This window comes from Elaeis guineensis, chromosome 2 (genome assembly GCF_000442705.2).
Source record: "Elaeis guineensis isolate ETL-2024a chromosome 2, EG11, whole genome shotgun sequence".
Taxonomy (NCBI): domain Eukaryota; kingdom Viridiplantae; phylum Streptophyta; class Magnoliopsida; order Arecales; family Arecaceae; genus Elaeis; species Elaeis guineensis.
The window spans coordinates 126,558,377-126,698,798 of NC_025994.2; the positions used below are offsets into that span (position 1 = coordinate 126,558,377).

Genomic DNA, 140,422 nt, shown 5'->3' on the forward strand with positions numbered 1-140,422 from the left:
GCATGGATGTCAGCCCTGGACGAGCGTGAGGATGAGGGAGTAGTGATCCCACACGCTAGACCCCTAACATAATAAGGTCTCGTACCAAGCATTTGATCACAGATCTCGTCATCTGTGGATGCGGTCGAATCCTCAGGGGTAGGCTGGGATCTGATGTCTATCATACGGTTTTGAAAATTAAAGTTATAATTATTTTAATTTCGCACTGAAAATCAAACTGTGAATAAAAAAATAATTGAAAAAACTTACAAAGAGCTTCTGACTCTCCATCATTCACTTCCCTAACCGTCACTGGTGGATCCGTTGGTAGATATCGATCCTACTAGGAAGCTCGTCACTCTCAACATCTCTCTGTAATTTGAGAATAATTAATTAAAAAAATTTAAATAGCTAGAGAATTATATACTAATTAAAAATTACTTACCATCCGCTTCATATGACGAGCGAACGACCTCGAACCCCCATAATGCGATACGATCTGTCTAGCCCGATTCACGATGTTCTGGGCACATCTTTTCTATACAGTTAGCAGTCAAATTAGTAGGTAACAAACTGAATTTAAGAAGAAATGATTCAATCATTAAACTCTAAAAAAAAATTTGGATGTATAGCCTGATATGCTGGATTCTCGTAATGCCGGCATATGACAATCCAATCATCTATAGTCATGCTTTCATACAGCCGCTGCCGCACTGTCTCCACCCCATGATCCTGCATCACATGGTACCAATGCTGATAGATGTTATGGCGATACTCCTTGAAATGCAAAGATAAATGAGCATCCACAGCTCGCCGCACACGATCCTCTTCAAAATCAATAATATCAAATACATCCTATCAATAACAAATATTAGAAGAATACCGTGCTAATTAAATATTTAAAGTATAATTTATTTTACCTATAACTGGATATAAAAAATCTCTCTCTGAGCCAGTACAACATGACGTCAATCGAAAAGTATTACAAGGGCATAACTGCGGCATATGATGCTCAGCTCGGTCTGTTATGGCTCGCACCATCCCCTAATGGGCCTAATGTAGTCTGGTGGTATCTCGATACATAGATGCTGTCTTGAGTGCTCACGTCTCCAACGCTCTAGAGTGAGATTTTTCGATGAACCTCACCCTCGTCTCACTATTGGTGGAGATTGACCTGAAACAATAATAAATAAATCATTAGTATGATAGCTATCTAAATAAAAAAAATAAATTTTATTATATAAAAAATATAATAATACCACTTAGATCCATCTCACTCGAACCCGTCTCACTGGGACCAGCTAGTGCAGGACCCTCTGACGACAGAGCTGATGCGACAGTGAAAATCGATGGAGGCGCCTCAGCCTCCGGGGTAGACAGCGAATGCGAACGTCGTCGTCTGTCTCCTGATGCTATATCTGCAATTCTTGACATATAAATGAATATAATATTGAACAATAATAATGAAAAATAAATTATATTCTAATGAATAGAATTATATCGCATACCATTATTGCAAGAGAAGATTGAACAAAGAATATAGATCTACTCATCAATATTCATATCTTCCTCGATATGTAGATCTCCTTCCGAATCACAATAATCGATATATGTGTCGTCTTTTATCTAATTATCATTTATGAACTGATTGTCGTTCTCTGACTTATCAAGATTAAATACAAAATCAGCTTCAACTTCGTTGGACAGCAGATCAGTCCTATTCAAAGGAGCCGTTACAAGTTCTTCATCAACAAGAAGCTCTGTTAATGTTTATTCTTCCTACTGAAATTTTTTTTTTCATGTAAATTCGAATTTTCATCCATCTCTAATTAGGTTGGTATGTTATATATGCATTTAAGTATTATTTTTTATGCGATATGCCAATTATCTCGATACTTTAGATCCTTCAAATATATTACTTATTTCGCTTAAGTTGCTAATATATACGGCTTATTCTGGTACATATTCTTGCAAAATTTACACTGATAAAGTGTGGATCAATATGAATATCGATCTTTTTATTGCTAATATCGTACCATTCACACTAAAATAAGAATACAGAATTACTGAACCCATACTTCAGTTTTATGATATCTATCAGTACACCAAAATATTCAATCTCTTTTTCTCCTTCATATCCTATCATACTAATCCCACTATTCTGAGTCCGTCGTTGCATCTCAAGCTTCCTTATGTGAAATCTCATTCTTCCAATGATACAGGATACGTAATGGTTAATCCTTCAATCGAAACCACATGCTAAATCGTATAATTCATTGATCGTACCTTTTTTTTAAATTAAAATATTTATATTTCATCTACATTATAATATAAAAAATTATATTGATTCAAATAATTATTTTGATAATTAATAAAAATAATATATTACTAGTGCAACTTACTAGATCACCAAATTATTTTATAAATTTTCTCCTATATCGATCATCAGCATCCGTATTATTCTCTCTGCATAGTATACTCTTATGCTCACTGCAACAAGTCATAATTTTTAGTTTTACATTGACATGAAAAAATTATTTAGAATATTAAACAGTATGCTAAGATGGTACTTATTCAATAAAATCTTCAATTTCTTCATAATTATTTAGAACGTAAAAGTGTGCCTTGGATAGCTCGTTCACGTCTATAAATTTATATCTCCTTTCATCAATGGATCAAACTATTTGTTTAAATATAGACAGTATCGATTTATTGTCACCTCATTCATGGTCTGCATTACAATCTGTACGATTGAATCTTATTTCGATATCGTCAAGATACATCGAGCAGAATGTGATACACTCCGTAGCTACGTATGCTTCCACTATAAATCCTTTAGACCGTGTGATCGCTATTGTAGGCAGTGAAGAATAAAAATAAATTCAAACTATATAGATAGGGTGAGTAAGGATCATTTCCATAGGGATCTAGGGCGATTATCTCTTTTTTTTTTAAGAAGAAATAAAAGAGAATTGATTATAGAAGGATTAAAAAAAATAGAATAGCAAGAATTAAATTAAAAGTATGAATTAATTTATAAAAAAATAATTTAGAGAAATAACCCAAGAATTTTAAATCTACCATGCAAATTAGATTTATTTATTTTTTTTATATTAAAATATTAATTCTTGTGATTAAGATATTAGCATAGCTTATCTCTAAGGGATACAGACTGTATCAGTAGATCACAGCTCATCCTGTTAGAGTATAAACAATCTAAATTCAATTACAAGATCTAAAATTTAATCTCACATACTCGATTTATCTCTTCAAAATACGTACCGTATCCAGGGATCACGGCACGTCAATAGAGGGTATAGGTCGTGTAGGATGGATCAATACCTCAAAAAAAAATAAAAAGATATGAAATAAAAATATAATTTTATTATATAAAAATTAAATATAAAAAAAAATAAAAACTCATTTACAGGCTTCATCATATTTCTGAATTGAAAGGATTTAGCCACGCATCAAGCTCTCAAACTCCATAATCTTCTAATATTTTATCCCTAAAGCTTCTTGATTTTTTTTCTTTTTTTTTTACTTTTTCTCTAATTTTTTCTCCTCTCTAAGCTTATTTTCGGATCTCTTATTTATAGATAAATTTTTTATAATTTTTTTGATAGAAAAATGAGTCCTAAAATGCTTAGAAATCGTATAAAAATCCTTAAGAATTTTTTTGGCCGTCGAATCAGGCTTGGACCGCCCAGATTTGATCAAAAATTAATATTTTAATCTTTATCAAAGTTGGATCAAACCATAGCCATTCGATCTGGGTTCGGATTGCTTCTGGGCCATCAGATCACATCATATATTTCCTTAACATAGTCAGGAGCATCCTCAGCCATCGGATCGGATGATAGATTGAATTTTGACCGTCCGATCGTGCAAAATCTTCTGCCTCACCTGTGAACCACATCTGTGGACTACGAACTATTTTTGTGGATCGTGTCCTGATTTCATGGATCGATCGATCGATCCACCATGCATCAGAGGTTATTTTCTTTATTTTTTAGGATATTTTGGCTCTATTTTCGCTCTGATTTTTGCTTGAAAAATTTTAAAAAATATGTATTAAATTTTTTAAAAATTTTATATTATTTTGATACTTAAATTACTCAATTAAATTAACATCTATTTTTCATAAATATATTTTAATTTTATATATTTTTTAAAATTATTTATTTTTCAAAAAAAATTAATAAATTCATAAAATTAAGTTTTTAATAAGATGTTAGCATAAAAAATTATTAAAAATATCTACAATAAATATAAAAATATATCACTTATCACATCTTCTAACTTGAACTTTGCTCGTCTTCGAATAAAGAAAGAATTTAGAATTAAGTACCATTTAACATAAAATTTTGAATTTCACCAAATAAATTTCAAAAAGAATCACTGATGTCCAGTAGAGTGTGAGTAAGATATATCATTGGAGTATTAATACTAATCAATATAAGAGTTAAATTAAGAATACTAAATTTTTTTTGAATTTTTTTAAAATTATTTCTACCTTTATCTCCAAATCATTAACCTCATATGGACAAGTATATTGTTACTTCTGTCCTTCATTTATTGATTTATTTTTAACGTTGTACTGTTATTGAGTGTCTTAACCTCTTAAGCTTTCTGTTTGACCCATGTAGCGAGTTTTCAGCCAATGACTCTCAAATCAGATGGCTTTAGAGCACTAGGTATAGAATACCCCTCGGACCTATTTGCTCGAATCAAACAGGCTATCAGTTAAAACTAGCTTTACAATAAAGCTTCTTTATCCTTAATATCTTTTGACACGAAACTCAATGCTTGCTTAGGCAAAGAGATCCAGTTACTCAGCATGAAGTACTTGAAAATTTTTTTTTTAATATTAATATTAAATATATGAAGAAACATATAGTTACCCTACACAAGTCCATAAAAAGTAATCTCTTCTTTGATGCTAGTAAAAAAATTTAGAAATGCTCAAAGAAAATTGTTTAAGTTCTAAACTTAATTTTTATTGAGTTTTCTTAATATTTGATCTCTCAATATCTCACAAACTCTCTAATTTGTATATCAATTTTCTTTTAAAAATACTTGATTTAACTCAATTTTTAAATATAATCAGATACTTAAATGCTAAATACTAACTTACTTGAGGATTTTAGAAAATTTTTTTATTCTCTTCCCTCTAACTTAATCGATATTATCCTCAATAAAGTAAAATAAAGGGTGCATAAAAAGAGAAAGAAAAGAAGAGATGTCACCTGATCAAGACGTCTTTTCAAAATTAGTTTTTCCTCCAACTTAGCTAATATTGTGCTCAAATCCCTTCAAAAGATACGAAGCAAGATTTGATTAACTTAAATAAAATACAAAAGAAAACAAAAGCAAAAACCAAAACTGGATTGCCTCCCAAAGAGTGCTAAGTTTATTATCTTCAGTCAGACCAGATTATTGACAGGCTCTTCCATACAGAGCGGTTCTTTATTTCTAAAAAAAATAAAGATTATTTAGAAAAAAAAATTTAGGTTGTCTCCTAAAAAATGTTAAGTTTAACGTCTTCAGTCAGACGTTAAAAGAGTATCTATCCTATTCCTGTCCGAATCTTAACATGTGTCTGTAATTTTCTACGTGATTCAGGCTCTTCCTCAAGGTATTTTCTACTTGGGACCATTATATGACTCATTCTCCTAATAACTAACAATTCTTTCTTTATAATTAGATTTAGGTATAACCTAAGTACTAGTCGGAGTTTTAAGAGATCTAGATCTATATACTCGATGTACTAAGAAAGTATTTTTGGATCTCCTATTGTTGCCTCTTTCTTTTTAAGCAGAGGTTCAATCAGTGTCATGAGGGGTTCAACAATTAATTTTGAGTTTAACTGAGTGTAATGGTCACTAGGTGTGGATACCTCATTATTATCAACTTCGGATATCTCCTCCAGTTCCTCAGACCTGAATGTTCTCAACTGATTGAACTGATCTTTAAGTTCTAGACCATTCTGAGCTCTAGGATCATCCTCTAGTTGACTTGATAATCTACTCTCTTCTAGTTTACTAACCATTATAGTTGATTGGCCCAATTGTTTAAATAACTGGTCAGTGGTTTGCATGAAATTATTAAGAGTATTTTTAATGTCTGAGGTTGATTGCACTAAGACATCTAGATTTTTTTCTAATGTGTTGACTCCTTTCTCAGGATCTAAACCTGGTTGATCATTCAGTGTTTGGTTGAGCCTTAGATATGGTTGATAAAAATTATGGGCTCCTAATGTTGTATCTTATAACCATATAAAATTGGCATGACTTTCGAATCCTGAGTTATAGATTGGTGCATAAGGTTCATTTATGTAGCTTTCATTGAATGCACTCTCCCGTATGAGCTCAGTTTGGATTGGATTCATTAAATAAGGATACTCCTCCACAACATGATCTGGTGCATCACATCCAATGAACATGGGTGCTAGCACTTGATTAAATTGGATATGTCTTTTGAATTCAAAGGCTTCAATTCTATTGGTTAAAGTTGCAACTCTAGTATCTTCAAACTCCCTTGAATAAATATATGTATTTTTAATTTTAGTGAATGTGGGATGCATGTTAATTGTTTGAGAATCAATAGTAACATTATTAGTCGAGGATCTAATTCTAAATGGTTGGATAGAGCTAATTGAATAACATAGGTCCAGTAGAGTTCTAGATTGTCTATTGGAATCCATTTCTTCTTCAGTAACCTTATAGACTTGTAGGTTTTAGATTGTATCTGATAATTTTTATTTTATCTCAATAGAATTTTTTTTTAATTTTTTTAATTTTTTTTAATTTTAATATATGAGAGAAAAAGAGGAGAAGAAGAAGAGTTCTAGAGATGAGAGTCCTAAGGAGTCCTAAGTCTAGAGACGTTAGAGAAGAGTGTTTTAATTAGGGTTAAAGTTTGTAGGTTAGTAATCACATTATGCAATCAATCCTAGCTAAGAATAATCCTAGATCTAGATAGTTCCTAACTACCAAGGTCGTCCTTGAGCACTCCAGGTAAAAAACTAGTCACTCAACTGGCCAGGTGAGTGTAAGGTTGGTGGGGGTCCCCCATTGCTTTCCTTAGACACCAACTGAGTTGGTCAGATAAACGAACGGAATCAATTAAATAACCACCTTCCTTCAGGACGTAGTCTCTGAACCACTTTTTTAGACACTAGTCAAACTGACTAACCCTAATCTGATCCAACTCTCAGGATCCCTTGTCCTATTGAGCTCGAAAGTCCTTAGGACCAACGTCTAATTGATTTTAAGTTAAGGTTTAGGTCAATGCAATATGCAAGATGGTGGTTAATGGGCCAAGGAAGAGTGATGAAATTCCTATCTTATCTTGTTTAGGGTTTGTACCCTTAAGATATTTTATGAAATTATATAATGCAAGAAGAAAAGATGATCAGATTTGGTAGTTAGTCAAGAGTAAATTGATTTGTTTCACTTTTTAGATTTTGTGATTAAGTATCTAATTTTCTAAGTAGATTATGAGGTGTCAATGTAGAGATTTTTTTTTTTTAAGAAAGTAAGTTTGACTAAGAAACTAAGCAAGTTAGAAAGAAACTAAGAATTTTTTTTTTTTAAAATAATTATGCTTAGATCTCCGGCAACGGTGTCAAAATTTGATCGCTGTCGTAAACAGTTAAGAATAAAAATCAACTCAAACTATACAGATAGGATGAGTATGGATCATTTCCACAGGAATCTAGGATGATTATCTCTTTTTTTTTTAAGAAGAAATAAAAGAGAATTGATTGTAGAAGGATTAAAAAGAAATAAAATAACAAAAATTAAATTAAAAATATGAATTAATTTATGAAAAAAAATAATTCAAAAAAATAACCCAAGAATTTCGAATCCACTATGCAAATTAGATTTATTTTTTTTTCTTATGTTGTAATATTAATTCTTGTGATTAAGATATTAGCATAGTTTATCTCTAAGGGATACGGACTGTATCAATAGATCACAGCTCATCCTGTTAGAGTATAAACTATCAAAATTCAATTACAAGATCTAAAGTTTAATCTCACATACTACGATCTATCTCTCTAAAGTACGTACCGTATCTAGGGATCACGGTACGTCAATAGAGGATACAGGTCATGTAGGCTGGATCAATACCTCAAAAAAAATAAAAAAATATAAAATAAAAGTTTTATTATATAAAAATTAAATATAAAAAAAAATAAAAATCTATTTACAGACTTCATCATATTTCTGGATTGAAGGGATTTAGTCACGCATCAAGCTCTCAAACTCCATAATCTCCTAATATTTGATCCCTAAAGCTCCTTGATTTTTTTCTCTATCTTTCTCTTGCTTTTTCTCTAATTTTTTCTCTTCTCTAAGCTTATTCCTGGACTCCCTATTTATAGATGAATTTTTCATAATTTTTTTGATAAAAAAAGGAGTCCTAAAACCCTTAGAAATCGTATAAAAATTTTTAGAAATTTTTCTGGCTATCAGATCAAGCTTGGACCATCCAGATTTGATAAAAAATCAATATTTTAATCTTTATCAAAGTCAAATCAAATCATAGCCATCCGATCTGGGTTTGGATTGGTTCTAGACCGTCAGATCGCACCATATATCTCCTTAACACAGTCGAGAGCGTCCTCAGTTGTCGGATTGGATGATAGACTGAATTTCGATCGTTCGATCATGCAAAACCTTCCGCCTCGCCTGTGAACCATACCTATGGATCGCGAACTATTTTTGTAGACCGCACCTGATTTCGTGGACCGATCGATCGATCTACCATGCATCGGAGGCTATTTTCTTTATTTTTTTAAGATATTTTGGCTCCATTTTCGTTCTGATTTTCATCTGAAAAATTAAAAAAAATACATTAAATTCTTTAAAAATTCTATATTATTTTGATATTTAAATTACTCAATTAAATTAATATCTATTTTTTATAAATATATTCTAATTTTATATATTTTTTAAAATTATTTATTTTTAAAAAAAATTAATAAATTCATAAAATTAAGTTTTTAAGAAGATGTTAGCATAAAAATTATCAAAAATAGTTATAATAAATATAAAAATATACCACTTATCATCATGCTTTATTGCATATATACTTTTTAAGATACATAAAAATCTATAAATAAAAATAAATTTAAATTTTAAAAATATATTTACATCTTATAACTGATATGATATTGTGCGTATAATTTTTTTACCTTTCAATAGGACACATTCATCGATAATATATCAGTCCGATCAAAAGAGCTTCTTTTGGAAGATGAATAGCCAGATGTACCATAACATCAAAAAATGATGATGAAATTTTTTTTTTAACTTACAAAGAATGAGTACGATATCTTTCTCAAACTTCTCAAGTAAGTTAATCTTCAATTTTCGATAACACAGTTCTCGAAAGAATACTCCCAACTCAATCAATGCAGTTTAAACATCACCACCCAAATAGCCATGCATGACCACAAAAAGCAAGTATTGCATCATCACATAGGAGTTATGACTTTTTATGCGAGAGATATTGTCGTCGTTGTTCCTAACACACCGTGATACGTTTGAAGTGTATACGCCAAGATACTTTACGATTTTGAACCATCCACAGAAACTCTTCTTTTTCTCACCAAACAGTGAATAACATGAATGTGGCATAAAAAAGCTATCACCTCGACAAACTAAATGCAACTCTGGTCGGATTCTCATTTTCTGCAAATCAAGACGAGCTTTTATACTATCTTTTATTTTTTCTGGAATGTTCAATATAGTACCGATGATATTATCACAAATATTCTTCTCAATGTACATTACATCCAGATTATGACGAAGTAGTAGCTGCTTCTAATACAGTAGTTCGAAAAAGATACTTCGTTTCATCCAATTCAGCTTAGCTTCAGTACGCTTCCACTTGCAAATACCCGATATTTTTTTAAATTAGACATTTTCAATGATTTCAAGTTGTTCTAAAATTTTTGCTCCACTTAACTTCTTAGGTGGCGGATGTCGGTCGGATTTACCATCAAAATATTGGTTGTAACGGATCCTCCAAGAATGATTACCAGGTAGAAACTGCTGATGATTCATGAAGCATATTTTTCATCCATGCTTTAAATATAAGGAGGATACATCCTTGTTGCATATTGGACATACGAGATATCCTTTGGTACTCCACTCAGATAAGTTTTCATATACAGAAAAATTATTTATGGTCTATAAAATCGAAGCATGCAACTTAAAATTCTTTCGACTCACAAAATCATGTCTGTACTCTATTTTTTCATGGCTCCTTCAGATCATTGACTAACGGTCATAGATATACATCAATTTCATTACCTAATCCTTTCGAATCCGAAATCAATAGTGACATAAAAATAAATAGTTTTTTCATGCACTTTCAAGATGACACATTATATACAACTAGCATCACAGGTCACATGCTGTAGAAAGTACTCAAATTGCCAAAGAAATTAAATTCATTTGTCACTAGATCAAGGCCGGATATTGTGCGGGTCACTCGCAAAGTGCGGATGCTTTACATCGAAGTCTTTCCATACTATAGAGTCGGTCGGGTGGTTAAGTATGTTCTCCTCCAAAATTTGCTGCTCATAATGCCATCTCATTTCTTCTGCTGTCTTTGTGGACATATACAATCTTTGAAGTCTTGAAATCAATGGAAAATACCTCAAAATCTTTTAAGGTATCTTCTTTTCTTTCCTGTTATCAGTTTTGTACCTAGACTCATCGTATTTCAGACATTCAGTTGCGTGTTCGTTATCCTTATAAAATAATATACAGTCATTTTTGCAGGTATGTATAAAAATATAGCCAAGTATCAATTCTCGCATGTATATTTTTGCTTCAAAATATAATTTCAAAAGTCTCTCTCCATCGGAAAGAGCTGCTTTAATCAATGTCAAATTTTGGTCAAATGACTTTTAACTCTATCAGTTTATGATTTTAATATGAAGTAATTTTATCAAAAATTCTAACATGAAAAATTTTATACAATTTGGATAGAGTGGTTCTCGTAAATCCTTTACAAGCTTTGCAAACTATTCAAAAATTTCTTCTACCTTTGGATGAATATTGTGTTCATGATCAGAATTGCCTTCAGATGTACTAGTACTCATGCGTACATTTGAATAAGCACCTTGATATAAATCATCCAATAGTTCTCCTATACCACTATGTTCGACAGATTCAGCAGCATCACTATCATCTTTAGTATCGTCATCGTCATGCACAACTTCATTCGGATCACCCTCCCTATACCATATCCAACAAATATACGTCTTATCTATACTATAACATAGTAGATGCTCCTCAATAAGTGTTATATGATGATAAAACCATATTGACATATCTCTTGCATGGATACTTTATCCGACTAGCACTGTCAGTCTTATGTCGTGCAAACTCAATAAAATCTCGAACATCTTTTTGATATTCAGATAAAGAAAATACTTCTAGCATTCATCTAACTTTTGTTGATATCTATCTAACAACAAATACGAAAACCATTAACAACAAAAATTTTCAATGGTATTCATCCGAATCGGATCCCAATCCAGATTTTGGAGCGAATCACGATCTGAATTTCGGATGAAATCTCGATCTGGATTCGGATACGGATCATTTTATATAAAACAACACATATTAAAAAACATAGATTGAACAATAACACAAAAAATCTTCTTTCACCAATTTAATGAAGCAAAAATATATTATCATATTTATTTCAAATTATTACTAACAGGTGTAATCCTATCCTTTCAAAAAAATAATAATCTTATTATTGTTATTAGTTGATATTTTATTTCATTATTGTGAAAATTTTGGTAGTATCTCCCCATGGTTCTCCAAGTATATGACGTGAATATGGTATCTACGCATCCTATCCATCATATATCCAAAGAATAGTAGACAGATAACTACTGAGTACCACATAATAAAATAAAATATCAACTATTAATAATAATAAGATTATTACTTTTTTAAAAAATCTGAATATAGGATATCCAAAAGTCAATCTCGATCAAGATCGACTCTTGAACGAAAATGTACAGCTCAATGCAATTTAACTACCATCTCTGAACATACATTCAAAGATAGATTTCTAATTTATTAAAAAAGAGTAACTCTACATTGAAATTTTTTCATCAAAAATTTTAGTAAATTTTTCTCTAAAATAAAAATATTTTTTTATATTTAATTATAATAAATAAAAGCATATAAAACAGCATATAAAATAATTAAATTATAATAAACAGCAACAATGTGCATTGTACTAGTGAAACAAAAAAAATTTATAAATTTCAACAGTAACACTAAAAAATTTATACAACAAATATAAAATAAACTATAAGTAGTTGAGCATACAAAATAATATTAACATAAAATAATAATACAAAATCTAATTTCGAGGATCCACTAATTTTTTATTTTTTTTAAAATATTTTTTATCTAAAAATAATAAATATTTTTTATTTTTTTAAAATATTTTTTACCTAAAATTATTTTTTTAAATATTTTTTTCCTAAACGAGCTCTAGCCCCAGCCTCCCACGGCACCAGTGCCATCACACACCCCACACCGCTCGGACTCGGCCCCCACGAACCCTGCTCCCACGGCACCGCCGCCGTCACCCACCCCTCGCGAGCCACTCCCCGCAGCACCGTCGCCCTCTCCAACCCCTCGCGATCCGGATCCTAATTCAGATCCTGATCCGATCTCGATCTGGATCCCAATCCGAATCGAGATCTCGATCCAGATCCTGACCTCGATCTAATTTGGATCATGATCCAAATTTTATTTTTATTAATCAAATAATAAAATATTTGATTGATATTTTATTTTATTTTATTTTTCTTTTTTTCCCCCTTATTTCTCTCTTCCCTTCCTCCCTCCCCGCAGTCACCCACTCCTCCCCGACCGACCCCCTCCCCACCATCACCCACTCCTCCCAAGCCGACCCCCTTGCCAACCGACTTCCTCCCCACCGTCACCCACCCCTCCATGGCCGACCCCCTCTCCAGCCGACCCACTCTGCGGTCCCGTGGCGCCACCGTGTTGCGACCGACCCCCTCCCCGCCCCATTTCGCCCCCGACCACCCCCTGACCCCACCTGCACCGGCCGACCCCCTCCTCGACCTCGTCGCACCATCGACCACCCATGGCCCCGTCCACATCCCCGTCCCCGTCCCCGTCTCGCCCCCAGCCACCCCCCAACCCCATCTCCGCCCTCGGCCACCCCTCGACCCCATCTCCACCGACGGACCCCCTCCCCGACCTCGTGGCACCGTCGGCCACTCACGGCGCCCTCCCCGCCCCTATCTCGCCCCCGACCGCCCTTCGAACCCATCTCCGCCCCTGTTTCGCCCTCGGTCGCCCCCCGACCCTGTCTCCGCCAGCCGATCCCGTCTCCGCAGGCCGATCCCTTGCTCAACCTCATGGCGTCACCAGCCGCACACGACCCCTCCTCCGCCCCTCGGTGGCCCGATCAACAAAAAAAAGGTTGGAATACTTTACCTCCGATGGTCGGTGATGGCAACGGCGGACGACGGACGGCAGATAGCAGCGAAGATGGTGGACATGGGCTTGCCGACGGGAAGAGAGGGGGGAGAGCACGGAGAGGGATAGGGGAGAGGGAGAGAGGAGAGGGGAGAGCTCAGGGAGAGCACGGAGAGAGAAGAGAGGAGAGGGAAGAGGGAGAGAAGAAGATTTCGCGCGAAGGAACATCGAGTTGACCTACATTGAATGCAAAACTATTAGCGATATAAATTTTCATTGCTAATATAATTATTAGCAACGAAAATTTTTTTCATCGTCAATAATTTTTGCTAAATTTTTTTTTCTAAAATAAATATTTATGAAAAAAATAAAATTTCATCGTTAATAATGCTATTAGCGACGAAAATTTTATTTTCGTCGTTAATAAATCCTACCAAAAAAAATTTTTTTCACTAAAAATTTTTTTTCCTCTAAAAGAATTTTGCCCAAAAAAAATTATTTATGATGAAAAAAAATTTCATTGTTAATAAAATTATTAACAACAAAAATTTTATTTTTATAGTCAATAATTTTCGTCAAAAAAAATTCTCCACTAAAAAAATTTTTTCTTTAAAAAATTTATTTGTGATAAAAAATAAAATTTTATTGTTAATAAAACTATTAGCAATAAAAATTTAATTTTCATCATCAATAATTTCTATAAAAAAAATTCTCATTAAAATTTTTTTTTCTAAAAAATTTTGCAAAAAAAAATTATTAGAGATGAAAATAAAAAAAATTCATCACTAATAAATTTATTAGCAATGTAAATTTTTTTTTTATCATCAATAATTTTCATAAAAAAAATTTTAAAGACTATTTATGATGAAAATTTATTTTACATCATTAATAATTTACTATCTTTCTAATAATAATTTCTTAAAAAATTAATTTTAGATTTTTCTTCCAAATAAAATTTTTTATCCAAAAAATTTAACAACAAAAAATGATATTAAAAAAATATTCATGATAAAAATATAATTAATTTTCTTTAATCTAAAAAAATTTTGATCTAAAAAAATTTTCCAAAATAATTTCATCAAAAAAATTAATTTTTTATTAATCAAAAAAAATTATATAAATAGTTAATTTATGATTTTTTAAAAAAATTATGTATATAAAAAATATAATTTCGATGAAAAATTTAATTTACGTCGCTAATAATTATGATAAGAATAGCTTTCGACTTTCACAATATAATGGATACTATGGGAGATTGATAGTTTTGAGGTCTTTGATCTTCAAAAAGCTCATCATCTTTTTGGACTCTTTATTTTGGAAGTCAGAGTACGAGAATATCGTGGAGATTCTAAAATCGTGAGAGAGATCTATCAAGATTGAGTCGTAAATTATCGAATACTTACGACAAAAATATTGATAAAATAAGAATTATCTTTCGTATGCATCCATCTCATAAAGTAATACCTCAGCAAATTGACCTTTGCTGACACCATCCCTATACAAATAGCAAGTCAAATGCTTCTATTACATGACAGAAGAACACAGCTCCAAAAGATATATTGATACTGTAAAAATCTGTAGAATATTATTCTCTCGGACTTCTGTTTCACTGATATATAGAAAGAAAGTAATAATTTTTTACAAAATAAGAGAAAAAGAGAGAGCATTTAAACTCAAATTCAAAGACAAGATCTAAGTCTTAAGAATAAACTTATCTTATCATGCCACTATGTGAATAATCTTTTTGTGAATCATATTTTAACGTATAAAGATCCTGTATCATCTCCTTTCTATGTTCTTGGATAGATACATGGTTTTTGTACTTTGTGACCTCAGATCATTACATAGAACCAACAACCTACACAAAATTGAGCAATGAGATAGATTTAGAAAAACTTGAAGATGAAAAGTTTCATCACAAATAATAATCAAATTTTAATTTTTTTAAATTTTTGATTTTTTTAACTATTGGCGATGAAACATGTTTTATTACAAATAATCTCATATTTATGACAAAAATATATTTTTTATCATAAAAAATATTATATATGATGAAAAATTTTTATCATAAATAATTTATAATTTATAATTTTTTTAAATTTTTAATTATTATTTTTAAGTATTTATGATGAAAATATTTTCATCATAAATAATTGATTATTTATGATGATAATATTTTATCATCAATATTTTAAAAAAATAAAAAATTTAAAAAATTATAAAATTATAAAATCTTTATGATGAAAATATTTTCATCATAAATAATTAATTATTTACAATAAAAATTAGTTTTCATCATAAATAATTAATTATTTATGATGAAAATATTTTTATAATAAATATTTTGAAAAAAATAAATTTTAAAAATTTTAAAAATTTTAAAATATTTATGAAGAAAATATTCCATCATAAATAATATTATTTATGATGAAAATAATTTTTTATAATAAATAATCAATTATTTATGATGAATATTTTAGTCATAAATAATTTATAATTTTTTATTTTTTAAATTTTTGATTATTTTTTCAGCTATTTATGATGAAAATATTTTATCATAAATAATTGATTATTTATGATGAAAATTAATTTTTATTATAAATAATAATTATTTACAGCATAATATTTTTATCGTTAATATATTATAATTTTTAAATTTTTAAAATTTTTATTTTTTTTGAAATATTGATGATGAAAATATGTTCATTGTAAATAATTGATTATTTATAATGAAAATAGATTTTTGTCATAAATAATTGATTATTTATGATGAAAATATTTTCATCATAAATATTTTATAATTTTTGAATTTTTTAAATTTTTTATTTTTTTGATATATTGGTAATGAAAATATTTTTATCATAAATAATTAATTATTTATGATAAAAACCTATTTTTATCATAAATAATCTATTATTTATGATGAAATATTTTTATCATAAATAATCTATAGTTTTTAAAGTTTTAAAAAAAAAAAATTTTCAAATATTGGCGATGAAATATTTTCGTTGAGAATAAGATTGTTGTCGATAAAAAAATATTTTTCATCATAAATAATTAAATTATTTATGATGAAAATATTTTTATCATGAATATTTTAAAATTTAAAATTAAAATAAATGATGTATTATGTATGATAAAAATTTTATCATAAATAATTCATATTTGCGATGAAAAAAAAATTTCATCACTAATTTTTTACTATTTATGATGAAAATATATTTTTATCATAAATTTTTTATTATTTATGATGAATTTAATTTTTTATCATAAATACAGTTATTGGCAATAAAAATTATTTACATCGTAAATAATTTTATCATAAAAATATTCTTTTCTTGTAGTGTTTGTCTTGATTATAAGGTGCTTAGCTTGAATACTATTTTGGCATCGAAATCAAATACTCATGACCAAAGTTTATGTATAAGAAAGTGCTGCTGCATGGCTCCGGAGGACAGGTGATGAGATCGGTATTAAATCGAGCTAGAGAACTGAGGGTTGAGCTGATGTAGAATGCGAGCAAATCTGCAAAAGAAGTCCAAAAATCGATGAGGTACCATCCAATTTAGGATCCTCTGATGCTTAAGTTAGTTGGAGCCTCGAGAACAGGTAGTAAAAATAGAGAGGTAAAATAGAAAGTAAGAGATTAAAAATAGAAAGAAGTGGAAAGAATTTTGATTTTTCTCAATAAAAAATTTAGTAGAATTTTATCTCCGTGAATTCAGACTTATCTCCCAGAGAATATCCTGTCTCATTTTATATAAAGAGAGCTTGCTTAGATCTTAAGAAAAGTTTGTTAGGCTGTTAGGGATCTGTTAAGCCATTAGAGATTTATTAAGCCATTAGTTTGTTATAATAGAATAGCTAGCTATGTGGAGATCGTGAAGCATTTGCCCATATGATGGTTAATTGGAAGGTAGCTGGAAGATAGCTAATACTGAGTTGGATGATAGTTGTCGGATAATCGTCTATACTTCTAGTATTATTTCGGTAATAGACTGATGTAGAATAGCTAATATCAGTGATCGTCTGAACTGGATATCATGCCTTTAGTGTTAATAATCACGTCGGTCGATAACTGAAGTAAAGTGTTGCAGATCGGCCATAGATCGAGATGAACATCTCACCTACCAGCAATTTTGGATTAAATCGACTAACAGATAATATTGAAGAGGCAGATCGATAATAGATTGATGTAATCTAAAAGTTTATTTGACTCAGATAATAATCCACTGCCACGTGTCCAGACGGTGATGAGATCGGATCATACGCACCAACATAGACAATATATCGATTTGGTATCAATATGATATGGCATCCGAAATGATAAATCTCATTCATGATGATGATTAACACAAAAGTCATATCTAGTCATATTATTTAAACTTTTTTTTTAGGTTAAGAACATCATGTTAATTATTATGGTCTTTTCTCGGCTTTTACCACATTCTAGTGTTGGTATATGGAGCTACCTCCTTTCTCCTTCATATGGGGTTTGGATTATATCTTTCATATAAAAGAATAACTATGCTTCTTTCATGATGTCAACCATTGGATCATACTTTAATAATTTTTAAAATACAATATTAGCTTCATAATCTATGAGGTAGATGGAAGGAGAAAATTGAAAGACTTTGAAAGTTGTGCAAAATTTGATAAGTAGTGCAATATTAGTTAGCATTGCTTCTGCAAAAAATTTATGTTTCCTAGTATGCCCTTAGGAAACAAATAGTGAAAATTATGGATTTTCTATGCATGGTACTCTAAAGAGTAAATCATCTTTTAACGAAGTTAAAATTCAGGCCGTTTGATTTAATATGGATGGTCAAGATTAATCTACTGATAACTATCTAAAGCCACCTATATGCATGGTTGGTATGATAATTTTTTTAAAATTCAAAATATTTTATAATAAAATGAATAGCCGATAAGCATAATTTTATCAAAGTTCAGAGGTATTTTTTCGAACAGTCTTCTCCCATTCAACTCAATCCTACAACCCTTATCATGGAATTTGAAGGAGGAGGAAGAGAAGGGTTAGATTGAAGATGGAGGAGGGCTGGAGAAGGAAGAGGAACGGATTGAAAATGGAGGAGGGGTGGGTTGAAGATGGAGGAGGAAGGGCAGGAAGAAGATGGGGGAGGAAGAGGAGGAGCGGATTGAAGATGGAGGAGGAGAGGAGGAGAAGAAGGAGGTAGGACAGGTTAAAGATAGAGGAAGGAAGGAGGAGGAGAAGAAGGGGTGGGCTAGACTGGATGAGGTTGAGCGATGGGCAATGGTTAGGAGGTGGGTAGCAGGAAGGATAATTTTTAGAGAAAAGATAAAAAAAATAGAAAATTAGAGATAAATCTCCAACTCTACTTTCAACCTAAAAAATTTAAACTCAATTAGATATTTTTCATTAGTTTTTCATTTATAATGGCAACCAGTTTCTTAATTTGCTAAAAAAATTATTTCAACTGTTCTTATTGGGATAGATCCTTGTCGCTTAGCCAACTAAGTTAAGCTGATTATGTTCTGCTGACTAAGTTCTGTCGACTAAGTTGAGTCGACTATATTCCACCGATTAAGTTCAGCCAACTAAGTTAAGCCGACTAAGTTCTACTGACTAAACTGAGCCGACTATGTTCCATCAATTAAGTTCGGCTAACTAAGATCAATATGCAATCGACAATCCTGAATAATATTTGGCTGATGACTTCCTCGGTATTTTACTGACTATATTGATCCCTAAAAAATAGGGATCGAGCGATGGTTATTCAGTATAGGTATTAACTTCCCGCGGTCATGGGGTCGTGGAATACAATAATCACCCACTAATGATCCATTACTCAGTTTTAACGATAGTTAATGAGGTAACCGCCCAGCAAATACCATAACTCCCACATCTCGAACATTCAGAGATGAGAGTTACACAGTAACGACATCACCTATCTTATAAATATCGATAAACAATAGGGGACCTATTAAACTTTCTTATTATAAGCTTTCTCTCTCGCTTTTGGCTCTTGACAGTGCCCTTTCTCCGACTGACTTAAGCATCAGAGAGTCTCCCGTCGGACAACTTTCAGTAAGAGGACTTGTTTTGTAGATTTTCTGTCGTTCACTGTTTGAGTGCAACAGCTCGGCTTCCGGCCGACTAACTCACTGGAGATTGACTGCAATAGTTTGGCACTCCAAGGGGGAAGAGATATACAGAATGCTTTCATCAGTTCCGCTCGACGCTCGTCGCAACGTGACATACCTCCGGTGACCTATGCGGAGCCAAATGCTTCACGACTGATGGTCATAGTGGACTAGCAGTGCAGCAAGTCAAAATATTGACAGAGGCTATCCACAGCCTGCAACAGACTACAAGATAGCAGTAGTAGCGGCAGGGGCAGTCAGAGGAACTGGTGCCGTAGGATGTGCCCTCCAGGCACAATCGTCGACTTCGTTCTCCGTCCCACCATTCGACTCGACACTCACATCGGACGAGTCATCGACCTGTCCAACACTTACCTTGTCTTGACTCCTAGCATGCCCCATGTACCGACTCCGATGATCGTCGGTCTCCTTCCCCTCGACTAGTTTTACAAAAAGGGAAGAGGCCACGGTCTCCATCAAGTTTTTTTGAGAAAAGTTCTACCCCTGGATACTCTCAACATCCTGATGAATTACAAAGGTGGTTGGACAAGTACAATCGCAAATTAAGGATGCTGGACTGCTAGCTGAATCAGCTCAAAATAAATAATCAAAATTCTACTGACGAACTCGGTATCAACACTCGTCCGCCCTTCTCCTAATGAATTCTAGACGAGTCAATTTTTAGTCAAGTCAAGATGCTGCAGATCGAGCCATACGATGGCTCCACCAACCCACTCGACCATCTTGAAAGCTATAAGGCTCTTATGCTTCTCCAAGAGGCATCTAACACCCTCCTTTGTATTGTCTTTCTGATTATTCTCCGAAAAGCTGCTCGAACTTAGTACTCTGGACTTCAATCGAAGAGTATCCATTCGTTCGAGTAGTTCGAATAACTTTTTGTGACGCACTTCAGCACTAGCAGAAAGATACCACGAACCTTCGACAATCTTTTTTTCATCAGACAGCAAGACAGAGAATCTCTATAAGATTTTGTGGTGCATTTCAACGTCACCACCTTAGAGGTCTGGGACCTCAATGAATTGACAGCCATCGTGGCCATGAAAAGGGGGTTGCAAAGCTCCAGATTCATCTATTCCCTGAATAAGATGCTTCTTCGATGCTACGTCGAACTCCTTAGGCAGGCATAGAAGTACATCTGCACTAAGGAGGGTGCAACTGATCAGTGCCAATCCGAGGGCAAAGGTCAGAAGAAAATAAAGAAGGGAGGAACCTCTGCAGGATCCAGCCAGACTCATGCTGAGAGAGAGGCTTCACCTCCCCCAAAGAACTTCGACAGCAAGTATGACTCTTACACCCCTCTTATTGCTCTTTGTGCGCAGATTCTTATGGAGATAAAAAGGGAATAGTTACCTCCGACGACCCCAGTCGATAAAGTCGCAGCGGACGTCTCGCAATAGGAAGCGCTATTGTCGGTTCCACTATGACCACGATCATGATACCGAGCAGTGCATCCAATTGAAGGATAAGATAGAAGCTTTGATCCGACGGAGATATCTCGAAAAGCACTTGCAGGACTGATTTGTGCAATTGCCTACTGATCCTCATGCCCAACTAACGGCGGACGTGATCAACATGATCTCGATAGGATCAAAACTAGGGGGTACATGACTCAGAAGGCCCCTACAAAATCTCAACAATTCTACGACCAGCGGCATACAAAATTGAAAACTTAGATGGCATGAAAATTTTTCAGATTTGGAATGCCAAAAATCTACGGATATACTACCAGTAAGATTATCTTATGAATTAAATTTTTTTTTTTCTAAAAATCTATGTCGACTAGTTCAAATATTCGGCAATCCACCGAATAACATGATCAATTGACACCCGGCCATATGATTGCATCGTCAGCTAATACCCGATGAAATGTTATTCGGTTGACACCCGATTAACAGAAAAGCAAAATAAGAAGCTAATGATCGATTAGCCAAGTAGTTAGGTGGTTTTAACCCAACTGACTAAAGATCGAATGGTCCGAAATAAACTCAAAAAACTTTCTCTGATTGATTATGTTTCGATTCGACGGAATGATCTACGACTATGTTCCAATTTGACGAAATGATCTATGACTATGCTCTGATTCGATGACTATGCTTCAAATTCGAAGAAATGTTCTACAAAACAATGACTTGTTCTACGAAAAGGCAGAACAGCTGAGCATAGCTTTTAGGGCAACAATAAGTGAAGATTGTAAGAAAAAAGCAACTCGGATCCGTATGATAATTAACTCATCTCACCCGATTAAAAGCTACATAATCAGACTCAAGAGTTGGAGGGCATGTGTTGGGATAGATTCTCGTCGTTTAGGCGACTAAGTTGAACCAACTATGTTTTACCGACTAAGTTCATCCGACTAAGTTCTGTCGACTAAGCTGAGTCGACTATATTCCGTCGACTAAGATCAACATGCAACCGACAATCCTGAATAATATTCGGCTGACGATTTTCTCAGTATTGTATCGACTATCTTGTCCCAAAAAAATAGGGGTCGAGTGAGCAGATATTAACTACTCACGGTTATGGGGTCGTGGGACGTAATAATTACCCTCTAATAATCCATTACTCAGTTTTAATGAAAGTTAATGAGGTAACTGTACAGTAAATGCCATAACTCCTGCTGCCTGGACTCGTATAGAGGATAGTCCCTCCTGTGGACCCGCCGAAAGCCCGGCAGTAAAGCTCACGTTGTCGACACCTCTTGTCCGTCAGTGAGTGATTTCTCGTATGTGTAAAGACGGGTAGACCGTCTCATCTCTTTCCTCCCGAATATTTAGGGATGCGAATTACACAATAACGACATCACCTACCCTATAAATATCGATAAACAATGGAGGCTCTGGTAAGCTTCCTTATTATAAGCTTTTGCTCTCGTTTTTGGCTTTCGACTGTGTTCTTTTTTCGACTGACTTAAGCATCGGAGAGCCCTTCATCGGACAACTTTTGACAAAAAGATTTATTTTGCAGGTTCATGCTATTCACCGTTCGAACGTAACAGCTCGACTTCCAACCGACTAACTTATCGGAGATTGACTGCAACAGCTCTTATTAATGGATCAATAAATATTTTTTATAAAAAATTATAAAAAAAATTAGTAAAAAATTTTTAAAAATATAATTTTTATTTTAACCTTAGAAATAATTCAAACAACTCCCAAGGAGGATCCCGTCCCTTGGCTCGCGGCGCAGCCTCGGAGATTTTTGACGGTCTGTTTCCCACCGGTTGGCCGTTTCTGCAGTAATTAATTAGTTCAAAACGTCAATTTAGCTTGGCTTCTCCCCGACATCGCGCCTAAAGCCGTGCTTAAACTATTCCAAAAGTATCCACTTCGAATTCGCTCGGATGCGATCTCCTTCCTTTAGCGGCACCTTCGCTTTCGGAAAGGTATTCTTGTCGACAACTTCACGATTTCCCGGTCCCCTCCTCATCTGATAATAATCATAGTTTAGCAACCACCTTTATTTTTCTTTTACTGCAATATCCCTTTATAGTCTTTTTCTTTGAAATAAAAAGGGGAAGGAAAGCTAGCAGTCTGGCAGCAGAGTTCCTGGACATACATGATGTGACCATGACGTATGTAATACGCTATGTGATGCTATGGATTTGCGCATTTTGTTTGTTTTCTGTAGCTAAAATGCTTCCGAGGATATTCGCCTCTAAATATTTTGTAAATTAAAATTAATAAAGGTCCTCACAAAACAGAAAAAGACTAAATCATGATCAATGATATTTAAAGTACTTTGAAAATAAAAACTTCAGGAAATTTGTACGTAGCCTTTGCTCATGTATCCAATAAAAACCAAATTTTAATTCCCACATGATCATTTATACCTTAGAACATGCATCCAAAATAATCAAATTTTATCTACATATATCTTAAAATATCTAGATTAATTAGAATAGTTTGGAATTACGTATTAAATAGTTTATAATTTGGAAGTGCATTAACTCATCATTCAAGTAACTAGTGTTTTACTTTGTCCAGACCAAAAACTATCATCCGATCATGTCATGTTGCTTATTTTTGTTTAAAATATTTTCTTACAAAATAATAAACTTCCATATGAAATTATATTTTTTGCAACTGTTAAAGATGTCATAGAGTATTCTATGATTATAAATTATTAATATTGCTTAGATATTTTTTGATTTTTTTATGCAATAATTGAAGCACGTGACTATAATAAACATCATTAAAATATATCTCATTTTCTAGCTTGGTAAAGAAATAGATAATCGAGAGCTATGGAACAATGGTGCCCTTGTGCTCTTTGTTGCATGGTAGGTTGTGTTTTTCACCATTTTTCTTTTTTTAACACAGTGTTAACTAGGATTATTTCAAATTCTCAAATTCTTAGTTATGAGGAAAATATAACGATAAAAAACACAGATGCTAAATTATGCTGGCGATGTAGTTGGTAGTTATGAAATACGATCAAGTAGATGCTCTTAATTTTTGCATACATTAGCTTTCCGTAAGAAGTAATAGTTAAACAACATGCACGGCATGACTTCAAATAAATTAGATATCATTTTCTCTCTCTTTTAACATAAAAAAATTACATTAATTTGGAGAAATGGACTCCTGATCAAGCTCTAGTGTCTTTTGCTCCACTAATGCAAATAACTATTTCGCTCCAAAACAAGTATATATCCGTAACATCATGAAATTAAATCTTGTACTGTATGAACAAATATCTTCCACGAAGAAGTACTTCAACTCGTGAGCTGGTCGCTGCTACCTTCGTCGAAGGTTGCGAGTCAACTACGCAAAGCCAAGTCCAAGCACCGAGTCATCTGCAACTCTGCACCACCTAAATGCAGCATGACGAAAATGGCTCAAAAGTACTCCTGTCTCCCCAAAAATTAAGATGATTTTAATAAATCCAGTGCATCCAGAGACTCCAAAGTTTCCATGTGGGACACCTAAGGTATGACCACTAGGTGCCACCAATCATAACCCACCCCTCAAGGGATCCCCACCACTTCCTAATCCCCAACAACAACTCACTAATTAATGATCTCTCCTAATTACAACACTAATTATAACAATAAAGAAACCTAATGGGTTCTTTAGTTGAAATTAATTTGCCTGGCCATATATGTTTTTTTCATCGTCACCGTGAGACTTGCAGCATACGTTGGAGCTAGGCAAGGAACCCCAGGACCCGGTCACCAGCACCGGCTGCCGCACGTAAACCACGCGGGCGAGGGGTGCGGTGGACTGACAAGTGTGGGTTTGGGGAGACAGGCTGCCGACACGGACCAGCACAGGTCACATGGTTGTCCTTCCGGGGACCGACTACTTCCCCTTCTTGGAAAGTTTGACATCTTCTGCACCCATCCGCACAACTGGACCCCACTTCACCGCTCCTTCATTTCCCTTCCCCTTCCCTCCATCCTCTTCCGTTTCTTCGATGGCTAGCCAAGTAGCCAGTACCACCCAGCTGGCTGCCGCGGTGGATGCCCAGAAACAACGCGTTACCTCAAATCATACTCTTGATTCCAATAAATAAATAGTATCGTTCCCATTGAACGAATACATGAATTTCCACTGCTGGCTTTGTATTAATTTCCTCCTCGAACAACATTGGCTGATTTGGGTAACAAATGATCTCCTTTCTTTAAAAGTCATGCAAAGTTTCCTTGGACATGGAACATTCCTAAAAAGAATGGATCCAGAACAGAATTATCCACGGTGCCTGCTGAATATGATCTCCTTTCTTTAAAGTCATTCAAACTTTTCTTGGACACGGACATTCCTAAAAAGAATGCATCATGCATTTTTGAGAGAACACAATTATCCACCGTGCCTGCTGAATATGATCTTCTTTTGTTTAAATTCATACGAACTTTTCTTGGACATGGGACATTCCAAAAAAGAATGGATCATGCATTCTTGAGATAACACAGCTTTCCATGGTGCCTGCCGACTTCTAGTTATTGATGTTCTATAACCAGTGTTCTGGTGATGAAACTAATAATCTCCAAATTCATCAGCTTGTGATCAAGTAGATCAGCTGGCCAGGTCCACCAATGACAATGATCAAATTGATAGACCAACGACAAGAGGCTATACGTTCTCAATTCAAAACACAAACAAAATCCATTGAGGAGAGAAGGTATATTCTCGTATATTCATAAGATATATTACGGAATGATTACATTTCATCTTATATGTTAAGTAAATACTGTATGCTAAGCGGTTATTGTGCATTCAACGGTTATAGCATATATATTGTTTTTGAATAATGACTCTATGCCAATTCTCATATATATATATATATATATATATAAAATGAAATGAATCTTCGGATATTTTTTTTTCTCTCTTATTCTACTCTACGTAGCACTCTCACATTATTACTGTTACTCAAAACTCAACTTATGTATAAAGAGATCTTTCCTCAGATTAAGTTCGGCGGCTTTTGATATTTTCCTTTTTTTTGTTTGCAAGTTACACTTTCTCATAGATTTCTGCTACTATTTCTCAAAACTCGATATGACTCGTGCATAAGAGGATTCTCCAATAATTTAAGTTTGATAATATTTGGAAGTTAGTCTTTCACCTTTGAGCGCAGATCAATCCAATCAAAAACCAACCATTGGCCATTTGTTGATTCATCTAATTTTATTTGGTCGAATTTTGATGGCAATAGAAAAAAAAAATATTGTGAATGGCTCTACTTACAGATGCTCAAAATTTCATTTGGATTATTTGTGAGAACTGCTGTCTAATTCAGCATTCGATCTTATATATTTATATGAGATCATCTTTATCGATTCTTTTGTGGATAAATATCATGAGAAAATTTATCAACTTTCTCATTGACCAATTTACCCATATTCTCATGATTTTCAAGATGGATAAGTTATTCTTTCATAGATAGCATTTACTCATGAAATGAAAAAAAAATTTATCTATTTAGAAGGTAGCTAAATCATTTTTCCATCAATCAAAAAAATAACCTATTTTATTCATTCCTAACATATTCTTAACTATATAATAATATAATATAATATTTATATAATATATTATAATAATATAATAATATTATATATTAATATTTATAATATATATACTATATTATTATATATATAATAATATGATATAATATAATATAATATAATAATATATAATAATAAAATAAAAATATTAATATTTTATACTATAATATTATAAATAATAATATATTATATTATTATTTATATGTATTTATATAATACTATAATAATATAATGTTTTATGTATAATAAGTTATATTTATATATTATATTATATTATATTAATATATTGATAAGATAATATAATTTAATATATAATAATATTTAAATAATAAAAGATATCATAAAAAATATAAATAAATTATAGTAACTTATCAAAAAAAATAGTAATATAAAAAAATATAGATAGCAGATTTTTAAATTATTTTTTAATACATAAAGAAATATAAATAAATTATTTTTTATCTAAATATTATTCAAAAATATTTTTTTAAAAAATAATTTTTAAATAAAATTTTTATTTATAAAAAAATATCAATAGAGTACGATATGCGTCATGTTACTTTTAAATTTTTTTATTTTTGGTGGAATCATTTTACTTTTGGTTGCCATACGTGGTGAAGTCACTGATCCGTAAAACTCTTCCTCCACTGATTCCCTTTCAAGTTTCCCGGATCGAAATCAGAATTTCTCCGTCTGTACGCCCGAAATAGATGACACGACTGCCCGCTGTGCCCATAAAACGAATAAAGAGAGCCGAGCCGACAAGCCGGAGAGAGTGGGGGGACAGCTCGAATCGACAGGGGCTGGCCCACACCCCAAAAAGGCCGTTCACATACCTGCAAGCACCACCGGTTGTCCACTTTCCCTCTCGCGGACGAATCCCAACCGCCCGATCGCCACCAACGTGTCGCTATCTTCATGGCTATTCCTCCCCATCCATCCAAGCATCCATCTATTATAATTGTTGAGGGGGATCGGAAGAAGCCAGCCCCACGGAGAGGGAAAAAGAGAGATAAGAGAACTGATAAAGGAGAGGAGAAGCGCCAACCCTAACCCTGTAGAGTAGAGACGACCCTCGGCAGTGGAGGAGATGTCGACGGACACGGGGAGGAGCTCGACGGAGTCGGAGGTGTCCGGTCTGGACTACGAGGAGACGGAGCTGAAGTTGGGCTTGCCCGGGGGGTCCAGGACCGCCGGATCGGAGACGGAGAAGAAGAGGGGGTTCGCCGAGACCGTGGATCTCAGCCTTGGGGCCGAGTCGCGCTCCGGAGATCTCGGCGATCGCTCAACCGACGACCTCGGCTCTGGCGCCGGCAAGCCCCCAGCTGCTAAGTAAGCACATCAACCCCCCGGGGGCTAACTTGGCATGAAATCATCCCCTTCGTGACGGTTTTACCCCTGCCTAATTCGAAATCAACGGTTAAAGTCGAAGGACCATGTCTTTTCCGAGGGCAATTCCGTCAGTTAGGGTATTGGACTGACGAAAATGCCCTTTCCTTTCTGGGAACATATGGGGGAGGCTTTTCGTAGGTTACGGAGTCACGCACAGGGGCAACACGGTCATTTTCCGCATGAAATTTAATATTTGAAATATTTTTCTGAAATAGGGCCCAGGTGGTGGGGTGGCCGCCGGTGAGGTCGTTCCGGAAGAACGCGTTGAAGAGCTGTACGTACGTGAAGGTGGCGGTCGACGGCGCCCCCTATCTCCGGAAGGTTGATCTCGAGATGTATGGAGGCTACCAGCAGCTCTTGACCGCCATCGAGGACATGTTCTCCTGCTTCACCGTCCGTATGTTCCCTCTCCCTCTTCCCATCTCTCTCTCTCTCTGTCCCCTCTCCTCTCCGTTGTTTCTTTTTTTTTTTTTCCGCCTTGTTCCGCCGATATGGCTGGTTTGTGACGAGGGTAGTTTGGTCATTCGGTATGGCAGGTAACTGTCCCAACGAGAGGAGGCTGGTGGATCCGGTGAACGGGACGGAGTACGTGCCCACGTACGAGGACAAGGACGGCGACTGGATGCTCGTGGGGGACGTCCCTTGGAAGTAAGTCCCTCCTTTCTCTATCTCTATTATCTAACTTCGTAAATAATAGTTATACTAACAAGAATAACAATGTTCTGACTAGCAGTATGCACTCTTTACCGCTGTAAATTGTCGAAAGTCGGTAAAAAAGGACATGACTTCTGGTTTGCATGAACCAGGGTGATATTATAGATCGAGTTGCACGTTTCAATAGATTTACTATTAGATAATCTAACTATATCAAGGAATGAAACAATTAAATTAGTATGAGTGCGTAACAAGTGACATAAAAATTATCAGAACTTTTATTTTGGTTATGTTGTCACGTGTTTGTTGCTTTTGTTAGGGGTACTGGCAATTATAGCCAACCCACCGAATACTCAGCCCAACTTGGATGGGGCAGGTTTTACCTGATCTATTTAAACCTCAGGGCGATATGAATTTTAGATAAAAAATTAAAAGTAGATTTGGATCAGATGCGGGTAGTTTGATTCTATATAAATTTAATCTATTTTTTTTTCAAAATTACAATTATTTTAGATGATTAGTTTTTTATCCGACTTGATCCAGCCCAACCCGTCTTCTCTGGTCTGCCTACCCGCACCATCTACTCTATCTGACCCAACCTGACCTGATGTGGATAATGGGAGGGTATGGTTATGGGGTTTTTTATTGCACGATGGGTATGAACATTGACCAATCCGACCCATATCGGACCAGTTGCCATCAAGTATATGATTGTTCCAAAGTACGGTAATAAATGGTTGGTCGACAAAAAGTACGAACCTGGAATGCAGCTGTGGTGGAGGATAAGTGGAAGTCCTGTTGGCGAATGAGAGATTCTTGGATTAAATTGCTTCTGGTACTTTAGATCTATAAATTAATTATTACAAGAGGAGTGATGGGTGAGAGTGCCCCCTCTACATGGAGAGTTTATGCGGTGGGGGCAAAGTGGACATGCTCCTTTATAAATGGAATTTCTTGTTATAATAATATGAATGTCGCTTATTAAATGATTATCTGGGATTTCTGTGATCCAATTTTATTCCAGGGAAGATTCTTGGATGGAAAGTAGGGTCCTCGAGCATTACTTGAGCACAATGTAGATGATTTTAGCGTAAATATGCAATACTTTTGGAGGGTATAGATAGAAGAACAACAATAAGGAGACCCGAGTTGTATGGCTTTTGTACAAATTGAAATTGGATGACAAAGTCGAAGACAAGCCTCATGGGTAGATTAAGGGTCATTTAATGAAGGCCATAAGAATGATTATTTGACAAGACAAGTTTGAGGGCTTGGATGAGAATCAATGTCAGATGAGGACTCATAAAGGCTACCCCAGGTTGATGGGATAAGGGTCCTTACTTGTCTTTATATATGTATATTTTGCAGCTCGAATTCCTTTCCTTTCTGAGTTACATATCAATTTGGCAGTTTACTAACCAAAGTAGAGGAGTGTTGGTCTTTTGCAATAACAGAGTTCTTCAGCCACATTCTAGGATTTTCTCCCATTGATGTAGTAATTGAATAAGTCATCATCACCTCCACCAGCTCAACTTGCCACTTATATTTTGCTTTCCAATCTATGTTGCTTAATTTCCTTATTTCAAAATTTGAAACTATTTTGGACCTCTTCTAAACAATGACATGTTTTTGATTTGATGTTTGATTGCCAACATTTACTCGAATTCTCTTATTTAATACCTGATTCATTGGCCAATATAGATGTTGTAAACAATACATGGTGGAATGCAAATATGTTATCTGATCATTCAGTTTAAGTATTTATTCTGATGTAATGGCTATTTTATGGGTTAATTTGGAAGATAAATCACATATGGCTATCCATCCATCCATCTCCGATGGAAAAGATTTAGAGAACATCATAGATGGAATAAATCTAGAGAACATGGTAGAGAGCACAATTAGTTTCAAATTCCAGTTCTCATGAACTCTTGTTGCTATCCCCAACCCACCCAAAAAAAGAAAAAAAAAAAAGAAAAAATCTTGCTACTTGAACAAATATGAAAAGCAACAACACCATGCCTCATATCTTGTTTTCACAATCACATATATGTGAGAGGAATTGTACTTATTTTATACCCATAAGTTTAATGCCATGTAGCAGTTCTTTCCAAGAGGCCCTCTTTGTTTGTTATGGCATTTCAGCCGGCCCTCAATCTAATATCTCTCTTGAAAATTTATCAATGAATCGTTGCTGAACATTGGGTAATGTAGATTCCGTAGTTCACCCCAGAACGAAGGGCCAGTACTCTTTTTGAAATGCAGTGCTCTCTCAGTACCAAATGTGTATATAGAATTATTGACCTCGAAGCATCAAAGTCTTAATGCTGCATAAGCAAGCAATTCTAACTCATGTTTATTAATTGCAGAATGTTTGTTGCATCATGCAAGCGTCTTCGGTTGATGAAAAGCTCAGAAGCTATCAATTTAGGTAATGCTTTTGCTCTGTTAAATCAATCCTCATTAGTTCCTTTCTAATCCAAAATCATTGTTACTGTGGAATTGTCTGCCTAGCTGTCTGTTTTTGAACTTGGATTATGTGATGATTTGTAGAAAGGAGCTCCTGTAGATAGTTGATGCTATTCACGTGTCATAGCATGCTTTGTGTTGCTCAATCTTTCAATCTATTGTTATCAAATCCAATGCCTGTTACAAATATTCTCTGAAATGCAATTTCATAGTGCTGTTGGTTTCTTCATACCGTAACAACAGGCCATTATATAATTTGGCCACGTACTTAGTTCATTGCTTTGCTTGTGGTGAATGCAGCTCCAAGGACGCCTCAGGGTTCCACACGCGCCAGGTGAATGGAAGTTGCAGCATCTTCAGATGATAAGATCATGTACAGGAATGGTTTCTTGTCCTTTTGGTTTTCCTTAAGTTTTGACTGGTCTCTTGAAGAGTAGAAATAAGGGCTTCTATACTTGACCATAATTGGGTTTTGGCTTGGTGGAAGATATGAATATACACATTACGGTTTGTTTATTATCAATAAGAGCAAACTTTATGCGTGTGGTCCAGCTAAAAGCTTTCCTTCCGTGTTTCTTGAATGACCAAAGTTTAACATTGACCCATATACTGTTCCAGTGAGAATTTGGAATATAATGCTTGGGATGAATCCATTAACCATGTCATGGCTCCAAGACCTTTTATGGAACTAATCTTGGCGTCTCGCTTGGTGAAATGCATTTGTCTGTTCTTTGATTGCGTGGCTCTTATGGTTTAGCGCTCTCTGCAGTCCTAAACAAAATGAACATTTGAATGAAATTGTGAGCTGTAACTTGCCTTGGCTTGTTGGGATTTTGGTTAACTGAGTTGCTCTATGGCACATCCTTGGTTTTGTGGCCAAGTTTCGACTTGTTTGCTTGATGTGCCTCTACCTTGAGCCTTCTCTATGAAATGTTCAATTTTAGGGTGTGGTTTGCCCTTGTTTTCGCCGTAATGATGAGGATGTATTATGGCTTCATACCGTCATCAAGAGTGATAACTAATAACCCTCGTGCTGACAAGTGGAACCACATGGGTAGGACCCCGTGCCTTCACATAAAAATTGGAGGGGCGAATCCATCCCACAATTATTCAGAAGGTTAAAACCTTCAAGTGACCCAGAAGCATGGTGTGGAACCCGATGTTTTGATGTCGTTATCTTCCCGAACAAAATAAAGAGCGCTGCAAGCTCTAAGCATTGAGAATTAGATGATCACTTGAAATCATGTTATATACTGCATAAAGATGTGTTGCAGTTGTGAATGGTATTCTAATCTTTGGAGAAACTACTACCTAGTACCAAATAAGCTTATCCAGTTGTAATAATCGTTAGATTTACGTTAATGCTTTTTTTTTTTTCTCGTTTCTTTTTTTTTTTTTTTTTTTTTTTTTTTTCTGATGCGTAACGGGAAGGAAAATATTTTAAGTAATGCTCTTATATGGAATCTTCTTCAAGGGTTATACTTGTAAAAATTGTTAGTACTTGCTAATGCTTGCTTTTCTCTCTCTCTCTGCTCTTGATGGATAACAAAAAAAAAAAGAATTACAAGTAATCTTCAGAATCTCATCGGTAAGAATTAGATAATAATTAGCATAATTAGTTGTCCAAACCTATTGAACTCTGGTGTGGTCTTTCTCCGATTTCAATAGTCAGGCTGGAGCCGAATAGATATTGCATCATACCGCGATGTGGGTCGGTGGGATATCGAAAGATGGTGTGCTATCATCAAAGAAAGTGCACATAATCAAGGTCGAAGATGAGAGTGAGGAGTTGCCGGTGAATGGTGGCACTGGTCTCCGCTCAACACCGGAAGAAAGAGACCTACAAAGGAAGTCCCATCAAAAATGGCTCCGATGAGAATTCTCCAATGCTCAAGTCAGCAAGATGACTCAATATAGTAGAAAGAATAGTAGAGTTTTGATAATGTGTTGGCCAATATACCTGGAGGGGTCCTTGCTTACCTCTATTTATAGAGCAAAGTGGATGGTAAAAAGATGGGTGATTATGTCAATCATGTCCTGTCAGCCGTATGGCATCGCGTTGGCATCTTTAAATGGCTCTGACAGTGGGCGTGCCTTTTGTTCGGCATGTACGTGACATTGGCGGCAAGCCTTATCACGCATGCGGTGTAATTAATGGCCTCGTAATATTCCATCATGGCATGCAGTCAGCTAGTCAGGATATGGCGTTTGAGCGATGTGATTTGATGTAGCCTGTCAGGATGGCGTGACGGCCACGTCTGTCGTTCGACTGCTCGGCTGACGTCCGTGTCAAGAAGTCGGTTGAAGGAGCCATTTGAGTGGTGCGACCTAGTCGTCAGTTTGGATAGTCGGTAAGGCACCGAAAAAGAAGTTGGCCTTCTGATGACTTTTGATAAGGTCGGTCTTAGCCCTCTGATGAAGTTGGCCTCGGCTTCCTGATGAAGTCAACCTCCGGATGATTTTTGATGAGGTCGGCCTCCGGATGACTTCGTGAGGTCGGCCTCCTCGTGAGGTTGGCTTCCGGATGACTTCGTGAGGTCGGCTAAGCGACGAAGATGATGAAGTCGGTCTTCTCGTGAGATCAGCCTCCGGATGATTTTGTGAGATCAGCTAAGCGATGAGGATCTACCCCAACAAACTCTTTTGTGATTTTTACTAGTGGGTCATAGCTACAATTTGATCCATCTTGATCAGAAAAAGAGCTTGAAGGTTTTGCTACGATGCTTTCTAATTGTTTTACAGAAAGTTTTGCTGACGAGCATTATAATTTGGGCAAAACTATAATGTGGTAGAAATTGAATAACTTAGAAAGAGAGGTGTCGTCAGTGGAGGTGGAGAGAAGGGGGATGGGATCACGATGGCAAGGGGGGTCGGTGGAATAAGAAGGCACCGAATAAGTCGGTGGTCTTTTTTTTTTTTTTGGGTACAAACAAGTCGGAAGAGGTTGAGGGAGGGTAATAGGGTGATTAATGGTTAATCTAACTTTTTAATTATAATCTAGATAATAAACAACTAAGATTAATCATATTTTTGAACTAAAAAAAAGCACCGTAATAATCCCCAAGAGTCAAGGACTCATTTGAGTTGTGGGAAGCAGAGGAAAGAAATAGTAATTTCTCAAAGGTGGAGGAGAGTCCTTAAAAGAGAAAAGAATATGAAAAGCTCTTTTTATGAGAAGATACTTTTCATATTTTATGAAAAGTATAAATCCATGAAGGAGATATATTTTGGGACTTCTCATGAGATGCGATTTAATGATCTTTTTGTCTTTTCAAAAAATATCTTTATAATACTGTTGTTATATTAATACAATGTTATCCTCTAGTAGGGTTTGATTTTTCAGTATCTACATTGTAACTAATAGAAACTAGCTCTTAGTTTGTGAAAAGTGTAGGTTCTCTTAGTTTGAATATAGTAAATATTGTATCTAAATCTTCAATTTCTTAATTCTTGTTCACACTTGATTGAGTGTTTAGAAAGATGAGCTGGTGTGTTATATAATGATCTAAACTTAGTATGTAGTTGGTTTGCCTTAAATTAAGATCTGAATCTAAATGCAAATGAGAATCAGAATGGCTATATTTTTTGATGTGTTTGATACGTGACTGAAATCAAAATCAAAATTAAATTATTTTTCATAAAATTTTAAAAATTAATTAATAAAATTAATAAAATATTAATTTTTTTAAGTTGGTACGCTAAGATTTGAATATTAAAGATAGTGCTCAAAAGTTTTGAAATATTTGGGCATTCTTATCCTCCTTGTAATTGTAATTAAAGTGGAATCTAGGCTCTCTGATCACATAGAGCGGGAGTCATTCTCTACTTTCTATCCTATTGTGGCGTCTAACATCCTCCGATCAAATATATTTTTTTATTTTGATAAAATAAAATAATTTAAACAAAATATTTATTATTATTATTTTAATAAATGTGGGCAGATGTGTCAGTTGTCGCTGCCACAACCCATGCGCTCACCAAGTAGGTTTACTTACTCTTTTTAATATGGAAAAAGGTTAATTAATTTTTATTCGCTGCACCGTCCAAGGAAACTAACAGAATGTTAGCGCTCCGTCAATCAATCTCGTCCCAAACCTCTATTATAAAAAACTTCGCTTTATTTCCAACCAACCTCCGGAACTCTTGAACACCACCCACTTATTCCACCGTCCCAAACCCCAGAAAGCTAATCAACCACTCGCATCTTTTGTCGTAATCGCATCTTTTGTCGTATTGGTGGATTCATGGAACCTAACGAGGACCCCCCACCATCCAAAGCTTCTGGTGGACCATTACCATCACATCACGTCATTTCAGCGGACCCGAATCTCCCGTCTTTTAGATCAACGGTCCAGTTTCTCTCATCCAGAGTCCGTAACACCCGAAGAACCATGATGCTACACCCTAGTTAAGAACGGTTGTCGTCTGTTAATAATATCAAGCGCCGATGGCGGACGTCTCAACGGTTCGGATCTTCCAGTCCCGAGCCGGCGCGCTTTATAGCTCCGCGTCGCTGTCAGAACTTTAATTTGCGATTCACCGAAAACTATTTCTATTTTAGTTTCATCTTATCTGGAATTTGGAGCTCACCCTCCCCTTTCTTTCTTCCCTTTTCTCGAGGAGTACCTCGAGATCTAATCTGATCTCATGGCAGTAGGTGCGAGCGACCAAAGCCAGCTCCGATCCCTCGAATCCCCGCTGGGATCGATCATCGCCTTCTGAATCCGGGGCTTCCGGTCGGGATTTCTTCCCCGGATTCGAAGATTTCGAGCTCGGGAGCCTCATATCGGTGTCGCCGGACGATTTCTAGGGTTTGCAGAGGGTGCTTTCAGTTCCCTCGTTTTCTTGGTCGAGATCTTGGGTTTCTTGAGTCATCATGGTCACTCGGCTTGGAGTTACCGCCATCGCTGGATTCTAGGGTTTCTTGCGTTGATCCTGGTTTCACAGTCGCAGTTCTTGGGGTTTCTGTCGAAAATCTTGTTTAAAAAGGTAAAAGTTGTTTCTTTTCTCCTTTCTGATCTCGCCACCATTATCAAGATCTTGCTGCTTATTTATACTCTCCTTGAATAGAACAGTTGGCTACGCTTCATTCCATATCGATCTCCCTTCACAATCCGACTCCACGTTTCCTGTCTTTTTTAACTTCTCCTTTCCTTAAGTTTTTCTCCATATCTGAATGTAAGAGCCTTGTTGTGGCGGGCATTGGTTTTTGTATGATCTCCTCTTACCTAAGATCTGCCTGGAGCGGAATCTAGGGCTTAAGCTTGGTGCTTGCGATTTTGTAGATCAAAATTTGACCCTATGAACTTGATCTGAGTGTTCCCCCAATCTTACCACCATGTGGAAGCAATTCCTCAGTAAATTACCCCGGAAGTCGTCGAAATTGGATTCTGTTTCGGATTCCACACACAACCACCCAGGCAGCAATGCTTCCTCTTCTGGCAACTCAATCCAGCGGGCAAACAGTGGTAATGCCGGGCCAGGCCGATCAACCACTGTTAAGAGGATGTCTTCTGCTGTCTTCCCATCCAGCGTAGTCGCCGGGATTGAACCTCTCCTGTCATTCAAAGATATCTCAAACACCGAAAAGCAGAACCTTTTCATCAGTAAGCTGAATCTCTGTTCTGTTGTCTTTGATTTTTCTGATCCAAACAAGAACTCCGCTGAGAAAGACATGAAGCGGCAGGCCCTATTAGATCTTATTGATTTTGTCAATTCTGGCACCTCTCGGTTCACTGAGCCGATGATCTCCGCCAGTTGTAAGATGGTCGCCATTAATTTATTTAGGGGGTTTCCTCCAAATTACCGATCCAATTCTTCTGGTGGTGGGGAGACTGAAGAAGAGGAGCCAATGTTCGACCCTGCTTGGTCCCATCTGCAACTTGTGTATGAATTGCTTCTAAAATTCATTTCATCCTCCTCCCTTGATGCAAAGATGGGGAAAAAGTTCATAGATCATTCATTTATCTTGAGATTGCTTGAGCTCTTTGATTCAGAGGATCCAAGAGAAAGGGATTGCTTGAAAACAATCTTGCATAGGATTTATGGCAAATTCATGGTTCATCGTCCTTTCATCCGCAAGGCAGTAAGCAATATATTCTATAGGTTTGTGTTTGAGACGGACCGGCATAATGGGATTGCCGAGTTGCTGGAGGTTTTTGGTAGTGTGATTAGTGGATTTGCGTTGCCTCTTAAGGAGGAGCACAAACTTTTTCTCTGGAGGGCTCTTATTCCTTTGCACAAACCAAAATCGGTAGGTGTTTATCTTCAACAGTTGACATACTGTGTGACACAGTTCTTAGAGAAAGAGCCAAAGTTGGCAAGTTCAGTGATAAGGGGGTTGTTGAAGTATTGGCCTGTGACGAATAGTCAGAAAGAGGTAATGTTTTTGAGCGAGTTGGAAGAGGTCCTGGAAGCAACTAATGTGGTGGAATTCCAAAAATGTATGGTCCCCTTATTCCGGAGGATTGGCTACTGTGTTAACAGTTCACACTTCCAGGTATTTCTTTCTTCTTCTTTATTTTTGGTCTTTATGTTGTCTTCAAACATGTAGATGCTTTTATTTCTGAAAAAAAGGATGGGCAAGTTGATTTTTTCTAAACATATACGTATTTTTAACCTTTTTTTTTGGTACTTCTAGTTTTTGGCAATACCTTTTATCACCCCTGTCATCATAGAGGCTGCCTCTTTATTGTGACAAAAGTAAAACTGCTGATCTGCCTGTGTGCCTGATAATTCCATATGATGGTCTGCCAATCATTGTCCTGCTCTAAGCTATTGAAGAAGTAGCTGTTAGTAAAACATAACATCTTCTTTTTTCCCAAATATTCTGCCACAAGGACATTATTTCGTAATTTAATCTGGGTATGCTGGTATGGATGCTTTCTCTCCTTTTAGTAATTCCTCTGTTATGTTTGTGCTTTCAAGTATTTGTCAAAATGATTATGCTTATGGAATAGCTAGATGCATGTTTGCATCCTCGTTGTTTACAGTCATTATGATTGTCGAGTACTTGTTATATCAGTTGCTAATCAGCATGACCTATATCCTTATTTAGTTAGTGTAATCTGGAGACTTTTACCCCTCTGTGTTTCTTTTAGTTGCATGTTTTCTGTTTTATAGTTGTATTGGTGATTTCTTATGTTTATACCCTCCATTGTCTGAAACCTTTTTTCTATCCACAGAGAGATCTGGACAGATTGTGATCTTACATTGTGCCTATTTTCTATTTGGTGATGATGTAATTTTTATTACATGAGAAACAGGACATGTTAAACAAGGATATGTAATTGGCAAGCCTTAAATATTTCACAGGAAAGAAAAATCCATGGGATGTCTTCAATCTCCTGATTACCTTCTTTGGAAATGCTTGTGTTTCCTATTACTGTCTACTTCTGATACAAGCAAAATGGATGCATGTCATGTCTCCTATTGGTTACAGGCAAGGCAAAAAAGATGGTAACAATCAAGGTGTGATTTAGACCTATCTATTTAAAGATTGCAATATTGGTTTGTTTTGGGTTGATACAATACGATCTCATATTGCAAAATATAAAAATATAAATATTAAGCGAATTATGGATAAGGTGACGAGAAACCTAATGGACGCTTATGCAGTACAACATTGTGATGTAGCAGGAGAATAGGAATCAGATCACTCTTTTTCTGATAAATTTCGAAGAAATATAGATTACACACATGGCAAGACAGATTGATACTTGTACAGATGATTTGAGAATGCAAGAAGAGGGAGGAAGATGGATGAAAACTTCTCTAGACGTCACACAGAGTGCTCACTTTCAGCAAGCCCTTAAATTACTTGGTATTCTCTTCCTTATCTCTTTTTTTGTTTCTTCCTTCTCTCTCTCTCTCTTTGTTGGTGGCACTAGAGAACTCTTACTTGAGTTCTCACTGTGATATGAGAAAACCACACACACCCAAATGTTGTGTCCCTGCCATCCCTATGGTCGAAGCCTGAGGCATTTGTGGTGCCAACCTAGGAAACCATGGGGTTGGCAACCCACCGGGATTGGACCCTAGCATGTGGCAACCACCTAGGAAGCCCTAGGCATGTGGATGCCCCAGGGTTTCTAGATGTAGTTGGCCACCTAGGGCTGGCCTTAGGAGCCAGCTACATAGGAAATTTTCATCCAGGGTTGAGTCGGGTTTGGTTCATAACACCAGTCCGATAATTCTGATGCTGTCCCATATGAACCAAGTATACCAAGGTTTTAATTCACATGCTTGATTAGATGAGACTGAGTTTCGCAATTCTTCGAGATCTAGAGCAAAGATCAAGGGTGATAGATATGTACAAGATTCATAGATCAACTTGGATTTTTAATCTACCATGTCCTATCTTATTTGATGAGTGTGCCACGGTCTCAATGAAGCAAGGTGGACTAGCCTCCTTATACATAAAAATGTATAATCATGCTTATCCCGGTAGATAGAATGGATAGAAAAGCTTTTCTTCAGCCACAACAACTTTTTGTGCAATCCAATCCACCTTTTGTTATCTTTAATTGATCGTTTAAAAATATTAGCATTATCAAACCCATAACCGATCAACTTCATGGCCCGTTAGAACCATAGATCACTTCACAAAAACAATAGAAAGTAAACCAAGGTAAATTGGGTTTTCAGTTGCGGCAGGATTGATCTGTTGGAGATGGTATGGAATAATTGCCATAGCGCTAAATTAGGAAATGTAGGAAGTGCACTAATCAAGGACAAAGATGTAGAGAACCGATTAAAATGTATGGAGTTTTAAGGAGAGTTCCCCAAGGGGGTGGAGCTTGGATTTGTGTTGAAGGTTAAGAAACAGGGAGAGACAACCTTTTGTGGAAAAAGTAGATTAAAACTGGAAAGCATAAAATGAAATCTGGTGGAGGCTGTAAGAGGAATTTTTGGCAAAGAAGTTTTCATGATGCTGATCAAAACAACTAGGATAAGGCTTTACTCTCTTGCTTCTTGGCGTGGATGTTCCCTATTCCTTTCAAATGAACATGTAGACACTCACAAACACACACATGCACTTATGCTTGCTTGGTTACTCATGAACTGAAAGATTTTGACATGGAAATTATACTTGTCTAATGTGTGATGCTTCTAAGGTATTAGTTCGGGCAAATGAAATTTACCCATCGTGGAATCAATAATAATGAATTGATGATAGCTATTTGTGGTTCCCATGCGAAGGCCTTTCTTTTTGATGTATTGAAGAATGCATAATCAGAATGTGCATAATATTAATGGGATTCCTTTTTGCTTGGTGGTTGTGGTGTTCCTTTCTAATATTAGGTAGTTAAGAGGTTTATGTCTTTGATGATTTAAAATCTTGGAAAAAGTTTTTGACTTGTAATACTTATTTTGCAAGCCTGAACATTAGATTTCTATGAAATTTGGGACTGGTAAGATCTAGGCATTGTGGTTTGTTCTCATGTAGTAAGACCTGGATGCTGGTATAGAGCTTTCAATTCTTATTGTAGAAGGACAGTGTTTTCCAACCATGCATAATTGCTCTTAATAATGAAATAGGCTTCATGAAAGTTGAGTTCGCTAGATTCTAGTTTTATTTTTACTTTTGGCACTATGTGAGTTGGAAACCCTTTTTTTGAATGTCCAATATTTTGCAAGATTGACTTATACTGGTAATATTGTTCAACCAAATTAACCAATTTAAGCAGTTAGCTTTTTCCGAAAATTGTACCTAGTTGACCTAAATAATCATATTGACCAATTTGAGCTTGACTTTTTGCACTAGTGATGAGTCAAGCAAGTTATTTTATATTGATCAGTTTGACTTTTTAAAAACAGTTGACGTTATTGTAAGTTGACCTCTAAAGTTGTATAGGATTCGTTGTATATCAATTTGAGTTGATCATGCTATCAAGCATAGAACGGACCCACATTGGATGTGCAGCTCACCATTTGAATGGGCCTTGGCTTTTGTGGCATTTCCATTTGCATTTGCAACAGGTCAAAAAGAAAAAATTGAGGTACATGTTGTATGGGAATATGAAAGTCTAATTGCATCACATTTTGGACATTCTAAAACTTGGTGAATAAAGTGAACCAACTCGCTTGAATGATGAAACCTTATATCTGGTGACATTTCAAATCTTGATTTCGTGCAATTCATTAGAGACACATATTAACTTTATTGGCCAAATTGTCTCTCCTAGTCAAGTAATCAACTTTGTTTGATTTACTATGACAATCAAACTTGTAATTTTACTCACATTGGTTGACTTGATATTTGTCAATATACCTGAGATACTATCTTGCTTGTTCAATAACGAGATTTCATTAGTCCTTTTATGTATGTCACCCACGCTAAGTTAAGCGGCTTGTACTTTGAGCAACTCAAGTTGCATGTACCATTTGATTTGTATAATTTGATGTGCAGTCGTAGATAATCATTATAAGTTCTTAAAAACCTTTAACTCCCACTAAGGATATGTTTTATTGTACATCGTTAACCTTTCTATTTTAGAAAGCAATCTGAGAGAACGTCAAAGCCACTTGAGGTGTACTGCCCAAGCAGGAACTAATTCTTGCTATCACCTTGGTATTTTGCCATGTAGATGGAATTAGGGTTTCTTTGTGTTTTATAATATGTGGGTTGAAAGAAGTCTCCTTACCAAATTTTCCATTTCTTTATGTGATCCATTTGTACATGCATAAGAAATTTGGTAAAAGGAAAACAAAATCAGTTGTAATAGGCACCTTCTTATACTTATGCTATGATTTATTATATTTGATGTATTTATGTTGATTTGCTCGGTATGCATGGATACAGGAATAATGAATCATATTAAGCAAGCAATATTGGATATCAGTAAGTGACACCTATATGCTACTATGTTTACTTCAGTTTGTAAGGGGCTGACATATTTGAATTTTACTCAAGAGGAACTTTAGAAACACAAGCAAGGCAAAATTGAGCTTTTGTTGGAGGTAAAAAGTCTAGGAACAGTGATACTTGTGTTATTTTTACCAGGATAAAGAAAGTTGTGGGATACACATTTTAAGTCCTTTTACGAGGTCCAGAACAATTTTTTCTGTTTCTTTGTTGTTTTCCCCAAGAAGTGGTGTTATAAGTAGGAACTGTTTTTTGTAAATATTATAATTAAATGTTGGTGATCGTTCTTGACAACCTATTCTTTGTTCCATAGAAGGAAAAAGGTATTTCTTTTTGAAGAATAGAGGATGGCCATTAAGTTTTATGGCTGCTTAGAACTGGGGCTATAACAACCTAAGATCTCATCCAAAAAGGCTAGCTAGAAGGTTTTATTTGAGTTCTTTAGCTCTGTATAAATATCCAAGATCCTCACATACTATCTCCATTTAGGTCCTGACGTTCTTACGAGGTCAAAAGTTCAAATCTATTCAAATCCAATCACAAACATCATGATCAGTCCATGGTCGGCTCAAATAGACCCATGTTGTAGTATCCGTAGTCTACATGGGCCATGAGCCGGGTTCACTCTGATATAATTTGTAATAACACAACCTCATTCCAAAAGGCTAGTCGGAGGGTGTTATTTGGTTTCATTGGCCCTATATGAATACCTAAGATCTATTCTACCTGGTGCATAGTTGATGTGGGGCCAAACACGCTTGCATGGTTCCTCATGGGGGCATTGATACTTATCTTGCCGAGCCATCAAAGGAGTGATATAACAGGTCCAAAACCAATCCCATTGTTATGTTGTACGTAAGATTGGATGTTCCCACCCTATCATACGATCAAGCTCATGGTGGGTGTTGTTTTACAATTTGTGGGGCCTCCATGCAAAACTGTTGAAAATTCACTTATATGGGCAACTTTTGTTTTAGATCTGGATGTGACCTACAAGCTTTAAAGTAGGATCTGTATTCTTTTAGTGTGTTAAAAATGGCTGTGAAATCTTACTGCACGGAAACTAAATTCACTTATGGAATCATGTAAAGCACTTTAGCAAAAGAAGACCCCATTGAGATGCTTAGGGTGGCAAATTATGCTGTGTTTACATTAGATTTTTAGTCCAGTGGAATCTTTAAGTGCTTCTGGTTTTGTGTGTACTCATTTCCTTGTGCTGGTGTTGAACTTGACTATCTGAACTTTCTCGACGTTCGGTGTATATTTGGCTTTATGTGATTCACTTTGCTGCAGTAATTTAATAAGGCAAGTTTTCTCCTCGGATTGTTTCACAGATTTGGGTGTTAAGAAATCTGTGCTAAAAGAGTGATAATGTGAAGGCCAGATCTAGATCTGGGTTGTTTTTGGACCGACTTACAAGTTCCATACCTTCCTGAGATATGTCCAGAAAAGTAAATATCAGTAAATCATAAAGAGAATTAGCCTATTGTAATTATTGTTGTTTCACAAAGAGTTGTCTTTGGTGGCAATTGTTTGATTCTCATCCATCGAGCCAGAATTGTATGCCGTTATATCTTGTTAACCGTTTTTGACACGATACTTCTGTTGTTTTGTTATTTGGGGGCCTTTTTCTTAATATTCTTCTGGACTCATCATGAATTCCGTGGGTATATGTTCTATGCCATGACATTGCTGTCCATTGCTTTTGCATATATGAATTCTTAATGCCGGAGCAGCGATGGATCCAAAAATTTTATTTTGTGGGATCAATATAAAATAAAGAATAAATAATAAGAACATTGAGAACTAAATAAAGTGTAGTGCTATTTCTGCATCACTTGTAAGGAGGACCTGTGGGGTAGACTGAGGGTGGAGAAGCTGTAGATGGGCGGAGGAGCCATAGGTGGCCTCGTGTGGGGCGTGGAGCCGTGGGTAGAGTGAGATGGAGCGGCGAGTGGGGGGAGGTGGGCGTGGAGAAGCTATGAGTAGAGGAAAGCAGTCAAACGGAGGAGCAAACGGAGGAGCCACGAAGGGAGAAAAAAGAAAGAAAAAAATAAAAAATATTATTTTTAAAAATAATAAAATATATATATGATAATATATAATATTTTAAATATCTTTTATAATAAAATATTATAAAGGAGCACCATAGCAAAATTCTATTTGATATCAGTGAAAAAAAAGAGAAGATAAAAATAAAAGAAGCTAAAAGAAACATACCTGATTCAGGTTGAGAAAGAGACAAGAAGAATATATGATTTTCTATTGCATTTAGATTAACTAGGGTATAAAAAATAAATTAATGTGGGGTTTAAATATAAGGGGTGGATGGATGGGGACCATGGGGTTGAGATGGGGTATTAAAAAATAAATAGAGAATTAATGAATAAAGAAAGAGAGAATGAGAGAGAGAGAGGGAGAGGTCAAAGTGGTGTGAGAGAGGGAAAAAGAGGTGAGTTATGTGAGTCATTAAAGAAAGAGAAAATGTAGGTAATAATTACTCTTTTCATCTTTTGATGTGGTACATTGATATGGGATTTAAACATAAGAGGTAGATAGATGGGGTTGGGGGAGAGAGAGAGAGATAGGACATGTGAGTCGTTAAAGAGAGAGAATGTAGGTCATAATTACTCTTATTATGTGATCTTTTTTATCTTTGATTTCTTTAAAATTTTACATGAGATATGGGGTCAATTCATCAAATTAATAGGGTCAATTTGACTTTTCTTAGTGTGTGTGTGTGTATATCTAATTTTTTTTTTTTTTTTTGTGGGGTCAATTGACCCCACATTTTATTAAGATGCATCCGCCACTGTGCTGGAGCCCTTTGTTTTTTTTTTTTTTTTGTTGCTTATCATTAATATTGTCCAAATATCTCCATTTGTTGTTATTTATCAAAGCTATGCATATCCTTGCACATCAATTTTTGACAGTGAACACTGGAATTGAAATAAGTTGCATTTGGAAGTAGATATGGCCCTGTATGTAAATGATTTGGTGAAGAATAATCATTTACAAACCCTACCTATATTTGCTGGGGTAGTGATTATTGGGGCTTGTTACGGTTGCCCAATACATTTGACTGAAAGAGACATTATATCATCGCAGTAGTTCAGTGTTAATATCATGTTGAACACTGAGAACCGGATATTTTTTTCAAAGATAATGCTATGACTTTAAGATAGAGCATATGTTATATGCACTTTATCAGCAAGTTGTCTTCCCAAAATCTACACCACAATTGGTTGTTACCGTGGTTACAAAATCCTCATAATTATTTAAAAATTTAAGAATTGTTCTCGGTTTTTTCTCTTGAAAGTCTCCAAATTGCTTTCCAAAAATGAATCAATCCAGAAGTATTCAATTAGTCTATAATTATAAACAAATTTTTTGATTTTTTGACGAGCTGATTGCAGCTAAATTTAAATAAGTTTGTGTTACAAATGGATGACACTATTGTTGCTAGCAGTAATGTTTATTACTATCATTTCCCTCTCCTATACTTATTTTTAACTGAATAAGTTAACCAATGGTTTAGAAAGTCTAATTTAATTTTATTATTTTTCTTGCTTAATTCTTGGTTTACCTTTTTTTCCCCAAAACTTTTGACGAATGTACCAAATTTTTTTCCTAATTTTGAATCACTAATTTTAGCTAAACTGTTCCCGGATGCCGAACTTGTGACTATGGTTGTCAGGTGTTACCGCAGCCTTCTTGACATCTAGTCTAATATTATTAACCGGTCCCAATCAAGGTCATGCGAATTTGTGGCGGGTTCCTCTTGTTCAATCCCTTCATTGGTCTAATATCATTCGTCATGTTTATTTTCCTATCAGTTGCTTTAAGAGAATAAGAATTACATTGCAGGTTGCTGAACGAGCTCTATTCTTGTGGAACAACGACCATGTGATAAGTCTGGTGGCACAAAACCGGCAGGATATCATGCCCCTTATCGTGCCAGCTTTAGAGAAGAACAGCCAGAATCACTGGAATCAGGCAGTCCTGAATCTAACAATGAATGTTAGGAAGATGCTCTCTGAGATGGATGAGGAGCTATTTCTGGCTTGCCAAAGAAAGTTTGAGGAGGAGGAAGAGAAACGAGTGGCAGTGGAGGAGAAAAGAAAGATGACCTGGGAACGTCTGGAGACTGCTGCCTCCTTTCAGCCAGTGACTGGAAATACAGCCGTCCTGGTGAGATCTGTTATGGCCCCAGCAATTGCTGCCTCCCTTGCGTAGTTGTGGCTTGGGCAAGGAGAGATTAGGGTGGTCTAAAATACATTCAAAATTCTCAGAGTAAGTTTTCCTAATATTTTCTTCTGTATTATGGTGTTTTGTTGTAACTATGTGGGAATCTTTTGCTGCTCTGGAAGCAAGGCATGTTGTAATAGTGTTGGCACTTAGTATCTCTATTGAAGCATGTTTCATCAAGAGCATGGTGCCAAATGCCCCCAATTCTCAGCTTGATGAGTTCTTTGATCACTGATTCCGAGGCCGGCTCAATTCATGCAGGTGCCTCTCTATAATGGAATGCCATAGGGAGAGAGAAAGAGTTGTAGTTTTTGGGTCCGGTTCATTTTGATTAAGGTTGGTCTTGTGCTTTTACCAGGCACGATTTGATGGTTCCATTTCTTATTTTGTTAATGTGACTTGTATTCCTGTCATTTTTTTTACATTGTTACTTTTAAAATTGATTTAGAGCTGATCTGCCCACCACCTTTTTGATGCCTTTGTTACCTCAAAACTAGTTTAACACGGCAAATGGTATTATACGGCTAATGTTTCATCATCGACCCATCTAAGCGAACGTGAAGGTAATTCTCACAGCCGCACGGCTGTTTTTTTTTTTTTTTTGGTTCAAAAAAGCAATACTTTGTTCAAAGGTAATCTGGATGGATGGCTTACTTGCTCTAGACCGCTGGCCATTCTTCGATTTTTTTATTTTTTTTGCTAAAATGAATTATTCAACGAGCCTTCTATGAATACATTCAAAAATATTAAAAAATAAAATATCTGTAAATTGTTTAGGGACCACCCTCAGGTGGTCCACAAATGATCTTTAATATACTTTGCAATGTAGATCATTATCCAATCTACTGCAGTGTTTATCTTTTTGAAGATATGTTTGGCTGTAAATTCAATGCATCTTGAGAGGTGTAGAAGAAGTCATGAGATGCAAAAGAAGGTGGTTAATTGCTTCCTGTATACACCCTTGAATTTAAGACATTATAATAGCTGAGTTATCCTTAATAGTTATGCGGTTCACTCCCAACATCCTTCATGCATATACAATTTGAGTTCAAGCTATATGAAGTTTTGCTCTAGAAATTATTGGCTCAAACAGATAGTGGCCTTATACTGCCCCAGACTAGAATTAGGCCCTCAAATGACAAAGCCAGTGCCAATATTTCTATCTTTAATGCTCCCCTCAAAATTAACTTTCAGATATTCTGGAGGTGGGGGCTCTCAAACGATGAATATCCGTCTGGTCGTTATGTGAGTACGATGGGATTCTCAGATTTTTCTGACTAACCAAATATGCTAGCGATATAGGTAGTGCGAATAACAGCTTTCCTGGATGCATCGCTCCGAGCCTTTCACCTCAAAAGATCAATGAAGGCCCCAATCAGATCCTCTGCCTGAACAATCTGATGATGCAAACTCGCTAAGAACCAAATCCGTCTAGCTGATGGATATAGAAATAGCATGTGCTTCACCGTCTCCTCCACTCTATGGTGGGGGCAAATAGCCTGAACATCCATGTCTCTCTCTCTCAGAATAGTCCTAGTCGAAAGCCTTCCCTAAATGACCTTTTAGAGGAAGAAACTCACTCTCGGATGCACCCCCAGCCTCCAAATCCATCCACCATTCAGATGCCTAGTAGCCTCTCGATCGGTATATTTGGTAAAAATCAACTGTGATGGGTCTCATCATACTCGAGGATCTCCACACTCTGATATCCAGACATCGGTGAAGAGGAACTACCAAAGACATCACACACCCACCAACTACTCTCCAAAGAGGCGAGCCACCACAGCTGGGTCTCAGCCTGTACCGTCGGTGTAGAGAAGATCACATATTCTCATCCAGTCAGTCACCTCAGAACTAACGAAGATTGGCCATCGGGTCAAAAGCATATCCACAATCCAGGAGTCCTGGAGAATACTAACAAAGTGGCTGTCTCCAATCATCCATTTTGTTTGGAGAATGACATCGGGGGCCTACACATAGATCTCCCTCCATAGAGCAGAGGCCCTCTGACTAGCCTAGATCTCACTGCCAACTGGCCAAGAATCATACCTAGCACTCATCATCATGCTCCACATGGACTCTGAGTAGAAAAGAAACCTGGCAGCATGCCAAGCGATCAAAGCCTTTCGTCTTGTGACTAAGAACTGGATTCCCAGACCACCCTCTCACTATGGCTGGTGCACCACATCCCAAGCCACAAAATGCACGCCCCCAGCTCCACCAGGCTGTGATTCCCATATAAAGCTCCGAAATAGTTGCTCATTTCTCAGCACTGTCGTCTTAGGCAAGATGATATTCGAAAGAAGATACATAGGCATGGAGCTGAGCACCGACCTGACTCAGGTAACTCTACCGATCATCGACAGAATTCGAGCCTACCAGCCATCCAACCGCTCCAGAGTGGTGTGCTTCGCCCCCTCGGCTTGATCCTCCTCAATCTGTGTTTGGAGAAGGGCACTCCCAAGTACTGCAGTATCCCGCAGTGCTCAGCAACCCCCAATCTCTCCATGATCGAGTGGTGGACTTGCATTAGTGTCCTCAGACTAAAATGCACCGCTGACTTGAGATGATTCATCTTCTGTCCCGAGACACCACAATAGTCTTCCAAGATCGATTTGAATCTGGTGGTGCTCCGAACTGTGGCCCAACCCACCAACAAATAGTAGTCTGCAAAAAAGATATGTGAGATCAGCTGGGCCCTTGGGGCTGGCACATAGGAAGCTATCACCGATCCTAGGGATGCAGCACGAAGAGCTCTTGAGAGGGTGTTAGTGCAGATAATAAAAAAGATAGAGAGATAGAGGACAACCTTGCCACAGTCCCACTATAGTACAAAAGAACTCTAAGGGCATCCCATTGACCAAAATAAGACTTCGAACGCACATCATAATCCAATCAATCCAGTGGGGGTGAAATCCAAAGCATGACAATGCTTCCTCAAGAAATTACCAACTCATTCGATCATAAGCCCTCTCCATATCGAACTTAATCACCATGAGCGCGTGGTGGGGAGAAGCTCGATCGAGATCATGCATGAATTCCTATTCAATGAAAATGTTATCAAAGATGCTACGGTCCTCGACAAATACATCCTGCTCCAAACATATTAGATAAGGAAGGACAATCTTCATCCTATGGACCATCAATTTAGCGCATAACTTGTACATGGTCATGCATAGGCTGATTGGTCTGAAATATCTTGACTCCAAAGCATCCTATCTCTTCGAAATAAGGACGATAGCCCAGTCCTTGGTATATGGCCAATGATAAAGAACTCTTGATGATAGCCCAATATCATCTGAAGAAAAGGGGGGAAAGCCATCAGGTCCCAAGGCTTTATTTTTTACCATCGACCAAAGCATTGTTTGCACCTCCTTCGTCATAGCTTCAATGAGATCCCCATTCTCCTACTTCGTGACCACACTCTCTAGGGGGGTTCGGAGGGTCTGACTCCCCTTAGTGATGTAGTCCACCAAGATTTGAAGAAGCTCACAATCTCCTATCTGAGCAAATCCTCACCCAACAACTACTACCCCCCAACATCCCTGATCATCTAAATCTGGCTCGTGTGTCTTTGGATGATGGTTGTCTGATGAAAAAAACTCATGTTCCGATTTTCTTCCCTGATCCAATGCATCCTAGACTTCTATCTTCAAAAAATCTCATATTGCCTTGAGAAGGAGTGGTGCTCCAACAGCAATCCCTAAAGGTCAGCCAACTCCTCTACAAGCCCACCCTCTCGGTCCTCACTCCTGTAGCTCAGCAATGGAAGTCTTAATGGTCTCAAACCTCCTGAATTTGTCCCCAACCTCCTCCCTATTCCATCTCAAAAACCTCCTCCTCATTAGCTCTAGCCTCCGGATAACTCTATACCTGGTATCTCCGTGAACCGGCATGCACCAGACCTCCCTCACAATGTTCCAGGATCGAGGATAGAAGAGCCACACCTTTTCAAATCGAAAAGGGCTTCGATGAGAGATGGGGGTATCGGTGACGAACAAGATCGAATAGTGGTCGGAAGTAATCTTTGACAAGTAGCAGACCAACTGAGTTGGGTGGCTCTGTATCCCACTAGCAGTCACAAACAGCCTGTCAATTCTTTTCCAAACCCTGATCCCTCTTTGGCGGTTGTTACACCAAGTGAATCTCAGACCAATAAAATCAAGATCCACGAGACCATTGGTCTGAATAAAGCCCCTGAACTTTCTGGACTCCACATCATGAACATAGAGTCTGCCCCCTTTTCTCTTGAGATCCAATACAGTTAAAATCACCACCATCTATCATAAATAGGATCGCTTGATCAATCAATATCAATACTTCGCCCCACAAAACACGCCACTCCAAATAATTGGTACTCACATGCACACCAGACAAAAGCTAAGTAGATCCATTAACTTTAGTGATAATGATTACAGCTTGTTGAGTACATTAATGTAGCACGTCCATAGAAGTTACAGTGGCCTTCCAAATGACAATTATGCCTCCAGAAAGACCCTAGGACTCCACAGCATAAAAGCTCCAGCTGATAGAAAAACGTCATCAGATGTACATCAGGCTAGGCCCAGACCACATCATCTCCATCAAGACGCAGATTAGACTCATACTGCTGCATCATTCTCCTGAAGGTGGAGTGGAAGGTCGATTTTTCTGCCTCCCTCACATTCCACAATAACATCTTCATGAGGAACCAACTTCCAGAGTAGAGAAGCCCCGAGAAGAGTCACCCCCTCACAACCCGACAAGTCACCCTCAACTGCCTTCACTTGGCTCCCAACAACCTGCAAAGCCTGCTTGACCCGGTCCATAGCCTCCTCGTGGCCCAACCCACAATTGCCCTGCGTTAGATCCCCGCTGCGTCCATCAACACCTCCGTCCTTCTCAGTGACACCTGATGAGGATAGTTGGCTGGCCTCCGGATTTGAGGCATGCTTGCAGATCTCCTCTCTCGATCGCATCTCCTGGATCTCCTCCACTTGGTTGCCAGAGTCGCTCCCCCATTCCACGCTCGGCCTGGGATGGCCACCATATGCTCCATTGGACAATCTCTCCCATTCCACGCTCGCTGGCCATCTCCCTTCGACGATTGCTTCACTTTCTCCGGCTTCGATACAGATGCATCATCCGTTTTCTTCACAGAGCCCTCCTGCCCTCCCTACTTCGGCCCAACCAGTGAACTCGCCATAGGATTCCCGACAAGCCGGCAGTAGCGAGCTGGACCTCAACTTAAGTAGGCTATCGGGTCGGGCTTCTGGCCCGCTTCAAAGGTGGCCCACCCACTTCCCCAATGCAGTGGTCTCGTGGGCTTGGGCTCGAGCTTTCCTCATTGCCCACCACCATATCCTCTGGGCCTAGGCCCAACTTGATCAAAGCACCGAAGCCCAATCCTGCCTCATTGCTTCCGACTTGAGCCGAGTCGGGGCCATCTCGAGGCTTCTCCAGTGAATGTCGACGGGTGAACTTGGTTAGCTTCTGCCAACCATCAGAGTCTGGCGGTGATCCAGGAAAGCTAACCTATTGTGTCGGTGAGCTTGGATGGGATAGGGATGAACTCGGAGCCAAGGATTCCGGGTTGGAATCGGTCGCCTTCTCCGATTTCGTCGGAACCCTAGAGGGTTTAGGCTGGTGAATCCTTGAGGTGGCCACCCACGGCCCCATTCATGGCCAGACAATCTTCGTTGGGTACTCACTCTCCGCCACCGCTTCCTCCACCACCATGGGGCTCACAAAAAAGTTCTCCAGTTGAAGGCCATGGCCCAAATCCACCTTCTTCTCCGGGGTGAACTTGCAGTTGTTGTCTCCATGGCCCCGCCAGCCACACCGATCGCACACGGCCGACGCTTTTTTGTAAGCAAATGGCTGCCACCCCTTATGGAAACCCCCGGTTTCAAGGGCTCCACCGAGTTGATCTCCATCGGGATTCTAGCGAATCCGATCTTCCGATGCGAATAGGTAAAGTCGTCCAGAACAATCGGGTTCCTGGCATCCACAATGATCCCCGTTAGCATCTCCTTCCGCCAGTATTCCATCAGCAGACTGGTTAGCTGAATCCATATCACCATCCTCCGTACTGTGTTAACACCGGGGATGAGATCAGGGACCCACGGCTCCACCGCCAAGAGTTGGCCGGTGATGAACCATGGCCCCCCATCGAGTATCCTCCTACAGTCATTCCTCTGACTAGAAACGGACGAGGTGATGATCCTCGCCCAAAGAGAACGGTTCAGGGTCGTATTGAAACTACCCTTTAGCCTTAAACTCTCTCACCACCCACTCCACCGGCAGCCTCCGGCCAAAACTTCGAGCCAACATAGAGACGTTCCTCCACTGGTTCCGGGACGCCTCCATCTTCTCCTTCGGGAACTCTAGCACCTTGGTGAAGAACCGCTGGAGCTGCTCCACTACCTCTAGCGTGATTTTGTGCTTCGTCCATCGGGACTGCCGCGGCGGCCTTTGAGCTACACGAGCCCAAGAGCGCTCTCCACCGCTCGGCTCCGGTGAAAATCGGCCATTGTTACTCGCTCCTTTGCCTTTGTCCACCATTACAATCCCCTCGAACACCTAGTAACCACCCCAGCACCCATTCGACCAAATGCTTCAGAGGCTGCACGAAGATTGACGATATCGCACGATCGCATCTGGGCACCTACTAGAAACTCACGAGGTTTGCCGACCGGAGAGGAATCTATATCGGAAAGCTCCCCCATTCCTCATTCGAAAAAAGACGACTTGCCATTCTATTGGTAGCTGCTTTTATAATAAGAGGGAAATTGCAAGAAGGCTTATTTTTACCTAACGCTTCCAATTTAATGTTCCGTACTCGGTTTTTGCCAATTACGGCATGCACGAGGTTCTTTTATAAGGATTGTATGTGGATGGCTCCGTTTACCAGGGATTTTTTTATTTTTTCAAGGAACTGAGAAGTGGAAGATGCAGAACTTCAAGTATGTTTCATTTCCTGATCTGGTGCATCTGGCTGCATGTCTTTTTAGAGGAAATTGAGAGCAAAACCCGTCCAATTTGTTAAATGATAATCTCGGCGTAGAATGTAGGCCCAGTAAGGACAAGCTTACGCTATCGGCCCAGTAAGTTCCCGCAAGTCTTAGACCTTACAACCAACACTATTCTTAGCAAACACTCCACTGCTCGATAAGATTGTAGATCTTCTTATATACGTCACTTAAAAGTGCTTTTCTTAGGAAAGACGCGATTGCATATCGTTGCAACTTGCAATTCAGCACGCGGGGAGAAACAATGTATGGCAAGTCCTTTCATATGTTCTCTGGGTAACTTGCAGCTCTCTCTAAATCTTGCAATCCCACCTGTGATTATGATCACGCTCGTTATGAATGATTACCCTCATTTCCAACTTCCACCAGAATTACGAGGCTTTTTTGCCTTCGTTTTACATATGCTATTATTATTGTCATCATCATATCCTGATAGACGGTTACACCTTATGCTGGTACACCGAGCGGGATCATTTGTAGTGGAATTCTTTGAGCAAGTCTATCGAGCGCTCAAAGAAATTGCAGCATGTCAATCTTTCCATCATCCTGCAATCATGAGTTCAGCTTTCAATAATAAAGGAATCAACCGTTGTTGGTAGCATGGAGATTAATAGAATTGTTCTGCATTTCCACAACAAGTGCTCTTCTTCTCCTTAATACTCAAGAGCCCCAGAAACTTCTTTTCTCCCAAAGTTGTGTTTATCCTCAACACCACCATTCCCATGTACAAGCAACCATCTAGAACACATCAGCACCATAAATACCCCAGTTTATAAAAAGATTACCCCAAAATTTTAACTCCTTACAAGTAGAACACATGTCATCAAATACCCCTATTTATAAATGACTTTTCATCATTTTTTTCCTGACTTGAAGATTTTACAGACCCTTTATCCCTTAGTTTTTGACTTTTCTGGAATATATCCAGCAAGGAGCCTGGTCATTTACATATCACACTTTGGTACACGAACGCCACAGTTGTTAAACGGCCGACAGGTTATCGCCCCAGAAAAATGCCGAGAAGAATGGTATGCCTGCCTCCCTCGATAAAGAGATGGGACCAAGTCCTGCTGTCATGTTGACGGTACAGTAGCTATTGTCCGAGAATCAAGAAGAATTAGTCATGAAAGCAAGATTCGGAAGCAACTAGAAGATGTACAAGCACGCAACAGACGTAAGCAGTGTTGTTGCTAGCACCGACACTGCATTCACAGCATTGTTGTCTAGAATGCTCATTCCTGAAATCTTGACCACAGTAGGTGCACGTTTTCCAACCACCTTCAAAGAAAAACATATTAGTTACGACACATCTTTCATATTTTGTATCAGCAGAAAATTTTGATAAGAACAAGCAGAAATAACTGAATATTTTCCCTCGTAATGCAAATAAGCAGAATTGGACTGCGCAACTACATCATGGGGAATCAATATTGATTACAAGCCCATTGATGATAACCTCAATGCAATGTCCCTCGATCAAATAAATAATTCTGGAACTATCGAATTAATGAACTCCTGCTGGAAGCCAATAGCAGAAAACTTATGTAGAATTTAAAGCAAGATATAAAAAGATGAATGCAAAAGGTGCAGCTTCATGAACCTCATGCTCCCAGAGGTGGCTGATCAACATGCAAAATCAGATTAGCAGAGTCTTAGAGCAATTGCCAAACATGACAAAGATGGCTTTTGCAAAAGATTTTCCTATAAGAAGTCCTACAAGAAATCATGCAGTTTATTAGCTGATGATTTAGCAGATTCCTTCTGAAGTAAATATTCAGGGGATCTGTTGCACAATAATGTGATTTAGAAAGCAAAGCATGTATGAACAAACATATCATGGTTATTTTTCCTATTCTTTGATTAATAAATAAATTCGGTCACTTACGTCAAGCAGTTTCCTGTTAAGTTGCTTAAAGGGGACTGATAACATGTTGTTTAAAAAAAATGAGATAGTGATAAAAGAAACTTTATGGGACATGGCCAATGTATTCATTACCCTTTTCCTCAAGGTGCAATAACCACTGAACTGGAGCGTTGCACCCAATAATGAATCAATCAAACTCCCACATAGACCAGCTGCTGCAGCGACTGGTATTACTAGCAGCTGCCTCCAGATGACATCATGAGCACATTCAACTGTAAGCAATCCAACAATGACATAAGTAAGCCCGATAACAAAGCCAGCTGCTGCAGCTGCTAGAAGTCCTTCTACTGTGACTGCACCATTTGTTCCCTTTCGGACAGTCTGCTCATACAGGGAGAGAAAAATGGTTTAGAGATGTTTCCACTATTCAGAAAAAATAAAATGATCATAAGGTGCTACAATCATCAACCCAGGATATCTGGTTAGTAGTGAGAAGCATTCTTTGCATTAATTGTAAAGCAAGAAATTTATAATATTCAAATCCTTAGGAGGGATAACTATTCAGCAGCATTCACAGCCTTTTTATTACATTTTATTTTAGAAAACAGTTAACACACACCTGGAATGCAAGCCGGGGACAAAAAATGGACACAATGCGAGGTGCAAATTCTGTTCTATGTTACATTTCCAGGAGCTTTAATAGGGATTATTAATTTATTATTTGAAGAAAACTATATGACTCCTATTAGGCAACTAGGAAAAGCAAAATTGCATCAGAATATACTGATATTGGCATCCCTCGAGAGATTGACATAAAGGTACTACATGGCATTTTAGTAATTGGATCCAAATGCTATGTGAAATACATAATCCAGCTGATGAAATACAGAGAAGATCAAAGAGGGACATCAGAATGCCTGTCTCAATTGCTTTTTTATTCTTGCTCAATCGGCAGGGTACAGAAAGATGAGATCAAGACCTGCTTGATTGGCCATTACCACTTCGTAGAAGTTCATTTAACACCACTTGCCTTGTTGGAATTTTGTTTGGCTTATTCCTGATCCTTGCTTTCCAGATCATCTGATGGGTCTTTTTCTACCATCATACCTTCAAAATGCAAATTTAACAACAATGAAGTAGGATGGCTGTTTGGCTCAACTTAACTGCCTCAATATTTGTCTACTTACCAACAAAGTTTTCTAATCAGACTACTATTTCCAGCACTCTAAAATCTAAATTACGAATCTAACAAGTCATTTGACAGTTTCGAGGTTAGGAGTTATCCGAGTTTCAAAATATTTTCCAACAAAACTCAGCGCACCTACCACACGGTAAAATTAACATACAATCTGGGGGATTAATGGCCTATTTTACTTGAAGGACTCATTCTTTTGAAGGTAAAAAACTTATCCAGGAATCTATATTTTTCTATATAAGTATTTTCCAGGTAACATTTAGACTGAAAAATAATTTACCCATATTCTTTTATGCATTGATAAATGACTTGGGAATTTGTTACTCATGTTCTTTTGCCTTACTAGTTTTCTGGATAAGTTGCTAAGATTTATCCATATTTCTCATAATACCATTTATTATATAAATATTCTTATATATAATGATATAGTATAATATATTATATTTTGTATGTTATAATATATAATATTATATAATATATATTCATAAATATATATAATATATACAATATATAATATCATATAATAAATTATATTATATACAAATAAATAAAATATATATTATAATATATCATATAATATTAATATATATTAAAATAATATATTATTATATTTTATTATTATAATATTATAAAATAATAATATTATAATATTATATTAAATTAAATTAATAAAATATTATTGCATAATAAAATTATATTATATTATATATAAGATAGTACTACATATTATTTTATTATTATTATAGGATTAGGGGTATATTAGGAATAAAATAAAAAGATTATTTTTTCGATTGATGGAAAAATGACTTATCCACCTTATAGGTGGGTAAAACTTTCCCATTTCATGGATAAATACTATCCATAAAAAATAATTTACCTACCTAGAGAAATATGAGAATATGGATAAGTTGGTTAATAAAAAAATTGATCAACTTTTTCATAATATTTATTCACCAAAAAATGGGCCCGAAAGGCTAAATTCAAAGAGAAAACTTGCTGCTAGGAGGGGACAAGAATTTTTTGTACCTACAAGTTGACCAATGCTTTGGTTTTAGTGGGGAACTTATTTAGAGGTTTGGCCATGGATGTTGAAAAACCTTCCTATTACCATGGTTCGTGAACTAGGTCAACTGGCATGGTATGGCCTCTTTCCCGCCAATCTCCTATCTCACCTACCTTAAGCATTGTCCATTCCATCCAATCCTCTAGGAAATTCTCACTCAACTTCAGATATTGTACTCTATTTTTTTTTTCTCCCCATCTGGATGGAAGCTTTACTTCGAACTATTGAATAAAGGAGGTACTAGTTCAGCATTGTGAAAACACCTAGAGTAACCTCATTTAAGTCCAGTGCTTGCTATTAAGAACAAAAGAAAGAACATGGAGAGAGGCTGCGCTTAGGGGAGGGAAAACTGAATACTCAACACATTCAACTTATGACTTTAGAATATTATCTTAATAAACTCAGAGAAACTGCAGTTTCATCATCCATGAAAGGAAAATGAGCGTAAGAACATAAAAGCAGCATAAAGAATAGCACACCTGTTTAGTCGGGGAGAAAAAAATCTTGATGGTGGATGAGCCAAGAGAGGCCAGGTCATTTGATGAAAATGTGGTCCTCAAGAAAGTAGTCAGTAAAACTGTTTGCTTATGCAAGTATTTCTATGTGCAAGGAAGACTTGCCCACCTGATAATATACGGTCATATAAAAGAGAGATGATGTATAACTATGGATTTATTGATGACAACATTTTCCATCTGAAGTATGAGCATGGTGTCATGTTGAAGAATGTTCATTTCGTTATTGGAGGGCATTCATAGGACAGACTATATAGCACTTCTGTTGACACTTAATTGTTCAAGGAAATCACTATTTTTGATTCAATTGCTAATCTTGGAGGAAGGAGAAAGGATGAGGATGGTGACGGTTAGCTGCAGTAAACAAACAATTCAGTTTGGCAAAAACATAATTTAGGTGATTTTATTGCTTTGGCTTTCATTCTTGGATTTCTAGCTATCTGCATAGACAACTTGTACAAAGAAATGGTAGTGAAGGTCCCAGAGACTGTTGTTGGTTAGCATGAGCTTCTACAACAATACTAAAACTTCCACTTAATATTCCAACACATCTTGTCATCACTCTTTCTTGTTTCCTATTGATATATATTGGTTGACTATAGTGTTGTATGCAGTCTAGGTGGTACGTTATATGCTTACATCATAGTTAGTCACACACTTATTTTATCTGCCATGCATTTCAACTAATGTTATACCATTTTTTGTGGAGTTTGCTGCTTTATGGGCAGTCTAGAACAAACAACATGTTAGATAATGGATCCATATAGCTGGCAGTTGGGTATCCATTTCTAGACTTTTATGTTGCTTCACTTGACCCTCATAGCCTCCATGATCCCACGCAATTTCTGTTGGTTAATCCATGTGGTTTCAAAATGGTTATTAGTAGTTGAATTCACATTTTTCTTGGAGATTTTGGATTCCACGTTCTCTCCTTTTTTTCCCCACCTTTGACATGCTCTTTAAACTTTTGAGATTTCCCAAAGCTGCCTACAAGTTCTTCAGTTTTTAGGTTAGTTTTCAAGACTTAGCAGGTTTTGTTCATTCATGACATAAGCCAAAATATGATAGCAAAAATGCAAGCCTCTAGGGATACTTTAGTCATTCATCTGGACAGGATATTATTTATAGTGAATATCACTGTAACCTGAGCGTTGATGTTTTATCTCAAAAATTTGTTTCATGCATTCATCTCTTCCTCCAATTCTTTCTTTAGGCTCACATACAGCTCACTAGCAGTAGATGCAAAGCAGAGATGACTGAGATTGTGAATGGATGTACAGAGAAAGGGAATGGAAGACCAAGAAAGACAGAAAGTTTTCCAAGGTTAAAATTGTACATCGGCAAGTAGAAGAAGACAAAATATATTATGCATCTAGGTTGTAGATTTATATATGTATTTCATATACCCATGTATTATGTGACAACATGTGACAGGTGGATTCTTTTGACACTGCACCCTTGATTCCTAATGGTGTGACATTTGACAGTCTCCAATTCATAATTTGTTCATTATCAAGGTTTCAAATGCTGATCGTAGCCTTGTACCATGTGTCATGCCTCCTGTGCCGTGCATCATACTAACCCATATCAAATCCACATTGACACAAATATAATGCTCATGCCGACAAACTATGAATAGATACAGGGGATGTACCACCCAACACACCATACCGGTATCTAACCGATACTCAGGTGTACATCTTGTTTGCTGTGCATGCCAAATCTAGAATATAGATTTGCATATAAAATGAACAACATTTGACTTTCTAGGGCTTGGCAAATTGAACAACCACTCAGTGTTCATTTACTTGTTATGTTATGAATTTTTTGTCTTTATTGTCATATAAAATCTAAATTAGCAACTTATGTCTTAATTAGCAAGTCATAGTTTGATAAGCAAAAGTAGCTCATTGTTCCATGATTTGCATTCTATCAGGGAAATGTTTGAGTTGACGAACATGGCGGTAATCTTATCAACCCACTTCAGGGGTGTATAGATCCCATTACTTACATCACCGACCAAACAGCAAAACTGCATCACCTAGTCACTGGTAAGAAGATGACCAAAACAAAATTCTCCACTTGCTGCAATTAATGCTGATTAGTATTGCACCAACATGCAGCTAGCTAGACAAAGATGTTATTTACATGTAAACAAATCAGCCCTTGTAATCATGATTAGCCCATGATTTTGTAAATTCAGAGTTTCTTCTGAATAGCTAGTAAGAGACCTTGATTTTTTTTTTTTTTTTTTGAATTTTCTCTCTGATGTTATATAGCTACAATCCCCATTGTTTGTTTTTATAAATATATAATGGTATCTTTCAGTGCATTACTAAACATTACTAAGTTGTTTTAGTGCACATACCTTGAAAGTTGTAATTAGTCGGGGCTGTGCATTACTAAGCATTCCAATTTCAGATGACCATGTGTCACCATTGCAACAGGCATAATGTCCAATGATACCACCAATAAGGCCAGTAATAAGAGTTGACTCTTTTGTGTCCAAGCACCTCTCTTTCCCACCAGTCATTTTTGCAACTAAAACTACCAAAATCGTTGCAATTGCACTATTAGCCAAAACCTGTACCCTGTAAACAGAATAAGGTTATTCAGAACAAGCAAATATCACACAAATGGCCAAAATATTAATAAAATACAATAGATATCAAAATTTTATGCTGCATATCAAACGGCAAATTATTGAAATTCCCCAACTCGTTGCAAACCAAAGCTTGTAATTGACATGAATTCAACACTTAATGTGCTCCACCACATAATGGTTTCCCAAGTCTTGGTTTTCTGTAAAGGTAAGAAGGTGGTTCATGAACAGTTTAATAAAGAGGACATCGCAGAATCCACTGTTTAGACATAAAAACATGAATTTTACTTGAAAGAAATCCGATAAATCTTATGGTAACGTGATATAGGTTTTTAGTTAAATAATCCTAACTGCTAATAGAGATGATCTACAGATCAACCAGCTATTGAATAGCAAAACCAACTTACATATTCAAATTAAGTTTCCTTAGAACATGAAATAATAGTCAAGAATCACAGTTATAATATTGGGCAAAGTGGTATCCATGACACACATTAAAAAAAAAAAATCCAGTTAAGATCAGAATATGAAATAATAAGCAAGAAATATAGTTGAATTGAGATTTTTTAGAACATGAACAGTTACATGAGCAAAACATTGTATCAGGCAAATCTATGTGGGCAGCTCAAAGATAAACAATATTTTCAGCTGAACTTCATATCAGAAACTGAATATACTTAGATCAAAATACGAGAGAAATATTTAGTTTAATGTTATCACAACTACCAACTACTCAGGTTAGCTTTAAAATTCTGTTTCCACATAAAGCCTCCTCTATATGGTTAATCTTTTCCAAATATTGTCCAAATAATTTTCACACCTCAGATCATTGCTGCATAGGCCCTTGCAAGAGATTACAAAGTTTGGTCAGTTTCTTTTTATCCAATCTTTGACTGATACTTGACCGATCAAAGAAAAAGGGCATATAAATGATTGCGAATGAAAAAAAACAGAACACAATATACAAAGAAATCAACAGAAAAAAAGTATATGGCAAAATTAGACTCTGGTCGGATATTTAAATCAAGAAATGAAGAAAAGCTGCTGCCACATTAATCTAGGGAAAAGAACAAGAAAAGAAGCACGAAAGATAGAGCCCTGGAGCTCTCCCCATCAAATAATGGTTTCCCTAAAAGATCTAGCAAAAAGGCCTCCAGGTAAAAGTTCAAATCAAGAAAAAGAGAACAGAGAAACAAAAGAGAGCTTGTTGGGGTAGATCCCCGTCGCTTAGCCAACTATCAAGCCTTCTCGTCTCCGAAAAAGCTAAAGGAGCTACACCGACTAAGCTACTGCCACTCAATCCGACTCGGATTGACGAATCCCGCCTGGCAGGGTCAATGCCAGGCACTATCGTGGACACCCAACCAAGGGCAGCATACTTCTAGACAGCACAAAGCCGACTAGGTTTAACATGCTACCCATGGCCACTTACACACAACAACGCTCGGCCTGTAACCGACTTCATACTCAGCGTACGGCCGACTATGCCCATCGATGGCAGGATACTACCCCTCGACAGCTTCATCTTACCGACTCCAACAACGCGGGCCTCTACCGACTAGCTGAGCACCGAACATGGCCACCATGCCATCCTGATAGGCCACATCAGGATCATGTCACTCAGATGCCATACTCTGTCTGACTAGCTGCGCACCGTAATGGAATGCTATGAATTCATTAAATGCGTCCGCAGGGTCATTTATTATACCCCATGCCTGGTGGCGTTTGCCGCCTTATCTGTGCCGAATAGAATGCACGCTCGCCGTCAACATTTAAAGACGCCTACATGGCACCATACGGCACCATACGATAGGATATGATTGACATGATCACCTGTCCTCTCATCGTTCATTTTGCTCCCTCTATAAATAAAGATAAGCGAAGATCCCTCCAGATATGCAATTGTTTTGCAACTCAGAGACTCTGTCGCTCTTTTCCTTCAAGCCATTTTACTGACTTGAGCGTCGAAGGATCCTCATTGGAGCCACCTCCGACGAGACTTTCTTTGCAGATTTTCGCCTTCTCCGGCACTGAGCGGAGACCAGCTCCACCGTACACCGACAATCCCTCGTTTTCACCTTCGGTCTTGACTATGTGCACCTTTTCTGACGATGGCACATCATCTTCCAGCGTCCCAGCACAACGCATCCAGGCAAAGCAGCTAGTCGGTTCCAAGCCGATTACCAAAACCAGAGAAAGGCCACAACAGTTTGGCACGCCAGGTAGGAAGGCACAATCGAGCAAAAAAGAATTTTCTCTCTCAAGGACCTCCATGACCAAGATGAGAACGCAAAATACTTCCGCAAGCTCCGCTCGATGTTCATCCTGGCATGACGCACCTCCGGTCACTCTCGGAGAACCGAGCATTTCACGACCGTCGGTGACGACAGATCCTGGGTTCACTGCCCTTGTGCAGCAGGTAAAAAATTTGATGGAGGCCGTCTACGATCTCCAACAACAACAGCAGCAGCAGCAACGGTCGGAGGAGATTGCACCACGTGACGCACCTTCTAGTCACGGTCACCGGCCGCGATCTCTAACCTGCCACCCTACACAACGCTCTCGTCGGGCGAGTTCTCGACCCGCCCGACAGTCACCACATTTAGACTCTCGATGCGTCTCGCATGCCGACTCTAGCGATCGCCGGCCTCATTCCCCTTAACGAGCTTCACGCAAATGGAAGAGGCCATGATCTCCGCCAAAATCCTCTTCTTCTGGGGAAAGCTCTACCCCAAGCTACTCATGGCATCTCGACGTGTCGCAACAACGATTGAACAAGTACGATCGAAAGCTAAAGGAGTTGGATCGCCGAATGGAACAGCTCCAAGCAAACCATCGAGACCCCACCAACGAATTCAGCATTAGTACGAGTCCGCCTTTCTCTCGTCGAATTTTCGACGAACCAATTCCAAGTCGATTCAAAATGCCGCAGATTGAGCCATATGATGGCTCCACCAACCCATTCGATCATCTCGAGAGCTACAAAGCTCTCATGCTCTTACAGGGGGCATGCGACGCCCTCCTCTGCATTGCCTTTCCGATTATGCTCCGAAAAACTGCGCGAGCGTGGTACTCCGGATTTCAGTCGGAAAGCATTAACTCTTTTGAGTAATTCGAGCAATTATTCGTGGTGCACTTCGGTACCAATCGGAGAGTACCGCAAACCATCGACAGTCTTTTCTCCATCAAGTAGCAAGATGGAGAATCTCTACGTGATTTCATGATGCGTTTTAATATTGCCACCTTGGAGGTCAAGGACCTTGACGAATCGACAGCTATCACAGCCATGAAGTGGGGACTGTGAAGCTCTAAGTTCACCTACTCGGATAAGACGCTTCTTTGGTCCTACGTCGAACTCCTCGAGCGCACGCAGAAGTACATCCGCACCAAGGAGGCTACAGTTGACTAACATGAGTCCGAGAAAAGGGCCGAAAGAAGAAGGCGAGGAAGGAGGGGATCTCCGAGGAGCCTAGTCGGGTCCGCACCGAGGAGGCTCCACCTCGATCAAATCCGAAGCCCAAGAACCCCATCAACAGGTACGACTCCTACACTTCTCTGACTATTCCTCGTGCCCAGATCCTCATAAAAATGGAAGGGGAGAACTTCCTTCGACGACCCCAATCGATAAGATCAAAGCCTGCATCTCGTGATCGGAACCACTACTGTCGGTTCTATCGCAACCATGGTCACGATACCAAACAATGCCACAAGTTGAAAAATGAGATTGAAGATCTGATCAGGCAGTGGTATCTCAAGAAGTACGTGCGGGAGCGACCTGCACAGCTGCCTTCCGATCCACCACCACGGTCTCGACCTGAGGAGAATCACACTCAACCTATGGGGGGCATGATCAACATGATCTCGATGGGATCGCGACTTCAGAGGGTAGACGACTGCGAAAGCACTTCCAAGCACCAGCGGGCCAACAATGACATCATCTTTACCGAAGCAGATTTGCGAGTCCAAACTCCCCACAATGATGCTATAGTTGTATCGATGAAAATTGCCAACTATGATGTAAAAAGATGTCTTATTGATAATGAAAGTTTCGCTAACGTGATTTCCTACGACTGCTTCTCCTGAATGCGATGACTTTCTTCTAAACTTCTCAAACCAATCAATGTTCCTCTAATCGAGTTTACAGGTGACTCGATCAAAGTGAAAGGCGAGATCGAACTCCCTATCACGGTCGGGCAATCATCTCGGCAATCGACCGTGTGCCTCAACTTTCTTGTATCCCGGGTCCCATCAGCCTATAACGTTATCTTAGGATGGCTCAGATTAAATGCACTTCGAGCAGTCGTCTCAACTTACCATCTTCTCGTGCGCTTCCCATCAAAGGACGGACCCGACGAGATGCGAGGAGACCAACAATTGGCCCAACAATGCTATTTAACCATCTCCAATGAAAAAAGATCAGCTGAAGCTCTCCTCATCGATGACGGACTGGATCAGAGAGAAGTCGAAAGTCAGGAAGAACTCGTGGAGCAACTCATCTCAGTTCCCCTATACAATGGAGATCCGACTAAAACCATTCAAGTCGGATCTTCACTGAGCAGGGAACTGCGAGACAAGCTGATTGATTTTCTAAGAAGAAACACCTACGTCTTCGCCTGGTTTGCCTCAAACATGCCGAGCATCTCTCCAGAAGTCATTATCCACCGACTAAACGTCGATCCCACCACAAGCCGGTGAGACAAAAAAAGAGAAGCTTTGCTGCAAAACGACAGAAGGTCATTGATAAAAAGATTGACAAATTATTGACAGCCGACTTCATCCGTGAGACAACCTAATCCGGATTGGCTCGCGAATGTAGTGATGGTTAAAAAAGCTAATGATAAATGGCGAATCTGCATCAACTACACCGACTTGAACAAAGTCTGTCCCAAGGACAGCTTTCCACTCTCCCGAATAGATCAACTAGTCGATACGACGTCGGGACTTTCAGCTGCTCAACTTTATGGATGCCTTCTCCGGCTTTAACTAGATCCAGATGGCACCCGAGGACGAGGAGAAGACGGTATTTATCACCAACAAAGATCTATACTGCTACAAAGTCATGCCCTTTGACCTCAAAAATACTGGAGTAACGTATCAAAGGCTAGTCAATAAAGTCTTCAAAGACCAGATTGGACACAATATGGAAGTCTACATCGACGATATGTTCGTGAAAAGCACTAAAGCTGCCCTCCATATCAACGACCTGACTGAAGCTTTCGACATCTTGAGAAAGCACCAAATGAAACTAAATCCGACTAAGTGCGTCTTCGATGTCACGTCGGAGAAGTTTCTCAGCTTTAGGGTGACAAAGAGAGGCATCGAGGCCAATCTCGAAAAGATCAAGACGGTTCTCAACATGAAGCCTCCAAATTTTCGAAAAGACATTCGAAGATTGGCGAGACGTATTGCGTCCTTAAGCTGATTCATCTCCAAATCTGCAGAACGGTGCCTTTCCTTCTTCAAAACCCTCAGGCAGGACTTCACCTGGACAGAGGAGTGCCAAAACTCCTTCGATAAGTTGAAGCAATAACTTAGCTCTCCTCCATTTCTGACAAAGCCCAGCAGCGACGACGAATTACTCATGTACATGGCGACGACTTTTGAAACCATCAGCTCAGTGCTGGTGTGAGAAGAAGACAAAGTGCAGAGGCCCATCTACTACGTAAGTCGGGTGCTGCGCGACATCGAGACAAGATATTCTCGGATTGAAAAGGTCGTCTTCATAATCATAACGACTATTCAGCGATTACGGGCCTATTTCCAAGCCCATTCGGTGAAAGTTCTGACCGACCTCCCCCTAAGGACTTTACTTCACAGGCCAGACACCTTAAGGAGAATGGTGAAATGGGCAGTTGAACTCATCGAGTTCGACCTTTCTTTCGTCTCAAGATCTTCGATGAAGGTCCAAATTCTCGTCGATTTTATCGTCGAGTGCGCCGCAACCAACAACGATCGAGTTGAAGATAACTCCTCGGAGGACACTTAAGAATCCATGTGGATTCTATACATGGATGCAGCTTCAAACGCTCAAGGATGCGGTGCGGGCCTGATTTTGACCCATGTTGACGGGATGGTGATCGAGTATGCTCTTCGATTCGGCTTCAAGACTTCAAATAACTAAGCGGAGTACGAAGCCCTAATAATCGAGTTGAAGATTGCTAAAAATCTTAGTATGAAGCACCTACGGGTATTCACTGATTCGCAGCTCATCGCCGAACAGTCCCGAGGAGAATATGCAGCCCGAGATCCTATCCTCTCTGAGTATCTACAAAGGCTTAAGTCTCTGCAGCCATATTTTGATTACTTTGAGATTTTCCACATCCCTCCGAGAATACCCGAGCTGACTCCTTGTCTCGTCTCGCTACCTCCAGTTGCGGCGAGCTTGAAAAAATCTTCATCGAGCATCTTAAGAGCCCAAGCATCGACTCAGAGGAAGAAGTTCATCAGATCCAAGTCAGACATGAGCTGAGTTGGATTGACCTGTTCATCAAATTCTTGATGGACGAAACCTTGCCGGTTGATCTTGATGAGGCACGCCGACTAAAGAGATTGGCAACTCGATACATGATCATTGACAATCAACTCTATAGAAGGTCAATGTCTCTACCCCTGCTCAAGTGTCTCCAACCTTCCGAGACCGACTACACTCTTCGAGAAGTGCATGAAGGCATTTGCGGTCACTTGGGGGGCAAGTTGCTGTGGCCAACTATGCAGAAGGACGCCTACGACTTGGTGTAGAAATGTGATCAATGTCAAAGGTTCGCCAACAAAAGCAGGCTTCTGTCCAGTCACCTTACAACCATCTCGGCACCCTGACCATTCGACCAATGAGGAGTCGATATACTCAGACCATTCCCGCCTGCTAGCGGATAAAGAAGATTCCTCATAGTGGCCATCGACTACTTCACTAAGTGGGTCGAAACCCAAACCATTGGCGTAGATAACAGAGCAGAAGACTATCGATTTTCTATGAAAATCCATCATCCGCTGATTTGGTCTATCCCGAGTGATCATCACTGACAACAGCCGACAGTTCAACAACGTAAAGTTCGAAGAGTTCTGTGCGAGGTATCATATCATCGACAAGCTCACTTCAGTCGGACATCCTCAATCCAACAAAGAAGCTGAGGTGACTAACAGGACGATTCTCCAAGGCTTGAAGACTAGAATCGATCAAACTAAAAGAAGCTGGACCGACGAGCTTCACAGTGTCCTATGGTCTTATCAAACAACTCCTCGAATCCCGACCGGAAAGACTCCATTCAAGTTGGCATTCGGAACTAAAGCCATAATTTCAATTGGAATCGGCTTACCTTCGACTCGGATGGAATACTACGATGAATCAACCAATTCGGACAAGAGATGAGCAGAATTGGATTTGCTCAAGAAAATCCAAAAACGAGCTCGACTGAGAATGGCCTTCTACCAACAAAAGGTAGCTCAGTGTTACAACTCCTGAGTCAAACCAAAAATTTTCTGAGTAGGAGACTTGGTCCCCAGAAGAGCAAAAATCTTCAAGCCCACCGAGCAAGGATAGCTGTCTCCAAATTGGGAAGATCCCTACAAAATCTCAACAGTCCTGCGACCAGAGGCCTACAAAATTGATAATTGGGACAGCACCGAGATCCCTCGAATCTGAAACATCGAAAACCTACTGATGTATTATCAATAAGAATGCCTTCATCAATAAAAAGATCTTTCTTTCTGCAAATTCTGTGCCTTGCAGTTTAAGTTCTCAGAGATCTATAACACAACCACTCACTTATCGACTTATACCTAACGAAGCGCTAGTCGGCTCATACCCGACTAATGAAGCTGGGAGTGGGCCCATTCCTAACAATGGAAGGGTCCCTCAACCGTAAGCATGCTTGTCAAAAGCTGTAGTGCCAGGTTAAGCACGAGACCTAAGCAAAATGACTGCGTTAGTTGGCTAATGCCCAATTAGCAGAGCCGTGAGATCCGACATCCGATGGCATACCTGTCCGAGTGCCTACAAGCCTGACAGGATCAATAAGCCATGGGGCCATAACATTCGGCAAAACAAATGTGGTGTTCGATTGAATCGGATATCGAGCTGTGAGGTACGACAACCGCAAACATATATTCGCAACAGTCCAAGGGCCACGAGTATGGAAGCTGTGGTTTGCCATAACACCTGGCGAAAATAAACTTATGGTAAGTCGGCTTAACACCGACTGGCCAAGGATCCACTGATCCTAAACAAAAATCTCCTCTAAGTTCCTACTCAATGAAATAATCTACGACGAACAATCTACGACTATGACTTCAGTCTGACCGAGTTTGCCTACAAAAATCGATTACATGACTTAGAGAATTCTCTCAAATCCGTTAATTCAGCTACAACCTACTCGGTTTGCTGCTTCCTACCGACTACTTTACTTTCTTGCTGACTACATTACTTAGTCAATTTTGCAGAAAAAAAAGTGAATAAACAAGAGAGGAAAGCATGCATACAAGTCAAGCCAAACAACTCAAAAATTGGAAGAGAAGATCATTTCATTAAACAGGAGTTCATTACAAAGTTACAAGGTGGAAGATCGAAAAGCAAAAAAGTACAAAAGAAATCTAAGTAGGCTGGGGACGATCCTCCTCGACCTCCGCTTCCTCATCGCCCAACTCATCCGATTCTTTGTTGACTTGTATCAAGCTTAAATCTAGCTTGGGCATGAGATGGTGGACCTGCTTCTTACATTCCTCAAATCCGAGCTGGTATGCGTCCGCACCGGCATCAGCAAGCTCGTCCTCATACTTCTTTGACCTACGAAACTTGGCCAGTGCCTAAGAAGCAGCTTCTTGGGCCAGAGTCTCTGCCGCCGCTAGTAGTTTCTCCTTCAACTCGACAGCAGTCTTCTTAGCCTCCTTGGTAGTCTTGGCCTCCTCAGCGGCATTCTCGGCCTCCTCAGCCGCCTTCTCTACCTTCTGCCTCTTCTTCCTCTCCCCGACAAGGGCACTCTCAGCCGACTCCATTTCCTTCTGATAGTTGGCCTTCAACCTATCAAATTCCTCCTTTTCTTGCTCCTATCGGATCGCCGAGTTCGCCAATTCGGCCTCCAGCAGGGCGATCTTCTCTCTACTCTTCCTTTCCTGCTCCTCGACAATCCAAAGGAGCTCATCGACGACCTCGGCCTACGCACAAGCGATCTGAGCCTGGTCCTCCAGCTCCAGGTTGACCTAAGCAGATTTGATCAACTCTTCCGACAAAATTGTAATGTCGTGGATCATCTGTAAAATAGAAAAAGCGACTAAGTCATCTACTCGGTCAAAAGCAATCCAGAAAAAAATCGAATAAGAAAAGATCGAAGACTTATCCCGATCAACGACACGTAAGCGCCCAACTGAATCTTCGAGATTGGGCACGCCTTCTTGACTTCTCAATGTGCAAAAAGCATCATCATTCTCGCCAACTCTCCGACAAGTCGGCGATCTTGGAGTGCCTGATCAGTGGCTTTGAAGTGCATCTCGATCGCGATAGTTGGCTCCCCAAAAGGCAAATCTGGACCGTAGTCCATAGTAAAAGCAGGAAGCATCGGTGCCTTACCTTTGTCGGCAGCTTCCTAACTAGCTGCCCAACCTCCTCCAGACCCGACTTGGACCGAAAGGGCTTGTACTGCCTCGATCGGCCTTGTCGGCGGCTCGATGATTACCACATCCTCGTCAGTCGGGGGAGAAACCACGATTATGACGACTTCAGTGACGGATAGTAGGGAAGAACGCTTTCAACAGTAGTCGGGGCAGCGACGGCGACTGTGTACTCCTCGATACCCGAGGAGGGAAGTGTTCCCTCGGCTTTTTCAGTGGTCGAGAGGGACGTCGGGCCTGGATAATGCCTTCATCTTTTTCTTCCGAACCGCTTCCTTGAGAGATCCCACCGTAACCCTCATGCCTGCATGAGTACGACAAAGAAAGGTTAGTCTACAAACAAAGTAAAAACTATAAAAAAATCTGCGAAAAAGAAGACTACCGAGATGGCTTGTCGGACTTATCCCGACGTCGTAAAGGGGCTGCTCCTTGAGCAGCTCCTGAAGCGGAGGAACCTGGACTTCGAAAAGCTTCTCGTATATCTCGATTTTCCTCCAGAACTGTTTCATTTATGTTCGGGGGGAGATTGGAAGTCGTCCAGGTCCAGTCAAAGCCCCACGGGTGGTCAGCGGCAATATAAAAAAATTTGCCTTTCCAACCGTGGATGGAAGAAGGAAGCTTCTTGAACAACTGTTGATGGGGCCGAGGACAGAAAAACCACCATCTCCGTTTTCGAGGATGTTTCTTCCGTACAAAAATGATCCGAAACAAGAAAACTTAGGGCTCAACCCGAAGAAGGTGACAAAGAACAGCAAAACAAGCTAAGATCCTAAAAAAATTGGGGGCAAGCTGTGCAGGGACGACCTCATACAGGTCGAGAATATTGACAAACAGGGGATGCAGGAAAAATCGAAGTTCCAATCGAAAGAACTCGTAGATGGCAATATAGCCATCAGGAGGACGAACAACCCAACCTTCTTCACCAGACGCCATCACCCGATAACGACTAGGGATATGGTAATGTCCCCTTAGTCGGTCGATAGCTGCCTCCGACAACTCGGACCTCTCAACGAGAGATCTAAAGGGGTTCTTGGCAGCAGGCCGCTCGCCTAACTCCTTGAAGTCTAAATGACCCTATCGAGAAATCGCCTCTTCGGGCTCACCTCGAGGAACTTCCTCGATCTCCCTCAGGGCAGTCGGAGTCCGAGAATTACGGTCTCCGATCGTGTTCTCATCTCCGAACTATCTACCAACAGAGGCCATAAGGAGAAGAAGGGACTTAAACGAAAGATCAAAAAAGAGAAGAAAAAGATCGAGAAGAAAACTTCTAGAGGAAAAGACTGATGGCAATGAAGATGGCGATGAAAGACCGACGTCGAAAAAGACGAATCACCGACGGTAGAACCTAAGCTCTCTGCTAAGAAGGGGGCAGGAAAGATTTAAGACAGAACGAACACTTTGAAATCGGAAGCAAGACTAAGAGGGGAAGCTCCTATTTATAGATTCCTTCGACGGTCGGGATCGACACCAAGTACCATGTCCTACTCGAAGATCTTGACACGTGGTGGCAATCTCACCCGATGATCTCGACGCCCGTTCGACGCACCACCGCTCAAATCTCGTCGAGTAAGCTGAATCTGCATGATAATAAGCCGGGCCAATCAACGCTCGACATGCGAACGACTCTAGTATGCATGTTCATTATCACCCTGTCAGTCGATCTTCTGCCATCAATACGAAGAATTGTCTCGAGCACCACGGCATTAACTGCCGCACGACCTGCGATAGGACGGCGCCGCCGTACGTTCTACGAAAAGACAAGACGAAGTGATGAGACAACCGAGTGGCAGTCGGCAAAAGCAACTCGGATATGCTCAAAGACGAACTCCTTCGTCCGACTAACCACGCAATCGGACTTGGGAGTTAGGGGGTAGGTGTTAGGATAGATACCACCGCTTAGCCGACTACCAAGCCTTCTCGTCTCCGAAAAGACTAAAAAAGCTACACCGATTAAGCTATTGCCACTTAACCCGACTCGGATTGACGAATTCCGCCCGACAGGATCGATGTCGGGCACTATCATGGACATCCGACCAACTAAGAGCAGCATACTCCTACTCGGCACAAAACCGACTAGGTTTAACATGCTATCCATGGCCACTTATACACAATAATGCTCGGCCTGTAACTGACTTCATACTTGACGTACGGCCGACTATGCCCGTCAACGGCAGGATACCATCTCTCGACAGCTTCATCTTTTCGACTCCGACAACGCAGGCCTCTACCGACTAGTTGAGCACCGATCATAGCCACTACACCATCCTGACAGGCCACATCAGGATCGTGTCACTCAGATGCCATACTCTGACAGGCTAGTTGCGCGCCGTGATGGGATGCTATAAATTCATTAAATACATCCACAGGATCATTTATTATATCCCACGCACGGTGGTGTCCGCCGTTTTATCCATGCCGAATAGAAGGCACGCTCGCCGTCAACATTTAAAGATGCCCATGAGGCATCATATAGCACCGTACGATAAGACATGATCGATATGATCATCTGTCCTCTCACCATTTATTTTGCTCCCTCTATAAATAGAGATGAGTGGAGATCCCTCCAGATACGCACACTGTTTTGCAACTCAAAGACTCTGCCGCTCTTTTTCTTCAAGCCACTTCAATGACTTGTGCGTCGGAGGGTCCCAGAGAAAGGCCGCAACAGAGCTGAAATTTGAACGGCAAAACCTCACCAGTTTCGTTGACCTCCTTCCTTGAAATCCTCATCAATGCTCCTCTTCTTCTCTTCCCCAACCTTGGTGAGCTTGGAAGATGTGAAGAAGAAAACAAGAAGCAGCGCTCCGAACCTGCGTTGAAGTCGGAAGTATCAGAACAGAGTTCCCATTCGATTCGACCCGATTCACAGATAATATAATGGTGAAAGAATCCAGAAAAGGGAAAGGAACCGATCGGACCTGTAGCTAGCAGCGATGTGGATAGCCATCACCAAGAACCCCGCGAGCGCCCCCGATCCATCGAGCGACCTGTGCTTGTAGGCTCTGGCCGCAATCAAAAAGGAGAGCGCCACGGAGACCACCGATCTAATCAAGAAACCCTCCATCATCTTTCCTCTCTCCACTCTCGAGCCTATAAAGATAAAGGTTTGGGATCGGTTCGGGTATTTTGGACTCTCTGATGGTGGATGGGGATTTTAATCTCTCTTGGCCGCGGATGGGGCATGCTGGGAGAACTCGCCAGCTGGGGCAGTTCCGCTTAACCATTTCTTTTTATGCGGGAACTGAGAAAGGATATGCCGCCGAGCTGATTCTATGCGGACGCCAACATCGCGGAAAAGCGACGCGATACGTATCGAAAGGGGATCCAGCATTTGTTGTCGCGCGTCCAGGATGAACGAACGGGACGATCCAGTTCCGGGGAGGAAAAATTTCCGTCTTGCCCTCCCACAAAAACCAGAAAACAACCTCGGTGTGTAAGTTCAAATGATTACGCTTGCTATTTCTTCCGATTTATTTATAATTCGTATCTATATCTATATTCATATTTTTTATAATTTATTAAAATAAAAATTGAATGAAATATATATCTATATTTATTTTATCTAATAAATATAAATATTTTTCAGATGTAAAAATATATATTCATATTTATTTTAAATGGATACGAATATAATTTGGATATTGAAAGTCCGGATATAATGATGAATATAATTTAGATAATTAAATTTTATGACTATAAAATAAAAAATATTATTAAAAAATGATAAATTAAGTTAATAATATATTTATATGATCATATTTTTTTAAAAAAAATTAATAAATACTATATAAAATTATATAAGATTATATATAGATTCGGATATTCGAATAGTTGCCTATCCATATTCATATCTATTTTTGTTTGACAAATACAGATATGGATATTAATCAGATCCTTAAATTTCTGTCCATATTCAGATTAATTCAGATACGAAAATAGATCCAGACAGATAATATCCATACTATTTTCATCCCTACCGGAGGATTTCCTTGTTTGCTTCCAGGGGCAAATTTATTCTCTCCTTTTTATTATTATTATCTTTAATTTTTTTGGTAAAATGGATGTATTAAATCAAACTAAATATAAACTAGTTATAACCCTTTACAATGTATGGAATATAATTTTAAAAAAATATATTTTATTTTATTTATCTATTATATTATTTTATATATATTTAAAAATAATTAAAATAATAAATATTATATTTTATGCATAATATAGATTATAAATTATTAGATAAATCTTGTGACGATAGATGACCTTGATCTTGTGAATCCCCTTCACAAACCCATCATTTTTTACTATTTTTATATTTAATTATTTTTAAACATTTCTATCTCTCTTTTCTTTTTTTTTTGATCATCTCCTTACACACCTCTCAACTCTCCAAATAGTAAAACCGACAATATTGCCCATCGGCCATAGATAGTAGCAGCATCTTCAAACTTGAAACAGAGCAAAAATATACCAATATATTGACAGATGACAGTCTTCTGAGATATCGATCAAAAATCAATTGATAACTATGCCTCCAACTGATAGCTCGTGAAAGATTTAAACTTTAGAAATCGAGAAGAAATTTTTCTCTTTTTTCGATATTAAAAATTTAAAAATCTAAACTTTAAAAAAAAAAAAAAATCTAAACTTTTAAAAAAAAAAATTTCTTTTTTTCTTTCTTTTTATTCTCCCTTTTTCTTAACAATAATAAAAAATCTTCATTATTACCTTATAATCAAGAATCTCCTGAAATCCTTCTTTTCTTTTTTTCTTCTTTTTTTTTTTTTTTTTTTTATTTTTTTCTTTCTTTCTTTTTCTTCCTCTCTTCTTTCATAGAACAGAAGATCCATCACTCTTATTTCAAAGTAGGGGAATGTCCCTTGGCTAGTGGCACTATGGCCAGAAGAGCAAACCACGACAGCACGACCAAGGGACTTCGATCCAATGATTGATAACTTTTTCAATGCTCATTCGCCTCCCATCCCTCCTGCATCGATCTGACCACCTTTATCTCCTTCACCACCGCCTGATCGTCCCCTTGCTCTCTCCTATGTTGACCATCTCCTCAAACCGACCCATAACCTCGACCACCACCCGAATCGATGTCACGGGCTAGTTCATAACTGCCCACCTACTCTTGACCAGCTACTCCCTCATCGTTTTCTACCAAACCGCTTCCAAGGCCCAGCCTCTTATCGATCATGGTACCCACCATGCCAAATCCCTCCTCACCGTCGCTCGTGCCAGCAACGTCATCTCTCTCATCATCGACTACATTGCCGATGTTCACCATATCACCCTCGATCCTGCCATCGACGTCCTCTCGAGCCTCTCTCCGAACTCCATCCTTGTCAACAAAATCACCCCTGCAGCAACTTTTACTGACTACACCGCCATCGATGCCCCTATCTCAAGCGACGACCATGGGGCTGAAGCAAACATGCTTTCGATCTTTGCGGGCGGAGAGAAGGCGATCATCCAAACTCTGATCATATCGATCTTGACCAGGGAGAGAGGGGATGAGAAAGATAACAAAAAAAAATGAGAAGCAAAAGGGTCGGAAAAAAAAAAAAAAAGAAAAAAAAAAGAGAGAGAGAGAAGATACCTCACGCTTTATCAAAGAGCAGATGCCTCCTCAAACTCTATCGAAAATCGAAACTCCTCCATAAAACCCCTGTACACGTGTCAAACGAAGAAAATGAATATACAATGAAACAATGAATGGAGGCTGATGCCTCTATATATATACACAGAGAGAGAGATCCCTGAAAATTAAAATATTGAAAAATTGAACAGAGGAACCTGTAACGTTGAAAGCTATTCTTCCTTAAATACTTCTTTTTCACACACTGTACATCTCAACTATCATAACAATATAGCAATCTCCTAAATTCGCTTCACTTGCAATAGGAAATAATTTATAGTATAAACATAAGTAAAAAAAATCAGAAGTAAATGATCGAAGATGATACGGAATGAATAATTATGACACATTCCTTTTTTTGATGAACATGTACAAAAATATCAAAACAAGAATTTATTCTTTACACCCACTGAAAGACGAAACTGAAGTCATACAGTCCTCCAACATAGATCACTTGGCGATAAGATTCCTCTCTTCGTCAATCTCGATAACTAAAAGGCGATCTGGATCCAGCTCCTTTGGTCCTTCAGAGTAGAGTGGTGGAAGGTAGGCCTGGTATGCTGGCAGATACCGTGATACAAAATCCAAAACCTGCAGGAATTTCGCTTTCATAAATATGACAGAATTTTATACAATGAAAACTGACACAAGGAACAGGTGGTGTGCATGTCATAGCTTGTTTAGAAGACGCAAACCCAATGAGGACAAGGACTACAATCAAGTTCATCTAAAAATGGAAGCACATTCCTTGGAAAACACTCAAAAAACACAGTTTGAAAACAACCGTCCTTCTGGAGGAGCGGACAGACATATTTTGAATTAATGGCAACGCTTTCAGCTACGTGTGGCATAATTATATTAGCAACTACTCAGCATATAACGTATACATGCTGTATAATTCATATAATAGACTCAAGGATGGCATCACAGCCAATTCACAGATAAGTAATATCTCAATCAATTAAAACTAAATTTTAACCAAAATTCTTAAGCAACATTATGTTTGGGCTATGGAATATATTATGAGGTTATAAAGAAACGTGGTGGATGATAGAGATGAATGACTGCAACACCTCTTCATCAGACATGCCAGGTTTTCCATCTTCCCTCATGGCCACCTCTGCCTGAAATTCCACAAGAAAGATACATATTATGCTGATCAGAATTGCTACAATTGAATGTTCGAGTTACAAAGGGCATATATGCTATTTATATAATGATATAAACTGCTTCTATATCATCACATTATGATGTTAACCTGCAAGCGCCATTGGTATACACATTTGGGATCCTTAATCTTGATAATAATCCATGCCTCAACAAACTTGTCCCATGCATCAAAGTAGGCTTCGAGATTTTTATTTACCACTTCAAGCTGGAGAATAAGGATGTTATCACAGTTAAAAATTATTTAAAATTAACCGGGCAATTTTTATTTATTTATTTGTTTATTTTTGGATAAGAACTTGCCTGTGGATCAACTGCTTTCACATCTTCATTTGGAAGAGGTTTGAACCCAAGCATCCAACCTTCAAACAAAACAACCTAAATGACCAGAGCACAAAAAATACCAATGAGAATAACTTGGTGGAAACTCCTTAACAATGATAATTTTTTTCCTTTCTTTTTCTTTTTTTGGGTGGTGTCAAGGTTACTGACTTGATACGATTAATCTACAATTGAAAGTTGCTTTACCTCTATGGGCCCTTCAACTTCTGGCCATGTTGAAGGGTCAGCTCTATCACCTCTCCCTCCATTAGCAGACTAAATACATAGATGAAGTCTAGCATGAAAACCCAACATTCTGCAAGTGAAATATATGAAGGCTTATGTTTTGAGCACACCTTATCGTACCGTGGAAGCTTCATCTTCATACCTAAATGGTTTTGACATATTATGGATCATCATTTCCATTCCACTTGAAAAATCTTTCAATTATATATAAAGAAAAAATATTCCATTCTTCCACTTTATAATAAAGCATAACATCCAAATTGCTGATGTTGGTCGACTGAAAACACAAATTAGACATACAGAGAAACAGTTGGCGATTCAATGAAAGATCATACCTTTTTTTGTAAGCTTGCTTAAAGATGTGAGTGTATCAATTGAGAATTGCAGGTCATGGCTTCCCGCATTCCCACGAAACTGAAATGTGTGAACAGACGATATTCACAAAATGTTCATTGCAATCAAACTTCCATAAACGAAGAGCTTCCAAATTTGGGAGATTTATGACATCACAGCTGAATCATAGATTGTTCAATTACTGTAGTATACACTCAGTGAATATTTTCAGCACCTCCAAGAGAGCATTTCCAGGATTTTGTCTCCTCAGTTCAGCCTGAAATAAAATATCCATTCATCAGAACATGAAGAAAAATAAACAAGAGGGCAACCACTGTGCTAAATCTCTATATCTCTACCTGGTCCTCCGCTGTCAAATAAAAATCATCTATTGATAAGGTTGCAGCACTCCTGGGAGATATTTAACAAAAACAGACCATCATATTTGTGAATCAATAAAGAACACTAGTGTTGTCATATACAGAAAGTATCATCAGCAAGTAGATTAAATTTCTGAAACTTCATTATCAAAAATCTAGCAACCATACCTATCAGATCGCCGGAAAAGAGACTCAAGAGCAAAAACTAGAGTTGTTTTTCCACTGCCTTGAGGAGCACTAACACCAATCTGCAAAGCATAGAAAGTCAATATTATTTCGTAACCCAGTCTCAAACTTTGAGCAAAAGGTCGTAAATTCTTCCTTTTCCTTTATATTCATTAATACAACTACTCAAAAAACTCCCCGTAAAGTTATATTAGATATCACAAAATCAATATCTTGTTCACAAAAGTATTGTGTCCCGCTCAAGGATCGAATCTCAAACAAGGAAATGAAGTTGAAGAAAACTCATTAAACATAGATTTACTAAATGAGTAGGGACGATAGAAGCTACTACCAGGCTATAATAATACACGTACCACTAGAGGTGGGATCTCATCTCCATCATTAAAGTTGGACCTATGACGCAAAAGCTGGTCTTCGCACCAGAGGAACACTGGAATGTAGAAATGATATATTCTGGCCTTCTCAGGAACTGACAAATTAAGGTCGTTCAACCGGAACAGTTGACACAAGTGAAAACCACACTGTAACCACCTGTCGATGGACTCAGCTACAGTCTCAGCAGTAAAGCCCAATTTTTTTATCAGAGGACCCGAGCATATGAACTCAAAGAGATCATTAACAGAGGAAACAAGGGCAGGAGATGTAGGAAATGCTGAATATAATTTGGCAGGTCCTTGGCTATTGCTTGCAATGCTGACGCAGTACCTGTAGGTGGTAGAGAGAAAAACTACCACACAGAAAAAGGAAAATGTTTTAGCTCAGAATTCTAAATAAAGTTTCGATTCATTGGCACTATAATCGAATTTGTACCGAACCAAACGAAGCAGAATAACCGTCTAGCAATCTATTGACACAACCATTGTGACCAAAAGCACACAAAGCTAATTAACAAATTATAGAAAGCTTAGATCTCCACAAATATATATCCGAAAGCATTTTCTGAGCATCAATTTAAGCCTATCATTTATAAATATTGCAATTTCGATCCACGAAACCTTCCCAAAAACAACAAAGAAAAAAGATCTTCTCAAAATAAAAAGATGAAATGACCAGAAGGGAAAAAAGAAAAGAAAAGAAGCAGGATTAACAATAAGATAGAAGCCCTATTGATCGTTAGATCTGCAGAAATTCATATGCAAGCATCGGCGATAAGGCAACATAACAAAAGATAAAAACACCCGATTTTATAAAAACGAAGAAAGATAAAACTAAAAGCCTAAATAATAATTCTCACTAAAAGATTCATAGCAGTTTCTTGGGGAAGGAAGGGGGAAAAATCTCTTTTGAGCAAATCTCTTCTTGTATTGGAAGAGGGGTTCGTTTCTGACCTGGTTTAGGATCGAGGCCTCGAAGGCAGAAAGCCGAGTTCTTGTGGAGAGATGAGATAAGATGACGGGGATACGACGACGACGACGACGAAGAAGAAGAAGAATGGGAGGAGGAACGGAATCCATGGGAAGGAGAGAGGGCGGCCGTCGGCCGTGGCGAAGGGTGGGATAGCGCGCTCAGAACCCTCATCCCGACACTGGCGGTGAGCAGAGACCCGAAGCAACGGAACCCGCAAGAGCTCCTCTATCCGTGCAGAGGCGCGTTATTGGCTGCAGCATGCGAGTGATGCTGTCCAGGATCCAGCTCCGTCCAATTACCGGTTTGCCCCCTTTCTGTGCAATTAACCTTAAAAAAAAAGAAACATACATATCTGAATTTACATAAATATTTTTTTTTAAATTAACATTTATATATACAGATTTAAATTTTGCAACGATATTTTTTTATAATATTTTATTATAAAAAATATTTTAAATATTTTATTTTTTTTCCACCTGCTTCATCCCTGTGCCACTTCCCCCTCTCCTTACCCCTTTTCGACGATCTTCCCCCCATGCTCGTGCCCCACCCCTCCTGCCCGTGCTGCCCCTCTTCTTGCGACCGACGCCGCTTCCCTGTTCGTGCCGCAGCAACCCCCCCCATTGACGCCTGAGCCACTGACACCTCCCTCCCACGACTTTCTTCTTCTTCTCCACCGCAGCCACCCCATCCCCCTACGAGCCCCCCATCCCCCGTGCGATCTTCCCTCCCTTTTCTCCCATCCCACCCGCCCACCGACGCATGTGCCCCACCACCCTGCACACCCCTGCATACTTATGTGGACCGTGCCTTCCTGCTCGTGCCGCCAACCCTTCTCCCGTCTGACCAGTGCTCCACCAGCACGGCTCCGCCACCGTGCCCCCCTCCCCCAATGGCACCCCCACCACCCCCTGGCAGGTCCTCCACCTGATCGGTGCTCCCTTGCCCACGTGGCTTCGCTACTGTGCCCCCCTCCCTCACCCACGATGCCCTCGCAACCCTCGATGGGTCCTCCGCCCACCAGTCCTCGGAGCTAAGTGATTTGTTTCTCTTTTCCTTTTTTTCCTTTTCCTTTTCTCCTTCTCCTTCAATTGAAATGGTACGGTTTGACAGATTCTGAATGGCTTTCCTATCATTTTTCTTCATAGGATTCTTCTTTCTCCTTTTATCAGCTTTTCTACCTTCGCCCACAGTGCCTCCGGTGCACCTCCGCCAGAGATCCTCCACCTCCACCACCACCTCTCCCAGCTCTCCGCCTTTTAAAAAAATATTTATTGCAATGGTGATACCATGTCAAATTTGTAACTAACCAATGAAAACATTTATATTTGATGGATTGTCATGTGTTGCATTGATTTTCATGGATAATATCCCACACTATCCTCATATTTCACCCATTTCCAACTTTTTATTGGTTTGTTACAACTTACAACGGGACGTGGTATCACTATTGCAACGAATATTTTCTCCTGCCTTCTAAGATGGCAATCAAGAAAAAAATCAACTTTTACGATATCAAAACAACCCTAACTTTTGAAATATTTACTGCACCAGCTATGCATATGGCCCTTCATCCGCTTAAAATTTGTATGATCCATATTTAATCTGATGATCAAAAATATATAAAAAAATAAAAAAAACTAAAATACCCTTAGAGTACCGAATGGGTTTTGCATGCATGCTTTTACAAAATACTACTGAAATTTATATAAATATCCTTCTAAATTGATATTTGTATGCATGCTTTTACAAAATATTATTTTTATATGAATACATCCAACATAATAATTCAATTAATATCATTAGCTAAAATCATATTTATTTAAATTAAAATAATTTAAATTATAAAATTATCTTTTTACCCTTAAAATAAGTAAATTTTGCTGGAAACTTATTTAATCTATTGAACTTTCCCTGTTCCCATGTGATCACTCTCCCTTCTCCCTTTCTTCCATTCGCCATCGAAATCTAAGTCCGCCGCCTAAGTTCTCCCTTCATTGTTTCTCTTTTTACATGAAGAAAGTCAGATCTTATCTTTAGATATTATTTTAAAAAAAATGTTGTGAGAGATTGACAACGTTTACCTTTTTGTGTGTGAGATTTGCAATATTTATTTTTTTGAGTTAGAAAACTTCTCATGTGCGGACAAACGATTAATTTAAAATCAATGTGAAATGATGGTTCCCATGTATTAGATCTTTCCTTCTTCGGGAAGATCAGAACTCTAAAAATAATAGCTTAAGATATCTAATGTAAGGTATGGCCTTTTACCATATGGCTACAGAAGTTATAAGGTTTCTAAAGTCCTAAATGGTTTTGCTCTTGAATGATTGATGTTGTTCTTCTATACATAAGCACAATAATAGCAACAAAGCTTGATCATTGGAATATATCATATATCTTTAAAAGATTCTAATCCCTTCTATATTCTAATACATGTCTTTATATATGCATCTATGACAAAAAATATTACAAGCTGATTTTTAATAAAATAAGATATAATTGTCATCATGAATGAAAGAAGAATAAAATGGAATAGTCTCTTGATTAGTAAAAAATTTTTAATATTTTTTATTATCTAATCATCAAATTTATCTTTTTTTTTTTAGCAATATTTTTATAGAAAACATTGAGGAGCAAGTATTGGACTAATCTGAGTATTAAAATAAGTTAAAATAAAAAAATAAAATTAGAATTTTTTATACGAACCCTCCTGCATATGTAAAGTCATATGAATATCCTCGCAAAGCAATTATTTACAAGTATATCCTTATAAATATTTTTTTTATATATTTATGTATTAAAAGTATTTCAATCATTTAAACTTTAAGTTGTTAATTTCTTAATGACATTAAATAGTGTGGGTATGTATGCAAGAAAAAAAAATATGTATGTAAAATAAATATTTTATAATAGTATACATGTAAATATAAATTTTGAAAGAATATATATATATATTAATATTTAAAAAAATATATACATAATTTTTTTAAAAAATAATATAAAGAAGTACCACCGCAAAACCCTTTTCATCTGTCACTAAAGCTTTGAAATAATAGTTGCAAAAAGGGGATTGAATGAAATTATCCCCTTATACAAATTTGAACTGGGTCCGGCGCTTTGCTTGTCGGGACGAGTTCATGCTTGAAAGAAAATGTTGCGTTATGAACCCTTTTTGGAGATATATATTATTCCATAAAAGTCTCTCATTTTAATTTTGACTTATTTTGGTGCTAGAATGAATTGCATGTCTATGGATGTAGAATTTGGATTTACATGAAAATTTCTCATGCTAAGTTTGTATTCAACCCAACATTTGAGCGTCAGTACTAGTTCAAACCCTAAATTAGTAAAAAAAGAAAAAAAATTACTGCATATAAAACTCCTAAAAAAGATAAATGTCTCATAAAAAGTCTTTGTATAAATTCCAAACTTTTGCATCTTACTTATGTTTTGAGAAATAATAGATAACTAAACACATAGCAGAAATGTTGTTGTCAACCAAGAGATTCAAACGGTTGAATTAGTGGGTGTTAGATGCCAACAGTCTAGATTTGTTGTCACCTATAGCCTAATTTCGACAAGACTTCCTTTTATCCAGGTACCAAAAAATACCTTTTTAAAATATCTATTTTAGAATGATTAAAAAAGAAAAGAAGGCAAGTGTACGCGATTACTTAGAAATTAAATGTATTTATCAAATTGTCTTGATTAATAAGATCATGGCAATCTTAATATATTCCATCTTATAAACAAATCACATGGATTCCTCCTCAATGGCAACGCACGACTCTAGTGACCTTAGCAAAGGGCATCGATCCGGTTATCATGGATTTATAGACCGCGACCTTCCCTGGGTCTACAATAACTTGGACCGGACTAGCTTTGGGCTCCGCAGCGACAACCTGCGCCCGCTTTCCAAAATCGCAACGGCCCCTCAAGAGTTCGCAAGCTGTTCGACGAAATTCCGAAGCGAGACATAGTCTCCTGGAACGCCCTGATCGCCGCCAACGTCTCATCAGGCGCGTACAGTCAAGGATCTAAACACAAACGGTGAAGGGCCTCGCCTTCAATCAGTACACCCTTGGGATCATCCTCAGTCAATTGCCTCCACTGGCAAATTCTAATTGGGCCACCAATTGGTCTCCCTCATCGTAAAGTTAGACCTTGACTGCAATTTGTACTTGGGGGGCGCATTCATTGTTATGTATGCGAAATGTGGAAGGATAGGAGAAGCTTATTTAGTTTTCGAGGTTATGCCAGAGCCAAACACGGTGTCATGAAATGCCTTGACTGCAGGGTACCCCGAAGCAGATGAGGCAGAGTATGCCCTTTTTTCCGACTGGATGGAAAGAGAGGGTCTAATGTCCAGCGAGGCCACCCTTTGCCAGCCTACTAACATTACTCGACATAGCTCCTCATTATCAGTTGATGCTTCACTTGCATGTTAAGATTATGTATGGTTGAGAAAGAGATGCAGTTGTGTAGAGTGCAGCAATCACGGTATTTTGCAATGTGGGTCTGATAGCAGTTTCAAGAAAGCATTTTGATAGGATGGAGGGATTATTTAAAGTCTTTTTTTCTTTTTTTTGATGTAAAGGAAGTGAAAAAACCAACCCAAATTTATTATAAGAAAATAGAGAATAGAAAAGATTTTTTTAAAAAAAACTCATCGTCAACACCGAAATTTAAATTTTAAATTTGAATTAAAAAAAAAAAAAAAGAGAGAAACCCCCCACCGGCGGAGATGAAGCAATACCGACCGCCGGAGGAGATCAAATCTTGGCGACATGGAATTCTCTGTTTGCAGACTGCTAGGTATGGCTTCATGAATCATGCGACCGAGCTGTTTGTTAGCGTGCAAGAAGCTGGAGTGTGATAGATGCTCGTTTCGAGCATGGTCAACAAGGGAGAGTCTTGCATGGCCCAGTGATCAAGAGGGGGTTGGAAAGTAAGATTCCTGTTTCTCATGTTGATTGCCATGTACATTAGATGCTGCGAGAATGGTTCAATGGAGGATGCCATGAAATGCTTTGATTCAGCGGAGTTTAGAGACTGTCTTGAGGAATTCGATTCTTATTGGATTTTCTCAGAATGGTTTAAGCAAGGAAGCATTCAAGTTCTTTGGTCATATGTGATCATGTTTCAAGATCGATCACTATGCATTCTCAGCCTAAGATCTCGCTCTGACTTGGCAGTCCTTCTATTGGGTCGGTACATCCTTGGTTTAGTCTCCAAGTCTGCATCGGATCAAATGGTTTAGTCTTCAAGTCTGTATTGGATCAAACGATTACATTGCTAGCTCATTGATTTATACATGTTCCAAGTGCAGGGTCATTGATGATGCGAGAAGGTCCTTCGATGAGCCACGCAAGGATAACTCTGTGACATGGAACTCAATCATTTTTGGGTATGCTTAACATAGACAAGGGCACATGGCACTAGATCTCTTCTATGAGATGCAAGAATGAGAGGTTGCACCAGATCACATAGCTTTTTCATGGCTATAAATTTGGCTGTAGTGACATCGGTTTAGTTGGGCAGCCTGATCAATGGAACCATTCTATGGAATTCATTTGTGGATGGAAAATTATGCACGTGAGGTTGAGAATAAAGAGCTCACGAGAAAGCTATATTAATGGAAATGGATAAAAAGTCTCGATTCCAAGGAATGCTCTCTAGAAATTGTGTCTTTGCTGATTGAGCTTCAATCTCACCTTTATTAGGAGGGGGAAGCAGCGAGGAGAAAGAAATCATCTCGAGGTAAAGAATTCCAGGGTGAAGATGGAAAAAACTCCAGAAGCAACAGATTATCAAAGGATAGGGGACAGACAAGAAGGGAAGAACATATGAAGGTGGAGATCCTAGGAAGAAAACTAGGCATGGATCTTGAGTCGGAGGTTCTTCCTCAAGTAGAGACATAGAAAGAAGAGGGGAATGAGGTCTACAATCGGGGAAAAGGAATTCCAGCAAGCCTGAAGCCTTTGTTTATTCATGTGTCTATGCCGATTTAGGTTGGGGTAGATTGTGGCTTTAAATCAACCTTCTTCGGTAAATGCTACCCCGTGAAAAAAGATCTTATTGGTTCCTGAGAAGCGGCAGGATATCCTTTTTTTAATTTAAAGAAAAACCGGGTCTGTTAAAGCTGGGCAGCTTGATGAAGCAAAGAAGCAAATCAAGTCAATGCCCTTTAAACCAGATAAAATGGGATGGATGACCCTATTGAGTGCATGCAGAATTCATGGTGATAAGGAACTGGCAACCTATGTAGCCAAGCGCTAGATGGCATTAGATCCTAGAGAGCATTCAATTTATGTTCTTTCAGACATGCTTTCTCGTTTTGGGGTGTAGCATGACAGAGGAACTATTCAGAGGGTGATGAGGAGTTGAGGGCAATGTACCTGGTTGGAGTTGGATCAAGATCAAGAACCAAGTGCATCCATCTAATGCTGAAGAGATCCCAACCTCAAGCTGAAGATATCTATGAGGGGTAAAGAGTGCCGATGGTCTTCCTCTACCGAATACAAAATGCATCATTTTGAATTTGGTTAGTAGAGAATCCATTCATATTGTTCCGCAAGTTTGCTGAACGATTCTCATTATATCAATGAAATTCTTTTTCTTCAATACAATCTTCTATTCAAGACGTGATGCTCAATAGGATATCAATTTATATTTCACCACAAAATTTGATATTGCAAACTCCAGGAGGACATTACAAACTTAAAAGTTGTGGAGTAATCATCTTACAAAATTTGAAAGGAATTGCAGATCACTTCTTCCACTGGGGCATCCGCTGAACAATAACCTAGAGGGAGGATAGATGGGTTTACTTGTTAATATTTGAGATGGTGAAAGGCATTGCAGATTTCACAATTACAAAAATAGATTGGCTTGCAGGACAGGACACACGTTAGTTTTCTTTTCTTTCTTGTTCTGTTCTTTTATTTACATCAGCAGGAAACTGCACACTACACACACACACACACACACACACACATATATATATATATAGTTCTGTTTTGAGAACAAGATCTTTGTATAGACTGACTAAAACTTGTAAAATTATTCCATGTCTAGTTTCATATTCCTTTGTGAGTCAATGCATGCCATCAGCACCTTAGTTTGAACTTCTTATGGGCAACACACTAAGAAAAAGGAAAGAACAGAAAAGAAAAGTTTCTTGTTGCTTAAATTCTTAGTGCTAAAATCTGTACTGTTTGCAGAATGACATTACTTTTCAGCTAAATCTTTGAAACCATAAAATAGAATTTCCATTTATGGTCAGGTTCCTGAATCAAAAATAAAGTAACATTTCTGTGATTTCAAAATGCAGACAGTACTCTAGGGATGTTCATATGTTTTAGCTTGGAAAAAAACTAAGGTAGATATATTCTAATAAGAAAACCAGATGCATCGATCTCCTATCCTAAATTTGCAACCAGATCATTGTAAATCAAGTAAGGAACATTTGAAAAAGGATTTCCTTCTTTTAGTGGGTGATTTGCCATTTTTTTCAAAAAAAAGCAGGGTACAGATAGAAATCCGTATATTTGGTGGTCACTGATTATGGAGATAGCACTGAACAGGCTAGGTGAACGAGTGTATATTCTGCTTACTCAAATAGATAAAAGGAAGGGGCCTTTTTTAATAACTAGATAGGAATCACTTTTCCGAATCTATTTTGTTGCAAACAAAATGAACAGATTTCACTGCAAGATGCAGTAAAGGAAAAATGCCATCCATCGAGGTTAGCTACGAAACTCATGGAAAAGGACAACCAGATGTTTATTTTCTTTTCTCACACTAATGAAACAGGAGAAGATGAAAAACAGGCATCTAGTCTTTTCTTTCTCGTGCAATTCCAATGTCCAGATGGATTAAATAAGACCTGTTGCCCATATTTGTGTTATCCTTAGTTCTTTTTTTTTTTAACTGAAAAAATAATATATGCTACACTTAATTAAATAAAGATTATTTCTACCAAAGGTGTACCGCCTGCTAGGCTGCTACTAACGACAGAATATGATTGAATAGAGCTAAGAAATGCCAAGCTGTTAGTGAGTACTAGCAATTGCAGCTAATAGCAAAGATCCACTCCAAACACTAAAAAGTGAAAGATAATAGGTGACCACAGGATACCTTCCCAGCATTTTCCTTATTTCCAACAATAGTTTGACAAGCGAGCCTCCAAGATTCAGGTTTCTGTAATTGTTTTGGAAAAAGAAAAAAAAAATCAAAAACATAATTGTATGTTAAAATGACTACACAGCAGAAACTATTGAGAAACTTCTGATGGTTCAAATATTGAATGGAAAAGCAGTTAACAACTCAAGCATGGTGCAGTAGCATGCCTTTTTCAAGTACCGTTTTTCGGTGTCAGTTTTCTCATTCAGAAGTTCCATGCCATCAATAATCTGCGAAATTGACATCAATAGGTTCCAAAAAGTGTCATGCAACTTCTGTTTGACAGTCAATTCCAGGGAAAGCAGAAATACACAAGTACTTTCAGACAATCAAAAGCTAAATGCAGACCTGTAAGGTAGAAACTTGGCCTTAGATTAAGGTCAAATGGTCCAAGGAAGGTGGGCCAGAGTCATCGGACCAAAGAAGATCTAGTTTGAACTCTCGCTTTGGCGGGCATATGATATTGCCCTGTAAAATATCTTTTGGGAGATATCAATTCTCAACTCCAATCTAAGCAAATGGGAATAGGCTTAAAACTTATTTTTGTGTTCAACCATAGTGTTTCTCTTCTCATACAGATTTCATTGAACAATGACCTCAGCTATAGTTACTATCATGTGCTCCTGCAAGAAAAAGATGTCTTCTGTCCTAAGGATGGAACTTAGGTGGAGTTTGGTTTAGGGATAAGAAAATTGAAACGGGATAGTTATCCGTTCTGGAGTAGTTTTTCCGCAAGTTATTCCTATTTTTTACTTGGATAGGAATAAATCTAGGCTGAGGATATTTTTGTCAAGAAGAAACAAGTATAGGACAGAAAGACGGCCTTATTCCAGACATAAAGTTATGCCAACCTTCCCTTGAAATAGTAGTTTTACAAAACAGAAGGTTCAAATGGAATAGTTATTCCTATCTTATTCCTGGTCAGATCTGAATTACACACATTTAAGCAAAATCTACAACTTGCCTATCTGTTCTAGTTTTGATTCTAATTTTCATAACAATAACATTAGCTCAAGAGTTCTGTTCCATGTAAGGCATTAGGATGTTAAGATAACTTCGCAACAGAATATTGAAAGGACCAAAGTAAGCAAATGTACCTCCACAATGCATGTTCCACAGCTTCCACCTCCTCCACAGTTCATTACTTTCCCCTGTTTCATTTTATGCAGCCCTTCATTAAAACTTCAATGAGATAGTCCTCTGAGGCATGGGAATTATATGGCAATCATATTCTTTAGAACGATATGCTGTAACGGATTCATGCACGGTAAAAAGTGAAACAGGAGTTTTTTTTCCTTTCGTGTTAGACAAGATTTTTCTTTTATGGCTTTCATTTCTGGCTGGCATAGCTATGGCTGATGAAGCTATTTTTGTCTCTATAAAAAGAAAAACGCAATAAAGGAATAAAATTATTCCAGCCATCCATATGGATAGTTATTCCACGAATAAGCAGGTTTAACAGGAATAATAATTCCTCCCTTCTTCCTGCTGATTAAAATTTATTCCTGGTGAGCTACACAGCGTGGGGGAGCAGCCAGCTTGAAAAGCTGGCACCGAACAAGGGCATATTTCGAAAGCCTATATTAAAAGGACATCAAAACCAGCCATCCATGGCTGAAAACCATCATAAAATAAGATTATCTTGAGAAGGAAAGTTACTAGGAAGAGAAAAGGTTGGGCTGATGGGCGTTACGTATGCGGCGTAGAGCTCGATCTTGTTGTCGAGCATAATGTTGCGAAGAAGCTTCTCTCCACTGATCGCGGAAGCCCTGTCCACCGGATATGACCCATCCTCTCCCGCTTTCGGCTGCCAGCACCAAACAAAACTTATACCCTTCTAATTCATAACAATATAAAAGAAGGAATTCGAGAGGCCTTTGGATGAAGAGAAAAAACAAACAAGATATGGGACGTTACCCCGACGAATTCGAGCTCGATCTCAGGCGGCTTCTCCGGTGTCGACGGAGGCGGATTCGAAGCTAAGCGAGAGATGGAGATGGAATGCTTTGATTTAGAAGGAGAAAATAAGAGATTTCCTCTCGATCTATAGCTGCCGCTACCGCTACCACTAGGAGGAGGAGGAAGAGAAGAGAAGGGGAGGGCTTCGGCCTTTGGGTGGAGGGCTGGAGAGACAAAAGAGATCGTGGGGGCCATTTCCTCGTTTTTTTTTAAAAAAATAAAAAAATAAAACGTTTCGTTTTAATTTTCCCACCGTTTTATCGTTCAGGTGCTAGATAAGTTAATCCGCGAGGACGTATGGGATATAAAGCATCGCGCTCTGGACCGCACGATTATGGGGTCCGTTGGGAGTGGCGGGGGGTTCTTCTTGTCCATCGACCATCAGCAGCGGATAACGGAGGCTTGTAGCGTGTGCAGCTAAACCGCGGCTTCCGGTCCGTGAGATCTCCGTGGCTGATATGATGACACGTGGACTTTGTTCAGCTGGCTGCTGGATCACTGGACGGACGCACGTTGTGGTTAGGCTGCTTTGGTTTGGGAATATAGAATATGTCTTGTTCCATACAAAATTTAGAACAACAAATGTGCTGGCTCTTGAATAAATACTTACTCAAGGTGTTTTTTATAGTCCAAGGTTAATTTTGCTTCGAGTATCAATTTTAGTTTGGGAGTTTGCTGTTTGGAAAAAATTTTTAATAGCTGAAAAAACTGTGACTTCAGTGCTGCAATTTTTGCATCTCATTGGATGCTTATTTTTCTTTAGAGCAATCATCCCTCATTTCTTCTGGATGAATTTTGATGATAATATTTTGGATAAAAAAGATTATGGCTGAAATAGTTTTGATATTAAAAATATAAATATTATTTTAGCGGCAGTTGGAGGAGTCCTTTTGTTTGAGACGATAGCTTGTATAGCTGAGTTGTATGTTGTATGAAAAAGAACAAAATTTGTGACAATGCACCATAAGATAACACGTGTTATACTTGAAGATAATTTATTGACTGTGATTCGTTAGCTCTCCTATCAATTTACTACTGATGCCAATCCCTTTTCCTTATTAAGAGATTGTTGGAGAATGATTACTCCTCTTTTGTTTTACAAGATAAAATGCATCTATAAGGAGGCTAATAGTACAGCTATTTGGGATTACAATATAGTGGCTAATTATATAGAAACTATTTTTTGGATAGTTTTATTGGAGATTTTTTTAAACTTTTTTTTATATATTTTATTTTTTAATTTATATGGATATATTTTTACTGATTTAGTCTGATAATTTACCCAAAACATATTTATTTTATAATTATAAAAAAATAAATATCTATTTAAAAAATATTGAAATAATTTTATTCATCAAATAGACTTTTCTATAATCTTACTCCTCCTTTTGGTCAGATAATTACTTCTAAAACCTATAACCCTCCCTCATTCGATGATCTATGTATTAATAATATTCCTTGTTTTGTTTCAGGCAAGCACATTCAATGCAGAGATAAGGGAAGATACAATTACATTATCTAAGATAATTATCAATAATTTATAATATTAACTAACAATAGTTTACTATGTCATTGGAGAATAACAATGATTTTTAAGTATAATAACTAACTTAAATTTTATAAGTGAGAGGCATGTTTGTAACTGAAATCATGAAAATGTATGAAAAATACAACTCCGAAGATCATAAATTTTTAACCCTTTTCTCTAAAGGAAAGAGATACAATATTTCTATGTAACTTTTAATTTTATATTTTAGGCAAATTGAGAAACTTGACTTGTGAGGTTATACAAATATTTCCTTACATACTGCGGCAACAGATTTTTTTTATCATTAAAATACAATATATTTTAGCTTTTTTAATAGGAGAGAACAAAGCACTTTGGATGAGTAAAGATAAAAGGGCAATACAACGTCAAAAAATTTATTCAGATACCTAACTTCGTATGTAACTCTTTGTTCAGTTTAGCAACCCAATTACTAAAATAGAAGATTTTTAAATAATGCTTGCTATATCAATTGCAGTCCACACAGCTTATTGAATATGTTCTATTTCAATATCAGCTCATATACACATTTTTTAAATCTCTCTTTCCAAACTATTTAAGAGATAATGAAAATATACAAACGCATGCAAATTTGGGTGCATTTATAAATCCCACTTTTCCCCTTCTTCAAGGAGGGAGGATTTGGAAGTAAATTATAAGATAGAAAAGATGATAAGAAAATCTTTGAATCCAAGAACAAGTATGTAATTTGAGAATAAAATAAAAATAAGGATGAAATGGTCGATCACCCTAGAATTAATAATATTATGTTAAAAAAATTTATTTTAAAAAAAATTAAATTAATTAATAAGAGATATTTAAAAAATTTATTTCAACAAAAAAATAGAAATAATTTTTTTTAAATAAAATTATTTTAAATTTTAATATTGGTCTTATAAAAAATAGTAAACTAAACAAAAATCCTCATTTTATGTTTCAAATTAAAAGCAACTCCTCATTTGAGTTTAAATTAAAAATAGCTCCCCATTCCAAACATAAATTAAAAGTAACTCTCTATTTCTAATTGCAATGATCGTTATACCTTTATATCCTCGTACGATTATATAATAAAATAATATTATTTTATAATAATACAGTATTGATTTATAATAAAGCAGTACTATTTTCTAATATCGTAGTATTATTTTATAATATATAACATAGTACTGATTTATAATAACGCAGTACTATTTTCTAATATCAAGTATTATTTTATAATAAAATAGTACTATTTTATAATAAAATAATATTATTTTATAATAATATTATATTACAATAAGACAGTACTATTTTATAATAAAATAATACTGTATTATAATAAGAAAATACTGTTTTGTAATATTCTTACATCATAATAAGATAGTATTATTTTATACTAATACAGTATTATTTTATAATAAGATAATATTATTTTTTAATATTATAATATTATTATAATATTAATTTATAATTGTAAAGATAATTTGATCATTTATATTAATTAATTTTAAAAAAATAAAAATTAATTGAAAAATTATTTTTAAGTTCAAACTTAAATGGGGGCTTTGGTACCCCTAAAAAACAAGGAAAATCGAAAAGTAATGGAGCTATCGCTTCCACCGGACGTTTAAATGTCACCGTCGTGGCCACAGCGACAGAGATATTCCACGCAAAATTAAACCACACAAAGGTCTCCTTGCGGAAGGGAAGAGAGGGGGAGAGAGAGAGAGCGAGGATTGCTTCAAGCGAGAACCTAGGATTCTTGGAAACCCTAGCTTCCTCTCCGAAACCTAAGATCTCGACGACGATGGTCGGAACCCTAGCGGGCCTCCAAGATCACCTGAAGCTAGCCAGAGAGTACGCGCTCGAAGGCCTCTACGACACCTCCATAATCTTCTTCGACGGCGCCATCGCTCAGATCAACAAGTAATTCCTTCGATCCCGCTCCCACTCATCTCCTCGTATTCCATTTAAGATCGCAATCCTCAGTTGTTCTATCCCTGTCTGTGGATCATTGCAATCAAGATTACAAAAAAAAATTAATTTTCTCTCGTTATTCTTACATATACGTTTCAAATCGGCTGGATCTAGTTTCTTGCCAAATTTTGTCGACCGAGTAAAGGTACCTTTTTCATTACAAATTCCATCATCAATTGGTTGGAAGTTAACCGAGTAAAGGTAGCTTTTTTATCACAAAGTTCCATCATCAATTTCTTCTGTTTTGTTTTATGAAGGTCAGGGCCGTAGTATGTGTAGGACTTCTTCCATGGTCTTCGCTGTTGTCTTTGGCACCCAGAGGGGTGTGGTTATAAGACATCTTGGAGTAGTTAGCGCGTGTCATTGTTGGTTGCTGGTTCAAAACTACTTTGTGGAGAATGATATCCAGCTTGATTTCCTCATTCGGGCACCATTCATTTGAACTGATATGTTTGAAAATCGAAATAGCAAATCTTTGGGGTTGGGACTCGATGTGCAATGCAAAAAAGGGGAGAGGAGCCTCATTTGTAACAATGTTGATACTAGTTGCTGCTACTTTTTCAGTAGAACACGATTAAAGTAGATTTATTGCTTCATGCGATTTCTATGTCCTATGTGCATTTCTAGATATTTGAGATTGAGAGTCTTAAACCACGAGGTGATACTTTCCACCAATTTTGACATGTTCACTGTTGAGATATGTCTCATCTCTTTCTGTTTTCTTTCGTCTCTTTTTCTTTACTTTTTCAGAGATTTGTTACACTTGCTGCTTAGTTAACCAGATGGGATTTGATATAAGTCACTACTGCCTCAATGAGTGTGTTTAGTGTTTTTTCCCCCTCTTCTTGGCTCCTCCCCTTGTATCTGCATGTCTTATGAAATTGGAAAATTTTGTCCATTTTTTCTGGTGTTTGATGGCTTTGCGTTGGACATGAAAACAGTTGGTGTTAGAACTTTAAGGTGAGCATATGAGATGTCAAAGGTTTGATTTTAGTGAATGTCCATTAATTCCGTTTCACTTTTGGAGGGCTTGTATGCTGTTGGAAAGTGGGTTGGGCATCTAAAAGTTTCCAATTTTAAACTTCTGGATTTGGGCTAATGTTTTTGGTAAAATCAGTATTAAACTAATAAATCTCTATTATTTGCCATGCGGATGATGAAACAATATCTCATTTGCTCCTCAGTTGTCTCTTTCCTTGACCAGTTTGGCAGGAATTGTCAAGTTCTGTACTATGATGGTGGGCAACATGCTAATCGAACAGCTGTATTATGAAAATAGGTTGTCTGAGAGGATGATGCAGGCCAAGATCTTCATGTCGCTGGGGAAAGTTTTTGTATAGATTGTAGATCGACCATAATGATTTAGTGTGCCTTTTTTCAGTTGAGTGCATTGTCAGTATCAACAGAGTAGTCCAGTAGGGGAATGCTCTTGTACCTCTTTGGTCATTGCTCCGAATAAAATATTACTGCCTAAAAAAATAGAAGCATTATTTTAGTGGTACTTTTCAATGGTTGGCACTTAAATAGAATTCTCTCTGCTTACAGGCATCTGAGCACTCTGGATGATGCCATCACTCGTTCAAAATGGATGAACTGCAAGAAAGCTATTTCTGAGGAATTAGACATTGTCAAGCAGTTAGATACCGAGTTAAAGGCTTTCAAGGAAATTCCAGTGTCCAGGCGGTCCTCTTCACCCCCAATACCTACAAAATCTTTTGTTTTCCAACCATTAGATGAATACCCGACTTCGTCAGGTGCCCCATTGGATGATCCTGATGTTTGGAGACCACCTAGCCGAGATCCACAGAGCAGAAGATCCTCGAGAGCTGGGCAAGCAGGTATGAGAAAATCCTCCCAAGATGCAACATGGGCACGTGGTCCTTCTAGGACTGGAACAATCGGACGTGGGGCAAAGTCAAGTGCAAGTAAAAATAGTTCGGGTGTCAGATCATCAACGTCATCTGGGAAGAAAGGCAAATCTAGCTCTAGCAAGGCAGATTCACAGGTAACTTTTGTAAGTTTAATTGGTTAATGCCACTTTTCTTTGTGTTGCCGTCATTATTTGCTGGTTAAGGACAATACAGCCCATTTTCAACTATTCTGATTTGCAAATTCATCACTTCACATATGTAGCACTCTTACCTATTGATTTCGCTTTTGCTTACCATTTTCTTTTATCCATGTAAAAATTGAATATGATAAGGCAGCTGCCATTTTCTAACGAATACAAGTAGTAACATTGGTAGCTTGTTTCTCCTTTCCAATGTGGATTTTTATAAATAACTTTGTTTGGACTTTGGAATTCCAGTTTAAGCAGTAAATCAGAAGCCCATTGTCAAAACTAAAAATGAAGGCTTCTGCAACCAATTTAGTGCATTGAATTTCCTAATCAACTTTAAGCCTGGACTCATGTAAGCAATTGTCATAAGGTATTTAGAAGTAACTAAAAATCTACCTTTATTGGGGAACTGCATACGAGGCCTTGTTAAATTCATTGGTCATCAGTGTGCACATATGAGAATAAGATATAAAAGCTTGTTGCTTCCATCCATTAATTAATCTTGTTCAGCAGATGAAACATGTCCTGGAAAAATCTAGTGCTGATGAAATTTACAAAACTGATTTAGGCAGAAGCAATAAGACAGATTAAAGCCTACCGCCCTTGCTTAGAATATCATCCTATTAGAACCTTTTGAGGTGATGTACAAACTGTTATTTGTTATGTGACATTGTCACTCTTCAGATTCAATTCATCTGTGAGTAATTATCTCATTTTTGTAGCTGCTATTAATTTTTATTCAGATTTCCCTTTCACCATTATGATTTTTGTTAATGATGTTTCTGTCATGAATTTAGTATTGATAATATGTTTAGGCTTTCATGATCACTGATCTGCTTGTGGCATTCTAGACTGGTGATGCAGAGGAAGGAAAGCCAAAAAGGGGGCAGTACGAAGGACCAGATGCAGACCTGGCTGCGATGCTAGAAAGGGATGTCTTGGAGACTAGCCCTGGTGTAAGGTGGGATGATGTTGCGGGGCTCACTGAAGCCAAAAGACTTTTAGAGGAAGCTGTTGTTCTTCCGCTATGGATGCCTGAGTATTTTCAGGTGCTTCTCAATCAACTTTTAACATTAAATGGCTAACTGCATTCCTTTGTCTGGCTGAAGGTTTGTGCTGGTCTTATATCTTAAAAGTCTTATTTGTTACAAACAGAATAATCTAACAGAAAATAATCTGATAATATTTGAAAAGCCTAGAAGGTCAGTTGCCATGAAGGGACCTTTTCTACCTCCAGAGTTTAAGAACATCATATGGAAATCCAATACTAAACAATACCAAACAAGCTTTCAGATAAGAATCTGGCTAAGCAATAATCCCTGTTAATCAGCTTCTTTGTATTAGCCGTACTTGGATGCTGGTTAGCGGGCAATTGAAATAGTCTTAAAGAGAGTATTGTGTTTAAGGCTCTCTATAATGTATCTGTTTTCCAGGGCATTCGTCGGCCATGGAAAGGAGTTCTTATGTTTGGTCCACCAGGTACTGGAAAGACACTTTTGGCTAAGGCTGTAGCTACAGAATGCGGTACAACATTTTTCAATGTTTCTTCTGCTACACTGGCTTCCAAATGGCGAGGAGAGAGTGAGCGCATGGTTCGCTGCCTTTTTGAACTTGCAAGAGCTTATGCTCCTAGTACAGTTTTTATTGATGAAATCGATTCTCTTTGCACTTCTCGAGGGTATGCATACCAGGAATCTCATATCCTATCCATTTTATTACCTTGTGCTTGAATAATTTTTTTTTTTTTTTTACCAGGTCATTCTTTTAATCTGTATAGGTTTATCTGGAGTTTTTTCATTCAAAAGCTTGTGATAGATAAGCTGACAAGTGGATGTATTTTATCAAACAAATGTATAGTATTCCATAGATCACTGGATGTATGAGGCAAGGACATTTATTCTGGTCTTTGTTCGGTGAACATAGCTATCTTTGAATTGGTTAATGATTAGGCTTATGATAGAAGATGTGAATAGTGATCACATTCCTTGGCTTCCTTGCTTCCTTTTTTTCGTTTATATTTCTCCCCTATGATGATGGTTCTCAAGTTTTACCATGTGGTGATGTTTGTTCATGAATTTCATCCGTTAGCTTTCATTATTTAGCAACATACGGTTGATGATTTGCTGATTGTCAATGCGTGATTTTGTTCAGAGCTTCAGGTGAGCATGAATCCTCCAGAAGGGTGAAATCTGAACTTCTAGTGCAAGTGGATGGTGTCAACAACAGCTCTAGTGAAGATGGTCAACGGAAAATAGTGATGGTCTTGGCAGCCACTAATTTTCCATGGGACATAGATGAGGCACTTAGGTTGGAAGCGGAGCAACCCTAATAATATGAATTTGCTGCTGCAGTGTCTAGCATTTGATTGTTTAGCAAGATCTGTTTACAAGAAGCTGATGGCCATCTTTTTAGATCCCCAACCTTTTCTTTGTTCTGATGTTTCGCTGTTTATGCATTCGTGTGATACAGGAGACGGCTTGAAAAACGGATATATATTCCTCTTCCCAATTTTGAGAGTCGAAAGGAGCTTATCAAGATTAATCTAAGAACTGTTGAGGTATGATTTGCAGTAGGATAATACATTCAAGCTCTCAAATGTTTCTATTGTGATATAATTAAGAATTTTGACATGAAAATTATAGAAATCAGGTTAAATTTTGTTTTGTTCTTATAATTCTTCTTGCTTGTGCTATGAACAGGTAGCTCCAGATGTGGATATTGATGAAGTGGCTCGCCGAACAGAGGGTTATAGTGGAGATGATCTCACAAATGTCTGTCGGGATGCTTCATTGAACGGCATGAGGAGGAAAATTGCAGGCAAGACGAGGGATGAGATCAAGAACATGTCCAAGGATGAGATCTCAAATGATCCTGTGGCCATGTGCGACTTTGAAGAAGCTCTGAGCAAGGTCCAGAGAAGTGTTTCTGCTGCTGATATCGAGCGCCATGAGAAGTGGTTTGCAGAGTTTGGATCAGCATGATACCTGGGAATTTCTGGAGCTGGTTGATTTGCAATTAGCAAAATCCATGGGCCCTTTTTTTCTTTGCACTACCGTACTTCTCTTAGAGCATATGTACTGCTACTGATTATTTATGCTGTCAATTTTTTTTTTTTTTTTTGTTAAATTTTCTAGGCGCTGTATCATTGGAGCTGTGCTTTGTACTCGTGTGAATTATCCACATATAAAACTCTGTCATGGCAAAGTGACCGCTTATTGGAACTATTCCAGCTAATCTTGTTATATTAGATATTATCTGTTTGGAACTATGATTGTTAGACTTCGAACATATTTGTCACCGATATTTTAACCGGGGCAGAGATGTTTCCCAACCGAGCCTTCATCACCTCCATCGCCAGAATCTCCTCAATTCTCCTGCACTCCTCCGCTGACTCATGGCGCTCCGTCCCTGGAAACCCCCTCATGCGGTGGCCCTCGCCGCCACCGCCCGGCCCACCCGTCCTAACCGACTCCAGCGAGGCACCACACCCATCCTCAGCGCCGCTTACCGACGCCAGCTCCACCTCCGAAGACTCCGTCACCATCTCCCAACTCCTCCTCACCACCGCCCCCGACGCCCTTGACTCGTCCCTCCTCCGCTCCAGCGTCGTACCCAGCCCTCACCTGCTCCAGTCCCTCCCTCTATCCGACCTCCCTCCCACGTCCCTCCTCGCCCTCTCCCGCTGGGCCCGCCCCCATTTTGTCTCTCTCGTCGACCTCCTCGCCCGCTCCCGCGCCTTCGACTCCGCCTGGTTCCTCCTCCTCGACGCCGCCCCCGCTCCCTTCCCCGCCTTCGCCGCCCTCTTCCGCCGCTACGCCCGCGCGGGGATGCCTGCCGCCGCCATCCGCACATTCGACTACGTCCGCCGCCACCCGGAAGCGGTGGCAGCCATGGAGGGGAATCAAGACGGCGCCTTTGAGCTCCTCATCGACGCCCTCTGCAAGGAGGGCCACACGGGGGCAGCGTCGGAGCTCGTTGGCCGGAGGAGGAGTGAGGCGGAGCCGCCCGGGTGGGCTCCCTCCGTCCGGGTCTACAACATTCTGCTCCATGGGTGGTTCCGGACGCGGCGGCTCCGGAAGGCCGAGAAGGTGTGGGATGAGATGCGGCGGGAGGGCGTCCGCCCCACCGTCGTCACCTATGGGACCCTCATCGAGGGGCTTTGTCGGATGCGTCGGCCAGATCAAGCTAACGCCTTGCTGGAAGAAATGAGGGCTGCCGAGATCGAGCCGAATGCCCTCACCTGCAATCCGATTGTAGACGCCCTCTCTGAGGCCGGTCGGTTCAAGGACGCCCTCGGTATGCTCGAAAAATTTCCCCTTTATGGTGTTTCTCCCAACATATGCACTTATAATTCACTGGTGAAGGGTTTCTGCAAGAATGGCGATCTTCTTGGTGCTAGCAAGATTCTCAAGACGATGATTGGCAGGGGAGTTCTTCCCACCCAGACCACATACAATTATTTCTTCAATTTTTTTGCCAAGTTCGGAAAGATTGAGGAGGGTATGAATCTTTACAATAAGATGATTCAATCTGGGTATGCCCCAGATCGGCTTACATACCAGCTTTTGATTAAAATGCTGTGCGAGAAGGAGAAGTTAGATTTAGCTGTTCCGTTGATCAGAGAGATGAACAGGAATGGTTTTGATTCAGACTTGGCTACGAGCACTATGCTGATGCATATGCTCTGTCGGATGCGCAAATATGAGGAAGCTTGTGATGAATTTGAGAGCATGATTAAGAGGGGGGTTGTGCCACAGTACATAACATATCGGATTCTTGTGAAAGAACTAAAGAGGTCGGGGATGCTTGAAATGGAGAGAAAAATATCAAGGCTGATGGATTCTGTCCCCCATTCTACTAAGCTTCCAGGAACTTATAGGGTAAAGGAGCAGGGAGAGACTGTGGACTTGAGGAAGTCTATAATGAAGAAGGCCCAGCTGATGTCTGATACATTGAAGACATGTAAAGATTCCAAGGAATTAAGTAAGCTGAAGAGTTCGACGGAGAGTGCCATGGAAAGTGCAAATAGGTTGATAACATATATTAGAAGAAGAGTATATGCAGTAAAGAGTGAGTAGTATATTTGCTGGGTTGATTGAGGAATTTTTGTAATAAGATTGAGCTGAAAGTCTGAAGCTCAGTGGCAAGCTGAGATTGGAACCATCATCTTCTTGGTAATTTTATTAGTTTTAAGGTGCAACAAACAAATCATGCTAGTGTTCTTCTTGAGTTCTTTCCACCATTCCTGGATGGTCAGCCAGTTAAGCACCACCACTTTTGAAGAATCAAGGGAGGTGAGTGCAGTGCTTATATGGTTCAAGCTCAAAGTCTTGGCGATCAGTAATTCCTTGTCAGTACTTGTTTTATAATGAAGCTTATTTTCTTAATGTAACTTTTAATGATATCATCAATGTTCATTATGATGTGAAATTGCATGCTTCTAACAGGTTTGCATTTCTGCTCCAAGAAATTAACCTTGTTGTTGTAACATGGATTCATTTCATCAGCCTTTGGGATTTGAATTTGAAAAAAGAACTTTTCAAATAACATAATGATGTTGTGCTATGTTTTGATTCTTTTAAAATCTTTCAATTCCACCAATCATTTTTCTACTATTTTCTCATGATTGCACCACCTTATGAGATCTCTTGATTCCCATATCTTTCTAGTCCTGTGGTGCACTCATTCCTCTTCTGTCTACCGTAAACTGGATAATGTCATCTTGTGGATAGCATGATTGACATGCAAAAAAAGTGGATAGAAATATGCGTGCCTGCAAACAACTGTTCAGAAAATAGTATTGTCACTCAGAATTTTCCACTTTTATTAGCAATCGACGCGGAGGTATATATAGGGAGCTTGGATTCAACAAAGCCTAAAAAAAATTGAGGGTGTAAACTAAGAATTTATTACCTTAAAAATATTGTCAGTGTATGTCCATATCCAGCCCACATATGTTCTAGAGAATGAAGATTGTTGGTGAATCTTGCTTCCATTTGGCAGAGAAAATGCAAACTTCCTTCTATTCAGAGGACAACAATCTGAAAGTTAATTCTTCGTTAGCATAAGTTCTGATGCTTCAGAACATTCTTGAACTAATTATGGAGCATAATTGATTAGCTAATATCGTACATCATAATGGAAAATATGAAAATTTTAGAGGACATACTTCTATCAACCTTAATTAGGAAATGTTGTATCGAACCGGATTCTGAGTGTTCAATAATGATGGTGGTATATACTTTATATTGCGTCAAATAACTGTGTTCAACTGTTCAAAGGCATCAGAAATTCATCAGTTGTTGATGCCATGCAACCTGGTCTTATTCATAATCCTCTCTGTGGTAATGGTAAAATGTAATTTTCGGTTCAATTCCTATTGCTAGTTGCTGTATGATTCATGATTTGGAATGATGATCATCCCTGTGTACAACTTGGCTGGAAAGAAGGGTCACAGATTTTTCAGAGGTGTTTGCTTAAATGTTAAATGTCAGTTCTGGAATAAAACAAAGCTAATTTGAAACCTTATGGTAAGAGTCATGCACAATGTTCTGCCATGATAGGCATGACCATTCTTGACAAGCTGGCTACGAGGCACGGGCATGAAGAATAATGTGGTGGACTTGGCAAGGGTGAAGGGAGGTTTTACAGACATGGTGAAATGCAATATGAAGGATATATAAGAAGCTTGGAATTAATCATCATTAGTGAAGTCTGTATTCATTTATTTTTTTCAACTCTGGGTTGCTGCAACAATATCATGGTGATGCTGATATCTACTGTTGCAGTATTTATTAGAGATTAGAGAATCATTATTGCTGACACAGTCTTAAAGGTTATCTTTATTTTCATTGCAGCTAGGTGGGTGCGCTTGTTAGCACCATATCCTGCTCTAGCAAAGTCATTGAGCCGTGACACCTGCTCGACATGATCAATGAAAATTTTGCTATGATAACTATATTAAATCTGCTTCTACCTGCTGTTGTGGGAAGATCCTCTTGCTACAGTAAGCGTATCTAGGGATTGCCTCTATGTTTTCATATTAGAGCCCCCCTGGATTTAGTACTGTCCTCTCTAATCCTTCTTTCTTTTCTGTCAGTTTGTCTGCCTGCAAGCATTATGTGGCCAAGTTCTAATCCAACTCGGAATATTTGTCAGGATAATTCCTACAAGGAAAGCCTCCGGCCTGGTTCCTCAAAGGAGCCACAGATGGAACTGGCAAGGTGCAGGAGGTAGTTTGGTTGTGCTCTTCCCGTCTCTTGGATTCAGTGTTTTGTTTTGTTTTTTTCTATCGAGGATACATGGGAGAGGGCCTCAAAGCTGACTTTTGCTCTTTAAATTAGTTTTCAATGAATGAAGATTTCATGATTCCTCCATCCATAAAAAAGGCTCTCTTTTTTTTTTTTTTGATGGCAATGGGAGGTTCAGCCACCTGAAAAATGGGACCACCCGAAATTTATTATGTACAGTATATTTCATGGATTATTTACAAGATGGTTTGGCTTGCTTGGGGCTTACAGGAGCCCCAAACCAACCCGATGGCTGACGACTTTTAAGATGGAATACTTAGTCAGCAGAGCTGTAGAACTTTTCTTTGTGAAACAAAGTCTTTTTCTGTTTAAGAAACTGTTACCCACTTTATGACTTCTGTTTTTAGCTGTGAGATTATTTCTACTTGCTTAGCTTTCCCCTTGTAGCATGAAGTCCAGTTGTCCAGGAGGAAGATTGCACGTTGGTAGATCATATTCCGAGAGAGAGCTTCAAAATGAAGCAGTCTCCTTTTCCTCTCTTTCCATAGGGTCCAGCAGACAGTTGAGACGAACCTATCTCAAGCTCGCTTGTGAACCTTGATGTGGAGCTTGCTTGGCCAATCCTTCCACATGTTTTTGATGGAAACTGTGGGCTGGGGGATGTGAAGCTTCTGTGTTATCCTTTGCCAAATTGGTGCGATGTATCTGCATGATATGAACAGATGATCTGTGGTTTTGTTTTCAGAACAGCAAAGGGGGACGGATTGTGGACCTTGAGTCCTCCTTTTAGACAAATTCTGTGCTGTTAAAATTCTGGTGTTCCCATCTTCCTAATGGTTCCTGGTGTGGAAAATACAATATTCAAGGTGTTAGGATTGATAATTTTCTTAGTCTACAACATCCTTGTCTTATAAAAGCTGGGTCCCATCATGAACTATTTCTTTCCAATTGTATGACTAGGCAATTAAGAATGAAACAACATTACGTGCAAATTTTCTTGGTCAGAAAAAGTGTGATAATCCTTCCTGAACAACTGGTTTATCTTCCATATTTTGTAGTGCTCTAGCACTCTCTTAGCTGGAAATTCTCCTTGAGGACTATAATCAGCAAACTCCATTATTTGGTTCCTAGAGCTGCTATCCTAGTATGCACGAGCCAGTGATAAGAAATTCGATCGTATGATGGAACTAAATTATACAGCAGATTCCATTGATTCAGAGTTAAAAGTGGTTTCTTGCACAACCTTGAAATGGTCACTGTATAGCATTAAACTCCATTTAGATGGAAGATTTTGACTGCAGTAGAAATGCAGCGGATCTTGCCACATCCAGGTACCGAACAACTGTGATCATTAGAAGGTTGATATACTGCATCTCCTAGTCTTCAGTTTCCAGAGCAGTCATATGGTCAGGTATGCCATGATTCCTTGTCAATTTTTTCTTTTACATCTTTTTCAGATTCTTTTGGTGTTTCTATCAATTTTCTCCCACCTAGATGGACAGCATTGCATTCCACTACCTAGATGATGAGGCCCACCAATTTTTGTCAGATGTGCACCTATCCAGCCAATTTTGCCCATTCTGCAGGCATATGTTTGCAAAGCCAGTCGCACCAAAGCATCTCTGAAGTATAAAGGTCCTGCTATGATATCATGTCGACGATGTGGAAAAGCGACCTAGTTATGCAAGGATCATTGAAGAAATTAAGAATATTACCAAGTGGGCGAGAAGTGGAGTATGTTCCCTTTTCAGTTATGTGGTACTCTAACTAGGAAGCCAATGGCAAGGAACAGTCCTACATAAACCTGTATGTTTAATTGCTATTTGATATCATCAGTAATATGTCGCATGCTCTTCTCCAGATTTCATATATCAGTAATTTAATTTCATATAGAACACTGAGGTGTGCTCTGCTTTTCTCCAAGTACTGTCAAGTCACTGTGTTGTTGTAATTATTGTTAAATGTGTTACTTTACCTTCCATAGGAATTTTAAGAATCACATGGGTTCTAATAAAATGATGCCTATGTTATAGGGACGTCATATCAGCCATCACCTTCTTTCATTGGGGGCCCTTCGCTTTCATAACCTTGTCATTTCTCTCACAAGCCATCATTGAGAATATTCTCCATGTTGAAGAGCTATCTTGTTTGTAGTGTTCTTATGAGAGAATAATGCCCTCTTAGAAACTTGCGGAAGTTGATTCATTTCAAGTTTGCACTGATATAGAAAGGGTCGCTGACGTCATGTCGTTTCGAGATCGCTTTGGCTGTGGTGTCTGATCTCTTGCTGGCGTCTGCTATACGCTGGAATCTCTGTTTTCTTAGTGGTGGGAAGTGGCATTGGTTACCTAATAGCTTATGATATCACACTCAGGCCTCTTACATGATCTTTCAAGTTCATAAGCACAAATCCATCTTCTTTGTATGTTTTCGAAATCTAATCCTGGAGGCTGTTTTTTATGCTAATTCTCAGTTGACATACATTTTTAACCTTCTTTCCCTCTTTTAAGCTCCCAATGCATCATAATCACCTCTAACAAGGCTATGCCCAAATACTGAAGGAGTTCCTGAAGCGCCTCTTGGGATTTATTGCGTTAAAAGCATCTCCAACAAGGCAACAAGTCTACTCCTGAAACTACTCAAATAGATTCTCTAAACAGTTCAATTGGAGTAGGTGGACAAGTAGCGTCAACCGGTTGGGCTAAGCCTCGACTTTATGTACGGTTATTGTTAATTACTACTAGAATGCGTAACGCCTGCACTCGTATTTCATTTCCCTGCTGCTGAGTTGGGAAGGTGCCGAATGAATCCGGATGCAGTACAGGGTAATCACATGAAATATTCTTATCATGCCCATCATATTGTCTTTTTTTCAAACCAAAAGAAAGGATTCAGGACATCTGTCGAAGGACGGAACTGATGGATGGTTATGGTTTTGCTGGTCCAGCACATGTCCATGGCGAGGTACTCGAGTGCATGTTTGATTTCAGGTTCTCAGGGTGGGCCAAAAGAGTGCCGGGTTGCTTTTTCCAAAGCCTCCATGACTACTAGATAATTTAAACCCAAAAGGAAACCATGGCTGGTAATGAGTATCGGAGCTTGATAGCAACTTTTGCAAGGGGAAGGAATTCTTGGTAACCATGATTGATAATTTTATAACAGGGCCAAATCATTTGGATGGCTTAACTGAAGATTCAGTCACAGGATGACATGACGAGATCTAAGAAAGTTGTGGCACTGCACAAGGAAAGAAGTGAAACGATGGCCTGCACTGCTGCAGACCCTTATTGGCTTATCCGAAAGAGTGCTTGATCTGTTTGCCATTTTAAAATTAACACGCCTGAAAGGGACTGCATTCCATTTTCTAGCGCCTGAGGTGATGTGTCTCCCATGGATCGCCCACTGGAAGAATGCATTGCATGGCTCGTCCCCACCGTTCGTAGTCTCCCGTGGCCGGGTGCGGGGACGCGAGCCATCTAAAGATGGCCTACCACGGGTGTGTGCAATGAGTTTCCAAGCACTACACCCACTCAGATGGGAAGTTGGGATCCTACTAATTGATAGCTGAGATCAAACTTGTGGCATTGGAACGCTTGGTCATCATCAAGATCTGCACAGGTCTCATCTGCACGCACGTGAGCCCCGGTGCTCATCTTTTTCTTCCATTCATCTCCTTTTTACCCGCCTCATCTCCTTTCCGCCAAAAAAAGCCTTGACAGCTATGTGCTTTGGAAATGTTCAATTGGCCAAAATCAGGACTTGTTTCAACTGAAGCTCGTGTTTCTGCTTTCTTGTCCGGTGAAAAATTAACTGCATATTCTTCTTTTTGATAGCGGTAATATAAATAAATGCTTTTAGATATGTACGGAATCAATTCTGGGACACATCAAAGTGGACGATTCCTCCATTGATGTTCCAATAGGATGCAAAGATGATTTTCTATAATATTATAATAAAAAAATAATTAAATAGATTAATGATAGATTTTATATTCTGCATAACGAGTATATCTGTAGAAAATTATTGTACGTAGATTAATTTTTTAATAATAATTAATAATCAAAATATATTAATTTTTAATATATAATGAAATTTTTTTTTTATTTGATTTCAGATCTAAAAAATGTGAGAATCGACTTTGGATTCGTAGCAGGAGATAAAAAAGAAATACTGAATTTCAGAAAAATTTATGGACAGTTGAGATACAATGGTATTGGAGTTATAGCTCCGGCTTGGGATGCCTCGAGATGATTTCTTACATGTGATCTACTTTTTCAAAGTAGATGGATGATCACATACAAGTTATAACAATGCACGTTCAGAAATTAAAATGGAGCTGGTTTTCGTTTTTTTACATAAGCCATCCATTAATATAGCACATATTACAAACAAAATAGAGGAGGTATACAGAAGGTAGTCACATCTTAAGCAATATTTTTCTTCTCTCCAACGAGAAAATTATAAAAGGAAACATAATATGATATTTCTTCAGCTGAATAAAGAATTATCATCAATATTTTAAAATTTTTCTCTTTGCAATATCATTGAAGTATCTCTTAGATAGAGAGCTTCTTTGATGATGATGTTATTCTTAGAGAGATTATTATTGATGAGATTGATGAAAGATGATAAAAAAGAAAAAAAGAAGTGGAGAGAATTGAGGAAGAAGGGAGTGTGTTGGATGGATGTCTAATCAAAATATTATTTTTTAAGATCTTTTTGGTACCACGCGATGCAGCAAGAAGAAAGAAAAAATAAAACAGAAAACAATCAAAATACGTGGATCAGCCACAAAAAAGACTCACTTCCACAGAACATGCAAATTTTACTATGAAAAAGAATTTTTATCAGAGGAGATCTCACCCTCAACCCTCATATACCCAATTTTTCTTTCACAGAAAGTTCTCCCTCACAAAAATTCTCTCTCTTGGAAGATCATCTGAACTCCTGAAGCGATCGCTGTCCGCTGTCCAGGAGCCCTGCTCCTTCTCTCACAGTGTCGTACATGGTTCTCTCTCTTCACGGTGTTCACGACTTCGGCCTAACGAAAACCACGTCGCATTCGTCCGCATGTCCAAGGAAAAACTAGCCACCGCCACAGCCCGATTCCCTTGATCACAGGCCTTTTAGAGGCCTTAAACTCAATTAGATTAGGTTTAATACTCTTAATCAAGCCCAAAAACCTTTCTGCACCGTTGGATCATCATCGAGACATCCCAGAGCTGTCCGATCGCGATCGATCTACGGAATAGTATCGTGGACCGCCAGAAATGGTTGGAAAACGCCCATTCGGTCTACCATGGACCGCCCGATCCATCATGGATCAGGGTACAGGGCCGCAGTGCGACGCACTGGGCTAGGCCGGCCTGCCCGCGCGGACCTGGACGGTGCCCACATCGGGCCGCACCCTGCGCGCCTGGCCCGCGTGCTGCCACTCCGTCACCTCGAATCTCGTACCGACTTCAAAAGCTTGTATCTCTTCCATCCGGGCTCCGTTTGAGGTGATCTTGATCTCGTTGGACTCCATTTTTTATCGCGAACTTTGCTGTGGGCTCAATATGGATCAAATCTCGAGGCATCAAATTCTAACAATCTCCATCTCGACTCAATATTCGACCTCTTCCTAACTCCGAGAGCTTCTGGATCTCCTTGCCCCCATACTCTGAGGCTATCACCTGCTGATCATAGTGGACAAACATGAAAGTCGAGCCAGACCGCTCGATCTTATCTCCGTCGTATGCTGTGCTCCTCCTGATCTGAGACCTACTCGAAGCATCATCCTGCGGCAATAGGAATCTCACCTTGCGACGTCACCTCTCGTTCTCCCGAGTCTGCTGTCTCGTGTCCGATCCACCTCCACCTGGAGCTCCACCTCGCTCTAGGCTCCACCTGGCTCCTGAAGCTCCATCTCACACTGGACTCCCCGTCAGATAATAATGTCCTCTGCTCCCCTTCTTTCTCTCCAGCACAATCCTATTACCGCGTAGCACCTTCAGGATTCCTCTACCAGCTACCGTCCTGTAGCCTCTCGAATCCAATCTACTAAGTGAGATAAGATTCTGCTTGAAATCGGATATGTATCGGATCTCCTCCAATCTCTTCATTGCACCATCATGTGTCCTCCAGCTGACTGTCCCAATGCCTCTGATTGCACAGCTCGATCCATCCGGCGGATATACAGTGCCCTCACTATTCTCCAAGGAGTCAAACTGCTCCTTTCTGCAACATACATGATGGGTGCATGCAGAATCTAATATCTACTGCTGGGAAGAAGTAGATACCTCGTCAGATATCTCCAGGACATCTCCATCTGAATCACTGCCGGCCGTCGCTACAACAGCCACCGTCCGATTTTTTGAGTTGAGGACAATCTCTAGCTAGATGCTCCAACTCCTCACACCGATAACACCTGATTTTGCTTAAGTCCCTCCTGGACTTGGATCGCCCTCGTCGCGATCTTCTATCACTCCGTCTACCATCTTCTGCTCCTCTAGAAGCCACCAAAGCTAAGCTACCGCCACCTGAGCTCGAAGCTGGGTTCTCCCTCCTGAGAACCTCATTCTGGAGTATCACCGCGGTGACCTCATCCATCTTGATGGTATTCTTTTTCACTAGAAGAGCAGTCACCAAAGACTCGTACGAAGGAGAAAGCGACGCCAGCAAAATCAGTGCGCCCTGATCTTCTCCTCAACATTCTCACCAACGCTAAAAAGGTCGGTGAGGATCTTCTAGAAGTGGCTTAGATGCTCCTGCATGCTCTATCCCTCAATCATTCGCAGTTGATAGAACTCTCTCCAGAGAAAAAGAGTATTAGTGAGAGACTTCGTCATGTATAACTCCTCGAGCTTCGACCATAGCACCGTCGAAAAAGTCTCACTAAGCACATGGATCACCACCTCATCCGCTAAGTACATGTGGATGGTACTCACCGCCTGCATCTATAGCAGTTTCCAATCCTGCACCTCCATGGTGGTCGGCTTCTCTTTGCACAAGAGAGCATCGATCAACCCTTGCTAGATGAGCACGTCCTTCATCCTTGCCTGCCACAAGAAAAAATTACTCTTTCCATCAAATTTGTTAATCTCCATTTTGATTGATCCTGTCTTCTCCATCTTCAGTCTTGCTCACCATCGTTGCAATCTGCGTCCTTGTACCATCTTGCTCTGATACCACTTGTTGGGTGGATGTTTGGCCAGGACACCACCTTCCAAGACCTTTTCAGTACCGCGCGATGCAGAAGGAAGAAAAAAAAATAAAATAGAAAATAATCAAAATACATGGATCAGCCACAAAAGGACTCGCCTTCACGGGGCATGCAAACTTCACTATGAAAAAAAAATTTTACAAGAAGAGATCTCACCCTCAACCCTCGTACATCTAATTTCTCTTTTACAGAAAGTTCTCCCTCACAAAAGCTCTATCTCTTGGAAGACCTCCCTGAACCCCTAAAGCGACCGCTGTCTATTGTTCAGGAGCCCTGCTCTTTCTCTCACAATGTCGTACGCGGTTCTCTCTCTTCACGATGTTCATGGTTTCGGCCGGACAAAAATCGTGCCGCACTCGTCCGTGCGTCCAGGGAAAAATAAACCACCGCCACAGCCTGGTTCCCCTAATCACAGGCTTTTTATAGGCCTTAAATCCAATTAGATCAGGTTTAACACTCTTAATCAAACCCAAAAACATTTCTGCACCGTTGGATCATCACCAAAATATCCCAGAGCCGTCCGATCAAGATCGATCTATGGAATAGTACCGTGGACCGTGAGAAACGGCTAGAAAACACCCACACGGTCCACGTAGTCGGTTATGGACTACCCGGTCCATCGTGGACTGGGGTACAGGGCCACAGTGCGGCGTGCTGGGCTGGGCTGGCCCGCTCGCATCGGGGTCGCACGCCCCGCACCGGGCCGTGCCCTGCGTGCTACCGCTTTGTAGGCCGGCCGCCAGCCGCCGGCGGTTTTTCGCCACCTCGGATCTCGTGCCGACTTCAAAAGCTCGTATCTCCTCCGTCTGAGCTCCGTTTGAGATGATCTTGATCTCGTTGGACTCTATTTTTCACCGCGAACCTCGCTGTGGGCTCAATATGGATCGAATCTCGAAGTATTAAATCTTAACATGAGTGGTGGAGATCTCGAGTGTATATAGGGAGTTTTATCGTCAGTGATAATGTTTTTGCCGGAGATGTTATCATTGATGAGATTAATAGAGTATGAGAGGAGGAGGAGATAGGAGAAGGAAGAAAACGGTGAATGTAGTAGATGTATATAAAAAATGAAAGGATGTTATTTTAATTTTTTACATAATATAAAAAATTTGTAATTTATTTAATTAAAAATATAAATATAGGTTTCAAATTATTGGAGTTTAGGAGATTTTTTATAATTTATTTAAAATTTTTTTTTGTCTCTTCTTTTTTAAGAAGAAAAACAGAGGGGAAGACCGAGGTGTTTAGCATGCAAGGATCCGTATTAAACACTATGATTGATCCGTATTAAACATTATTCGGCTGTACATAAGGATGGAATGAAGGCCGTAAGAATGATCTTCTCACGTGATCGATGTTCCGAGAATACCCTTGTCCTCTCACGTGACAAATCCTAACAATGGTGCATGGTTAGTTGGTATCCGCATTAATGATGCCCTCTCGTTTATCCTTGGAGGTACTACCCGTCCTATATCATTACACCCATCTAACGGTCCCTATCACCCCATAAAACCCATTAATTACACATCACTTCCCGAACGGCGAGGAAAGCCAATATAGAATTAAGTAATATATAGGATTCACACCGTAGCTGAGCCCGTAATGCCAACCCCAAGCCGATCCATAAAACCCCCAACCTTCGCCCCTTCCATCCTCCTTTCTCTCTCGTGCTCTGATTTTTTTTCCCCTCTTGCTCTGCTTCGAATGCTACTACAAAACAGAGCAACCCGTAGAAAAACAAAGGGAAACTCCAAGGGAACGCCAACGGTACACGAAGCATTTCCCTAAAGAAAAAGAAGAGAAAGAAAAGGAGAACCAAAGATCCCACCTTTTACTCTCTTTAATGCCTTCAAGTCTCTGAAACAAAACCCTCTCCTCCCCCCCTCCTCTCTCTCTCTCTGTCTCGCTTCGTCGCTCGCTTTATCTTTGTGGGAATTCGAGCTCTGCTTCGGGCGCAGTGACAATGGGATGAGGAGGAGGAGGCGGTGCTTTTCGTCCTGAGGAAATGGGAGAGCTTTAAAGGAGGGGAAAGAGGAAGGATAATGGTGGTTGCGATGATGGGAGGGGATGACAAGAAGCGCACCTTTCACGACTTCTTGGGCATGAGCTGCGGGGAATCCACCCCGCCCGCTCCTGCGTGGGCGCAGTCCGGGGAAAAGACGGCCACCGCGGAGGCGGCGCCGGAGGCATCGGCGTCGGTGGGAGTCTCGTCGGTCGGGCATGGCCTTGCGTCGGGGAGTTCCGATCTCGGTTCCGGTAAGTTCGGCTTGGTTCTTATCCGTATTCTTGGTGTTGGTATTCTATTTCTTTGGATTTTGGGTTTTACGCCTGCTGTGGTTTATTGTTACTTTTGTTGGAGTTGGTTCTCCGATCAAGATTCGTTCCTTTTGGGTGGTTTTGTATTCTTTCTTGAATATCCTTCTATTCTTTGGATTTGAGTTTCTGTTTTGAGTTTTCTTCATCCTGTGGTTTCTTGTGCTTTTGTGAGGATTCACTTCTTCCATCAAAACTCGTTCCTTTTTTTCGAATTTTCTTTTTTTTTTTGTTTTTAATTAAGGTTTCCTTTTTTTTTTTTTTTTCTTGTATGCAGAAACAGAATAATCTTTGTTGTTTCCCTTCCTGCATTGATTTTGGGTGCGTTATTCTGATTTTTTTCCCCTCAGTTGATTTTTGGCGATGCCTTTTACTGAGTTTTACGGGATTTCTGTTTTATTTCTAATTATATTTTTATTTCTTCTCATTGATTCTATCATTGGAATTTTGTCACTCAAATATACAATATTTAACTTTTGGGTATGGTGGTATTGTTTTTTATCCCTTTTTGTGGTAGGTTTTCAGTTAACTAAATGTGACTTCTGTTGGCAAATGTTTCATAGAGCTCTAGATATTGTTTAATTGCTAAATTAAACCCATTGATAAGTTAAAAGTTTTTTTTTTTTTTTGGTTAATGAAAACCAATATGTGTTATATTTTCTTGCTTGTCGAAGGTTTTTTGGCCTGCGGCCGGCGGGTGGTGTTCCCAACCGTTCAACAAGTTATAAGGGCGTTGTTTCTCTTCTGTACTGTTATACTTTCTTAATCAAAATGTTTGTTGATATTGTACTTATTAGTATTGATATATTCACAAATGGTGCTGATTCAGAGTTCTAAGCTTGTGGTAACTTACATCCTTTGACCCTGGCAATTTGGAAGTGCTGCATTCTAGCAAGAGTCTATAACTTTGCTTGACGTAGCTTGTTTGAGCAAATTTCTCAACAGGTGTAAGGTATTTCCTTAAGCAAATCAGATATAGTTAGACTGATAACTGGTGAGTCAATCTTGAAGTGATACAAGATTAACTTATAAAACCCCTTGACCCAATTTTACCATTTTACATTGGTGGGTAAGGAAAGGAAATGATGAACCCTTAAATACAGCAAAAATGGTGCCTTGTTAGTTAGATTTAAGGTCAGTTCTGCTTTGTTTCAATGTTCAGGTTGTAGCTACGGCCATTCTCTGTCTAAAGTTAGGGGTTTTGGGGATATGATTTTGATTATTGAATTAGAATGCGAAAAGGTCTTATCGGAACTCCTCATTGACAAAAGTTGAGGCCTTGTGCACTTAGAATTCCTTTTCCCTAGACATTTTCCTTTGATCCTATCATATTCATCACACAATTGCCTGCCCTTTTTTTCATAAAGCTCTCTTTATTTGTGTCCTGCTCTTTTCTTGTTTGTCCACCTATCTTATACATATATCTGATTCCACACCTCTTGGTCTGTTTCCTGAAAGGATGTTTAAAGAAAGTCTGATGAGGTTTCTTTTGTCTTTTTGCTTGTATAGTTTTTCTTTTTTAATAATTTTGTTTAAAAATTTTCATGGATGTATGCAAATGCAGGTTGTGTTTTGCATTATCTTGAGTTTCTTCCATCTCTTGCTTGTTTCTCAGTGAGGTTCCTAAATCTCTGCCACTTCTAAGGTTCTGTCTGTAGATTTTTTCTTAATTAAATTGAAACATTATTTGTGGACCCTGGTGGTCTATTAACCTTTTTTAAAAAGAAAACCGAAACTACTATCCGCAAATCATTAACTCCTTTTTATCTTTTCTTTACTCCTTTTATTTTTTTTCATACTTTTTTGGTTCTGCCAACGGTTTCAACTCTCCACTGATTTTCTACTAACAATGATCACTGCCTCCACCAATCATATGTGGTTTTTTTTTTCAAATTATTATAAATTGATTATTTTTGGCTGGTACATTTTTTTTTCTTCCTGAAACTCTCTTCACCGTTCGCTGCTTCAACGGACACCAGAATTGATATCTCTGCTTGGAAACTGAAGATGAAGATGAGCTTGGTATCTATGGAATGGTATTTTCTGCCCTATTCTCCGAACATTCAATTGCATTCTTAAACTGCTGGCAGCAAGTTGTTTTATGTTAGGAAAATTGTTTTCTCAAGGGCGTCCGATTTTTAGTTCTCTGTAACCAAAACAAACCACACCATTTCTTTCCCTGACTTTCCAATTCTTGCTTTCCTTTTGGAGTATTCATTTGCTTATCTACTTATGTTTTTTTGAGTAATTTGAGATAATAATATCCTGCATTTAAATGAATGTTTTGTTTATCTATGCTGTTACCATGTGACACCATATGGTTTGGATAGAGGGTGTTGTTTATGGTTATGATTGTCTTCCTTCTCATAGCTGGTATGTCTGTATTGTTTTTAGTTCTTTAGGGTGATCCTTTGGATTTTCAATTCGATCACATAGTTATGGAGATATGATTTTGGTAATTCAACCTCTTATTGTTTCCCATTATATCTTGATATATAAGCATTTGATAGAATCCATGTAATTTTGTGGACAGGAGTTCATTTCTTTTCTTTTTTCTAATTTTTTGGTAGAGAGGCAGGGAGGGAACAATTCTGAGGATTTTCACTTTCATGGTAGGAAGAATGCTATGTCAGGGCTTGAGATATGTAACACATTATCAGGAAGAAAGAGGAGCAATTCAGATTCAGCCTACATGGGTTTAGTAAGAAATAGGATGCTTCCTGTGGGCTCAGATTCCCTTGAAAGCTCACATCTGATGAAAGCACCACAAGCCCATACTCCTGTACCTGTACTTTTGTCTTAAAATTTGATTTTCATTTTAATCTCTTCTTCCTGTTTAATGGTTGCTTTTTTGTCCCCTCATGAAGTTATTTACTTGAAATTTAGATGTCTGGAAAAGAGGTGGGAAGTGAAGGACTTGGAAGATCACATAATGAAATGATGATTTCAATGCAACCACCAAGGCCGACTTCTCTTATATTACATCCTCCAGTTAGCCGTAGACCCGATTCACTAATTCCCAAGTGGGAACGGTCTATGCCTGCAAGTCCTGGGCAGATGGTGCATTACCCTTTACGCTTTGCCCAAGGTGGAACAAATATAGACAAGGTTACATCATCATATGCATATAAGGATGCTAGTGCTGGTTCTGGTGCTGGTGCTGGTGCCACAATCATATCTCAGCCTGCAGCAGATGAAGGTTCTAGAACAGGCATTAAAGACTCTGGAGTTTTGAATTTCATCAATCCTGATAGTGGAGCTGGTGAGAGAAACTCAAGCGGGGGACCGCCTTGTGGCAATAGACCTAAGGCTCCCCAAGCCATAGAACCAGAATCTTGTAACATACCCAGGTAAATCATTATTTTCGTGGTATTTAGCATTGCATCTGTAAGATACTTTGAAGAAATCGATGCCATCCAATGTCTTCATCTGCCAGACTTGACAGTAAAGATATCAATTCCATCCAAACTTTAATGTGTTTTGCAGACGCCATAGCACTGCATCTGCTAGTCGTCAAATGACTATATTCTATGCTGGCCAAGCACACGTGTTTGACGATGTCCATCCGATTAAGGTGAGCTCAATAGTCTTTCTGTTCATTTTTAATATTTTGCAGTATGGGAAATTTTGGGTTTGGTTAAATATTAGCAACACATGCAGTGAATAATCATGAATTGATTAGCGTACACCCTCCCCAAACCTTATAGTGGTAGGAGCCTCGTGCACTAGGCTGCCCTTTTTATCCTATATCTTGAATTGATTATTTTGACATATCACTCTTTTTTCATCATCATGCGTGCAAAATCTAGCACCATAAAATTACTTCCTTTATTCTAGATCATCTGAATCCCAGCCTCTCTCCTTCCAAAGATCTCACAAGGATCAACTTTCAAACTTATATCTTGACTGTTTCTGCAATGTACCATAACAAACTTTCAGTAGCACCAAGCAGTACTCCTGTAACTCTGCTCTAATCCTGGACATCGACAGAATAGATAATCCAGAGATGATGAAGGGATAATTGTTATCCTCTTTGTTCTCTTCACACACAAGAAGAAATATATAGGAAAAATCCGCTTTCTTTCACAATAATCATTATAAGATCCATTCATTTCAGCCACCAACTCCCAAGCTTTGACCTTTAAGGTACATGGATTTGCAAATTGGTGTTGTAGATTGATTATATAAGTTGACCAATTGTCGAAGAATTTATATATACTCAGACAGCTTTCGGAGTGTTGGCATTTGCAATTACAGCCATGCTTTCCCATGCTACTGGCAGTTGCATGTTGATATGCAAAATGTTGTCATAAAGAGATTGTGTAAACTGACCATTGATTGAAACATTTAATTGATTCTTAGAGTTCTTCTTGTTATCTTCTAATGAGTTGGATGGGTTTGACAGTCTTCTTCTCAAAAAAAAGAAAATCTTGTTATTTCTTCTCAAAATCCTTTCCAAATTCCACTTGAATCCTTCTTTTCTGTCTAGTTAATTGCCTTTATATTCTCGAAGTCATGTTCTAGTGCAAGTGATGCATCTCTCCTACATAATGCTCCAGCCTTTTCATGCAGATGTTAGCTTCTTATAGTATTGCCTCTTTTTTCTATGTTAATTTTGCCACTTTCTGTTATTTGCTGTCTAGTGGATGAATTTTGGATCATTATCTTCCTTTATAAGCTTATAACTCTTTACCTCATCATCAAAAGATCTCCTTGCCAATTGTTCACGTTCATCCTTGAGTATTTCATGTGTGTTCCTTCCTTATCGATCTTGTTGGTCTGCTTACTTATTTAGAGTTTTCCTTGTTCTGCATATGTCCCTTAACTCAAGACTTGTGTCCTCTAGCTCTAAATGACTGAATTGCATTAGAAGTTAGATACCAATGCAACCAGCGATATTGCATGATGATCATTCCTCCATAATCATCTCAATATGCACCTTGAGAGGTCTGCTCTGGATCCTTTTACTCAAATAGAAGATTTGAGCCTCAGATTGGATCAATATTATCTGAGAGGAAGGAAAAAAGTTGGTACCAGACTTCCGGAACAGCCATTTTTGGAAACTTATATATCCTTGTTGACCTGAGTTCTCTCTTTTATTCACCCCAAATTGGCAAGGACTAGTTGGTAAGATAATTCCATCTATGATGTCAAAAATTCTCATATCAGCAACAACTAGTTCAAATGCATGTTGAGGAAATGATTTGGTTTGGATAATAACCACTTCTATCGTAACCTAGTTTGATATGGGTCATAGAGCAGACATAGAAATTTTTATCTTATGTCTAAATTTTCTATTTGATTTGTCCATTGTTTTTAGAAGAAATTCAGTGACTACCGAGAGGAGCTTCTATATTTCCTATTCTAACATCACTCTTTAGTTAGACCATAAAATCAGATCACTGGTTTCTCAAAAACAATCACTATGTGATGGTTATGGGACTTCCTATGGAAATGACTGTTATTCTACTTCCTATATATTCATGGTAACAAGCATTATGAAATTTTTGTTGAATTGTCATCTATTAATTTTTTCATATTAATTATTTTTAATTGCATATGATGCATTCTTTATGGCTTTGAATGTAACTTTTGAGGAACTATAGTGACCGTTATAAACATAGTTAAAAGGGCAGCCCAATACACGAGGCTCCCATCACTATAGGGTTTGGGGAGGGTCGGATGTATGCGGCTTTATATCTTACATATAGAGAGGCTGTTTCCATGTTTCGAACCTATGATACTCAAGTCATAATGGAGCAACCTTATCGTTGCACCAGATTTACCCTCATAAATAGAAAATCTACCTTTTAGTGTAAATTAATTTTTTTTTGTAAAATTATAGGTGTTAATGGCAGGCTATTGTATTTTTTTACGGCCATCATTGGCCATGGCCGGTTATGATATCACAAAATTCTTAGTTGAGGGACCTGAAAATAGTGTGGGACTGGGGCTTTGTTGTGGGCTTTGTTGATATACTACTGTCCTATGGATTTGATAACAATGTGGTTGTCTTTGATCAAAGGTGATGTCCTTTGCTTAAATATCACTTGAATCCTGTTGATGCAACTGTTGAGTGCAGCGAGAGAATGTGGCTGTCAATCAGAACTGAAACTTGCATTCCAGGTACAACCAATGCCACACTAGTACCTAAGTAAATAGTAAACCATAAACAAACTGATATCCCATATGATTGTTTGAGTTTAATTCACAAGTTAGTATAACTAAACACAACAATTGATCAGAGATTTGAGACCACATACGGTAGGTGAAGGTTAGACTAGACTTAAACTGTGAGAGTCCTTAATGTAACAGAATTGAATGGCAGTTTATGTAAATAAAGACTTAAGCTCCTGCTTAAGTAACTGTTAGTTGTTGCAACTGCATTGTAACAAAGCAAAGCACACTGCAACTTAATTCAATAAGAAAACTTTGAATCCTTCCACAATTACTTAACTCATAGAAATTGCCATTTCATTGAAACTGTCTATTTGTGACTTGAATGCATTGAAACTGAATCCACACTATTACTTAACTCAATAACAATAACTTAATTAAATACATTCCAGTTCTATGACAGCTACATCCTTTCCACTGACATTAGATCCAATCTGTTGAAAACAAACTGAAGTTGAGCTAAATCAGTACCGACCCCACCTACTTCGGGATTAAGGCTTAGTTGAGTTGAGTTGAGCTAAATAAGTCTAACTGAACTTCAATCCATCCAAGATCCATTGTTTGGTTCCTCGTAACTTATTAAAAAACAACTATATCAACTGATGTACCCTCTATTTAGTATGAAGGATGGATAGATCTTCTATCTATCCTTCAATGTGCTTGGTAGAATATGGAAAGATTGATAGAAATAATTTCCTCCTCTATTTGGTATAGAAAGAATGGAACAGAGGATGGATGATATTTGTATGATTTTTTTACGAAACTACCCTTTAATGAAAAATTATATTATCAATGCACAACACTTATTTATAAAGTAGAGGAAGGGTATAAACTTATAATCTTTAAAATTTATAAGTATATAAAAAATTATATAAATATTAAATTTAATAAATAATTTTATAAATTAATTAGATATAAATTAATTTATTTATATATACTAATTATATAAATAACTAATTAATTTATAATTTAATTTAAATAATTAATTAATTTTATAAAAATAATTAACCAAAAATAGTAAATATACTTAAAAAAATAGAAGATAATTCTAATTATTTACTTATTATTATGAAAATATGTATGAAAATTAAAATAATTAGTAATAAAATTTAATATATAGGTTTAATAGTATAGAGAAAATAAATATATATATAAATAAAATGAATGAAAAAGTAAAAAAGTGTTATCGTCTTGTCAAAAAATTAATGAGGGATAATTTTGTACAAATTATACATTTTAGTGGGATGGAACCAATGATGCGAATATTTCAGAAGGTTCTTCCTCCACATATGCAGGCCCTCATCAAATCCTTTGAGCTCAATTTTTGCGAATGTACTCTCCAGGTGGGATACTTGATGCGTTAGCTACAGCATTGCATGGGTCGACATGCACAGCACCTAGTACCACTAGGTTATCTAATCCCATTTACTCTCCTAGCTTTTGTGTCTCAGTGTCAATGTCGGCCCAGCAGAGTGCTTTCACGGTTGGTGAGAGTTGCAAATTGGTGGTCCAGGATGTATGGGCAATCCCTCCTTTCCATCTATCCTCTCTAAGATCTTTTGAACCAAACGGTGGATGGGGCCACCCATTCTTCCAACTCTCCATCCTCCCTCTCATGTCCCCAATCGAACACAGGAGTAAACTTTATCAACACATGTTTGGTGCCTTGGAACTTCAGTCCATTCAATCACAGCAGTAAACCATGTCACACAACTATATCAACACTGCATTTGAACCTGAGATCCAACAAATTTGAATCTGAAATATCAAAACGAGAATAATACAATACAACATTTCGAACAAGTCACATGCTTAATAAACTTTTGTAAATTGAACTATTACCACACTTCAATTGTTCAGTATTTCGTAACCATGCATTGAATTGAACCAGAACCAGGCATCAACACTTCTAAAGATGACACATCCACACTTGCATTACTAGTCACAATAATTGGCATCACCAAATATAAACTTACATGCACACTTACATCAATACTTACATTTACCATCAAAATCAAAGAAAGTACTGCCTTGACACAAAACCAATCATAAGGGCAAAACTTAAAATGCATTATGTCAATATTTGATTCCCCATTAAGTTTCAGCACAAACGCAAGGCCAGTCACCAATATACCTGGGACAAATTTTAAAATTAAACCATTAAATATTAGTCCAAAATGCATGTTTCTAATGTACTTTAAAGTTTATAAAATTCCATTATCTGTGCACTTGGTCTTAGTCCACGAAGTGGCTGGTGGGAGCTGAGGGCTTGTGAGCTACCCCTGGGGACTGCACCAGATGCTGCCTGCTACAAGCGGCTCAAAGATGTGACCTGTTACCCCCTTGTGTGATTAGCTTACTGTACTCCTGAACAGTTGGAATGGTGGGGGAAGGCACAGGCAGAATGCTTCCATGTACATAATAGTTTCTTGGGAATTGGAAGCAAAATTAACACTAATTAGATGTGTATCAAATTGATAAGACCAATTACATGTGTATCAAACCGGTAAGACCAATTACATGTGTATCAAAAAAGCACCAATTCTAATAGGAGACATGGTTTTAAATAATCTAACATAATAAAAATCACCAATCACATGCAGCTGACTTATATCCATGCAGTAATTGAAAATTGAATAAATTATCTGAGATGCACTTGTAAAAGAAGTTGAATTCCTTGATGCACTTGCTCCACCACCTGATTCACGTCTTGGTTTGAAAGTTCCCCTACTTCTAGATTCACATTTGAACTAGCTTCAGCAGCCTCATTTCTTTGTCCCTGTGCATTCTTTGTCATATTAAGTTATGATGGCAATTGGGTTTTAGAGGTATATTTGAAGGGAAAAAAATCAAAGCATTTAATAATCCAAATAAAATTTCCTGAGGTGCTTGATGATTCATTTTCCTTGATCCTTCCAGGTTTGCTCTTGAGCTTCTCTGGCTGACTTGAACTCCTTTGTTCCATTTTCCTTGGAATAATCTTATTTGGATGCTTGTCCTTCTTGGGTCCTTTACAGGTCTTGGAATTATGATCCCACTCCAAGCAATTCCCACACCTGAGCAAAGTTCCTCTCCTCTTAACCTTGTGAGGAATGAGGATACTTTTCTTCATCCTCTTCCCTTCACCTTTTTCTTCGGTCTCCCTAGATGTCTTCTAAGTGATGCCATTTGAGGTGGCTCAAAAATTGCTTGGTTGTCAAAACTTGATAGCGGACACTGGCTGAATTATACTTTCGTAGGTCTTTGGAAATGTCTCTTTGGAGTAATATGCACTCACAAAGTCCTCAGGCTCCTATCTCATGAACATTATAGCTGGCACCGCATGGCAGCAGGAGATTCCTATCAAAGCCCACTTCATGCATCTACAGATTCATTATTCTAAGTCCAACAAATATCTTCCATTCAGTATTCCATTGAATCCATCTTCTCCTTCTCAAGCTTCTCCTAAATTGGTCCTTCATATTTCATCATCCTGTTTCTCTTTGCTTGAGATCTTTGTATTAGTAGCTTCCTAATTGTTTCAAGCATAGAAATTATTGGTGAAGGTCTAGCCTCTCCAATGGTAACCACTAAAACATGCACATACTTTGTTTAGTATCTTGTCTGACTTGGACCTTGGACTGAAGTCATGTCTGGCTTACAATTCCAGCCTGTTGTCCATCAGCCATGCAGCTGCATTCTCATCCAATTTTCTGCCTTCTTCCATCTCTATGGCAAACTCTTGAGAAATATGAGCTTTTGCAGCAGCAAAGAGAGCAATTCTGAAGTTAATGCCCTCATAATTGTCTTGAAGCTGGCATGCATATGCCTGACATGGAATTTGTAATAAGCAGTAGACCAACCAGTCATGAAATAAGAAGACCTCAATGTCAATAATGGAGCTAATAATAAGGTAAACAAATAAGATGTTGAGGGAATCAATTAACTTATATGTAGACATTACATAAATGTCCATTCATTTTCTTCACAGATCTAATGTCTTCAATAGATCAATGACAAACCACATCTAGCTATCTTTTATCCCAGCTTCAAGCACAAAGCATGCAGTTGAAAAAAATATTTTCATTCCTATCCTTCCCAACAACTGCTAGCAATGGTCCTTCCATAGCATCTTTTAGGTGGCAACCTTCCAATAATGGGCCTTCATCCTTTCATAAAGCCCTTCTTGCAAGCACCTAGACCCCCTTGAAGTCTCTTGGAAATGGGCTTTACACCAGGTCTTGGTATGTCCATCTATATGGTGGAGCAAGGGTTTCTTGAGCTAATAATGTCAGAACCGCCATACCTTGGCATACTGCTCCCTATGCAACCCATGTATGATCTTGATTGTTTTCTTCATGGCCTTATAGGCCTATGTCTTTATATGAAAAACTTGAAGTCTCCCTACACTCTATCAATGAAAGCTTGAACTTTAAGTTTGTTGTTTGAGCTAAAGTCCTCTAAGTAGGTCTGAGCAAGCCATTTGGAACTGGCATTGTGATTTCTGGATTATTTGCCATGGTTGTATGTTGCCTCATAGGTCTTGATTTGAAATGTTGCCTCTCTTTGCATTGGAGAAGCATGTATTCTCCATTCACAGTTCTCTTGCATATTGTTGTGACTTTGAACTTACTCTTGTGCTTATAGGTGTAGTCAAAGCCTTCTTGAATACTTAGCTTCCTAACTGCCTACTTGAAGACAACATGAGGGTCGAACTTCATTCTAACTTTAAGCTTTATAGGATTCTTCAAATCTGATGTCAAATTGAGCTCTGGATTTCTGGACTCTAGGATGTTCCCCATCAGAACTGGAGGAGCTACCAAGGCTTCTAATATCACCATTATCCTCTAATTTTTTTTCCTTGACCACTAGTTCAGAATCTTCAGCCTCTCGCGAATAGTTGCCCTTGAATCTGCTTTCCAGCGATCACTCTCCCCAATAACTGGTTTCTTAGTATGCTCCCTGAATGAGTCATCATCATCCTCATCGGTCTCCTTAATATCACCCACACTAGCATCAAGCTCACTGTTGCTACCCTTATTGCTGTCTTCACTATCTTCTTTAGCAGGTCTCTTCCCACAGCTATCACCAATAACTTAAACGCCATGTTTGTACCCTCTGCATCACCTTGTCTACCAACCAGCTTGGATACACATACCTGAACATTTACATTGACAAAACCATCACTAGGAGTCTGGCAGCCATCCTTTGTCATAGACCCTTCTTGTGCACCAGTTATTTTAACAACCACATGTATAACCTGTGGTTTTCACCCTCTCATCCATCACTTAAAGCTTCTGCTCTTTCAGCATGTCCACCATCATTGATATCCACTTGTCCAAACACGACCGTCATTGAGATCCCTTGCTACACTTTGACCATTCATATCCTCTGCCTTAACTTGGTAAGATGACTTATCATCATCCTGTGTTGATGGCTGTGAGGAATGGAGAGGTAGTGGAATATATTGGCAATCCACTAATTCTTGTACACAGTGCTGTTCCTTGGATAGGTTGCAAGATGTCCAGCACATCTCTCATCGTGCATTGGTTTCAAACCATTTTCTAGGCTTGTGTCTGGCACCATACACTAGAAATGGGAACAATTCATTTAACCCAGCTTTTTGTCATATCTTCAATTTTGTCCAGGAAATCTTATTTGGATCACAGGTGCTGTGGTGAGATATGAACCCTTCACTGTGATACATGGGTGAGTGAACCGTAGTGATCCACAATGGTGTAATTCAACCATGATCAAATCTTCATCCATTCCTGCAATATTGACCGCAGAAAGCATGTCTTTTTAAGTCAAGCATGAACAACAAAAGTTTCAAAAGTAACATAGAAGTCAGAAAAGCAATAGTAACATGTTTAACAGGTGAGGGACCACACCAGTAATGGGAGCTTGTTTAGGTTAAAAAAATTAAACAATCATAAATGGACCACAAAATTTTATGATAAAAAACTATGATTAACATGCTAGGGACCACCACTGCTACACAATGTCTCAGATCATGGGGACAACCACTGACTTATCAAAGCTTACGACCACTATTGCACTTTGTCCCAGATCCATAGAACATATACTCCCTAACCATGCATGATAAACAATGTCTTAAAACAATAAAACAACACCATGCATAAGTAACCACATTCCACTGGTAGCCCTAGAACAAGTGAATCCAGGAGCAGTGTCACGAACTGGAACTCGTTTATTAACAGCAGTGGAAAGAAATCATTTTCTTGGATTTCTAGTGAATTGGTGAGCTTACCTTTCAATCGCTGGACCAGAGGACAAGGGCACAATGGAGGAATGGCCTAAGGATGCTCCCCCGGGTTCGCCTGTCCTTTGGTTGTGAGAGAGATTGCTTCATCTCAGTAGGTTTTGATTGTTTCAGGATAGCAACGGGAGCTGAGGTTTACTTTTAGGTTTTAAACCCTAACATGATTCCCAACTAACAGTCCTAAATCCTCTTCAGATGAGAACTAAGGGCATTTTGTTCTTTTAACACCCAATCTTAATGGCACAAAGGGGTTGTGCCCTAGTTGTACATGAGAAAAAGGGCAGCCCAGTGCATGAGGGTCCTGCTATTACAAGGTCTGTATGTAGCCTTAGCCTTGTGTGCAGAGGCTGTTCTCTATTTGGAACTTATGACTTCCAAGTCATAATTGAGGAACCTTACTATTGTTTCAAGACTCATCCTCTGCGCCACAGCTGTACATTGTATCAGACAAATAAGTTGAGGGACTCGTTTGCAAAACTTTAAACGAGATGATGTCCATGTGAAAAAAATTGAAACTTGAGGGGGTCAAATGGTATTTTTCCTTTAAGAGAGAGAGAGAGAGAGAGAGAGAGAGACGTATTAGCATATATGATTGATTTGTTTCTCAAAATAATTTCACTATTGGTTCAATACTTACTGTAAAAATGATCACTTAAAATGTTCTCCCCTTTTACAAGCTCTGATAATTTGGGCTTGGCTAATTTGTGCAGAATGCTATTTTTATATGACATGTAATTCTACTTATATAGTGCCTCTCATATAAGCATCACTTGATCAATATTGAATCCTTTCTGCTATCATTGGTTGACCACTATGTGGTTCTGTGAATAAGATGTGTTATGATGAGTATGTTATTTTGAGTAACAGGCAGATGTGATAATGGCTTTGGCTGGATCAAATGGAGGTTCATGGTCAACCACTTACTCCCCTAAGTCTAGTATCCGACCACCAACTAGTGAAGCTAAAGCACCTAGTGGAGAGAATAAAATGCGAACGAACAACTTACCATTATCTATACATGGAGATTCTGATCATGGGCATAGCCAGGTTGCACGGATCCCGGTTACTAATGATCTTTCAAGCCTTACGCCTGGTACATGCTTGCACCTTTTTGAATCACTTCAGCTTATAATATATTTTTATAATTGAGATGCCATGCTCACTTATGGCTTTCTAGGGAGTAATCAAGGTAACCTGTCCGTCAGAGATGCAAGGTTTATGCCCCCAGCATCAGAATATAATGTGGAAGACAGGAGAGATGCATGATAGAGGTTATGATCCCCCTTAGATCCAGTCCTGGTGGCTTTTGGGAAATCTTATTTTTGTTCTCAGGTTCTCATCTTCTGAGGTTAGAGGCACTTGTTAATTGAGTTTTGGCTAATCGACTTGACAAGTGACTAATTAGAATTAATTTGTCTAACCATAGCAATTAATGAAATGAAAAGAAAACAGCATAAACATGAGGTCCTAAATTAAGCATGGAGGCATAGATATGTGTCAGAGATGATGCTCCATGAGGAGGAAGGCAGCATGATGAATTCACAATGCTGGCTAATTAATTTAACAAGTGACTTGCTTGTTAGCAAATAATTTGTTAATTCAATTAGCCAACCATGAAAACTTCATAAGTACTTTCCTGTTTGCTGCATTCTCTCCAGGATACATCTCCTTTGACATATAACCTATTCCTCCATGCCCTTCAGTGCCTTAAGTTAATACTGATTTTCTTTTCAATTTGTTAACTGCTGTGATTCGTCAAATTAACTTTAGTTAGATCACAGCACATCATTCTTGAAGAAGTACCCCTGATATGCAGAGAGAAGTTTGAAATGGTGCTTCACTGCTTCCATCTGGAAATATGACTTAGTGATCAATTTCAGTGCTCCTAGTTCCACCTGTTGCTTAAATTGTCTGAACAGTTGGTTGTGCAAGTCATAGTTTCAAAACTGATGGTGCTTATATGGAGTTGGATGCAAAAGTCAAGAGTCTTATAACATTAGCCATTTTTACAGATTGTTCAGTTGATATGATTCAGGTTTCTGACTAAATCTTTTGCCGCTAAATAAGCTATAACGGTGTAGTAGAAGTTTTTAAGATGTGCATGGTTGCCACTAAAGTATAGATTTGCACTATCCTGGTAACTTGTATTTTCCCAACAGACTATCACGAATTGTGGTTTTGCTCACCTGTAGAGCACACCAAGGTTATAGTGTTGTGAAAAGACAACCGGACTTTGTTCCATCAACATGGAGTCCACTTAATTGACCCAATCATGCCATTATTTATGTTGATGGGCAGTCCTCTGGCATGGATAATTCTTCACACTTTCCATCCAAATTCACTTGGTTCTTTGCTCTGTTTTTCCAACATGTGGTTGAACTGCAAGCAGCCCAACATTCTCAAAACACTTGACCCCATTCTATGCACTGCCTGTGCTACTGTGTTTCCATCTAAATGCTGTGCTTCCTAAATTTTCTCCATCCACTCGGCATTCTTGAACTCTGTTACACGTATCCTATCCTTATTCCTGGTCTCGTCACCCAATATTTTAGCAGCATTGTCAGCTTCATAAATTATGTTTTTTAAAAGTTGCACCCCGAATATATATATATATATATATTATCATTCAGAATCTCTACGCTCTGAATTTTCCTTCCAAACTTTGAGTTAAAAATTGCTCCCTTTCTGATGCCTTGTTCACTGGCACTGCACAGGTATCATTTTAACATGAATAAAAAAAATCTGCCTCTACCATGTATTTAGTTTTAGGGGTATCACTGCAAAAGAAGGGTAGATGACGGGTGTATGCAAATAGTGGTTTTCAAATCGTAAATCTGCAATAGATCATACATGCATGCATATATATACAAAAGTCTCTATTTATAGCATTTTTTGAAAAATTAATGACATATAGGGGATTGGAAGCTTTTCTATTATTGCTTTTCTTTGTAATCACTTATGATTTGTTGAATAAAATCAATGTCAGGAAGGCCTCTATGGATTCCTTAAATATCAGTTTGGTCAATACACCGCATGCAAGTGGTTAAAATAAAATACTAGTAGCCATCTTGATGTGGGTTGGAGCTACGTTAAGAACTCTGATTCAGAGCATTATGGCACAATGCCTTAAAATTTAGGACCATACTGGTAAATATGCACTTCTGTCCAGTCCTATTAGCAAGGAAAATGATTTTTGTTTGTTATGATTGAGGTGAAACCATGGTACCAGTGATGATTTAATTTCATAGTCATTATTACAATGAAGATTTCCTGAATCAGTTGCTTGACACGGAAACCAGTGATGTGGAGGTAAATTAAAGTCCTTGTATACCATATGACATCATAGGATGCGTATTGTCAGACATCTGAAAACCTTAACTGATATGAACTTCTTCCGAACATCCACTTGAACATTTTATCAAGATTCTCAGAGAGTTTAATTTGGGATTGCAGTCAAACTGCTCCCCCATTTCGGTCCCCCTCACGAGGGTTCAAAGGCTGGGACACCGCAAGCAAGTGCTGTTGGTGGAATCTTAACATAAGTCAGCATGATAACACCGCATTGCACGATCGATCGATCAGTGCTGTCCGCACCTGCATCCGTGCGGCCGAGCAATTTTTGCCTGCATTTAGGCCTGCATGGAAGCAGATGAAGTAGACTATGTCACACCTCATAATCCTCAGGTTGCAATTAGTCCTTTTCAGGTTGCTCAAATACACAAGGTTTGTCGCAAGATGCTTCATCTATGTGCTCAGTATAGATGAAGACAATGCAGACAGAACATGCTCCCTTGTGCTGACTGAACCTAACAAGTCATGTGGCCTGCTGGCACCTGGTGTTGACCTTTCACAAATTATTGGGCATGGCTTTTTTGGAAGTTGCTGATCAATATTCCGCATCTTTTTTGATTTTGTAGGACTCCAGGATTTATTCGGCATCATTTTCAACTTTACAGGGTTTCTCTTTCTCGGAATAGGCGTTTTGTGAATGTTTGTATTTGGGCTCACCACCCCGGGTGACTTGTGCTTTTCCATCCATCCTTTCGGTCCGCTTGGAAGGATACTAACAGATAAGCTTGTAAGGGCGGGATCCTAAAGCAAATGGAGAGAAATGATGAGAAGGGGTAGAAGTCTAGGAAGCGATGTAGAGGATCTACTGATGCCTGAGTATATGATGGACAAGGATCATTGGATGGAGCCCAATAAGTCTTCTGACCGACGTGCTGATCGTGGAGCATATTGCGCAGAAATTGTTGTTAGAAAAAGGAATCCAAAGGCATGCAGGTAAGCATGATGACATCTCAAAGCTTGGTTGAGTATGGTGAAAATTACTTACTGTAAGGTCCGTTGGCATGAGGAATCCAATGGCAAGCATTCTCAGATCTGAATAGATTTCATAATGTACGGCGAAGACAACCGTAGGGATGGCATTCGTGTCGTGATGTTTTGCAGAAAATTTAATGACTATAAAACTATCAGTAGATCTGATCTTGCTGATCGTGGTTAATTTTTTTACCTTTTATCATTTTATCCTCCCGTCGACATGAATCTGATGAGCGTTGCGTCGATCATTTCTCAAACCTGCCGAAGACTGACGCATTCGCAGCGACCCAATTGCTAAATGAAGAAGCGCAGCCGGAGACCTTTGTGCGCAGAAATCTACATTTGGAAGCACTTCACTTGCCATATGATAGGTAATGTCGCCGTTTCTTTTTCGGCGAGACCGCGATTCGATCCATCTGTTCCCCACTTGGTTTCCAGTGACGTACATGATACTAGAATTCCTATTACACCACAAGAGATTGGTGGAGACGGGAGTGGATTCGAAACGGGATGATCAAGCTCGTCACCTTTCACAGCTTAACACGAGAGAGAGAGAGAGAGAGATAAGGTAAAGGACGAGAAAGACTTGTCCTCTACCATTCAGGGCAGGTGCCAAAAGATGGCATCTTTTTTGCATGGGCTCCAATCGAGACCGCCTTTACCTGCATTGATACCCACGTCTTCCTTTAGAGACCCAGCACCATAGATCTTAGAGAAGTCTCACCATTTCCCAAGGGGCCAGGTTGGTCATTTTATCATGGTGGAAGAGTTAAGTGGGGTGGTATTTTGGAAGCTAGTGACGACCGAGGGGGATAAGAGAGCCACTTACCCAAAAAGTCTCATGACATGGATATTTTTCTTCTTCAGGACAAGACAAAGGCACATGGTTAGGGTTGTGTATCTCATCCTCTCTCCATCGGAGATGGATGACGACAAAGAGGTTCTTTCATTTTTCGCCCCTCCTTCATCCCTCCTCTTTTACTTCTCTCCCACTTCTTGTCCACTACCCACAACCACTCCCCCTTTCCCACTCAAGGACACCACTCCCTCCAGCACCTACCCCGAACCATCATTTTGGCACCGTCTCTCTCACTGCCATTCATTTTCCTTCCACTGCCAATTCTTCACGAGCAAATGTTATTAATTATTTGATATTTTAATCACATTTTGAGTTATTTCTTTTTTTTTTTTTTTCTTGTGGTTCCCCTTTCTTTCAATATTTAAGTCAAGATATATCATCATGTAGAATAGAAGTTCATCTGCATGGATGTGGTCAGGAATTTTTGATGAGCAAATACATCAACAACAAAGCGAAAGAAATTTTGTCAAATGCGGGTCGGCTCTACCGTCCAAAATCGAAGAATATGAGGTTTCCTGTGGCCCTACATGTATTCCTTTCAATCCCAGGATGCTGGCTTGTTTTAATTTGATCAACTAGCGTGACTCTTAAACAGATCAGTGAGCACCTCGAGGCAAAGTAAGAACTCAAATGCCGGCATGCCACCGATAATAACTTGCTTGCAATAATAATTGTTACATCGGCCGACTAGGAATTTTCCGCAACTACGGCATGGCGACAACCTGTGGTGGGGCCACATCCAATCGAAGTATTTTATAGTCAAGTTTAAAAGTGTGGTGCATTAACTGATGTTTCATTCTAAAATTTGCTTTCCATAGATAGAAGTATTTTAGCAAAGATAAAAAATCAGTGTCTTACCAAAAAAATAAAAAAAAAGATAAAAAATCAGTGTACGAATAGAGATCGGTTCTTATGAGCAATAAGCATGATATAAAAGTTCATTTATATGGGAGAGGGGATGGGGAGATCCATCCGCACTATGCTATGTAGCGGGGTTATGACCACAAGTTTTAAGCAGTTTTCAAAAGAATATTTTGGAAAAAATCATCACAGGAGATTCCTAATCAGTAGCTATATAAATCATCCATTAGAGGCGGCAATAGATCAGATTTGGGTCTGGTCGACTAATACATGTCTCTGCCCTATTATGAAAAAAATTTATATTCGTACTCATACCATATTTGTCTCGAATCAGATTGGGTCGGATAAAATAGAATGCATGAATTAGGTCAGATCGAGCTGGATCAGATATATCCATTTTATTAGGTGAGATCAGATTGAATCATACAAAAATCCTCAAATCCTATAAAAATCAGAATAAATCAAGCTCTCAAAATCTAAGAGACCGATTCCCAGCACCACAACCCACACGAGATTCCCCCAATCTCCCTGAAGTGCTCTCGTTCCTCACAGATCTCCAATAAAAAAAAAGAAGAAAAGAAAAAAAAAAAGCAAAAATAGAAAAACCTCCCATGGATCTCCAAAAATGAGAATGAAATAAAGAGAAAATAAGAGAAAAGGTGAAAAATGAGAGAAAAAAATCTTACCTTTTAAAATTTTTCATCTTTCTTTTGTTTGTGTGGATTTTGCCTATGATTTCCCTCGATTTTTTCTCTATTTTTTCCATCCTTAAGAGTCTTAATGGGGTGGGAGGTTTGGAGAAGCCAAATAAAAAGGTTTGGGTGAAAGGTTTGGAGCAATCGATTTCGAATAAGAAGATTTTTTCCCTGATTTTCCTTCGATTTTTTCCATCTTCAAGAGTCTCAATCATGTAGGAGGCTTGAAGCAGCCGAATATGGAAGGAGCTCAATCACGGGGGAGGCTTGGAGCAGTTGAATATAGAAGGAGATCAATCATCTAGAGTCTCAATCATGTGGGAGGCTTGGAGTAGCTGAATACAGAAAGAGATCAATCGAGTAAAAGATTGAACCGGCCAACAGGGAAGCTTAGATGGCTAGGACTTTGTGCTGGATATGTATGTATGTATGTGTGCATGCATGCATGCGTGTGTGTATATATTTATATATTTATTTCTTTATTTATATATCGGGGTGGGGCGGGATGAGGCACACCATTATCTATATCTGATCTGAACCTACTTCGGAGTTTTTTTTTTTTTTTTAAGAACCCATACACGTCTCGCCTCTTAATCGAGTCAGATCGGGTTGGATACCTATCGGAGAAAAAATTACAACCCCTATCATCCATTCTCTATGCCATTATTTGTTACAAGAATAAATTCGATTGCTACAAGTGACATTAAAGTTCCACATAACTATTCTTAGATGAAGATTGTTGCAGCCAAGCACTCATACCTCGGCACGTGAGGAATTATCGGCTCTATTTCATGAGCCTCATAATTTTATCCCTCTAGATTTCAATTCAAAATGTGTGTCATATGAGATGGATGGTCCCTTTTTATATAAATCAGAGTCCTTAACTCACAATCAATGTAGGACTAATGATACCCTTTATCTTACACTATAACATATCCTCCCAATCAAGGGGGAGTCTGTGTATTAACGGAGGTGTCCTCCTTCTTATTTTTATCACAGCTCTTTCAGTCAAGGAGGAGTCTATGTACGAATGGAAGGGGCCCCATAACTGTAGGGATAATCCCCTACTTGGTGCGCTATTATTGCAGTCAAGGACTCATAGCTCGGCATGCAAGATATTATCCACTTTGGTTCAAGAGCCTCATAGTTTTGTCCCTTTGGAATCCAATGTAAAAGACGCCTCACATGGGATGGATGGTCCCTTCCTATATAAGCTAGAGTTTTCTTTGATTCGCAATCAATTTGAGACTAATGATGCCTTCCCTCCTATACGATAATATAGGCCCCCAATCAAGGGGGAGTGTGTACGGACGGAACAAAAAGTTTGAAGAGAAACCTTTACTAGATTAGCACCATGCAAATTCTATATATGTTTATATTGTTGATAACATTATTAGCCTTATTAAAAATTATTTAATGGTTTCGTATGAGCTCGAATGAAGCATGTAAATACTAATCCTTGGCATGAGATCAAGGACTCGTTCAATGTGAAGGGTGTTTGGCATATATTTCACGGGATGTGGTGACCAAAATCCTCCGACGGCCCTCCAAGAACGCATACCTTAGGATAAATAGATCAGTCAAGGAAAATGAATAAGGAAAAGGTCAGCATGCCTTCAAGGATTTAAGAGGAAGATATATGGTAAGACAATTTTTTTCTTCGATATATGACAGTCTACTAATGGCAGGTGATTGAAAGTCAAATTGCGTGCAATAGATTTCAGCCATCCTGCTGTTTTATGGGCCTCATTTGAGATTCGAGGTCAGACAAAGCCACTCTAGAAGTAGGTGATTTTTGTAACACCTACAGTTGGTAGGTAAAATATATATATATGTATATATATGCTACATGTATGAAGCAATTAAGGGAGGATATTGATTTGGTTCGAAATGCTTTCATCCCTCAAGAGCGTCTGGATGGTATATATCGTTGATTCCGAAGACGAGAAGGCTGTCTCCCAAAGAGTATGTTAATTAGCAAGTCTCTCTAATTAATATACGAGACCCATGCACTCATGTCGATTCTAAAACATGGTGGTGCTTGCAAGCATGGGAACTCAAGTGACAGATGGCCAAGGATGCGATTCGGGCGGCCAGGGTCTACCCTTGCGACGTTGGAACCATGCGGAGTCCATTATTTGGCCAGAAGGCAAAAGGATGGATCCATTCGCGGACAAAGCAACGCCCCTGCCCATGAGGCCACTATTTTATGCTTCCGGACGCCAACTCACTCCCCAATCCCTTTTGTTCCGGACATGTGCGGATGGGGCAGGAAATGATTGGATCCATTCGAGGGAGGATTAGAGAATGCTAGCAAAAACAAAAGGCCGAAACATGAAAGGGAGAAAAGGGAGGCAAATTAATATGGAGTCCCTGAATCATTTCTTGTTTACTAGCTGTCGACCTCATGTCCATGTAATCCAGCATATCCTGTCCGAATAAATTAAAATGGTTCACAGTGGACGATACCATCCATATACAACCAAAATCCTGACACCTTCCAGAATCCAGAAGCCATCTCCTCCTATATAACCACGCCGGTAGGTATTTGTTTTTCGAATCTCCCACACAGCACACGGCCGGCCCTCACAAGCAACTCCTCCCAAGATCTCCAGCATTCCCTTTCCCTCACAAGAACTCGAACCATGCCTTCGCTTTCCGACGTCCACCACCCTCACCACCACCTGCACCTGGAGTTCGAGTCGGTCCGCGAGCTCCCCGAGTCGCACGCGTGGCCCACCCTTCATGACCACCCCTGCGTGTCCGAGCCCGTGCCGGTCATCGACCTGGCCGACCCCAAGGCTGCTGAATTCATGGCCCGTGCATGCGTCTCGTGGGGCGCGTTCCAGGTCACAGGCCACGGCGTCGCCCCGCGCCTTCTGGAGGCCATCGACTCCGAGATGCGCCGCCTCTTCGCGCTCCCCATCCAGCAGAAGCTCAAAGCCGCCCGCCCTCCCGACGGCATCTCCGGCTACGGCCTCGTCCCCATCTCCTCCTTCTTCGCTAAGCTCATGTGGTCGGAGGGCTTCACCATCGCGGGCTCCCCGCTGGACCACGCCCGCAAGCTCTGGCCCCATGACCCGGACCAATTCTGGTACGTCTGCATGCCCCTCGTGTCCTCTCTCTCCTGGCAGCCCTGCTTGGTAACTTGTGCTACACTTTTGTTTCCGTGCAGTGATGTGATTGAACGATACGATCAGGTCATGAAGGCTCTCGCCGGCCGGTTGATAACGCTGATGCTTCTCTCGCTGGGCCTCAGGCATGAGGAGCTCGAGTGGGCCGGCCAAACTGGAAAGCTGCTGCCGGACTTGGCCGGCGTGCTCCGGTTGAACTCCTATCCGGCGTGCCCGGACCCCGACCGGGCCATGGGCATGGCTGCCCACGCCGACTCCAGCCTGCTCACCATTCTGTACCAGAGCAGCACGAGCGGGCTCCAGCTTTTGCGGGCCGAGGACCAGAACGGCCCGGCCCGGTGGGTCACGGTGCCGCCGCTGCCGGGGGCGCTGGTCGTGATCGTCGGAGATTTGTTTCACATACTATCCAATGGGCGGTTCAAGAGTGTCGTCCACCGGGTCGTCGTCAACCGGAGCCAACAGCGTGTCTCGGTGGCTTATTTCAGTGGCCCACCGGCCGGTGTGAGGGTGTCACCGATCGGGAAGCTGGTGGGCCCTGGCCGGGCACCTGCCTACCGGGCCGTTACATGGGCCGAGTACCTGGGCCTCAAGCGGAAGCTCTTTGACAAGGCGCTGGCAACGATAGAAATGCCGGAGGAATCATAGGAAGACCATCGCAATAAACTCTTACTCTGTGATGATTGTTGTTGTTTTAAGGAGCAATCGTGTGTGATTGACTACGAAGAATAAATAAGTATAAGTTTGGGCGTGATCACAAATGTTGGTCGATTTCTTTTCCTTTTTCTTGGAAAAATCTCCTCAGCTTTGTTTATTGTATATACGAGCTGAAGGCAGGTGAGGGAACTCAAACATGATTTTTATCAAATTTAACCAGTGCGAATGAGTGGAGTCAATGCACGCAAGAAGCTCGCCAAAAAAGATTAAAAAAAAAAAAAAAAAGCAGCAGCTCAGAAGAGGCATGTTCCTTTGTTGTCCCGATTCACAATCAAAACATGGAGGTGTTTTGCAAGTTGCAACTTGATGGATGGTTTAAGGGACGAGGGATGCGACATCTCATCGTGGTCCCTCTCGTGTAGCAATTCTCTTCTCTCCTCTTCTCACGATATAAAGACAATTGCCGTCTATCTTCTTCATTTTTCTTTTTTTTTTTTTTTTTGGGACACAGAATCGGGGCCAAGCTGTAAGTAAAACGGAAGTAATATGTATCTTTTCAAAATGATTCCCCATAAATCATAATGGAGATAACATTATCAGGTACCTATAAGAACTCATTTGGTTCGTGGGAACAATTTTGTTGTACTAGAATAATTTTTTTTAAAAATTGCTGGATAAAATAATTTTTACATATTTGATTAGTCATGAAAAAAATAATGTAGAAGGTATATTTTGTGATATGGATTATGCTTGGTTGAGCATGTCGAAAAAGTTATATAAAATATCTATGTTGCTATTAACAAAATTGTATCAAATATCACATACGGGATTTTTAATATCTTTTAAAAATAATTTAAATATAAAAATATATTTAAATATTTAAAATATATATTCAAAATGTTTATTGGTTGAGCTTTTAGAATTCTAATAATTTCTAATAATTAGATGACTTCTTAATATTATGATAAGTTTAAATAGTTATCTATATATTTTTATATTAAAATAATCACAACTTCTTCATATTATTATAAATTTTAATAATATATTTTCAATATTTTAAGATTAATTATTAAAAATAGTTATTAAGAAGTTCATGATGCTTTAAGGATGTTTTTGGTAAAAAAATATACTTAAAATATTACTATGAAATACGGAAAAGTGGCTATTCCATATCCGATGTGAATTTTTCATTACTATGAAATATGGAGAACTTATTTTCATAAAACAAATATATATATTTTTTTATTTTTTAATTGATCCCACTTATCTTGCTCCTCTTTGCATGGTCCAATCAGGTTCTAAGTGATAAAGGGATGCATAAAAATCATCATCAAGTGATGACTTTTAGTAATTATATCCAAGTCCCTTTTTGTTTTTTTCTTTTTCGCGTCGGTGAAGGTAATATTCAAGTGCTTCAGTAGACTTGCTGTATTTAGAACGTTGAGGTTCTTGCGTTTGTATAAAAGACACGGAATTTGTGGAGCGCAGGGCAGTGGAAGTGGGGTTGGTGTCGGTCCAAAGGTGAGGGTAGCATTCATGCGTTGCGCTTTAGACGTGATGCGACGGAAGGGTTTTCTTTTTTTTGTTCCCTTGCTGTCAGTGCTGGCAGCGACCGAAAAAGATGCAGCAGGAGGCTGCCGCTTCCCTGGCGTCTACAGTGGGCGCACGAATTGGTCGACGATTTGTCTCAACCTTGCATCGCTTTGGCTGCAGGTTTCGATCCGGATCCAACTCCAGCCGGTTTTAGCTCCAAGCAAGGATTTCTCATCGAGCAGATGATCGTTATCTCGGTCGATACTATCTTGGCTGATATGGACCGATTTATTTTAATATATCGGCTGAGGGACCAAAATACCAATCAATATTTTGACGGATATTAAGAGCATTTCTTTCTTCTTATTTTTTATTTTTTTAAAATAAAAATAAAAATAAAAAATATATTTAATTCTGTTAATTTTTTTTTTTTTTTTATATTTTTTTAAAAAAAAAATCTATTATTTCAACACCATTGCAAACACTATCTTCATCACCACCTTCGCCACCATTGATATTATTCCCACCGTTATCACCCTCTATATAACTTTAACTGTAATCACCATCATAATCATTACTATTTCCAGCATATTGCTAGCATCACCATCATCGTCGCAATTATTCATATTGTGTTGACTGTCATTCTTTTCATTATCTCTATTACATAGTTGATACCCTTACCATTATTATTATCTTTGCTATAACCACCATCAAAGATCTCATGAAACCACCACCACATCCGTTGCAGGTACCATCATTATTTTCATCATTATATTAATTTATTTTTAAAAAATAATTTACTGTGCTACATATGTTTATATTTTTTTAAAAATAAAAAAATAAAAATGATATAAAATAGCACCTAATGATTTTAAATCAATAATTTAAGTACTCGGTATCAAAATAGTAGGTAATGTTGAAATTGTTATATCTGTCACGATTTCAATGTCTCGTTTCTGAACCATCAAGTCCAGACCTTGGCATTATCTCGATCCCTTTTTTTACTTCATAAATTCTCATCCCAAGCAAGGTAAACTAAGATCTCCATGTATCTCGTTTTCGGTCACCCATCAAGATAGCTGAGATCTCTGGTTTTAACTTCCTTGGGTTCAATCAGAATTGAGTTTGTTTTATCAAAAACTCAGTCTAATCTGTCTAATCCACCACATTTCGTGGCTCACTAGCACTGGATTAAATCCAAGCCCTTGAAGTCAAGACTCAAATTTATGCGCATATCCTTGCCCAATTGAATTAGGTCTTGACCAAGTAAAACCGATTCTGTAATAGACCCAACCGAAGATTAGGTGCTCATCATGCCCAATATACAAGTCTCAACTTCAGACACAGATCAGGTCCAAGTTGGGTTGGGTACCCACTTGCACATCCAAGCTCTCAAGAAATTGGTTAATATCGCATCTTAAATATCATGTTTTTTTTTTTTTTTAAAAAAAAAATAAAAATAATACATTCAAAGAAAGCAAAATGTCTCCAAAGGACCTTAAGGATTATCCCTGCTCCTTTCCAAAAAGATCCTTCAAAATAATCAGCGACCCAGTCGACAGCAACAGTATTGGCCTAGAAAGAAATATATATCCAACAATCAAATAATAATACGGATATATTGTTCGAAAAGAGGTGAGCGGGAACGACAGTATTGGCCTAGAAATAAATATATATCAAACAATCAAATAATAATACGGATATATTCTTGGAAAAGAGGTGAGCGTGATGTTCACGGGAAGAGCCCGCCTTCTCACCTGTCACAAACTTTCACTTCCTGCCCCGCCTTTTTTGGGTATAAACTACTTGCCCTTTTCAAAATATGCAGTCGGCAAAGATCGCGAGCCCATCTCAAGGAATCATCAACAATCTTTCGCGTGAAGGATTTGATTCAAAATCTGGGGATTCACCATGAACCAATCAGTGATTGCCGACATATATGTCTTTACGTGGAGGATAGGTTGAATTATGAAGCAATAAGAAAGGTGAAAGGTAATGTGATCAAGATGTATCATTTCAGATATATATATTGCCTGGGATAGTCAAAATTGTAAAAGTGTGTCAGGATTCTAGATCTAAGCATCATCATTTAGATGGAATGTCAAATTAACTACTGCAGCATCAGAACGTTATACTTACAACACTATGTCGGCAGCAGCAGCAGACTAGTGCACATTTTACACGCTGATTCTCATGGATGTATTTACTTCAAAGATAAGCTGTCGGCAGCAAAGTGGTGCACATTTTACGCTCTAATTCTCGTCCGTGTATTACTCAAAGATAATATAACATATTCGGCTTCATAAAAAATAAAATAATAAAAAAAATTTAGCTGAGCCTAGTGCACGTGTGGAATCTATGTCACACCCTTAAGCAGGTCAAAAAAAAGAAATGGTCGTCTCATATTGTTATTATTTAAATGTTTGTGACCCCTGATGGGTACGTTGATGCATCCTCCCTTCTTTTGCTTTCCCATCTTTCTTTCTTTCTTTTTTTCTCTTAAATATATATGATCCACCAATGGTAACATTTCATTCAAGGCTTGGGAATGTCGATCTTGAAAGCTTGTGCTTGGACGGATATCAGCTATACATGGTGTGTGTTGGGATATACCGACCGACTCCTTTTACACTGACTCATCCTCAGGTCTGTCCGACCGACGTCCGACTCTACCGATCGCACCGACCAACGACTGCCGACAGTAGCCACCGACATTATCCGACCGAAGGTGTGTCGGTTGAGCAGACCCATTCTATTTCCGACTAGCCGAGCGACGGAGCCCAGATTACCAACCCACTGTCGGGCGGGGGTGGCAGCCGACGTCTGACTCCCACAATACGCCAGAACAGCCGACGGTGTCCTCGGGTCTTCACCCGACGTCCCACAGCCGAATGCCGACGTATGGTCGGTCAGTTCTCCCAAACGCCGTACGACTGCTATGGATTGCTGTCTTGACAAGGACATGCGACGTGACTGCCCTGAGGGCATCGTCCTGCCAAGGACATAGGTCAGCTCCAGTGATTTAACAGCCCAGGCGACTTGTCAGTCCGCGGCGACTCTGACAGCCTCCGGTGATTTGACAACTTCCCAGTTGTCTGTGCCATTAATGGCGGGACCACGCCGCACTCTACTATAAAATGGAGAAGGCAACAGTGTTGGAAGAGATTTTTTCTAAGCCCCTGAGCTCTCTCTCTCTCGCTCTGGTTCTCTCCCGCTGAGCTCCTGATTCTTTTTTACTGTTGCCTAGTCTCCTCTCTGACTTGACCGTCAGAGGGTCTCCGCCGGAAGTATCTTCGGTCAGTGTGGACTTCTCTTGCAAATGCTCATTTTCGACGATCAGGCGACGAGGAGATTGACCGCAACAGTGTGCAATGAGAGCCGACTCTATCCTTGTTGTACGGATTTAAGGGCAGGATAAATGGGTTGGTATATACCCCCTGCTACAGGGCATTTGACGACCGACGAGGGAAGGCACATTTTTCTTTGCCAGGTATATCCATCAGGAGACGAATGGGATTGCAAACTTGGTGGCCTCTTTCGTCATTGGGCACTCCGGCAAGATGCTATGGACCGATTTTTAACCTGATCCGAGGACTTTCAGGGATATTTTACTTCTGACTTTCTTGGATATATTCATATTAGAATAATGTAAATCGCTCATCTCAGCAAAAAAAAAAAAAAAAAAAAAAAAGGTGGTGCTCTAATCAAATAAT

The 140,422-nt window shown here is 38.8% G+C and overlaps 10 protein-coding genes, 1 long non-coding RNA gene and 1 pseudogene across 35 annotated transcripts; 8 read left to right on the plus strand and 4 right to left on the minus strand.

The window, feature by feature from the left end:
• Positions 1–27,641: 27,641 nt before the first annotated feature.
• Positions 27,642–31,710, plus strand: IAA1 (auxin-responsive protein IAA1). The gene is given in 5 exon segments (NM_001303591.1): positions 27,642–27,969; positions 28,245–28,426; positions 28,566–28,677; positions 31,053–31,114; positions 31,453–31,710. Coding segments are annotated over 5 exon segments (636 nt in total). The 5' UTR covers positions 27,642–27,727; the 3' UTR covers positions 31,491–31,710.
• Positions 31,711–35,709: 3,999 nt separating this feature from the next.
• Positions 35,710–46,447, plus strand: LOC105039096 (serine/threonine protein phosphatase 2A 57 kDa regulatory subunit B' kappa isoform). The gene is made up of 3 exons (XM_010915210.3): positions 35,710–36,141; positions 36,438–37,651; positions 45,887–46,447. The coding sequence occupies exons 2-3, from the start codon at positions 36,491–36,493 to the stop codon at positions 46,253–46,255; spliced, it is 1,530 nt and encodes a 509-aa protein (XP_010913512.1). The 5' UTR covers positions 35,710–36,141; positions 36,438–36,490; the 3' UTR covers positions 46,256–46,447.
• Positions 46,448–50,013: 3,566 nt separating this feature from the next.
• Positions 50,014–50,547, minus strand: LOC140855402 (uncharacterized). The gene has a single exon (XM_073251287.1). It carries the CDS (start codon positions 50,545–50,547, stop codon positions 50,014–50,016), a length of 534 nt encoding a protein of 177 aa, XP_073107388.1.
• Positions 50,548–54,027: 3,480 nt separating this feature from the next.
• LOC105039217 (protein PGR) lies at positions 54,028–75,923 on the minus strand. 2 transcript variants are annotated; one of them, XM_073251034.1, is made up of 5 exons: positions 75,719–75,923; positions 74,842–75,612; positions 60,283–60,505; positions 55,274–55,522; positions 54,028–54,555 (listed from the first exon to the last, which is right to left on the minus strand). In XM_073251034.1, the coding sequence occupies exons 2-5, from the start codon at positions 74,961–74,963 to the stop codon at positions 54,424–54,426; spliced, it is 726 nt and encodes a 241-aa protein (XP_073107135.1). In that variant the 5' UTR covers positions 74,964–75,612; positions 75,719–75,923; the 3' UTR covers positions 54,028–54,423. The 2 variants fall into 2 exon arrangements, with proteins under 2 accessions (XP_073107135.1, XP_010913629.1); XM_010915327.4 differs by lacking the exons at positions 74,842–75,612; positions 75,719–75,923 and adding exons at positions 72,813–72,926; positions 73,035–73,590.
• Positions 75,924–76,069: 146 nt separating this feature from the next.
• LOC105039298 (D-glycerate 3-kinase, chloroplastic) lies at positions 76,070–80,012 on the minus strand. The gene is made up of 12 exons (XM_019855313.3): positions 79,719–80,012; positions 78,744–79,117; positions 78,373–78,452; positions 78,184–78,235; positions 78,060–78,101; positions 77,827–77,905; positions 77,602–77,633; positions 77,453–77,521; positions 77,228–77,302; positions 77,016–77,132; positions 76,831–76,881; positions 76,070–76,348 (listed from the first exon to the last, which is right to left on the minus strand). Exons 1-12 carry the CDS (start codon positions 79,906–79,908, stop codon positions 76,208–76,210), a joined length of 1,302 nt encoding a protein of 433 aa, XP_019710872.1. The 5' UTR covers positions 79,909–80,012; the 3' UTR covers positions 76,070–76,207.
• LOC105039410 (photosynthetic NDH subunit of subcomplex B 3, chloroplastic) lies at positions 79,730–90,104 on the minus strand. 9 transcript variants are annotated; one of them, XM_010915728.4, is made up of 7 exons: positions 89,842–90,101; positions 89,618–89,731; positions 89,022–89,075; positions 88,092–88,154; positions 87,880–87,942; positions 86,488–86,545; positions 83,411–86,251 (listed from the first exon to the last, which is right to left on the minus strand). In XM_010915728.4, the coding sequence occupies exons 1-6, from the start codon at positions 90,076–90,078 to the stop codon at positions 86,510–86,512; spliced, it is 567 nt and encodes a 188-aa protein (XP_010914030.1). In that variant the 5' UTR covers positions 90,079–90,101; the 3' UTR covers positions 83,411–86,251; positions 86,488–86,509. The 9 variants fall into 9 exon arrangements, 5 of the variants coding, with proteins under 5 accessions (XP_073107136.1, XP_073107137.1, XP_010914030.1 ...); XM_073251035.1 differs by lacking the exons at positions 83,411–86,251; positions 86,488–86,545 and adding an exon at positions 79,730–80,064 and having other exon boundaries at positions 89,842–90,102; XM_010915656.3 differs by lacking the exon at positions 83,411–86,251 and having other exon boundaries at positions 86,386–86,545.
• Positions 83,499–86,231, plus strand: LOC109505825 (putative pentatricopeptide repeat-containing protein At3g25970; annotated as a pseudogene).
• Positions 90,105–93,055: 2,951 nt separating the features above from the next.
• Positions 93,056–98,691, plus strand: LOC105039775 (katanin p60 ATPase-containing subunit A1). Its single transcript, XM_010916082.3, has 7 exons — positions 93,056–93,334; positions 94,931–95,390; positions 96,296–96,493; positions 96,878–97,122; positions 97,596–97,751; positions 97,914–98,001; positions 98,144–98,691. Exons 1-7 carry the CDS (start codon positions 93,216–93,218, stop codon positions 98,423–98,425), a joined length of 1,548 nt encoding a protein of 515 aa, XP_010914384.1. The 5' UTR covers positions 93,056–93,215; the 3' UTR covers positions 98,426–98,691.
• Positions 93,341–93,981, plus strand: LOC140855184 (uncharacterized). Its single transcript, XR_012138299.1, has 2 exons — positions 93,341–93,530; positions 93,643–93,981. It is a non-coding gene; the product is annotated as an uncharacterized lncRNA (long non-coding RNA).
• Positions 98,692–98,764: 73 nt separating the features above from the next.
• On the plus strand, positions 98,765–104,612 carry LOC105039693 (uncharacterized). Of its 7 annotated transcripts, XM_073251042.1 has the most exons (5): positions 98,765–100,738; positions 102,008–102,207; positions 102,302–102,450; positions 102,544–104,105; positions 104,189–104,612. In XM_073251042.1, the coding sequence occupies exon 1, from the start codon at positions 98,765–98,767 to the stop codon at positions 100,520–100,522; it is 1,758 nt and encodes a 585-aa protein (XP_073107143.1). In that variant the 3' UTR covers positions 100,523–100,738; positions 102,008–102,207; positions 102,302–102,450; positions 102,544–104,105; positions 104,189–104,612. The 7 variants fall into 7 exon arrangements, with proteins under 7 accessions (XP_073107143.1, XP_073107139.1, XP_073107140.1 ...); XM_073251038.1 differs by having other exon boundaries at positions 98,765–102,207; XM_073251039.1 differs by having other exon boundaries at positions 98,765–102,207; positions 104,244–104,612.
• A 6,915-nt stretch (positions 104,613–111,527) lies between these two features.
• On the plus strand, positions 111,528–129,148 carry LOC105039850 (uncharacterized). Of its 10 annotated transcripts, none has more exons than XM_010916255.4 (7): positions 111,528–112,154; positions 114,782–114,999; positions 115,098–115,561; positions 115,698–115,785; positions 125,518–125,743; positions 125,828–125,921; positions 128,568–129,148. In XM_010916255.4, the coding sequence occupies exons 1-6, from the start codon at positions 111,941–111,943 to the stop codon at positions 125,914–125,916; spliced, it is 1,299 nt and encodes a 432-aa protein (XP_010914557.1). In that variant the 5' UTR covers positions 111,528–111,940; the 3' UTR covers positions 125,917–125,921; positions 128,568–129,148. The 10 variants fall into 10 exon arrangements, 5 of the variants coding, with proteins under 5 accessions (XP_010914557.1, XP_010914738.1, XP_073107146.1 ...); XM_010916436.4 differs by having other exon boundaries at positions 128,607–129,148; XM_073251045.1 differs by having other exon boundaries at positions 128,627–129,148.
• A 4,753-nt stretch (positions 129,149–133,901) lies between these two features.
• Positions 133,902–135,280, plus strand: LOC105040324 (gibberellin 3-beta-dioxygenase 1). The gene is made up of 2 exons (XM_010916835.3): positions 133,902–134,482; positions 134,564–135,280. The coding sequence occupies exons 1-2, from the start codon at positions 134,034–134,036 to the stop codon at positions 135,165–135,167; spliced, it is 1,053 nt and encodes a 350-aa protein (XP_010915137.1). The 5' UTR covers positions 133,902–134,033; the 3' UTR covers positions 135,168–135,280.
• Positions 135,281–140,422: the final 5,142 nt, after the last annotated feature.

Coding starts and splice junctions, on each gene's coding strand:
- LOC105040324 (XM_010916835.3), top strand. CDS start 134,034: ATGCCTTCGCTTTCCGACGTCCACCACCCTCACCACCACCTGCACCTG. Junction 134,483..134,563: donor CATGACCCGGACCAATTCTG/GTACGTCTGCAT, acceptor GTTTCCGTGCAG/TGATGTGATTGAACGATACG.
- LOC105039850 (XM_010916255.4), top strand. CDS start 111,941: ATGGTGGTTGCGATGATGGGAGGGGATGACAAGAAGCGCACCTTTCAC. Junction 115,000..115,097: donor AAGCCCATACTCCTGTACCT/GTACTTTTGTCT, acceptor CTTGAAATTTAG/ATGTCTGGAAAAGAGGTGGG. Junction 115,562..115,697: donor GAATCTTGTAACATACCCAG/GTAAATCATTAT, acceptor TGTGTTTTGCAG/ACGCCATAGCACTGCATCTG.
- LOC105039096 (XM_010915210.3), top strand. CDS start 36,491: ATGTGGAAGCAATTCCTCAGTAAATTACCCCGGAAGTCGTCGAAATTG. Junction 37,652..45,886: donor TTAACAGTTCACACTTCCAG/GTATTTCTTTCT, acceptor ATTACATTGCAG/GTTGCTGAACGAGCTCTATT.
- LOC105039217 (XM_010915327.4), bottom strand. CDS start 73,183: ATGATGGAGGGTTTCTTGATTAGATCGGTGGTCTCCGTGGCGCTCTCC. Junction 72,927..73,034: donor CACATCGCTGCTAGCTACAG/GTCCGATCGGTT, acceptor ACTTCAACGCAG/GTTCGGAGCGCTGCTTCTTG. Junction 55,523..60,282: donor GACTAATTACAACTTTCAAG/GTATGTGCACTA, acceptor CTGTATGAGCAG/ACTGTCCGAAAGGGAACAAA.
- LOC105039410 (XM_073251035.1), bottom strand. CDS start 90,078: ATGGCCCCCACGATCTCTTTTGTCTCTCCAGCCCTCCACCCAAAGGCC. Junction 89,732..89,841: donor TCGAGCTCGAATTCGTCGGG/GTAACGTCCCAT, acceptor TGGTGCTGGCAG/CCGAAAGCGGGAGAGGATGG. Junction 88,155..89,021: donor GTGGAACATGCATTGTGGAG/GTACATTTGCTT, acceptor TCAATTTCGCAG/ATTATTGATGGCATGGAACT.
- LOC105039775 (XM_010916082.3), top strand. CDS start 93,216: ATGGTCGGAACCCTAGCGGGCCTCCAAGATCACCTGAAGCTAGCCAGA. Junction 96,494..96,877: donor GGATGCCTGAGTATTTTCAG/GTGCTTCTCAAT, acceptor TCTGTTTTCCAG/GGCATTCGTCGGCCATGGAA. Junction 97,123..97,595: donor TCTCTTTGCACTTCTCGAGG/GTATGCATACCA, acceptor GATTTTGTTCAG/AGCTTCAGGTGAGCATGAAT.
- LOC140855402 (XM_073251287.1), bottom strand. CDS start 50,547: ATGGTGGTGATTTTAACTGTATTGGATCTCAAGAGAAAAGGGGGCAGA.
- LOC105039298 (XM_019855313.3), bottom strand. CDS start 79,908: ATGAGGGTTCTGAGCGCGCTATCCCACCCTTCGCCACGGCCGACGGCC. Junction 78,102..78,183: donor ATTTGACAGCGGAGGACCAG/GTAGAGATATAG, acceptor ATTTTATTTCAG/GCTGAACTGAGGAGACAAAA. Junction 76,349..76,830: donor CTGGCATGTCTGATGAAGAG/GTGTTGCAGTCA, acceptor AAATTCCTGCAG/GTTTTGGATTTTGTATCACG.
- LOC105039693 (XM_073251038.1), top strand. CDS start 98,765: ATGTTTCCCAACCGAGCCTTCATCACCTCCATCGCCAGAATCTCCTCA.